General features: G+C 41.9%; 1 protein-coding gene across 1 annotated transcript; it reads right to left on the reverse strand.

The window, feature by feature from the left end:
* Positions 1 to 4,636: 4,636 nt before the first annotated feature.
* On the reverse strand, positions 4,637 to 106,030 carry tbc1d9 (TBC1 domain family, member 9 (with GRAM domain)). The gene is made up of 22 exons (XM_060926504.1): positions 105,802 to 106,030; positions 105,344 to 105,614; positions 77,185 to 77,295; positions 72,941 to 73,059; positions 62,722 to 62,950; positions 60,885 to 61,146; positions 56,248 to 56,455; positions 52,994 to 53,200; positions 52,531 to 52,704; positions 43,039 to 43,189; positions 42,335 to 42,549; positions 36,422 to 36,539; positions 35,995 to 36,280; positions 33,881 to 34,010; positions 33,669 to 33,767; positions 31,291 to 31,359; positions 26,011 to 26,251; positions 21,428 to 21,493; positions 20,918 to 21,004; positions 11,948 to 12,016; positions 7,551 to 7,654; positions 4,637 to 6,692 (listed from the first exon to the last, which is right to left on the reverse strand). Exons 2-22 carry the CDS (start codon positions 105,462 to 105,464, stop codon positions 6,000 to 6,002), a joined length of 3,759 nt encoding a protein of 1,252 aa, XP_060782487.1. The 5' UTR covers positions 105,465 to 105,614; positions 105,802 to 106,030; the 3' UTR covers positions 4,637 to 5,999.
* Positions 106,031 to 129,987: the final 23,957 nt, after the last annotated feature.

The raw sequence follows: 129,987 nt of genomic DNA on the forward strand, positions 1-129,987 counted from the left end.
GAAGCATGGAGGTGGAAACATCACGCTTTGGGGCTGTTTTTCTGCAAAGGGACCAGGACGACTGATCCGTGTAAAGGAAAGAATGAATGGGGCCATGTATCGTGAGATTTTGAGTGAAAACCTCCTTCCATCAGCAAGGGCATTGAAGATGAAACGTGGCTGGGTCTTTCAGCATGACAATGATCCCAAACACACCACCTGGGCAACGAAGGAGTGGCTTCGTAAGAAGCATTTCAAGGTCCTGGAGTGGCCTAGCCAGTCTCCAGAGCTCAACCCCGTAGAAAATCTTTGGAGGGAGTTGAAAGTCCGTGTTGCCCAGCGACAGCCCCAAAACATCACTGCTCTAGAGGAGATCTGCATGGAGGAATGGGCCAAAATACCAGCAACAGTGTGTGAAAACCTTGTGAAGACTTACAGAAAACGTTTGACCTCTGTCATTGCCAACAAAGGGTATATAACAAAGTATTGAGATTAGGGCTGTGCGATATATCGAATATACTCGATATATCGCCGAAAATTCTGTGTGCGATACATAAAATTATTATATCGTAACTATCGAGTATTTTACGGTCATCTTCCGACTTACATTCGTTTCGTGTTTGTTTAAAACCTTTCCCGGTGGTTTTCTCCCTGTCCCTCAGGCAGTAACGCGAGAGGCTGCCTAAGGGTAAAGAAAACAATAACATCACGCACTCGCCAACCAATCCCGGGTGACATCTCGGTGCTGAAAGGAACTTCCGGGAAGATTTTCTAGTTTCGGTTGTGTTGCCAGATTGGGCGGTTTTAAGTGCGTTTTGGCGGGTTTTGAACATATTTTGGGATTGAAAACGTCAGCAGTATCTGGCAACACTGCGAAGATTTCCTGGTTCCGGTTTACAGCGCTGACTCAGTTCGTGCAATCGCTGATTTTGCATAGGCTACCGTGTAAGCTCTGTCAATTTCAGCGACAAATTAAAAATGGAAGCGGACAAATTGGTTCCTAAAAGAACTAGTAAGGGGTCAGTCATCTGGCATTTTTTGGATATCGCGAGGACGTGGAACAGTAAATGCCAGTTTGTAAAATGTGCAAAAAAACCTGTCATCATGAAAAGCAGCAGCCGGAATTATACACATCTGAGAGGCAGAGCCAGAAAACATTCAGTTCAAAAGTGTACAAAGAGAAAAATTATGTTTTGCAGATCTCTCTTCTCTCCCTCAATATCTCTCTCTCTCTCTCTTGTGAATGTTCCAGTGGTTCTCAGTAGTCAGGTTAATAGCTTGAAAGGAGATTTAAATATATCGAGAGATGTATCGTATATCGTGAAATGGAGAAAATGTATCGGGATATTCATTTTTTCCCATATCGCACAGCGCTAATTAAGATGAACTTTTGTTATTGACCAAATACTTATTTTCCACCATAATTTGCAAATAAATTCTTTAAAAATCAGACAATGTGATTTTCTGGATTTTTTTTTTTCTCATTCTGTCTCTCATAGTTGAGGTATACCTATGATGAAAATTACAGGCCTCTCATCTTTTTAAGTGGGAGAACTTGCACAATTGGTGACTGACTAAATCCTTTTTTGCCCCACTGTACATCTCAAGAGGCTCAACAAAGGTTCCCTGAGCTTCGGGACTTATTCCCAAACCCATCTGCGAGTATTTGCTGCTTAGTTTGCCAACACAAATCTCACCACCAAATTTCAATGAATGCAGTGAAATTTTTCACAACGTTTTTGGCTACTCATGAGGCAAAGACAACAAAAAAAACAACTTGCGAAACTCGGAGAACAATCGTCGCATAGTGCACAATTGGTGGTGATGCTACCAGCTTTTCATCGCCAAGTATTCGCAAACCCATCGCAAGCTGGAGTGTGATCAGGGTCTCAGGAGAGCTTTATTTAACTTTTTTGGAAGGAGTCTCCAGTGTCAGCACTTTGTAACAGAGGTTGTAACAGTTTTCCACCACAGGGAAAAAGTCCTCAGGACAGTGTGTTTTGGGGTTTCTTAATAGGAAAAAAGTGAGACTAGCTGGTTATAACGCAAGTGATAATAGGAACGAATTTGTTCCAGAATGTAACTATAAACAGGTTTTGTTTTGAATAAAAAGTACAGTGTCATTCATTCATAAATAAATGTGTTGCCAGGTAAAACAAACCTCACCCAGCAGCACTTTTTATACCTATATGTTGGTAATGATTTTATACAGTGGTGCTTGAAAGTTTGTGAACCCTTTAGAATTTTCTATATTTCTGCATAAATATGACCTAAAACATCATCAGATTTTCACACAAGTCCTAAAAGTAGATAAAGAGAACCCAGTTAAACAACTGAGAAATTTTATACTTGGTCATTTATTTATTGAGGAAAATTATCCGATATTACATATCTCTGAGTGGCAAAAGTATGTGCACCTCTACAATTAGCAGTTAATTTGAAGGTGAAATTAGAGTCAGGTGTTTTCAATCAATTGGGTGACAATCAAGTGAGAGTGGGCACCCTGTTTTACACTGCATTCCAGCATAAGAACCCTACCCCATCCGTGAAACATGGTGGTGGTAGTATCATGGTTCGGGCCTGTTTTGCTGCATCTGGGCCAGGACGGCTGCCATCATTGATGGAACAATGAATTCTGAATTATACCAGCGAATTCTAAAGGAAAATGTCAGGACATCTGTCCATGAACTGAATCTCAAGAGAAGGTGGGTCATGCAGCAAGACAATGACCCTAAGCGCACAAGTCATTCTACCAAAGAATGGTTACAGAAGAATAAAGTTAATGTTTTGGAATGGCCAAGTCAAAGTCCTGACCTTAATCCAATGGAAATGTTGTGGAAGGACCTGAAGCGAGCAGTTCATGTGAGGAAACCCACCAACATCCCAGAGTTGAAGCTGTTCTGTACGGACAAATGGGCTAAAATTCCTCTAAGCCGGTGTGCAGGACTGATCAACAGTTACTAGAAATTTAGTTGCAGTTATTGCTGCACAAGGGGATCACACACTTTTGCCACTCACAGATATGTGATATTGGATCATTTTCCTCAATAAATAAATGACCAAGTATATTTTTCTCTCATTTGTTTAACTGGGTTCTCTTCATCTACTTTTAGGACTTGTGTGAAAATCTGATGACGCTTTAGGTCATATTTATGCAGAAATATAGAAAATTCTAAAGGGTTCACAAACTTTCAAGCACCACTGTACCCAATATCTCATTTTGAATCAGAATTGTACGTTTGTGAAAGGGAGCATTACAGTCAGAACCAGAAGGAAGGTATCGTGAAAAAAAACGACCTTGACCAGATGCCCCTCAAAATGCTGGAGGTTCTATTTGAGACCAATGCCCATCTATCCTGAAAGTTTTATGAAGATTGGTCCAGCCCTTTTCCTGTACTATTGCTTACAAAAAAAAAACCCTGAAAACCATACCTTGCTCCCTGGTGGACTACGGCCCAGGCAAGGTAATACAAAAGAGTTGGTGAATCTCTGCAGTGTTATTGGAAAATAATCCATTTCAGTGGGGTAAGAGTAGCTCCCTCACCACATCACCATTGCTGATTAGTCAGGGAGCAGCCATGGCCTGAAGGTTAGAGAACTAACCCAAAGAGTCACTGGTTCGATTCTCAGGACCAGAAGGGAAAAAACGTGAGGGGACATGAGTGAATGAACAGCACCTTAGTCTGTATATTGGCTGAAGTGCCCTTAAACAAGGCACCTAACCTCCAACTGCCCCCCAGCTGTTAGCATAGCTGCCCACTGCTCACGTGTGTTGCTTTTGTGTGTACATGCAACAAATAAAGGCTCCTTCTCCTCTCTATTATTTTCATACAACACATTACAGAGATTTTTATTCCTAATGTAATTAAAGAACAAGGCAAAGCTGCGGCATGCATGTGGCTACGTTAAAGTGCATATCACAGGTAAATTCAGGAGCCAGATCAATGTAATTCTCCTATTTTATATTAAACTTTAGTCAAACATCTGTAACATTCTGCATTCTCTGCAATTGTTTTACCTTGCGCAATACCAGAAAAATTCAGTTGAAATCAAGCCATATGAGGCGAATTGGTCCGCCTCTGAAAAAAACTTGGCATTTGGATTTCCCGGGAAACATTGATTTTCGTGACGTCACGTACGGGACACCTCCCTCTGAATCCTACGTCAGCGCTGGTTTGTTTATGAGAAAACGACCTGGTGGTTTTCTGTAAATTTCTTCAACGTTATCGTGTAATGATTAAAATGGTTAACAGATGTATCGTAGGAGGGTGTAGCACCACCAACCTTGATGGGATTAGTACTCATCGTTTCCCAAAAGAGCGGACAATGAAAGAGAAATGGGAGCGCTTGGTCTACACAGGCTGTGCACTGAAACCGTGCAAAGCTCGCGCAGCCTGCTGGCGCTTCCGCAGGTAACATCACGAATCTGGCTCCAGACTCCCTTGGGATTTTTCCAAACACGTTTTGTTATTTTATTTTTTTCTGCTGTAAACAGATGGCCTTGTGCAAAATTACCCTTCTGGATGAGTGTGTAAAGGGACATTCTTTCATATATAAAAAAAAAAAAAATTGGTCCAGAATATGCACTTTAAAATACACACATCCAAAAGGAAAAATGGATAATAATCAGACCTCACACTCTTCGATAGGTAGCATAGTATTCTTTTTTTTTTTTTTTTTTTTTATTATTTAGAGCAAATCTTTACTGGACACTTAAAACAATCCACAGAGAAACTACTAAAAACAGCAGCATTAAAAGTGTATTATTTAAAGAAAAGAAAAAGCTTACATGAAAGTGGACGGTCATGCCACATGCATGTGAGGGTGAGGAAAGAAACAGAGAAAAGATGAAAATAAACCGTAAACCTTCAGAAGGGTTTTGATGTGGTGTGGGGTCTTGTATGTGTGATTTAATGAGATCTGTAGGTCTTCTATGGTAAGATACAGTACATCGTTGCATGGGTTAGAGTGAAGAATGGATCTCAAAGTGCAGGTGCCAGAAACAGAAAACAAAAAATGAATGACGCAGCAAAAATGGATAGATGAATCCTAGACTGGTTCCTTTTCAACACGTATTGCACTATTTGTCAAATAAGGAGGCAGCCGTAGACTGTAGACGTCTGGAAGTATTAATGTAGTGATTTCTAACAGGACAGTGTCGAATCAGAGACAAAATCAATCAGTCATGCTTAGACTTTACAGCAGGGTATCTGTTCATTTCAATGTCCGTTCTCTTCCTCCAGTCCCATGGCTTCTTGCACATCCTACATTCAAAATTATCACTGTGCTAAAGGAACAGCGTCACTCAGTGATCCGAACCCAAAAACTGCATTTCTGGAGTGAAGTATTCCTTTAAAATCTACTTAAACCGAGTTCCTTTCGCGTCACAAAGACAAGGACTGGTCACTCCCTGAATAGGCAATCAGTATAAGCGTAGACACGACACGACTATACACGGTCTACCTGTATTACATACTGATAAACATTATTACTTCATATAAAGTACACCAAGCATGTAATATATATATGTATGCAAATCCTTCCATCCTTTTTAAATTAAAAAGACAAGAATCTGTTCAATCCCATTTCAAAATCAAGGATCTTTCTTTCACAGTCCTTCAGGTCCAGAATCTCAAACTCTTCGTGGTGAATTCACATTAGAGAAAATACGCAGCCAAGAGCCACTTTGTTTCCTTTCTAAAATATCCAGTGTCTTCGAGAAATATACATGATTTAAATCGATTAAGAAAAAGGTAGTTGAGAGGATGACAGTGTGTACGTATGCAGAGCTTTAAACGTGGCTTCGAAGATCAGTTTGAAATACAGATCGACCATTTTTAGCATTTGTTTTTAAGATGTAGTTTGGTAATGTTTACTCCCAGTGTTAAACTAGTTGAGTTTCTGTTGTCTCATTTTGTGCATGTTTGGAACATTGACGTAAACTTTAAAGGTGAACGCAGATGTCAGGGTTTTTTTTTTTTTTGTGTTTTGTTTTTTTTATAAAAGACTGTCCATCCAGTTTAGCCCGAGAGCGAGATCTCATAATCGCTGACGGACGTGTGTGTCTGCCCTCCCTTCCGCACGTTCTTTGCATTCGCAATGCGAGCCGTGATGTCCACAGGTTTCTCAAAGTAGCGCACCAAAGCTTGTTCAGTGAGCACCGAGGCCAGAAACTGCTCAAAGGTTATGGCCCAGTCCTTATCGATACTAGTGCTGTGTGGGATCCCATCTCCGCCGGCACCACTGCGCACCAGCACCGTGTCCTCAGTGATATCCTCACACTGAAGCTTCTCGTCCATCTCGTGCGAGCCTGTGCTCAGTACTGAGTACGAGGACACCGATGTGTCATCTTTGGTCTCGTCATCAGAGACGAGCATGGCCGAGGACGCTCCTGTGTCTTTGGGCGATTCGTCCAGCTTGATGTCCTCCATAGGCGCCGTGTTGGGGAGCTTGTCGTCAACAGAGCGGTTTAACGAATCCTGCCGAGTCCTCTGCTGCTTCCTGTGTCTTGCGGTGGCCTGCTCCTCGTCTTCGTCGTCCTCCTCATCATCAGCATCATCCTCCTTGCTGGAGGGGCTGCAGAACAGCTTTCCCACCTCCCCCATCTCCAGCAGCAGGCTGGTCACTGTGGCTGTAGCGTGGTATAGCTCCTGCTCATTAGCGTCTTCGCTGAACATGTTGTACAGAGTCTTGCACAGCTCGATGAACTGCCCCTGAGACATGGAGGGACAGAAAAATGGAGAAGGGAATAAATAAAAATAGCGAGAAGAGGGTCCAAAATAAAATTATTAACAAATAAAAGATGGAGGAGCAAGGGAGAGGGAGAGAGAGAGACAGAGTTAAAGAAGGGAAGACAAGTGGTAGGAAGAGATAAAGAAATGGAGTTGAGGGTGTGAGACAGTGGGAGAGGTGGAAAAATAAGAGTGTAAGGATAATGGAGGGGGAGAAAGAAGTGGAGAGAATAGAGAAAACAGGAAAGGAAAAGAAGAAAGTGGTGAAAGAAGGGAAGACAAGTGGTAAAGAGAGGTAGGACGACAAAAATGGATTTGAGGGTGTGAGACAAAGTGGGAGAGGGGAAATAAGAGTGTAAGGATGATGGGGGAAGAGAACAGAAGGAAGAAAGGTCAGAGAGAAAAGACGAGAGCGGAAGGGGAAAGGAGGAGAAAAAACAGGAGAAAGATGGGGCAGAAGAAATTAACAATACAGAGAGATTGAAGGATAAGAGGGGAGAGAGGGAGGAGGAGGGAAAATTTGAGATAGTTGAGAACAGAAAAGGAAGAGAAGACAGAGATAGATAGGGAGGAATAAATTAACAGAATAGGGAGAGATCAAGGGATGAAGGGACAGAGAAAAGGAGGGAAAATGGAGTTGAAAGTAGAGAGGCAAGAGAGGAAACCAGGAACAGAAAGGTAGAGCGGGAAGAGGAAGGAACAAGGGAAGAAGAGAGGAGGGGAAAGAGAGATTTTATTTTAAAATGAAGGACTGCTTTATAACACCGTATAGTAAAAGTCTGTCATCTTGTAAAGTAACTGCTGTAATCCAGAAAATGAAAAACAGGACTATCTGGGTACCTGGTTGAGTTTGGGGAGATCCTTCATGCTCTCGGTTTTAGATTTCATCTCCTGGTTCCACAAGCGCAAGTACGCACGATAATCAGGAGTCTGCATTTTCTTCACTGCAGTCATCATAAAACCAGAAGTAGAGATGACATTTCAAAAAAGGATTTATCGCTGCATGGCAAACTGGTATCATTAAAGTCTAAACCCTGCAGTGAGCTCTGACATGGTGACGGTTTAAAACAATCTCACAGGTATTAAAGCCGGTACGTTACACACACTACGGACCAAAAGGGCAAATTTATTCACACGCCTTCATCTCACATTAAAGCAACAGAACTTTCTTCTTACCCCAAATGGACTTTACAAGCCTTTAATACTGTATGTTTGGGGTTTGAAGTTCTTTAGGTAAGAGAGGCTTATAGCCATGAGTAACATGACCAGACGTCCCAGTTTGACCAGGACAGTCCTGATTTTGAGTTGGGTGTCCCCAGTCCCGACAAAGGTCCGTCGGGACACTGAAATGTCCCGGTTTACACCGAAATGTCCCGGTTTACACCAAACACTAACAAACTGTCCCGGTTACAGCGATCATACATAGCCAATGAGATGTCAATAAAGCTTCTAGCAATTCAGCATCAATGAGCATGTGTGCGCAGTCAACCTTACAATGTATCTATTTGTACAGTATTGCAATATAGAGGCCGCGTTATAACCTTTTTTTTGCGCTAGCGGCTGTCAACTACTGTGCGACAATGCCGCACGGATGAGCGCTGGGCGGAGATGTTCGCGCACTTCAAGAGTAGGGACAGGGTGCGATTTGTCAAAAAAACAGAAGGGGTGATTTTTTATTTTTTTTTATCATGAAACGTCACAAAATTAAGGTAACAATAGGCTAACAGCTCAATAACATCCGATGATATCAAATGAATAACACTTAATGAAAACGAACACTAAACCAGAGATAGTAAATTCATCTTCCTATCTCTCTGACTAAATACACAAACACTAACACAACAAAGTTCGCATTGCTTGTCGCGTCGCTGTGATGTTTCTCTCCCTCCGGATTAAATGGACAGTGACTCGAAAATCACTAAAATACATGAATATTAAATGAACAGTTTGCTCTGATGGTGCAGTTCACATTGTGCGCAGCTTTCCGATTTAAACTGTTTTTTTCTCATCCTTATACTTCCTGTTTCATGGACTGTAACGGATTTGCTTATTTAGTAATTTTAATACAGAATTTACTTTGAAACTATAATCAGACACTCCAACGCCCCCCCTAGAAAAAAAAAAAATTGGCCGTGATAAAGGCGGCATCCGCCAAAAGGCGCGCTGTTTGCATCCCTGCATAGAACGCAAACATATTGTTATTATCTACAATGTATCTATTTGCTGGGGACGTTCGTGAACATCAAAGCTGCCACTTCGGGTCATTTTGAAAGTGAGTGCAATGTAGACCATAGAAAACTGTGTCACAACATGCCTGTCATGTCAACTTTTTTTTTGGTTTGTTTGTTTAATTGACGGGGTTGTCCCTGAGGATTTTTTTTCAGCAGAGATAAAAACCAGAAGGGGGGGGATGATCCCCCCCCAGCAAATCGCACCCAGAGTAGGGAGATTCCTTACAGTAATGTCAGTCAGCTTTGCTAGTTTGCCATGTGCCTACCTGGGACCAATGCTCCAGTTGAGCGAATATTTTCACTCATGAGCAACACCTGGACTGACGAAAGGAATCGCATGACCGTGCCTACTCTCAAAGCCTTGCTCATTACCTGGGCTAATTTTGACGATACTTGCTCGCAGTTTCACAGCAGGCTCTCGGGCAATAAAGCGCTACTGGAGCAAATTCACTCATCACGTAAATATATGCAATAAAATGGCATCTTCTTTAGGGTGGGTTGGGTTGTGTTTCTGAAACATTTTTTGTCGTCTTTCATCTGTCTTAATCTGTATCACAGATTGTCTCGACTTGTTTGATGCTGTTGTCAACTCAGGGTTCACGTTTTCAAAATAGTTAATAGCCGACACCGGTTAAGATTAAACAGAGGCATTTTGGGTAAAGGTTCAGAGGTGACAACGATTAGGCTCATGCACTCATTGCTGTTACAATGCATAGCCTATTGTTTAAAAAAAAAAAAGTTCATCGCATAAAATGTTGATGTTAATATGCAAGCAATGCATTTTCTTGGCGTTTTCACAAAGGTGAAATAAAATCAGTTGAAATTTAGGCTATTGGCCTGTTCCCTATCATCACATCTGCTGTCTGATTTTCTTACCTTAACTGAATTGTGATAGAAGTACATGTAGATGATAAGAAAATACTTGATTATTCTCTGAAATGTTGATAAAAGTGAGCTTCTACAAAATGATAAAAGCACCTGTCTGAGCCATGGTTTGAGCCGGTGCATGTTTACATCAAAACGCGTGTGCGTGCACGAGTATCACGGTCATGCGCAAAGTGTCCCGGTTTTAGACTCGGGAAATCTGGTCACCCTAGCCATGAGTTTACCATCATCCAAAGCACATGCGCACTCGTCTGGGTTCTTCAGTATCTTTAACAGACGTTTATATGGTTTCTGACACTGAATAACGCACCACTGTCTATAAAATGTACAACTAGACATGAAAACATTTATGGTGTGTGGCGTTCTAGAAAGATAATCAACGACAGGGTGTCGGGATACGCCAAGATGTGAAGTGGCATCACTGAAGTCGATCGTTTCCTCCAACAGCACCTCCCAAAATCTTTTATTCCACTTTATTACTTAAAAGATTGACATGTCATACTTTTTATATGTTTATAGTTATAGTCCATGGTGTGGAACAGCCAAGAAACACGCGTGTTACTGTTATCACAGCTATAAAAGACCAAAATTGCATTGTGTCATGGTACTGAGAAACTGTAAAAACATAACATTTTGCAATGCTAGTGCGAGATTAGATACCGTACGTTGGCATATTCAGTATGAATTTCCGTCATTGTTTGTATGGGTGATCAGATTTTCATCTCCTGAAAATCTTCCACCAATGATTGAAAGCACAAGAACACAAAGTTTTGTTAAAGTTGAACTGAAGGCAATTTTTTTTATTATCAAAATTCTATTTATCATTTTATTAAATATCGGAATGCATTTTTGATCGCCATTTTGTCGCTGCTATAGCAAGTTCTGAGTGTTTGAAATATGCTCTGTAATATATCAGTCCATATGTCAAAGCGATGGCCATAAACGAGATTCGTTGAGACCTGTGCGAGACATCGTAGGATGGAAGTAAAACGTACAGCGGAAATCAAAGCAACCAACGTTCCGTGTCTGAAATCGCTCACTACTCCCTATATAGGGAATTAGTCTATAGAGGACTATATAGTGAGCTCATTGGTAAAATGGAAAAACGCTTTCGGACACTACTTCGTCGCGCTGGTACCGTATTTACGTCATTACTGTCACGCAATTAAAACGTGCCAGATCAGTCGGCTGGTGGGTTTTCAAAATAATAAATACATGCATGCGTTTTTGTGATAAATCCATATTATACTGAGCGCATTTCCTACGTTAATAAATACAAAGTACCTGCATATTTCAGTTTAAAAAAAAAAAAATCAAGGCTGAATACTTTCTTCTTTGCCACTGCCTTTTATTAAATCAAATTTGAGACTTTTAATTTGATTTTCAGTGCGACTGCAATGCATGATGGGATATATCGCTTTGGTTAGTGACCATCGGTTGTACACTACTTTTCGTGATGCACTGTGGGATACTTTGAGTGCACTATATACGGTGTAAATAATCCTCACTAAGGTTTCGGACAGCACTACAAAATGGCGTCCTCACTATATAGTGAGTAAGGAGCGATTTCAGGCACAGGGGTTGTCAAAAAATGCGCGCGCCCTCTTTCGAATGCTGATGTAATCAAGCTGGAAGTTTTGTTTGTTTTGATAGCAATCAGGAAAGTTTGAAAAAAGTAGGCATTTAAACTCGTTTTTGTGCAATATTTCTTTGGAAAACAGTTTTCAAAATGGCGGCGCTGACACCTGGCTGACACTTCTTCACGTTTCGAAGTCTCGCACAAGTCTCGTGAAGATCACGCGGATAAGCGACGCCTGCCGTGGACCAAACGGACTAAATTCAACATGGCTAAAAACCGAATAGGCCGATAAGTATAATATTTAATTGCAATTAGTTCCCAATACGAGTCACGATATAAGGTTACTAAAACCGAAAACGTAATTGAATAACACGTTAATTAAGAAATAAAGCAAGTTTAAAAATGACTTCAGTTCTGCTTTAAAGCAATGCAGTGTGTGTTAAATACAGAAAGTGTGTAGAGTGACCACCAGAGAGTGCTAACTTCCTGTGAAGGACGCTCTCGTGTGTGTGTGTGTGTGTGTGTGTGTGTGTTTTTTTTACCTTTTTCATTCTTGAACGTGACCCTAACAAATCCGTCATCTTTCTCACTCCTGTTCTTCGGTACAAGGCCTATATGTTAAACAACACAGGTCAAGTTAACTCAAATACTAACTCCAGAGTGATGGGTTTTCACATATTTATATTATATACTGTACGCTGAATGCACCAGAGCCTGAATATAAAAGTCAGTACAATGATAAGATGATAAGAATTCTGATAAGATCAGGTGGTATAACTCTATAGCGCCCTCCACAATTATTGCACGCCTTGTAATGATTAGTAAAAAGGGTTAGAAAAAAAAGGCACCTCTTGGTGAAGTAGCTTCAGCTCACAATCATTGAAAATAATTATTTCTTGATGAGGGATTTCTTTTTGCCTGAATAAAATTTTTCTAGTGAGACAGACATGAAACTTCACCAAAAGGTGGATTTTTTCTAACACTTTTTACTAAGCTTTACCGGGGTGCAATAATCATGGAGGGTACTGTATATTAAGGATATAATGATCCACTCTGGTCACGATTTGATTAATAATTAACAGTTTTCCCACGAAATCGAGACGTACATGAACCGATAGCCGACAAGGTCCGTAGCACTGAATCGGCTATAAGCCATGTACGAGGAGATTGAGCGGAATAACTGTTTTATTCTATCCACATTCAGTGGGTTTTGAGAAAGACAGCAGTTTTATTTTTATTTTTTGCAAATTCGATAAATAAAAACTTTATACAAAATGCCCGACAAAATCATTTCTGCTTAGAATGTAAACAAAACCAGTGAAATGACAGTAGCAATTTGTGAAAAATGCTAAAATAATAATAATAATTCTTGAAAAAAAAAGATACATTCTTACCATCAAATACTTTTTATTCCATATTTTGTTGCCTTTTTTTTGTTGTTTGTATTTTTCGGGTTTTGTTTTCGAGTTTTTATTTCATCCTCGGTTGGTTCAGCAAAACCATTTTGCTTTTCTCTACTCATGGTATATGAGCTGATTGGCTACTCGGCTATCAGAGCATGCGACTGCTCATATCCAGTGAATGTGGATAGAATAATGGTGGCTTCACAACTTTGATTCAAGTAGATTCTCAGAATATTTTGAACAAAATTTGAATCAAGAAACACGATGATTGAAAAGACATTTCTGAATCATAAACAATGTGCATTTTTGTCTGTAAAAAAGGAAAAAAATTTAAAGTGGTTATGAACAGAAGTTTAATAATGTAAACAAAATGTCCTACAGGTTTACCATATCTTAAAAATAAATGTACAAGTAGATAGCTTTATACATTCTCCTTTAAAAAAAAAAATCTCTGACCTGGGGAAATGATGGACTTTAACCTAATGAGCTCTGCAGATGAATTAGAGCTCCAAAGATGGCTAAAATGCCGACCGGCTTTTGGTGTTGAAAAAAACTACTAAAGTAGGGATGGCGAAAACTAAAAAAAATCTTGACCGACCACCGAGCCTCATTAGCCGGTTAAAGTCGGTTAACCTATGAGTTTAAAATTCTAGAACTGGAATTATTAGAATCTATTCTAAATCTAACCGTGAGCATCCGCACATTCAGTCCCAGTTGCTGCCCTCCACTCACATTACCTTTTCTATAGCACGAAACATTTAGTCAAACACGGAGGACAAATGGCTCCAGCTTAGAGACAGTTTCAGTTGGCCATGATGGCGTTGAAAATAAAGTCAAGTGCTAGAAGTAGTACATAACATTCAGTGATGGGAATACTCATCTCATCTCATTATCTCTGGCCGCTTTATCCTTCTACAGGGTCGCAGGCAAGCTGGAGCCTATCCCAGCTGACTATGGGCGAAAGGCGGGGTACACCCTGGACAAGTCGCCAGGTCATCACAGGGCTGACACATAGACACAGACAACCATTCACACTCACATTCACACCTACGGTCAATTTAGAGTCACCAGTCAACCTAACCTGCATGTCTTTGGACTGTGGGGGAAACCGGAGCACCCGGAGGAAACCCACGCGGACACGGGGAGAACATGCAAACTCCACACAGAAAGGCCCTCGCCGGCCCCGGGGCTCGAACCCAGGACCTTCTTGCTGTGAGGCGACAGCGCTAACCACTACACCACCGTGCCGCCCATGTGATGGGAATAACGGCGTTAAAATAAAGGCTGTTATAACGCCGGGTAATCTAATTAATTAGCGACAATCGTTATAACGCCGTTACCAATATCAACACGCCATTACTGCATGGTATTGAAGTTGCTCTGAAGCCGTCACCGACTTGGCTCACAGACATAAAAGCTGCGTTTGTCACTCCCCCTCCAGACACCGCTGTCAGTTCAATCTCTCCCCTTCCCTCCAAAAGTCGGCATCTGCGCCTTTAGTTTGTGTGGAGAGATATGATCTGCAGTAACATGCATTGTTGGCTACAGACCAAAACATACTTTCAGAATGCACTGGCCAAGGCAGGACTAAACTCGATGTGCCTTCTAATAATAATAAAAAAAAAAAAAAACAGAATAGTAATTTGTAAGCTAAAAAGTCTAGCCTGATACTTTTTCACAAATACAGTCAACTTCTGTCAAGGGTCACACAAAAAACAGTTGTTCTTGGAAATACATAGACTAACAAGTTAACAGGTTTAAACAAGTTAAAATAGAAAACACTGTGGTCTACAAAGTAGAATGTAATCCAACACTGAGACTTTTCTTTCACCAAGTGGCAGCTGTCTTCAACTGGGGCGGGAGGGCGGGACATGACTGAATGGGTGTTTCTCATTTGTCAGCTGTCGTCCTTACACCGCATGGCATGCCCCAAGCGTTTACAACACAGAATTCCAGGTTCTCCGCTCCAAAATCGGCAGCTTCAAAACGATTGATTTTTTTTTTAATCGACAACCAAAAAAAAATTAACCGGTTGACGTTGATTCGGTCAACCATCAGTCAAACGGTCATTGGTTAACATCCCTAGTTGTAACATGGTTGTATAACCATAGAACATGTAATGCGTTGGTGGTTGCAATCTAAGATACACTGGGCTATCAGAATTGACAAGTGCAGATCTCACAGGCTCTGACCAGAGCGCTCTACATATATACCGTACAGTATGGGTTGTGCAGATTGGGACCTCTGGTGTTCAAACAGTGTAACTGCATTATATGCATAATTAATAGAATGCTGATTTCCACAATGCACACACTGATGCTTCATGTCACCTTTTCTCCCTGAGACAGCTACAGGAGAAGTGCCGTGAGCAGAGACGACCCTTGCTCATCGCTTTCATCGACCTGACCAAGGCGTTCGACTTGGTCAGCAGAGAAGGACTCTTCACCCTCCTACACTGGATTGGATGTCACCCCAAGCTCCTGAGGATGATCACGTCCTTCCATGACAACATGAGTGGCACTGTTCAGTACGACGGATCATCCTCGGACCCCTTCCCAATCAAGAGCGGTGTCAAGCAGGGGTGCGTCCTCGCTCCGACTCTCTTTGGTGTGTTCTTCTTCCTACTGTTGCGCCATGCCTTCCGACAGGCCGAAGACTGCATCTTCCTCCACACCAGGAGTGACGGGGGCCTCTTCAACCTGGCACGCCTCCGAGCAAAGACGAAGGTGCGGAAGGTCCTCATCAGAGAGATGCTCTTCGCAGACGATGCTGCCCTCACCGAGGAAGTGCTACAGCGACTCATCACTTGCTTCACAGATGCCTGCAACGAGTTCGGGCTCACTATAAGCCTGAAGAAGACCAACATCATGGGCCAGGACGTCAGCAGAGCTCCCCACATCAACATCGGCAACCACACTCTCGAAGTGGTGGACAGGTTCACCTATCTGGGCTCCACCATCTCCAGGAACCTCTCTCTCGACACCGAGCTAAGCGTGCGGATCGGCAAAACAGTAACAGCAATGGCCAGTCTTGCGAAGAGAGTCTGGGACAACACCATGCTCACGACCAACACCAAAATGAGAGTGCATCAGGCCTGCATGCTGAGCACTCTCCTCTATGGAAGCAAAGTATGGACCCTCTACTCCCACCAAGAACGCAGACTGAACGCCTTCCACATGTGCTATCTCAGAAGACTTCTGGGCATCACCTGGCAGGACCATGTCACCAACACCAATGTCCTGGCCAAGGCAGGGATGCCCAGCATGTTTGCCATGCTGACCCAGAGACGCCTGCGCTGGCTAGGCCACGTCAGCTGCATGAACGACAGCCGTGTCCCAAAGGACGTGCTGTATGGTGAGCTGGCCACAGGCTCCAGGCCCACAGGATGACCCGCACTATGCTACAAGGACACGTGCAAGCGTGACCTGAGGGCAGGCGGTTTCAACCCCGCAGACCTGGAGACAGCGGCCTCAGACCGCGCCGGCTGGCGGTCCACCACCAAGGCCGTCGTTGGGGAAGCTGAGGAAAGGAGAGAGACCCGGTGGGGGGAGAGGAGGCTCCAACGACAGAGGAGACTGCAGACAGCATCAACAGACACCCGACCAAGCAACTTCACCTGCAGCAACTGTAGTAGACTGTGCGGCTCACGCATCGGCCTATACGGTCATCCTAGGTGCTGCAACTCGACAACTGATGGATGACCCCTGGCGCAGATCACCACGATCTTTCGAGATCGAAGGAGCCAACTGATTTCCACAAATGCACCACACTGATGCTTCATGTCACCCTTTTATTTATATATCAAGGATATTGCACGGTGGCACGTGAAGTGCATCTTCGAGTGGTGATATATTTTTCAACATGAGAATGCCAATATATGGACACATTCACACACAAAAAAAAAATACGCAAGTTAATCAAAAGAATTTTAATTATGAACCGGTTCACCATTTTGACAACATATGTCTAGTCAGTGGGAAAACACTGGGCATGACATCATCGGAGTGAAATATCGGGAAATATGTCACTCAGATCCGCGATGTACGTCATATGAAAAATACAAGTTTTTCCAACACAAGAAGATAAACTTCATATCTTCAAGCCAACGTGTGATTTTCTTTCTTGTGACACAAAGTCCCCAAATTTATCAAAAACATTTCATCGATTTCCTCACAAGTAACACATTATGTACTTATTGACTGACTGGGAGAACCAGGTGGGAAAATATTTGGCTTGAATGACCAAGAGCGAAATATTTTCCCGTCCGACCCGACTCAAGTCGGTCAATCAGCATTTTATCATATGACCTTTTTTAACTAACATACACAGTATAAAACAATGAACAACGGTGTGTGAAAAACAAACCAATTTTTAATTTGATTGACAGCAAGCAATTTATATGCTTGTAGCATCAGCCACATTATATACAGTGCTGAGCGTAAATGAGTGCACCCCCTTTGAAAAGTAACATTTTAAACAACCTCTCAATAAACACAAACAATTTCCAAAATGTTGAAAAGACAAAGTTTAATATAACATCTGTTTAACTTATAACGTGAAAGTAAGCTTAATAACTTGGATTACACATTTTTCAGTTTTACTCAAATTAGGGTGGTGCAAAAATGAGTACACCCCACAACAAAAACTACTACATCTAGTACTTTGTATGGCCTCCATGATTTTTAATGACAGCACCAAGTCTTCTAGGCATGGAATGAACAAGTTGGCGACATTTTGCAACATCAATCTTTTTCCATTCTTCAACAATGACCTCTTTTAGTGACTGGATGCTGGATGGAGAGTGATGCTCAACTTGTCTCTTCAGAATTCCCCAAAGAAAATAATTTCTTTACACCACAAAGGTGAAGGCTACAAGAAGATCAGCAAAGCTTTACTTATCAGTCAGAATACTGTAGCAAAAGTGGGACAAAAATTTAAGAAAGATGGAACTGCAACCATTTCACAGAGACGTCCAGGTCGTCCACGGAAGTTAACACCTCGACAGGAGCGTCTTCTGATGAGAAGGGCTGAAGAAAATCGGCATGCAAGTTCACTGCAGTTATCTAAAGAAGTAGAAAGCCAAACTGGGGTGACTATTTCCCGTGACACAATACGGCGTACACTGCAGAGGAATGGCATGCATGGATGCCGTCCACGAAAGAAGCCTCTCCTAAAGCCCAGGCACAAAAAAGCCCGACTAGAGTGTGCCAGGGCCCATGCTGACAAAGATAAAGACTACTGGGACTCTATACTCTGGAGTGATGAGACCAAGATAAATGATTTTGGAACTGATGGCTTCAAAACTGTATGGTGTCGCAAAGGTGAGGAATACAAAGAAAAATGCATGGTGCCTACAGTGAAACATGGTGGTGGCAGTGTCCTTATGTGGGGCTGCATGAGTGCTGCTGGTGTCGGGGAGCTGCATTTCATTGATGGCATCATGAATTCACAGACGTATTGCTCGAGACTGAAAGAGAAGATGCTACCATCACTCCGTGCCCTTGGTCGTCGTGCACTTTTCCAACATGACAATGATCCTAAACACACATCTAAGGCCACTGTTGGATTTCTGAAGAAGAACAGGGTGAAAGTGATTCAGTGGCCAAGTATGTCTCCTGATCTGAACCCAATCGAACACCTATGGGGAATTCTGAAGAGACAAGTTGAGCATCACTCTCCATCCAGCATCCAGTCACTAAAAGAGGTCATTGTTGAAGAATGGAAAAAGATTGATGTTGCAAAATGTCACCAACTTGTTCATTCCATGCCTAGAAGACTTGGTGCTGTCATTAAAAATCATGGAGGCCATACAAAGTACTACCGGTAGATGTCGTAGTTTTTGTTGTGGGGTGTACTCATTTTTGCACCACCGTAATTTGAGTAAAACTGAAAAAAAAAAAAGTGTAATCCAAGTTATATTATTAACCTTACTTTCACGTTATAAATTAAACAGATGTTATATTAAACTTTGTCTTGTCAACATTTTGGAAATTGTTTGTGTTCATTGAGATATTGTTTAAAATGTTACTTTTCAAAGGGGGTGGACTCATTTACGAAGTTTATAACTTGTTATCTAACTTAATATGTAATTTATTATGAAAAGCCTGGCAAGGTATTATTACAGAGTTCTCTATCTCTCTAATTCTCCATCTATCTTGATTATCATGGGCATAGATCACTGATTCAGGGCTAGTATGAGCCTAGGAAGACGATAGGGTTCCTCACGGTCACTCACCTTCTCATTTTCTGTCCTATGGCTGTGCTCCTTTAGAATCGCGTGTTTGCTTTTTAAATGGGACGTAGAAAATGAATGAATTAATGGATGGGGGTAGATGGTGCCGGTAACATACCTCCTGATCTCTTAAAATTCCAGATTAATTTATTGTTTTGCTGATCACCAAAAGAACCGTGAATTACGCTTTACTCATCACGCCCGATTTTGGAATATTGCCAGATTTCGCGAACTCGACAAGTGTTCCAAGGAGGCGATATCGAGGCTTTTTCCTTTTTTTTTTTTTGCTTGCGGGAGTTTTTTTGAAAGTCTGTCTTGCCGTGTTCTTGGACTTGTGCTGTGGATTACTGTTTTTTGAGACTTTGATAACAATTTGAGGGTTTTTTTGTTTCCTTTTCATATTATTTAATGGACTGAAGCGCATCGGTTGTTGCACATTTTGGTTATGCCGCTTCAACGGTGTTTGGACTGAAAGACTCTGGCCTGCAGGCTTCTATTTCTCTCGCTATCCACTTCTTTTCACGTCACTAAAAGCACTTGAATAAATCTGTGCATTTGGTGATATTTTTGAACGCGTGTTTTTATGACCCAACCACGTTTGTTACATGCTGAATCACCTTCGCACAAGTTCGAATTCTATAAAATACAACTGACTTTACTGTTCTCTTGGAATGAAAACGATTTGAAGATAACATCGTTAGTAAAAGTCAGTACAAACCTATTAAGTCTACACAAAATAACTTTGAGCTGAAAACAAAACACAGAGTCGAGTCGGCAGTCGAGTCAGTTCAATGTTCTTCGTCTGACGACGACTCGATAACAAAAGGTCATTTGTACCGTATCTCATCTCATTATCTCTAGCCGCTTTATCCTTCTACAGGGTCGCAGGCAAGCTGGAGCCCATCCCAGCTGACTACGGGCGAAAGGCGGGGTACACCCTGGACAAGTCGCCAGGTCATCACAGGGCCGACACATAGACACAGACAACCATTCACACTCACATTCACACCTACGGTCAATTTAGAGTCACCAGTTAACCTAACCTGCATGTCTTTGGACTGTGGGGGAAACCGGAGCACCCGGAGGAAACCCACGCAGACACGGGGAGAACATGCAAACTCCACACAGAAAGGCCCTCGCCGGCCACGGGGCTCGAACCCGGACCTTCTTGCTGTGAGGCGACAGCACTAACCACTACACCACCGTGCCGCCCCCATTTGTACCGTATAAACAAGTGAATCTCTTTGCTCAAAAGTACTGGTTTTTCTTTTCAGCGAGGTCCGTGTCTAATAAAATCATCTGGATAATAAAATTCACTTTCATTGTGCTCAGTCGTGTCGCTTATTTTTCAAAGTAACAAAATCGAAACGGCAAAACGAAAACGGCTGGATTCAAAAATCCATATCTGCCCAGCCGTGACTTTTCCCAATGGTTTTATTAAGAGGAGTGCGTGCACACGGGTCCATATAGGTCATATGATAAAGAGAAATGAGTCACGGTTGCCATCCGGATGTAGTTCGTATGAAAAATACGAGTGGCGTATTTCCCGGTAAAACACTCATGTCTTGTCTATATAATAGAAAAAACAAGACAAAATATGAGAATATAATCATGCTCCGAGGACGGATGTTGAAATACAGCGTATATAATATTGTGTTTTCCTGTCAACTTTGCCTTTATCTCTAAAGCTGAAAGACCTGAGCACATGCAGCTCTGAAAAAAAATTTAAATAAATAAATCGATCATCAAGTCTTTGGAATAAACTCCAGAAAGCAAACAGCACAAAACAAAACTAGACACACTGAATAAATTAACTGGCAGGCAGCACTGTGTGTGTGTGTGTGTGTGTGTGTGTGTGTGTGTGTGTGTGTGTGTACCATTGGAGGTCTCAGGGGTGATGTCCTCAAAGAAATACTGCGTGGCCTCAAAAGCCGAATCTGGCTCGTCCTGCTCATGACGTACATCTGAGAGGGAAAGAGAAAAAAAAAAATTAATATGGTGTGCTGCTCCTGCTTCATGCGAACTCCTGAGTTCTTCAGTAGAGTTGCGTGAGCCGACCAAAAATAGCATTTAGCGTAACACGCTGTGACAGAGATCTAACTGATAAAGCTGTTATTGTCTTCCGAGACTGGCCTGATGTGACGTTATAGGAAAATAATCCACTTTGGGGTAGGAACAAAAGTTCAATCAACATGATAAAGGCAATTAAAGTAAATGTAGCAGTAAAAATGATCGTCTCATGAAACAAGTAATTACAATTCGGTGCAATATTTAATGGATTTTTGATCGTCATAATGTGAAATAATTAAGCAAGCACAGTTTAGACGGGGAGAGGGAGGGGTCTAAAGAAAAAAAAGCACTATGCAGACAGACACACACAGTTTTACCTGGCAGTATGTGCATCTTATAGAGGAGTTTTAGTTTCTCAGTCAGGTCGCCATGGCACAGGACACCTACAACACACAACAGCAGCGACATAAACATGCTGAACATCCTCACACAGCTCAACCTACAGGCTCAGGATGCACCAACATCTGTCTATTGAAACAGAACCGCTCATATAAAACCATCCTGCTCTCAGGTTCCTTTGGGTTTATGTGAAAGACCAGGTTTCCATTGCAGGAACTTTGTCACGATCTTTCCCAACACAAGAAACGGGGCTTGTTTTAGTTCCCAAAATGTTCCAAGAAACCAAGAATACTGGACATGGAGATGCCAGGTAGAAGGAAATGAATGAGGAAGATCGAAGATGAGCTTTACGGATGTGGTGAAGGAGGACATGACGACGGTTGGTGCGACGGAGGACAGGAGGAGATGGAGGGACGTTATCTGCTGTGGCGACTCCTAACAGGAACAGCCAAAAGAAGAAGGTGGTTCGAGAAATCACACAGATCTGGGACTTTTTGGTTAACCAGGAATGATTAGGATGAAGCATTTGTCCAATACAGCAAAGAAAACAGGATCTCCTCTTCTGATGACCTCGCTGCTTGTGTTGCTTGACCTTAGTGCAGCATTTGATACCATTGATCATTCCATTCTTCTGGATAGACTAGAAAATGTTGTGGGAGTTAAGGGAACGGCCCTCTCCTGGCTCAGGTCTTATTTAACTGATCGCTATCAGTATGTTGATGTAAATGGTGATATTTCTAGACGTACTGAGGTAAAGTTTGGTGTTCCACAAGGTTCTGTCTTGGGTCCACTGCTTTTTTCTTTATACATGTTACCTCCGGGTGATATTATTCGTAAGCATGGTATTAGTTTCCACTGTTATGCTGATGACACACAGTTGTATGTTTCTGCAAAACCAGACGAGAGACACCAGCTTAATAGAATTGAGGAATGTGTGAAGGACATGAGACACTGGATGCTTATTAACTTCCTTCTGCTTAACTCTGACAAGACTGAAGTACTTGTACTAGGACCACATGCAGCTAGAAGTAGGTTTTCTGATTACACAGTAACTCTGGATGGCCTTTCTGTTTCTTCATGTGCAGCAGTAAAAGACCTCGGGGTGATTATTGACCCCAGTCTTTCATTCGAAACTCACATTGATAACATCACCCGGATAGCTTTCTTTCATCTCAGAAATACTGCTAAGATAAGAAATTTAATGTCACTACGTGACGCGGAAAAACTAGTTCATGCTTTCGTTACCTCCAGGTTGAATTATTGTAATGCCTTACTGTCTGGATGTTCCAAAAAGTGCATAAACAAGCTCCAGTTAGTTCAAAATGCAGCAGCAAGAGTCCTTACTAGAACTAGAAAATATGACCACATCACCCCTGTCTTATCCACACTGCATTGGCTCCCAATCAAATTTCGTATTGATTATAAAATACTACTATTGACCTTTAAAGCACTGAATGGTCTTGCACCACAGTACCGGAGTGAACTTCTGCTCGTCTATGACCCGCCACGCCTACTTAGATCAAAAGGTGCAGGCTATCTGCTGGTACCTCGTATAGTGAAGGCTACATCAGGGGGCGGAGCCTTTTCTTACAAAGCCCCACAGTTATGGAACAGCCTTCCAAGTAGTGTTCGGGAATCAGACACAGTCTCAGCGTTTAAGTCTAGGCTGAAAACATATCTGTTTAGTCAAGCCTTGTGTTAATGGTGTTTATGAGGTAAAGGTGTAGATCTGGAGGGTCCTCAGACAGTGTGTTTTGGTAAACTGGGATGTATGGATGCTGTCAGTCCCCCACTCGCTTGCTCACTCGAGTTTGTTGACGGTGTAGTGGCTGCTGCTTTATGTCCCGGGGCTCCCTCATGCCTGTGTTGCCTTCTGGATCTCCCCTTTTAGTTATGCTATCATAGTTGGTTGCCGGAGTCCCTGCTTGCACTCAGTGCAATATGTATACTGTTCCTACTTACCGTAAAATACCAAATAATAGCCCGGGCGATTGTTTGTCTCAATCACGTAAGAGACCCGGCGCGTATTAGAGACTAGGCGGCTATTTGGAACAGGCGATTAATTCCTTCTTCACAAACACCTTCCCCAAAATCTACCCCAAAACGGGGAAAAAAATCATTCTCAGATAGGCCTACTTTTAACCAGTATAACTTACAGTTTGTTTAGAGTTAGATTACAGATAGCACGGTGCCGACTTCGGGGAATTTTGAAGACGCAGAATGCATCTTCGCATGGCACAGTCGGGGTGGATAAAGGATAAATCACACACCTTTTCCTGTTAATGACTAGTTAAGCGCATGCTTTACAAAATAATCAAGAAACCACACCATTGTCTGTGCGCAGCACTATGATTTAATTACTCTGCAAAGTTATGGTCACTTGCTATCACCCTCACCCATGCAGCCTCCACCCTTTGCGCTTCGCGATGTCTGTCAATCTGAAATTGCATGGAGGGCGCGACGTTGAAGCAACATAATTAGGGTGCGAAGTGTCAAACCAAAGGGTTTTTTCTTATGCTGAAAAATAAGTGACCTGCAGTGGCTACATACTGTCATCTTGCATTCTCACGTTTCTCTCCAAGACGTCTCCCTATTTGGCGGATATGAGCCTATTCCCCGAGTGAGTTGGTACGGTGGCTCGACCCCGTAGAAAACTTAAAGTTCGGATGAAAGTTAGTTGAATAGGTTACTGACTTGTAGGCCTACATGTTGCCTGCCTGACGCGTGCTTCTGCCCAACTTGCACGACAGATTACTTGTTGAAAAGGCCCCTTGGATTAGATTGGCCGCGAGCAGACTGAAATGCATGTTAGAACGCTCTCACCTTTTTTGTAAAGCGTCTTCCAGATCCGAATGGGTAAGGGCAAGTGAAATGGTATAAGGTCTTTAATAAAACTCAGTGTGTGCTTTGACGCATGCATTCGGCAATTTAGGTCGTTTAACAGAAGCAGCAGTCCAACCTTGGAAACCCGCAGTCCTCAATGTCATCACACACGCTGGCTTTCGTTGGGTATACCCAAAGGGGTGGCTAAGACATCTGTCAAAAGTTACGGAGTTGCATTCCTCAAGAAATATTACGGTAGACCAAGATTATAACATTGAAATGGCATGTTTATTATCACGTAACAAAATGTTGTAAACAGTATTATAGAAATAATTTCATTCATTCATTCATTCATTCATTCATTCATATTGTTTCGGTAGAAAACTATGCAATGCAAAATCGTTTAAACACCAGAAAACCAGAAAAGTGCTGGGCCTCAAGATTCTAGATAGAACGTTCGGATGTTTTTTTTTTTTTTAGACCCCGGCGAGTATTCGGAACCGGCCTTTATTTGTCACAACACACGCGTACACCCGGCCGTTAAAGGGAACTCGGCGGTTAATTGGAACTCGGCTATTATTTGGTATTTTACGGTATTCAGGTGACATTGGGCCATACCGAACACCCTGTGTTTTCTCTCCACCCCCCCTTTCTCATTCACTTGCTCGCTCTCCTCTCCCTCCTTCTCTCTGACTCGCTCACTCTCACCCCCCCCCTTGTGCTCAGTCTCTCTCTCTCTTTTTCAAAAATCGATTTCTGGGATCTTGTATATGGTTTCCAGGTATCAGAGAGCTGCTATCAATATGCGAGAGACTCCCAGAACTTCCGATAGAGTTGGAATGTCTGCATTTGGTTTACTGGCTCATATCTGCTGAAGGAAAATTACTAAAGAACAGATTTGCTGAAAATATTCTTTAGACAACTATACATTTTTTTTTATTCTCAACACTTTGTTGGCAAACATAATATTGTATGCACAATATTAAAGCACAAAAACCTTCAAGTTAACGCAACAGATGAATAGAATTCCAAATTATCCATTCCTGTTTGTGTTTGTAAATACTCGTTTTGGTTCGGATCGTCAGAAATTAACTTTCATGCGTTTGGAGACGCAAAACACCACAATATTGCTTTTCCACCATTTTGGCCAAGAGCAACCCCCAGCCAGCGATCATCACACAACAGCTACCAGACGGAAGGATAAAGACTGGCACGTGCTTCCTCCAAGACACGTGATGTCAACCAACCGCATCTTTTCAAACTGCCGCTCTTGCTGCATCACAAGGCAGCGGGACACTTATCTGCAGCACGATCCGCCCGCTTTCACCTTCAGGAAATCACAGAAACCCGTGAATAGCTAGCGTCACTGTGATTGACGGGGACAGAGAGCATGCCATCCATCCTACTCAGGGAGCACGGCCCAATTTTATTCTCTTCAATTCACGGCCAAGGATTTCTCTGGCAGGGTCAAGATTCAAACTCTACAATACTGCAGCAATATTCTGCGTTTTTGTCATCATTTATCGAGCAGGTTTTGTAAATGACTGGTACCAACAGGACTTAATAATCTTAAACTGATACTGTAGAGCACACAACTGGAACCTTTTGCATTGGACCAGCAATGGTTCCAAAAAAAGATCTCAATCCTTTGTAAAATTCATGTTAAGAATAATATTGCAGGCAAACAGGCTATAAAAATGGTCACACTCGCAGACTTATGACCACACGCTGGACTCACCAAGGCCGTTAATGAACTCTCGGAAGTTGATGAGCGCGTCCGCGTTCTGGTCGAGCAGCCGGAAGAAGCGGACAGCAAGGCCATCGGTGTGTGCGCCACTGGCCCAGGGAAAGAGCACCAAGAACAGGCCCTTAAACTGCTCCAGGTCCATGCGGTACTGCTCCAGGTAGGGCAGACTCGGGTCATGACGGTCCATCGGGTTACTCGTGCCGCCCCAGTAACAGCTGGTCAGGTGTTCGGCCTAGAGGGATCAGCAGAGGAGGAGAAGCATGACAATCCCAGTAGTAACACATACTGCAAATATAAACACAATGCAAGAAAACGGAGAAATATTTCCAGCAGCAGTACGTTCTCAGTATCGCAGAGTGAGCAGTCGAGTTAGCTGTACCAGAGGAGCCATAAATCTCATTACAAAACCCAGATATGCTTCAGTAACTCGTGATCGTGTGTGTGCGCGTGCGCTGCTTAATGGCTAGAGCGCAGTGAAGACATCAGACTGGATCTCATTTTATTGAGGTCTCGCCTCTATTGGCAGCTTCTTCAAAGATAAAGAGCATCTCCATCCAACAAATGAACACACACACACACACAGCTTCTAATTATGCTTGCTTAATTGCTTCACATTACAGCTGTCAAATTCCATTAAAAAAAAAAAAAATTATATATATATACACACCTGTAATATTCTACTGTTGCGTACAGACTGAACATTATCAGCAGAGCCAGAAGATGCAGCTCACATAAACCACATATCAAAATGAAACCTGTGTCGCTTTTTCAAGCAAAGAACATCCCAAGGATGGTTTTATCATTAACACTTATGCACTGAGTGACGCGTTTTCTTACTGCTGATATTAGCACAAATTAAACATTTTTTTTTTAATGTGAATTCTTGACAACGTCAGAAATAGAACCATTTAAGCTCATTCAGCATACAGGCCTTCTGTTCACTATATACACTCACTACACAGGGAACATCGTACCGGCACTTCAGAACCTCAACATGTTTTGGTTTTTAACTCGTAATTAGAGATAGACAGACACACAGAGATAGCAAGATAGATAGATAGATAGATAGCAAGATAGATAGATAGATAGCAAGATAGATAGATAGATAGATAGACAGACAGACAGACAGACAGACAGACAGGAGCAGAGATAGAGATAGATAGCGAGATCGATAGATAGATGAACAGACAGACAGGGAGATCAATAGACAGACAGGTAGACAGAGAGATACACAGGTAGACAGAGAGATCGACAGACAGACATCGATAGATAGACAGATAGATATGGACAGAGATCGATAGATACAGTGCTGAGCGTAAATCAGTACACCTCCTTTGAAAAGTAACATTTGAAACAATATCTCAATGAACACAAACAATTTCCAAAATGTTGAAAAGACAAAGTTTAATATAACATCTGTTTAACTTATAACATGAAAGTAAGGTTAATAATATAACTTAGATTGCACATTTTTTCATTTTTACTCAAATTAGGGTGGTGCAAAAATGGAGTACACCCCACAACAAAAACTACTACATCTAGTACTTTGTATGGCCTCCATGATTTTTAATGACAGCACCAAGTCTTCTAGGCATGGAATGAACAAGCTGGTGACATTTTGCAACATCAATCTTTTTCCATTCTTCAACAATGACCTCTTTTAGTGACTGGATGCTGGATGGAGAGTGATGCTCAACTTGTCTCTTCAGAATTCCCCATAGGTGTTCGATTGGCTTCAGATCAGGAGACATACTTGGCCACTGAATCACTTTCACCCTGTTCTTCTTCAGAAATCCAACAGTGGCCTTAGATGTGTGTTTAGGATCATTGTCATGTTGGAAAAGTGCATGACGACCAAGGGCATGGAGTGATGGTAGCATCTTCTCTTTCAGTATAGAGCAATACATCTGTGAATTCATGATGCCATCACTGAAATGCAGCTCCCCGACACCAGCAGCACTCATGCAGCCCCACATAAGGACACTGCCACCACCATGTTTCACTGTAGGCACCATGCATTTTTCTTTGTGTTCCTCACCTTTGCGACGCCATACAGTTTTGAAGCCATCAGTTCCAAAAACATTTATCTTGGTCTCATCACTCCAGAGTATAGAGTCCCAGTAGTCTTCATCTTTGTCAGCATGGGCCCTGGCAAACTCTAGGCGGGCTTTTTTGTGCCTGGGCTTTAGGAGAGTCTTCTTTCATGGATGGCATCCATGCATGCCATTCCTCTGCAGTGTACGCCGTATTGTGTCACGGGAAATAGTCACCCCAGTTTGGCTTTCTACTTCTTTAGATAACTGCAGTGAACTTGCATGCCGATTTTCTTCAACCCTTCTCATCAGAAGACGCTCCTGTCGAGGTGTTAACTTCCGTGGACGACCTGGACGTCTCTGTGAGATGGTTGCAGTTCCATCTTTCTTAAATTTTTGTACCAATTTGCTACAGTATTCTGACTGATAAGTAAAGCTTTGCTGATCTTCTTGTAACCTTCACCTTTGTGGTGTAAAGAAATTATTTTCTTTGGGGAATTCTGAAGAGACAAGTTGAGCATCACTCTCCATCCAGCATCCGGTCACTAAAAGAGGTCATTGTTGAAGAATGGAAAAAGATTGATGTTGCAAAATGTCGCCAACTTGTTCATTCCGTGCCTAGAAGACTTGGTGCTGTCATTAAAAATCATGGAGGCCATACAAAGTACTAGATGTAGTAGTTTTTGTTGTGGGGTGTACTCATTTTTGCACCACCCTAATTTGAGTAAAACTGAAAAGTGTGTAATCTAAGTTATATTATTAACCTTACTTTCACGTTATAAGTTAAACAGATGTTATATTAAACTTTGTCTTTTCAACATTTTGGAAATTGTTTGTGTTCATTGAGATATTGTTTCAAATGTTACTTTTCAAAGGGGGTGTACTCATTTACGCTCAGCACTGTAAATAGACATGGACAGAGAGATCGATAGACAGATCGATAGCCATACAGACAGATCGATAGACAGATCGATAGATAGATAGACAGATAGACAGACAGACAGACAGACAGACAGACAGACAGACAGACAGACAGACAGACAGACAGATAGATAGATAGATAGATAGATAGATAGAGACAGATAGCAAGATATAGATAGACAGACATAGAGAGACAGATAGATACAGAGATAGACAGACAGAGAGAGAGATATTGATTGATTGATCCCAAGCTGGGAAATTGTTTTGTTGCAGTAGCAAGTTATCAGATATGTGAAAAGAAAGAGACACTCTACAACATAAAATAGAATTAAAAAAAAAAAGAAAATCCGGGCGGCACGGTGGTGTAGTGGTTAGCGCTGTCGCCTCACAGCAAGAAGGTCCGGGTTCGAGCCCTGTGGCCGGCGAGGGCCTTTCTGTGCGGAGTTTGCATGTTCTCCCTGTGTCCGCGTGGGTTTCCTCCGGGTGCTCCGGTTTCCCCCACAGTCCAAAGACATGCAGGTTAGGTTAACTGGTGACTCTAAATTGACCGTAGGTGTGAATGGTTGTCTGTGTCTATGTGTCAGCCCTGTGATGACCTGGCGACTTGTCCAGGGTGTACCCCGCCTTTCGCCCGTAGTCAGCTGGGATAGGCTCCAGCTTGCCTGCAACCCTGTAGAACAGGATAAAGCGGCTAGAGATAATGAGATGAGAAAGAAAATCCCCAGAACAAACCATATACAGATAATATACAGATAAAAACTGGCAGTACTGAATGGAAGAAAGATAAATAAAACCAAATAAACTAATTGTCATACAGTATAGTTGAATTAGCTGTTATAATAAATAAATAAATAAATAAATAAAGGGACAGTGGTGTGTGTGGTTTTATTTCTACGCGACTATGTTGTTTATGGCACAAATGTTTTAATTACATTTCCGAGATAAAATAACAAGCCTCATCGAGCCAAAAGGTTTTTATACACGTACATTAATTAGTCTGAAATTGAACGTTTACCTTTTAAACATTTGAATGTGTATCTTTGTGCTTTGGATACATCAATAATATAAATATTTAAACAGTATTTATTTAAATGCACATGCAATATGATGAAAGATCACTAGCACCTTTATTGGACTCAGAATTACAATTCTGTAATTCATCTGTCAATTTGTGTTTGGGAGTTTTTTAGGCTGCGTTCGGTGCCATGTGTTTCTGCTGTCAAGCTGCTGCGTCTCTGGCTTGTTGCTGTGATGCAGCGCTTCCTACACAGGTTAAGGGAAATGACTGAGAAGCAGTTTGACTAATGCCTGCATGTAGGGTGTGTACATGTACTGAGCTTGTTCTTGATTCTAAGATTCCTGTTCTTGGCTGCAGGAGTGGAACCTAATGTGTTCTTCTGCTGTTGCATGCTGAGATGCTTTTCTGCTCACCACGGTTGTAGAGTGATTATATAGAGTTACTATATCCTTCCTGGCAAAAAAAGCTTGAACCGATCTGGCCATTTTCCTCTGACCTCTCTGATCAACAAGACGTTTCCACACACAGAATGGTTGCTCACTCACTCAAATGTTTTTCGCACCATTCTGTCTGTCTAAACACTCGAGACTGTTGTGTGTGAAAAGCCCAGGAGATCAGCAGGTTCTGAAATACTCAAACCAGTCCATCTGGCTCAAACCAACAGCCATGCCACAGTGAAAGAAAGTCACACTTTGAGATCACAATTTTTCCCATTCTGATTGTTTGAAGTGAACATTAAACTCACTGAAGCTCTTGATTTGTACCTGCATGATTTGATGCACTGTGCTGCTGTCAAGGGATTCTGATTAGAGAACTGCATAAAACAGCAGGTGGATGTATGGGTGTTCTGAATAAAGTGGCCAGTGAGCGTATTCGACAAATTGGGGTCAAAGTTTTACAACACAACACTGAATGTACACCATCGAATGCAAACCTCACCACGAAAGCAAAGTCAAATCTGAGACGTTTTAGGTAATTTAGAAATCCTGGCCAGAGTCTTTTTTTCCCCCCTAGATGATGTCCAAACAAATAAATAATAAGGGGGTGGTTTAGTAAAATAATAATGCTACTATGAGCATTCTGGGACAAATTACTTCCTGCAACATCTTGTTTTCTCAAAAACTTTTAATTAATTTGGTACGAAATATAAGGGCTATAAATAAATCGCATCCCCTAAATCATCATTACACACTGGACAGGTCGAGGCCCAAAGTGGCCTGAGGGGCGTGAAATAAATTCAGCCTCTTGGGACGGGAAAAAAAAAAAATACATGGAAAGCTTTTTCTGACTGCAACCTACCTTAAATAATGAGTAAAGCTCTTCCAGCTCATCCATGCTGAACGCCGTCTCTGTGACTATAGTTCGAACCTGCAGCAGAGGAAGGAAATAAGGAGGAGAGAGAAAAGGAAAAAGGGAGTATGTAAGGATGTGGAAGTGACTATAATGGACATGTATAATATTCTATCCACATTCACTGGATATGAGCAATCGTGTGCTCTGATTGGCTACTCTACTACCACGATATCAGCTCATATACTCGAAGTAGAGAAAAACAAGACAAAATGGCGGCGCACATCAAGTCAGATATATTACTTTGTTATCAAGTATTTAAAAGAAACAGAAATAGCTAAAAGAATATGGTCGTCTTCCCCACATATCGCCTGTTCCACACTCCAGCCCAGTAGGTGGTAGTAATGCACTTTTAAGTTGGTTTGCCAACCACCAAAAAAGAAACCCTGAAGAAGAAGAAAATGGCCACGCGTGTTACTGAACCAACCGAGGACAAAAAAAAACAAAAAAAACTGTACTTGAAAACAAAACCCCAAAAAAATACGGCAACAAAATATGGAATAAAAAGTATTTCACGGTAAGAGTGTATCTTCTAATTTTTCAATAATTATTATTATCGCATATTTCACAAATTGCTCCTGTCATTTCGCAGGTTCGTTTACATTCTAAGCGGAAATTATTTTGTCGGACGTTTGTATAAAATTTTTATCTATCGAATTTGCAAAAAATAAAAATGCTCCGTTTCTGAAAATCCAGTGAATATGGATAGAATAAAACAGTTATTCCACTCAATCTCGTCGTACATGGATTATAGCCGACTCGGTGCTACACGCCTCTTTGGCTATCAGCTCATGTACGACTCGATTTCATGGAATAACTGTTAAATATAAAATCTATGAGGGCCAGTGGCATTGACTAATCCTTTGAACTGTGTTTGGGAAAATTCAGTTCCTAACCCCTTCCTGAAAGAATTCACATTTGATTGTAGGACTGTGTACAGGTAGTCGTCGACTTACGACCTATGCAACTTATGACCGATCGATTTTACAACCGTCTGGTTACGACTGGCGAGGGTTTCCCAGTGTGAGCAGTATCCCGGTACAGTAAACTTCTCCCGTGTCCGTTTGTGTTGGTAATTACGGTAATCACGGAGAAAAAGAAACAAACGATTCAGACGAGGCTTACCATGTTTATGAAAAGAGCAAATCCTCCTGCCAGCCCGAGCGCTGCAACAGCTGATGATGACGTAGACGACCCACAGCCAAGCACCAGTCATGCCAGCGGTCACAAAATTTTGCATTTTGCTATGTTTTACATTTGTATTTTGGTATGTTTCAAAGTTTTCTATTTTTCACACCTGTATTTCGTATTTTTTGTTTTGCACATATTAAACGAATTGTACTGTACGCAGTGTAGTATGCAGTGTTTGACTTAAACCAAATAATGAGCCAAGGTAATGAAATAAGAAAATGTTGATAAAATAAGACTTCAAGATGATTACAATATCATTACACATCACAATTTACTTGCGTTCATTTAACATAGGCCGACTTACGACCAGATCAGTTTACGGCCAGTCAGTCGTAACCAAACGCAGTCGTACACTACTGTTCAAAAGTTTGGGGTCACTTTGAAATGTCCTTATTTTTGAAAGAAAAGCACTGTTCTTTTCAATGAAGATCACTTTAAACTAATCAAAAATCCACTCTATACATTGCTAATGTGGTAAATGACTATTCTGGCTGCAAATGTCTGGTTTTTGGTGCAATATCTCCATAGGTGTATAGAGGCCCATTTCCAGCAACTCTCACTCCAGTGTTCTAATGGTACAATGTGTTTGCTCATTGCCTCAGAAGGCTAATGGATGATTAGAAAACCCTTGTACAATCATGTTAGCACAGCTGAAAACAGTTGAGCTCTTTAGAGAAGCTATAAAACTGACCTTCCTTTGAGCAGATTGAGTTTCTGGAGCATCACATTTGTGGGGTCGATTAAATGCTCAAAATGGCCAGAAAAATGTCTTGACTATATTTTCTATTCATTTTACAACTTATGGTGGTAAATAAAAGTGTGACTTTTCATGGAAAACACAAAATTGTCTGGGTGACCCCAAACTTTTGAACGGTAGTGTAAGTCGACAACTACCTGTATATTTTTCATTCATCTAAAATCTACTGTCCTTGGTTGAAACAGGAAATATAGCCTACATTAGCGGACAAAAGTAATCGCCAGTTTTCATGCACAATTTCCAAAGATGCCTACAAAATTGCTGTTACAGCTCATGAAATAGAAACAACCACGTGCGCGCACAAAAAAAATAAATAAATAAACCACATTCTTAAACTATAAGTCAGCTTGTTATGGTAGTGTATGGATGGAGTGATTACCACATTGCGCTTGGTCGTGTCCTCTATAGTCTGGATGACCCTCAGCCTCTGCTTGAAGCGCATCTGTTCGATCACATCCGCCCGAATAGAACCGAATTTCTGCACATAGTGGGAGATAATCAACTGAGAAATGGATCTGTAACCGCTGAACTGACCAAACAAAATGGTTAAAAATAAATAAATAAGGTGCACAAAACCAGACAATTTCATACCTCATAGGAGCTGCGCACTAGTTTAAAGATGTCCACCTCAGGATGAGGTTCTCCATCATCAGTGAGGAGCGAGTGTAGGTGTGGGATTGGGGGCAGAGTGCTGTCCTTATTGGTAACACTGTCTAGATACCTACACACACACACACACACACAACATCGTATGATGATGATGTACAGTACTGTGCAGAAGTCTTAGGCGCATGTAAAGAAATGCTGTCGGCCAAAAATGGCTTAAAAATATTGAACTGAAATGTTTCAACATGAAAATACAGTAAGCAGTAAGCTATAATAAATGAAACAGTCAATATTTGGTGCTAGACAACCCTTTATTTGGAGAGTCCTCAGATGCCCCTTTTCCACCAAAGCAGTTCCAGGGCTGGTTCGGGGCCAGTGCTTAGTTTGGAACTGGGTTTTCTGTTTCCACTGACAAAGAACTGGCTCTGGGGCCAGAAAAACCGGTTCCAGGCTAGCACCAATTCTCTGCTGGGCCAGAGGAAAGAACCGCTTACGTCGGGGGGGGGGGGGGGGGGGGGGGGGGGGGGGGCGCGGAGTTGTTAAGACCAACAACAATAACAAGACCGCGAAAGATCGCCATTTTTAAGCAACGAGAAGCAGCAGCTGTACAAACGAAGTCATCCATTATTATTATTGTTGTTGCTGCTGCTGCTTCCATGTTGTTTTTGCTTTGATATTCGCGCCAAGGTTTATGCAAACATAGCGACGTAACTGACGCATACAGTGACGTAATGACGTATACAGCGACGTAATGACGTGGCTCCGCTTAGCACCGCGAGCTATGGAAAAGCAAACTGGTTCTCAGCTGGCTCGCAAGTTGAACGAGTTGTGAACCAGCACCAGCCCCGAACCAGCCCTGGAACTGATATGGTGGAAAAGAGGCATGACAGAGTGTTTTGGTAAACTGGGATGTATGGATGCTGTCAGTCCCCCACTCGCTTGCTCACTCGAGTTTGTTGACGGTGTAGTGGCTGCTGCTTTATGTCCCCTCATGCCTGTGTTACCTTCTGGCTCTGCCCTTTTAGTTACGCTCTCATAGTTAGTTTCCGGAGTCCCTGCTTGTACTCAGTGCAATATGTATACTGTTCCTACTTATTCAGGTGACATTGGGCATACCTAACAACCTGTGTTTTCTCTCTCTCTCTCTCTCCCCCCCTCAAATCTGTCCCTCTGAGTTACATGTCGGTCCTGGGATCGAGATGCTGACCTCTTCTGTTCCTCGGACCTGCCTGATCCATCCTGGTGCCCTGTGTCTGGTCAGAGTCTCATTGCATCGCTCCTGTGGAGGGCGGCCCCATGTGGACAGTTGGGGGTCACGCCTGGAGGACGCTCTGGACTCTTGCAGTGGTGCTTTTGTGGCTGGGGACTGCAGTTGACTTTCTGACTTTAGGACTGTGGTTGTCATGAACAGTTTTGCGCTCGGGTTTCCATCAGTGGGGGGTTTATAGCATCAACGAAGCTGACTTTATGTTAGGACTGTTATCATGTTGCCTGTTGTTGCCCAAATGAGGATGGGTTCCCTTTTGAGTCTGGTTCCTCTCAAGGTTTCTTCCTCATGTCATCTGAGGGAGTTTTTCCCTTGCCACCGTCGCCACAGGCTTGCTCATTGGGGATAGATTAGGGATAAAATTAGCTCATGTTTAAAGTCATTAAAATTCTGTAAAGCTGCTTTGGGACAATGTTTATTGTTAAAAGCGCTATACAAATAAACTTGGCTTGACCTTTGCTTTAAAAAAAAATAGTCTCAAGTACAGTGAGTGCAGTTTTATGTGGAAATGAGCTGTAGGTTTTACTGAGCATTTTACAGAACCAGCCACAATTCTTCTGGACACTTTGACCGTCGCACTCGCTTCTTCATTTTGCCGCAAAACCCAGTAGCCTTCATTAGCTTTTCTTTTTTAATCTGAAACGTGCTCTCTTATCTAATATGCTGCTCAGATACAAACGTTTTCCCTGTAACATTTAATTTTGTGCTGGAAAACGAATATTTGGACTCGAATAGTTTTTGTACTCATTTGATAATGTAGAAGTCATAAAATTGAAATCTATAACAAAAGTTTGTATGGAAGAAAAAAAGAGAAAAAAAAAAGGTCTCTGACCTGCCGAGAACCGTCATGGCTTCTCCGTCATCCTTGCAATTGAGCAGCTGGTGGATGTTGGCGTCGAGAACAGACAGCGCCAGCTGAAAGATGAGCTTAATGCCCTCGTAGAAGAAACAGTCGACTACGACCACAGCGCTCTCGAAGGGCATGACAGACAGGAAGAGCGTGAGGAACCAGGACAGAGAAATGGTCGAGATCACACCCAGCTCCTGCATGCAGTCGTACAGCTGAGGGACGTGCACACGGGCCAACTCCTCGAACACACCCTGATCCACCAACGCACCTGTGTGTGAGACAACGCATACACATCCACACGTGCATAAAGAGCAGGATGAGATAGAATGCGTTTTTTTTCACTCCGTTGATAATAAGGGAAGAAAATAAGCAGAAAGACAAAATAATAATAATGATAATGATGACTGACCCACAACTCTGGTGTTATAGTAGTCTGGGAGCATCCTCTCACACAGCGCCACCAGCAGCCAGAAAGCCTCCTCCTCCTTAGCGTAGAGCAGCAACACTGACGTCACAATGTTCATCGCCTGAGCACAACACAACATCGTTCATTCATCTTCAGGAAAGATTTTATCGTACACGAGACCGTCAATGATGGTGTAGCTCACTCCGGCCCAGTCTAGTCCAGAAGGAATGATCTAAAAGTGGACCACCTTGCGCAATAAACGTTACAAGTTATAAACACTATGTACAAGCTATAGATAGAAGCTATATACACCCTAGGAATACCGACCTATTTGCCAGAAAGGATACAAAATGGGGCGGCACGGTGGTGTAGTGGTTAGTGCTGTCGCCTCACAGCAAGAAGGTCCGGGTTCGAGCCCCGTGGCTGGTGAGGGTCTTTCTGTGCGGAGTTTGCATGTTCTCCCCGTGTCAGCGTGGGTTTCCTCCGGGTGCTCCGGTTTCCCCCACAGTCCAAAGACATGCAGGTTAGGTTAACTGGTGACTCTAAATTGAGCGTAGGTGTGAATGTGAGTGTGAATGGTTGTCTGTGTCTATGTGTTGGCCCTGTGATGACCTGGCGACTTGTCCAGGGTGTACCCCGCCTTTCCCCTGTAGTCAGCTGGGATAGGCTCCAGCTTGCCCGCGACCCTGTAGAACAGGATAAAGCGGCTAGAGATAATGAGATAAGAGATGAGATGAGATACAAAATGGTGAGGAATGGACTGAGAAGAAGTGAATTTTGTTGAACTGCTCACTCATTAAGGCTTAATTAGTCCATAACTTCATTAATAGTTGTAATTAAGCAAAGCTGGGTAGAAGTTATATGCACCCCAGGTAGACCTACCTTCCTGCCAAAAAGAATAAAAATCAGTGAAGAATTGAAAGAGAAGAAGTGTTTTCATGAAACGTGGACGACGCCAGACAACACGATGGCATAAACTCATCACCTGTCGGCCGGATGAGCTAAAAACGGTGGATCAGATATCAGAGATCCTGTCTCAAATGGCAAAGATTGGAATTAGATTTGGAAAAGAAACAACTTTTTGGAACTGGGATTGTTTACATCCAGTTACATCTATATAGACAGATTTGTTGGATTTTTTTTTTCCTTTTGTTAGGATTTATATAAAGCATATTTTATACTTTATCACATTTTATTATATTTACAGGATAAGTGATTTTTGTGAAAGAACCGAAGTGTGAAGTGCTTCAGTAAAAAAAAAAAGGTTGAAGTAGAGCCCTACACTCCCGCGGGAGTCCCGCAGGACCCGCTGCAATGCAGTGCGGGACAAATTTTGAAAGCTCATTGCGGGCGCGGGCGGGACCGGAAGTGCACATATGCGGCGCGGGTGGGAGCGGTGATAAGCTGCAGTCCCACTAACTAAAAACATGCTTGAAATAAAATTTATAAATTATTAATTTATGTCTATCATATATAATTTGTGCTGGATATTTTATTTGGCATTAATAAAAACATTTTAAGATGCCTAAATTTACAGAGAAAGTCAGATTGCCGGATTGAGTGAGAAATAGCATCTTAAACTTGCCACTGATCACTCTAATGACTCACAGTTCACACCCAGCTAGCAAGAGAACCATGAGTGAATTGATTTACTTGTTGCGTTAGTCTACAACTTTAACCAGAGAGAAAGGTTACACAGTGACGGTAGGCTTGACTCAATGCTATACCAGAAATCCTTCCTGTAATATGCAAATTTGGCTGTCCAATCAGAGGCGGCCAAATTTGCATATTACAGGAAGGATTTCTGGGATAGCATTGAGTCAAGCCTACCGTCACTGTGTAACCTGTCTCTCTGATTAAAGTTGTAGACTAACGCAAGCAGGAAATCAATTCATTTCTTTTACTAGCTTTGCAATAAAAAAAAAAAAAAAAAACATTGGTACAAAGCAAGCCCATTCACTTTTTTATGCTGATCAGAGAATTACAATGGTTTCTCATGTGATAAAAATGTGTGATTTGCGATTAAATATTTTAATCGTTTGACTGCACTAATTATTATTATTAGAGATACTACATGCTGAATTCAGAAATAAGGTTAACAATAACAAACGTGAGCTGTAGATATTTATGCTCAAATCCACTCAAAGTAGGGGGCGGGGCACCATCATGCTGTGTCAAGACAAGAACTTTCCTGAGAAATAATGCGAACGTCTGCATCATGCAGGATTTGCGGGTGGGAGCGGGACAAAATATGGCAGGCGCGGGCGGGACTGAAAATCATAATTTTTTTGTGGGCGCGGGCAGGAGCGGGACTGAAAATCATAATTCTTTGCGGGCGCGAGTGGGACTGCACAATGCGGGAGTGGGACTGCACAATGCGGGCGGGAGCGGGACTGAAAAATCCGACCCGTGCAGACCTCTAGGTTGAAGCTAAGTAGTATGGAAAGAAAAAAAAAAATAGGTCCTCTATGGGTCCATGTGGTTAGTGCTTATAAATAAAATTGTTTTTGGATCCCATGTCCATACAGTAAATATAGCATATATATATATATATTTACTCTGAGGCAGTAGCCACAAAAATGAAGCGTAATCCAAAAATGAACAATTTAAAAATCACAGAAGTAAAATATACCAAGTGTCTGTACTTTATATTATTCTACTCTTACAGTTTTCCAAACTGAAACCTCCGAACCGAGGCTGACACACACACACAGTCGCCATGACCTAAACTCTTATTTTCTGGAAATGGCTCGGCGCTAGAGCTCAGTGGTCTCAATACTCTTTTCGACAACTTCCTGTAAGAACTCGGAAGTGTGTCACAGCTCTATCACACATGAGACCACTGGCTGAGGAAAGGGGGATGACCTGGAGTATATATTAAAATCGGAACGCACTTTCCCTGAGTAATAAGCATAAACATGTCTGAAAGCGATTTCTTTAGTCTAGTCCATTTATTTCGAATGGGGAACCGAATTGTATACACTCACCGGCCATTTTAATTGGAACACCTGTATGCGTAGTGCGCGATTGTTACACTCATTCTTACAACACGATGACGTAGTGGCTACAGCCTCGCTTCGCCTCTGTGAGGCAGTGGCCTCCACAAAAAAAAATAATAATAATAATTATATTTTTATATATATATATATATATATATATATATATATATATATATATATATATATATATATATATATAAAATATTAGTGTTTCCAAAGTGACTCACAAAAGAAAGAAGCTTATAGGTTTCTACTGTATGGAGCCTTAGCTTGATGCTCTGCCAATTCCCTCCCTGTGGCCGAAATCACTCACTCGTTCACTACTCCCTACACAGGGAATTACTCTACAGAGGACTATATAGTGAGCTCATTGGTAAAATGAAAAAAAAAAAAAAAAAAAACCACTTTCGGACACTACTCTGTCACGCCGTTATTTACGTCATTACTGTCGCACAATTAAAATGTGCCAGATCAGTCGGCTGGTGGGTTTTCAAAATAATAAACACGTGTGTATTTTTGTGATAAATCCCTATTATACTGAACGTATTTCCCATGTTAATAAACACAAAGTACCTGCATCTTTCAGTTCTTTTTTAAATCAAGGCTGAATACTTTCTTCTTTGCCACTGCCTTTTATTAAATCAAATTTGAGACTTTTAATTTGATTTCTTTCAGCGCAACCGCAATGCATGATGGGATCTACTGCTTTGGTTAGTGACCATCGTTGTACACTGCTTTTCGTGATGCATTGTGGGATACTTTGAGTGCACTATATACACGGTGTAAATAATCCTCACTAAGGTTTTGGACAGCGCTACAAAATGGCGTCCTCACTATATAGTGTGTAGGCTGAAAGGCGACTAAAACAATGTCATCTAGTATGTCATGACTTGTGTTGCAGATCTTTTCATTAAACGTGAAAGCACGGAGTCTACTTGAAAGACTTCGCTTTGTCCCATGCAGAAGGTGCACGCACAGGTGTGTTCATGGTAAATGTGCACGGTGTGTGGCTTTTCAGGAGGGTGTGTGGCAGGAAGTAACTGGCACTGCAGAACGTGTTTGTGGTTTAAACCAAAAGTGGTCTGTACTGAGGTACGTTCGTGTACACGCTCATCTGATTATATACTGATGGTGCGAAATGTGTGCAATGCAATTTAATGATGAACATCCTGAGAGAAAAACAAAAACCAAACCACACACGAATAACGATGTATTTTTCCTGTACAGTCCCAGTCAAAAGTTTGTGCACCCCTACTCCTTCATAGGCTGTTCTATGAATATTGTGATTATTTTCTACAAATACTGAAGACATCAAAACTATGAAATAATTCCATACGTGTTCCATATTTTGTGTTTAAAAAAAAAACCAAACAAACCAAATACGTTTGATATTTTAGATTCTTCAAAGTAGCCAGCGTTTACCTTGATGCCACTTTCCACACTATTGGCGTTATCTTAACCAGCTTCATGAGGTAGTCACCTGGAACGCTTTTCAAATAACAGCTGTGCTTCGTCAAAAGTTAATTAGCGGACGAGTTTCTTGCCTTCTTAATGCATTTGAGATCAAACAGTAAACAATAAAAATACAGTAAATAGTCCTATTCAAACACCACAACTGTAGTAATCCATGCATGTGTCAAGAACCACTCAACTAAGTAAAGAGAAACGACATCCATCATTACTTTAAGACATGAAGTACCTTTTAATTAATAAGCATAAAGAATAAAACACTGAAATAGAAGGTGTGTCCAAATTTTTTACTGGTACTGTATATTAATTGTGTGTACCTGCTGAGGACATACCACACACACACCCCATCTTATCGGGGCGTCTATGAATTGCGTTTTTCCTAGACACTAGTATTTTAGTGTCGACCTGGTTTATACATTTTTGCGACAATTGGATTAACAAGATCAACTGTGAGCTACTGCTCACTTACGTATCCCCCCGCTCTTGCTTATATCAGAACACAAGCGATCGAAGGAATAGGACACTTATTATGAATGTTGACTTCAACAAACGGGAGGCACGGTGGTGTAGTGGTTAGCGCTGTCGCCTCACAGCAAGAAGGTCCGGGTTCGAGCCCCGTGGCCGGCGAGGGCCTTTCTGTGCGGAGTTTGCATGTTCTCCCTGTGTCTGCGTGGGTTTCCTCCGGGTGCTCCGGTTTCCCCCACAGTCCAAAGACATGCAGGTTAGGTTAACTGGTGACTCTAAATTGACTGTAGGTTTGAATGTGAGTGTGAATGGTTGTCTGTGTCTATGTGTCAGCCCTGTGATGACCTGGCGACTTGTCCAGGGTGTACCCCGCCTTTCGCCCGTAGTCAGCTGGGATAGGCTCCAGCTTGCCTGCGACCCTGTAGAACAGGATAAAGCGGCTACAGATAATGAGATGAGATGAGACTTCAACAAATAATTAACCCTGAGACAAGCAAGTAAAGAGCAGTGTCTCTCCCCCCAGGGATTTCAAATAGCATCCTGGTAACCGTCATTTTGAAATAGCATTTTGCATCTTGAAATAGCGTCAAAATCCACCCTATATGTTCCGTAAATACATTCAGTCGGTAAACAGGAAGTCGATGTGCGACAGACCTGAAAACGGTATACACAGTAGAGAACCCCAAGCTGAAGCTCGGTACCAAATATCGAGCAGTTGCAATTTGTAGTTGCTGAGAAAAATGTTATGAAAATTTTGTAAATCCATCCTATATGTTTCGTAAATACATTCAGTCGGTAAACAAGAAGTCGATGTGCAACAGACCTGAACACAGTATAGAACCCCAAGCTGAAGTTTGGTACCAATTGGCTGGGATTTGTGGCTGCTGAGAAAAAGGGTGTTTCGGACAGACAGACAGAGGTAAACCAGTACCCCCCCCCTGGAGTGGGGGTATAAAACTAATAAAAATGAATGTGTGTGTACCTGACAGTAGCCGATGTTGGGGTTGCGGAAAGCATACGCAGTGAGAACTCGTCTCAGTGCGGCGATGCCCATCTCGTTCTGAAAGGCCGGGTGTTCGGGCAGCGAGCGGTGAAGGTCACGCTCAATTTCTTCTGTGGCTAAATTATATTTTCCCATCGACTTCTCCACCAAGTCCTCATAGTAGCCAGGGTGAGTAGCCATCTCATTAATCGCCCCTGTTTGAGAACACACATGCATGCAGACAAGGTCTGAACTTAAACTACTTTTCATTTTGTAAACAGGAAATTATTTAAGATCGTCAGTTGGGTGCATACCATTGAGGTCTACAATAACACAGAAAGTAGGTCAACCGCTTGATGTAAATATACATACATGTGTGCGCATGACAAACAGGTGACAAATTAAAGGATGGGGGGGAAATACCATTAATTGTCCTAAGGCATTAGATCACCAACATGCAGCACAAGTTCATACTGAAAAACTTTTCCTTCTTTCCTCTTCTTTTATTTATTTTTATTAATGAATTTTTTGAGACAGATATGTGAACATAACTTTGGAAAAAGAGCCCAAAACCCAGCTGATTGTCCTTGCTATGAAATAAATGATGTGACTTGATGAAATGGCATTGCACTGCCAAAAATTCATTTATTAACAAGCCGTTGCTAGAAGTGTGTGAATTGTACGTGCATGTGTGCATGTCTCACCAGAGAACAGAAGCCACAGGTCTCCTCTCATGTTCTCTGGGATGCCTTTGAGCACCAGCTCTTTGGTCTTCTCCGTGCGGTACATGCACACACCCTGGCCATATTCTGCAAAGTGATTCTTCCAGGCCTGCTCTTTCAGGAACTCCTTAGCCTGGACACACATCAACAAACATACAAACTAGGGTGACCATTTCCATAACACCAAAAAGGAGGACATTATTTGGACGGGGGGTCTGGGGGCCCTCCCCCAGAAAATTTTGTATTTCTTAGATGCAATTTCCTGCATTCTAATCAATTTTAGGGTGAATAATGGCAAATCCCATCTGATTCATAGCCCTCAAGTTTTTATGTAAACCACAGTGGCAAGATTGAGAATGGATTATTTTTATGCAAGTCACTCAAGTTTGGTGAAATCAACATCGCAATTTTGTAGGGTTAAAGATTATGATTGTGGGGGAAAAAAAAAAAAAAAAAAAGAGTAAGGTCAAAGCATTCATAGTATTTATCAGGGGCGTGTTTAGCCTATTTTTGGGGGTGCTCAAGCACCCCCAAAAACGAGCTCAGCACCCCCAGCTCAGCACCCTCAAAAACACTGCTTTTGGACGTAATTTTCAGAAATAAGTGCCCTTGCGCACTGCGCAATGAATGTGTGCGCGGGCGTGTGTGTGTTCTTGAATTCACCTGTTACGTGATAGTTCTATGACCAGTAAAATCCCTCTCCTCCTTGCGTCCCCTCTGATTGGGTTGCCTGTCCGCGTGAGTGCTTGCTACGACATGGTGTTTTTTTTAACTGGATTCCACGCCGATGAGGAACTAACGTGGAAATAAACGCGGAATAAACGTGGAAACACTGTCGTTCAAGCCAGGTGCCTCTGTCAGCTCTGGGGGCTAAGCACCCCCAAAGATCAGATGCTAGAATCGCCCCTGGTATTTATTATAATTCATGTATTAGCTCTTAATTGGCTAGAACACACAGTATTTATATTTATTAAAAACACTGTGGAGTTAACAAACCACTGAAATTAAACTTAAGGTGCTGAGTACCAAAAAGCACAACGTTTGTAGATTCTCAAAGAACAAATAGGCAACATAACCAGCAACATTATAAAACGTTTTAAAGCATTCATAATATTTATTATAATTCATGTATTAGCTCTTAATTGGCTAGAACACCATATTTGTATTTATTAAAAACATTGTGGAGTAACAAACCACTGAAATTAAACTTAAGGTAGATATAGTAGATGTGCATTTGCACTGTCATCCATATCCTAACAAGTTAAAGTTGTGAGCAGCTGGTCTACCAGACAGACTCGTGTTTCCAAGTCCCAGCCAGGGCCAGGGGGGCAGGGCACTAGGCACGCGCCAGGAAGATCATCAAAGGATAGAGCGCAACGCGTTCTAGAACGCAACGCCACGCGGTGCGGAGTTCGCACTGCATGCCAAAAAACATCGAGCCATAAACTCTTTATTGTAGATTACTAGTGTGCAGCACAGATCTGCAGTTTCCCTACAAAACGTTATTCTAGAACTCTGCTCTTCCAGTCTGGCAAGTCGATATTATATAATTCCGCTCATCGTCTCTACAAGGAGGACAAATGTGCGTCCGGCTTGATGCTGTGCCGGACAAGACATTGAAAAGACGGACGGTCCGGCCTAAAGCCGGACGTCTGGCCACCCTAATACACACACTTAGTATGTGACTCCTGGAGTGCCATAGAGTCTCTCTAAGGATTAAACTGGAGGATTAGCCTTCATGGCTAAAAGCCATCTGAGATCAATCAGTGGATCAGATCTAATCTGTTCTATACAGTAAATTACCTTGGAGCTGTACAATTAACCCAGTAAAGCTCATCTCCATTACTATGTACTATTTATCCACAGCCCCAGCATGTATCTAATGCTACTTTGCTAACTAGCTAACAAAAACAAACCTGACGCTAACAGCAGTTTTATTCTGGGTCACTCTTTTGTAGCCGTTTTGCTACACAGCATTTTGTGAAATAAAAACAAAAAAATGTACCGTGACGTAAAACGAACATACGGCTAGACGAGTTCGCTAGCTAGCATTAACCAGTTAATACATGCAAATAAGCAAACTGGCTAGCTTTAGCGAGATACGTTTTGATTTGTTGCTTTGTTTTGTGATGAATTTTAAAATGTTATTAGTGAGGATAGATATTTTAATAACAACAGGTACAGAAATTTGGTGTACAGCTTATAGACGACCCTGTCCAATGAATGACCGTATATACTGTATGTGCTTTGGATTGTAATACATTCGTTCTTGTTCTTTCTAATGTCACTGATGACCTTTGTTTGTTAGGGACTTATTTTGAAGAGCAGTGTTTTGGGGTCCCACCCTTTTTTTATTGGGGTGCGTGCAATCTAAGTGGGAAAGTATACTGCAAAAGACTGGGCTGTCGTAAAAAGTTGGGTCTGTATAAGCTGGAAAGGTTGCAAGGGGGTTTTTTTTGTAAGCACTTGACTGAAAAGGTGAACTGGGTAAATCATATGAAATCCATCATTCGTCATTTCAGTTATTCTTTATTTCATGAGTTTACGATTATTCTTTACTTCACGTTACAGCTGTAACTGTGGCTAGCGTGGGTAACTTGGCGCTCTTTTCCGTGCTAATGTAAATTTATTCGTTTACAAGTAATAGATAATAATCAAATAATATTGGCTGGCGTTGAGTGGTCTATCAGATATATTCCATTCAGCTAGCATGATATCGAACAAGTCGAAGACGAGTTCAGGGTCATGCTAACTGAATGGAATATATCTGATATACCACAAAAAAAGCCAGGCAATATTATTATTATTATACATAGACACTCTTCATATCAGCATTCTCGAAGGCCAACACAAGCTTAACCACGACTTGGTGCTGTTAGAGCAACAGTCCAGTTAGTTTCCAGCTAGCATAGCAAAGGCTGATGCTAGCTTACCCATGAGTCAAGTGCTGTTAGTGCAGCAGTCCAGTTAGCTTCCAGCCAGTGTAGCAGTAGCATTAGTGAAGGCCAACACTAGCTTAACCATAACTTGGTGCTGTTAGAACGGCAGTCTAGTTAGTTTCCAGCCAGCATAGCAGTAGTATTAGCGAAGGCTGACACTAGCTTACCCGCAACTCAGTGCTGTTAGCGCAGCAGTCCAGTTAGCTTCCAGCCAGTGTAGCAGTAGCCTTGGTGAAGGCCGACACTAGCTTAACCACAACTTGGTGCTGTTAGAGCAGCAGTCCAGTTAGTTTCCAGCTAGCATAGCAGTAGCAGTAGCAAAAGCTGATGCTAGCTTACTCATGATTCGGTGCTGTTAGTGCAGCAGTCCAGTTAGCTTCCAGCCGCCGTAGCAGTAGCGTTAGTGAAGGCCGATACTAGTTTAACCACAACATGGTGCTGTTAGAGCGGCAGTCCAGCTAGTTTCCAGCTGGCATAACAGTAGTATTAGCAAAGGCTGACGCTAGCTTACCCATGATTTGGTGCTGTTAGAGTGTCAGTCCAGTTAGTTTCCAGCCGGCGTAGCAGTAGTATTAGCGAAGGCTGACGCTAGCTTACCCATGATTTGGTGCTGTTAGCACAGCAGTCCAGTTAGCTTCCAGCCGGTGTAGCAGTAGCATTAGTGAAGGCCGATGCTAGCTTAACCACAACTTGGTGCTGTTAGCGTAGCAGTCCAGTTACCTTCTAGCTGGTGTAGTGCTAGCGTAGCCCAATGCTAGCGCAGTCAAGCCAGACATCATCATTATTAGTAGTATTTTCCTTGTGTAATTTACTTACAGCGCCCTCCACAATTATTGGCACCCCTCGTTAAGATATGTTCTTAGGCTTCTAATACATTTATTTTTTTTTAAATATAGGACAATGCAAAAAAAGAGAAAAATCCAACCTTTAATTCAAGTGCATTTATTCAATGGGGGAAAAAATATCCCACATTAAGAAATAATTCTTTTACATGAAATCATGTGTGCCACAATTATTGGCACCCCTGATGTTAATACTTTGTACAACTCCCTTTTGCTAACAAGACAGCACACTCCTATAACATTTCACAAGATGGGAGAATACAGAGAGAGGGATATCCGAAAATTCCTCTTTGCACAATCTCTCTAAATCATCCAGAGTCCTGGGTCCTCTCCTATGCACTCTCCTCTTCAGCTCACCCCGCAGGTTTTCAATTGGGCTGAGGTCTGGGGACTGAGATGGCCATGGGAGAAGCTTGATTTTGTGTCTGGTGAACCATTTTTGTGTAGATTTGGCCACATGTTTAGGGTCATTATCTTGCTGAAAGACCCAGTGACGACCCATCTTCAGCTTTCAGGCAGAGGCCACCAGATTTTGATTTAAAATGTCCTGGTATTTCAAAGAGTTCATGATGCCATGCACCCTAACAAAGTTCCTGGGGCCTTTGGAAGAGAAACAGGCCCACAGCATCACCGATCCTCCCCCATACTTCACAGTGGGCAGGAGGTGCTTTTCTGCATACTCATCTTTTGTGTTACGCCAGACCCACTTGGAGTGTTTGTTGCCAAAAAGCTCTATCTTGGTCTCATCTGACCAAAGCACATGGTCCCAGTTGAAGTCCCACTACTGCTTAGCGAACTCCAGACGTTTGTGTTTATGCTTGTAAGTGAGAAAAGGCTTTTTCCGTGCATGCCTCCCAAACAGCTTGCTGGCATGTAGATAGCACCTGATGGTTGTTATGGAGACTTTGTGACCCCAAGATGCTACTCTTTAATGCAATTCTCGAACAGTGAGCTTTGGAGAACTTTTTACTTCTCTTCCCATCCTCCTCACTGTGCGTGGTGGCAAGATAAACCTGCATCCTCATCCAGGCTTGTTTGCCACTGTTCCAGTTGTTTTAATCTTATTGATGATTCCTCTGACTGTAGATCTGCCTTACTTGAATGGTGTGTTCTCTTGTCTTTCCCATGTTGAAGAATGGATAAGAGAAATAGGCCTCTGTGTCACATTTATACCCCAGGGAAACAGGATGTGATGAATTACTAATTAAAGGTTCCTAGATACTCTGATCAACTTTATAAATTACAGTAGAAATGACAGAAATGCTTCAATTACATTTATTTTCTAGGAATTGTTATGGGTGCCAATAATTGTGGAACAGGGATTTATTTTGTAAATTCACTTAAGTGTTACGGGCGGCACGGTGGTGTAGTGGTTAGCGCTGTCGCCTCACAGCAAGAAGGTCCTGGGTTCGAGCCCCGGGGCCGGCGAGGGCCTTTCTGTGTGGAGTTTGCATGTTCTCCCCGTGTCCGCGTGGGTTTCCTCCGGGTGCTCCGGTTTCCCCCACAGTCCAAAGACATGCAGGTTAGGTTAACTGGTGACTCTAAATTGACCGTAGGTGTGAATGTGAGTGTGAATGGTTGTCTGTGTCTATGTGTTAGCCCTGTGATGACCTGGCGACTTGTCCAGGGTGTACCCCGCCTTTCGCCCGTAGTCAGCTGGGATAGGCTCCGGCTTGCCTGCGACCCTGTAGAAGGATAAAGCGGCTAGAGATAATGAATGAATGAATGACTTAAGTGTTACATTTTTCTACAATTTTCAGTGAGAGATTATGCTTCTGCAATAAAAATTGAGTTTATTTTAAGGCTTTTAACACATCTTAACCAGGGGTGCCAATAATTGTGGAGGGCACTGTAGATACTTTTAAAATCAACATTGGCACCTACACACAACGGAACGACCTGACAGCCAAAATTCTCTCAAAATCGTCCATATTTAACAAAGCAAACTTCACAGCCATGTTTGTTTACAAACGGTCACAGTCACTCGCTAGCGTGGAAATTTTACATCTCCGACGTGTCTCTTTTCCAGTTTTTCGATGTCCGTTGGTATGTTTTTCTCTCGTAAATATGCGTGAAGAATATATAAGGACGTTTTGGTGTTCAGCCTTTCAGGTGTTCAGCACGTCTTTAGTTTCAGTTCATTTCATTTCGTGCTTAAACCTAGCACTGGATTAGCCTCGTCTTCTCTCTTTCCCCGCCAACAAAGAAATGATTGTGCACATGCGCAGCAGAAAAGTTGTGTCATTAGATCTTTGCATGAGCTCCAGTGTGTGACGTCGTGTTGTCTTGACAACGTGCAATATTATAACAATATTGCACTTTCATTCTCCATTGGGGAGAGTGGCGTAATATACTACCGTTCAAAAGTTTGGGGTCACCCAGACAATTTTGTGTTTTCCATGAAAAGTCACACTTTTATTTACCACCATAAGTTGTAAAATGAATAGAAAATATAGTCAAGACATTTTTCTGCCCATTTTGAGCATTTAATCGACCCCACAAATGTGATGCTCCAGAAACTCAATCTGCTCAAAGGAAGGTCAGTTTTATAGCTTCTCTAAAGAGCTCAACTGTTTTCAGCTGTGCTAACATGATTGTACAAGGGTTTTCTAATCATCCATTAGCCTTCTGAGGCAATGAGCAAACACATTGTACCATTAGAACACTGGAGTGATAGTTGCTGGAAATGGGCCTCTATACACCTATGGAGATATTGCACCAAAAACCAGACATTTAGGCCCTGTCCACATGGCAACAGATTCAGGTGAATCTGATAAAACTGTTTATCGTTTCGGCCTGGCGTCCACACAGCACCGGCGTTTTGGGTGCCCCAAAACGAAATCTTTTGAGAACGGGTTCCAGAGTGAAAAAATCTGGCAACGGTGCCGTTGCGAAGTCGTCTGGATGAGTAGAACGGATTTGTTTATGATGACGTCACAACCACATGACTGTCAGTGCTTCACGCCGGGTAGAAGTGTAACGAACTCGATGCGAGTTGTCAACAAATCCTATAACTTGGTTCATGAAACGTGCTTACAAAATATTTTCTCTGTGAATATTTGTGTAATGGTGCAAAGTGAGAGACAGAGAGTGAGAGAATAGCCCTTAGGGCAGAGTCTTTAGTCCAAACACTGTGGAAGCAGTACCAAACCGCGCACCGCCCGTGCGCTTTCCAAAAACAATCCCGCCAGCAAAAATAGGAAAAAAAAGGAGCGATCTCACCTCTTCAGATGTTGGTTTAAGTCCGACAATACATTCCTCAAAAAGGGCGTAGAAGAACAAAGTAATCCATCAACGTGTAGCATTCAATTTATTCCGGACCATTAAAGAATTCTGGAGGATCTCAGAATGTTGGCGTACTGGCTTCCATCTACCCCCGTTCATTTCTCTCTCTCTCCCCATCTACCCCCGTTCATTCCTCTTTCCGCGTCTCCATTCAGAAAACGAGCACGTGATTTAAAGGGACTATAGCCATAGGACAGGGAGTGAGAAGGTGTGTGCGTGTGACAGTGACAGGGAAGAACCTAGGCTCATGCTCGCCCTGAATTTCTCTTAAAGTGAAGGCAGAAGAACGTTCAGCGCCTGGCCAGGCTTTCTATGTATTAATTTACATAGATGTTTTAATATGAAATATAAATAAGTGTCTTAGACAATAGATACTATTTTATGCTATTGACTAATAATCAAAACTTTATGTGGCTGATGCTACAGAAGAAAGGGTTTATGTGCATGCGTCCTACTTCTATTGTTCTGGTGTCTCCGATGGGACTGTCTTACAGCACACGTAGAGGTGTGGCATGTGTATTGCATCGTTTTCAGCAAGCGTTGCGTTGCCATAAGAACCTGATATTTTGCTGATCCGTTGTCCATGTGGACGCGATATTTAAAAAAAAAAAAAAAAACTCATTGCCGTTGTCGTGTGGATGTAGCCTTAGTAGAATAGTCATTTACCACATTAGCAATGTATAGAGTGGATTTATGATTAGTTTAAAGTGATCTTCATTGAAAAGAACAGTGCTTTTCTTTCAAAAATAAGGAAATTTCAAAGTGACCCCAAACTTTTGAACGGTAGTGTACATGCAGGATAAGCGATATGATTTCATGCCATCAATAAACCCACTAGAAGGGAATAGAATACATGTTTTTATTCCATGGAAAAAGTGGCCTGTATGTATAATAATACCTTTTATATTATTTTTGTCCAGTTCTTACGGTGTTTTCTTTGCAATTAATGGCTGCTATTTGGAAGAGGCATCAGTGCTTGCGCCATCATTCAGTCGAGGTAGCTATACAACTTTAGTATTATCCTCAGTTCAAGTAATGTTGAGGATATGTGGCTTGGTGGAGGTATGCATTCTACCGGGTGCCCTTTGAGTTGACCCTGAGAGTGATCTTGTGCCTCAATTATTTCTGGTCAGCGGTGATCCTCTGGTGGTTTCCATGAACAGAGATGGCAGTTAGTAAATATGCGTCTGCAGTGTGACCTATAGAACTGGCACCTGATACATTGCAGCTACAAGGAAGTACAGCTGATCAACTGGCAACTCAAAATGTCTTCGTGCCAGAAAACTTCCTTTGTGCGGTTTGTGACTTTCTCTTAAAAGCTCATTAAGCTGCTCTCTGCCTTGTGCCAATTCTTGCACTTTAACTTGACAATCTATCTACTTCCACTAGTGCACCTTCTTCCTGTTTTCATGTGTGTGCTGTGTATCAAGGTCAAAGATAACAATCAACCCAATGTGGGGGGGAAAAAAAAAAAAAAAGCGCCAGTGTCTGTGGGGTGTAGATATTAAACAAGATCAACTGTGAGCTACTGCTCACTTACATATCCCCCTGCTCTCGCTTATTTCAGAACGCAAGTGATCGAAGGAATAGGACACTTATTATGAATGTTGACATCAACAAATAATTAACCCTGAAATAAGTAAATAAAGAGCAGTGTCTCTCCCCAGGGATTTCACATAGCATCCTGGTAAACAGTCATTTTGAAATGGCATTTTGCTTCTTGAAATAGCATCAAAATCCACCCTATATGTTTCGTAAATACATTGTCAGTAAACAGGAAGTTGATGTGTGACAGACCTGAAAATTGTACACATGGTATAGAACCCCAAGCTGAAGCTTGGTACCAAATATCAAGCAGTTGTGATGTGTAGTTGCTGAGAAAAGTGTTACGAAAATTTTGTAAATCTACACTATATGTGTTTCATAAATACATTCAGTCGGTAAACAGGAAGTTGATGTGCGACAGACCTGAAAATGGTACACACGGTATAGAACCCCAAGCTGAAGTTTGGCACCAAGTGGCTATGATTTGTGGTTGCTGAGAAAAAGGGTGTTTCGGACGGACGGACAGAGGTAAACCAGTATACCCACCCACCCCTCCTTCGGAACGGGGGTATAATAATTGGACAAGGTTACTCTTGATATTTCCGCTTGAAATCGTAGACTAAACACAATTACAACACGTTTTTCATTCGGTAGTGTAAGAGGAAAAAAAAAAAAACACTTCGTTACAGGAAATAATCAGTACCAAGTCCATTTCACCACCCAGTCCTTGATTGCTTTCCGATGTATAACAGCACACCTGAGTGTTTTAATCTTTACACAGTCCAGGTCAAAAAATATTCAGCACAAACTTGAGCATGTGTTTAAGCATGTGAGAACTGAACAATGCGTGTTTGAGTGTTTACCAGTTTGGGGTTGAACTCCTCAGGCGAGCGGCGACGGTACATGGTCATGAGGGCCTGTGTTGCCGTGGGAACACTGTTGTCATTGAGGTTGAACTGGCGCTCGCTCTCGCCCTCAGAGCCCAGACTGCTGCGCTGTGGACTGCTGGAGAGAAGACTGCTGTGCTGGGAGTACACCTGTACACACACACACACACACACACACACACACACACTGAAATCACTAGGGAGAAATCTATAGCTGTGCTAAGCAGATGGATAATTATTATAGTCAATGCGGCAATAATCTTATTACATCTTTAAAACCTCCAGGCAAAATCATCAGCATGACCAGCACCAGATTTAACACAGAGCACACAATGTACTTCTTTCAAGCTCTGTTGTTGCTGTTGCTGCAGTAAGAAAACCCCTGCAAAGCTTTCCAAGCTCGGAGACTTTGATAAAACACAGACGACACAGCACTCACCTCATCATCTGAGCTGGTGAGGCTGCCTGTGATCTCTCGCTCGAAGTAGATCTTGGAGGACGTCTGCTGCAGGAAGTCAGAGATCCTCTGCACCAGGAAGTCACGGTCTTTCAGGTTAGCGAACAGGAAGGTCATTCGGTTCTTGGTGCTGATTGATAGTGGGCTAGGCAATACATTACAGCTGTCTGCCTTCTCCACAATGGTCACCTGATAGTGTTGGATAAATAAGGAATTAATAAAAATAGAACGATACAAAAATAATCAAAAGGTTCTTGGCAATGGTTCATTATCCGCATATCCTAAAAGTTTTATTATTCCTCTTATACCACAGCAATGTGTCAGCGATTACAGTTTTATATTTATGAACAAGTCATACTTTTTATCAATTTATATTTATTTATTGACCACGAGTTGGCCTAGTGGTTAGCGTGTCCGCCTCTCGATCGGGAGATCACGAGTTCTACTCGCAGTCAGGTCATACCAAAGACCATCATAAAAATGGTACCTACTGCCGTCTGGCAAGGTACACTGCAATACAGATGCGAGTGGGGAGTCAAACTCTTGCGGTTACCAGAGGACTAGCCCTCCCACTGTAACCCTAGCTATGTAATAGCCGAGCAGCCGAGGGCTACGGAAACAGAGATCGACGTCACCCTATGTGCCACATGGCGTGGGAAGGCCTTTGATTTGATGTGATATTTATTTATTACTGTGGAATGTTAGCAGGGACCATCTAGTTTTGGTATCACAGTTATTCAACGAAATCGAGTTGTACATGAGCTGATAGCAGACGAGGCGCGTAGCATTTTTATTTTTGTACAAATTCAATAAATAAAAACTTTGTACAAAACGACCGACCAAATCATTTCCACTTAGAATGTAAACAAACCAGTGAAATGACCGTAGCAATTTGTGAAAAATGCAATAATAATAATAATAATAATTCTTGAAAAAAAATAATCAAATATTTCATTCCATATTTTATTGCTTTTTTTTTGTATTTTTTGGGGTTTTGTTTTCAAGTAGAGTTTTTATTCCATCCTTGTTTGGTTCAGCAACACGCGCCGCCATTTTGTTTCTCTCTACTCACAGTATATGAGCTAGTAGTAGAGTAGCCAATCAGAGCACACGATTGCTCATATCCAGTAAATGTGGATAGAATAAAAACAATTGTTCCCTCACTTTTTCTTGAAGTTAATTAGATATAAACAATGCAGATTGTTATTGAGAACCCGTCCTGTGTTAGAAAAGGTAATATTTCAGCTTTACCACCGACCATAACAAAGCAGACACTGGAGACTGCGATTATTAATGTTAAATAAACATCTCCTGACAGAAACGTCACCATATCAATGATTTTTTTTTTTAAATGTTAAACAGCACATTTTTTATTCAGTGTCAACTATTTTTAGACTTCGACTATATGGAGTTTCCACCACGCAAATCCCAGTGAATTAGCCGTTACTATGCAAACAATAACATAAGAAAGAACCCACTAATACAAACCAACTACTGTCAGAGCTGCTGTTATAGAAAATTAAGCAACACATTCAGACCAGTTCAACAATGCTGTGGTATAGTTCCTTATAAAATACTCAAATTTTATATATTAAACAGAAGAGGTAAATGTCTCAGCATGTAGAAAAATCTCACTAAAACAATTCTGTGTGATTGCAAACTGGTAACAAACATACTGGGTGCACACAGTCACAAATCACACACTTTTCACAAAGGCAAAACCCATTTTGTAAATCAGCAGCTTGTCAATGTGACCATTATTGAAAAGGACACTCGATACATCTCCTGCACACAGCAGAACAAAAAAAAGTCACATGGCTTTTATTCTGCTATTATGTTGGACTCAATACAAGCCTTAGAATAAGAAAGATTATCAGTTGGAAGTAGTCTCAGGCTGCAGGTAGTAAAACTGATGTACAGCTCCCAATAGAGGAAATGTCCGAGACGGTCAAACACTGCCACTCAACACGTGACGGAAATGCATCCAAGATTGATCCATGACCTCTAACAAAGTGATGTTATGTCCAAGTTGAAAGGTGCTGATGAAATATTAGAATGGACAGATGGACTGTAACTATGAGCTTACAGAAACAGAGCTCATCATCACTCTAAACTGAACTGAAGTTAAACAGTTCATCAAAATTTTGAATTTTTTTGCAAAAATATATTAATAAAAACACATCCGTCTCTCAACTCATCAGCCTCAGCCATTATTCCATCGACCAACAACCCATCCATCTACTGTATCCATCAAGCCACCTATCTATAATCCACCTATTAACCAATCCATCATCCTACCCATCCATCCACCTATCTACCCATCCATATCCATCTGCCCACCCATCCACCAACCCACCATATACATCTATTCCCCCTTTACACCCAACCACCCTACATTCATTCACTCACCCATCCATCCATCCAACCCATACACCTACCCCATCTACTGTATCTATTCGCCCTCCACAGCCATTCACACTACTTCATCCATTCATTCACCAAATCAACCCACCAATCCATCATCCTACCCATCCATCTGCCTATTCTTACCCACATCAATCAACCCTACACATTCCTCCACCTATTTTTACCCACCCATCAACTGAGCTACCTACATCTATCCACCTCTTCTTACCCACCCATCAACCGATCTACCCACATCCATCTACCTATTCTTACCCACCTATCAACCTATCTAACCATCCATCAACCTGTCTATCCATCCATCCACCTATTCTTACCCATCCATTCACTTATCAACCTATCCACCCAGCCACCCTATACATCTATTCCCCCTTTACATCAAACCATCCTACACTCACCCATCCATCAACTCATATCAACATATCAAACCCAACCATCCATCTACTCCTAACCATCAATCCTACCCATCCATCCACTGATCCATCATCAACACACCTATTGACCTACCCCTATCTCCTGTATACATTAACCCTACATAGCCATCCACACTAATTCGTCCATCCAGTCATCAATCCATCATCCCACTTCTTTCACTATTTAAATGTTCAACTTAAAATTTCTAACCCTTATGAAAATTCACTATAAATTTACTATACAGCCTTCTATTGATCCTACTTTTACAAAAGCATTTTACCTTGGTTCTAGCGGTACCTGAATTTTATGTTCGTAAAAATATGACAAAAATGCCATAACATTCCATGTTTTTCTTCATTTTAAAAGGAACTCCACCACTCCTGCAGACCCAAACCTACCTCTCGGAGGGGGATGATGAGGCTACACATGGTCTCCTCTTTACTGGTGAAGCAGATGTAGTTGGTGGAGACGAACATTTGGCCCAGGATGTGCATCTTGTTGAAAGGAGTCCACAGCGTGCAGTCAGTGTGTCCATCCAGCTTCTCGTCTTTCGGCAGGCGGAACAACGTGCGGTATCGTTCACTTTTAGCTCTGGCATCCAGATCCCTGAAATAAAAACAGAAGAGGAGTTTAAATAAGTGTTTTCAAAATGGCTGCATTCAAACATCAGCTGTGAAAATGGTTCTTCTTTCAAAATGTCTTCTCTTTGTAACAGTCGGAGGTAATTTCGGATAGGAGGAACTCTTCAAGATGAAGTTTTTTTTGCACTTTCTCTGTAAAATGTCAAGGGTTTTTTTGTCTTCTAGACTTCAAGAGGGGAGAAAAAGAAGCTGGTGAGGGAACGACTGTTTATAGCCACTAAACCATAAGTGAAAACTACAGTATAAATGGATAAAATTTATGAAGTCACTCTGATAAAGAAAAAAAAATTTTAATCGTTGGTAAATTGCTGTGACATAAGAGGAATAAACACTTCAGCACATGCTGTTATAGGAAAATAAATGTCAAGATAACAGTGACTCAGTGCTTTGCACCACCGAGTGATGTTCTTAACTTTGACAAAACCGTGGTTTCAAACAACTGATGAATAATTTCTAACCTCCAATATATAATAAATGTATCAAAATTATTCACCACCAGTCGTAAGTTTTCTTTGACCAATCAGAATTTCCTGCATGCTTGCTTTGCAAAAAGTCAAATTTGTGCATTCGACTTTATTTGATCTCGCGTTATCAAAGGTACACAAGAACGAGGGTCATCGTGTTGTACGAAATGTAAGAATGAGTGTAACAATAGCGAAACTTCGTAACCAATCAGCACTTATCCTGATCAAGTTCGATTACCCATTCTACTTCTTGATAAACTTCGGAACCAATCAGAACCAGAAACGAAATAAGAGAAACCTCGTTATAACTTCGTAGTATCGGAACATAATCGGCAGATAAAAAGATAAACGAAATTCACCTCGTGGTTCGCAGACGCTACTGATCCGATATCAAGTAAGTGGCGTTTATTTTAAGAAAATTTACCTTTTGTTTAGCACAGCTTGTGTGTGGTCCTTCTGAAAGGTTTTGTAAGGTTTGGGGTTTTTTTAAAGCTTTTTGGCAGATAGATTGAGAAGCCGATATCAAACTTTTGCTATTCGCTTTAATTTTATTTTAGTCTTTACGCTACATTTGTGAAGCAAAATGTGCTCATTAATACTAAATAATGCTTCGAAGACAATTCATGAACAAGTGCTTTCTTACTATTTTGAAAATAGCTCTGGTTCACAGCACTGGATTTTGAACAAAAAACACAGTAAACAAAATACTCCAAGCCCTGATGCTGCTCACAGCTTGGTGACGCTTGCAAGAGATGAAGCGAGTATCATTGATAACATGTACAGTATATATGCACTAGTTACTCGATGGACAGGGGATCAGAAAACCATTTTATTTATAAGCAGGAGCCACATGGACCCATAGGGCACCTATGTTGAAAGATTTAATTTCCCATCTCATCTCATTATCTCTAGCCGCTTTATCCTTCTACAGAGTCGCAGGCAAGCTGGAGCCTATCCCAGCTGACTACGGGCAAAAGGCAGGGTACACCCTGGACAAGTCGCCAGGTCATCACAGGGCTGACACATAGACACAGACAACCATTCACACTCACATTCACACCTACGGTCAATTTAGAGTCACCAGTTAACCTAACCTGCATGTCTTTGGACTGTGGGGGAAACCGGAGCACCCGGAGGAAACCCACGCGGACACGGGGAGAACATGCAAACTCCACACAGAAAGGCCCTCGCCAGCCATGGGGCTCGAACCCGGACCTTCTTGCTGTGAGGCGACAGCGCTAACCACTACACCACCGTGCCGCCCTGATTTCATTTCATTATTTTTAAGCAATTTTTGGTCTCCAGCATTTCTTTTGCACAGTACTGTAGGCTATAACCTTATACGCACTGGGAAGCAGAACAGTTTCCTGATAGACCACTGCACCATTTTAAACAGGATTCCTCATTTCTCAGACACCAAAAAACCTGTAAATAACATGCTTAATAATGATTTATGGGTCCATGCAGAGGAAGAGAGAAAGTCTGACGGAAAGGCTTGAAAGCGGAACCCAAATATAATTTCATATTTTGGATATAAATGCAGGCGGCACGGTGGTGTAGTGGTTAGCACTGTCGGCTCACAGCAAGAAGGCTCTGGGTTTGAGCCCAGTGGCTGACGGGGCCTTTCTGTATGGAGTTTGCATGTTCTCCCCATGTCTGCATCAGTGGCGGCTGGTAGTCTTTCAAACAGGGGAGGCTGGTCGGTTACGATATTTCCAGATTTTAAAAGAAAAAACATCAATTTTGCCCATACTCTTGCCTCTGATCTGGCTGATTGTTGGCAGCGTCACAAACTGAAGTAACAGGTTCTTTTGGCCCATTAGCCTACTGTCCAATATACATGATGGTGGTGTTGGGGGGGTATATTTTAACATTTTATATTTTAAAATTGTGGCATGTTGTTTAAAAATTGATCATTATTGAAAGCAGCTCTTTGTCAGGAACCTCAGCAGTAGAGCTGGGTGCCACACATTTCATTCAATGACACTTTCCCTATATTTTACTTATTTTGACTGAGAAATGTTTTATTGACAATTTTGATAACCCTTCACTTTTAATCCAGGTCTGTAGTGTGAAATGTTCTCGGCTGTGTTTTTGTTTAAAAATGTTTTCCAAATTGTAGCTGTGTTTAATTCATATCCAGAGAAATATATATTCCAATATAATATACTCAGCATAAACATTTTAAATAGATTCTATATTTTTGGTCCATCCATGACATATTACTAAAGTAGCCTATTTACTGTTGTTGATGTGGGTCACTTGCTGTTAGTCAATTCACTTTCTCGTACCAGGAGAGCTGAAAGGAACGAGTATTATTCCCTACCTTTTTCACCAAGTCAATTTGAGGCGTTGGTCTACCCTGCTCTTTAATTTTTTCCTCGAAAGGAAGACTGGCAAATGGCTTCACCAAAATTAAATCAGCAATGCTTGGCATCCGTGCGCAGCTTTCTTGCTAGCTGACTAGCCCCCTCAAGTTCAAGTTCAGTCACTCAAATAAACGACATTTCTGGAACTAAGATAGCAAACTTGATAACACTATATTTACAATGAAAATATATACAAACTAAAAAAGCTGGTAGAAACCGTATGTAATGAATGAAATCGAAATGTAAGCTGATCTCTTACAATACACCACACCACTTGCGAATCCGCATGGGACTGAACTGAGATTCACCGCTGCCTGTCTATATTTGAAACGAGCTGTCAATCAAAGAAAATATCCATCTGCTTTCACCAATCACCAGTCTCCTTGTGGAAACTGCCATGTCCCTCCCATGTGAGGCTCGGAGTCCGTGGGTGGGCATTTTCACGGTATTTGTCCAATAACCGTCTTGCATTTTGAGATTGACAAGCGCATAGCTCCCAAATGCCATTGAAGTCCACTGAGGCTGGGAGTCCGTGGGACTCCGTGGGGCGGGCGTTTTCGCAGTATTTGTCCAATAATCGTCTTGCATTTTGAGATTGAAAAGCGCAGAGCTCCCAAATGCCATTGAAGTCCACTGAGGCTGGGCTGCATCATGCTGTCACGAGGGGGAAAAACTCATGCACACATTAGGCGAACTGGGGAAAGTTATAACGGAATGATTTCGCATTGTAGTGGGTTGAGCACATATATTTCTATGATTCTGGATCTGAAATAGCAATATGTTATAAGGTCGGCTATAACATAAGCCTAGCGCAATTCATCCTACACGATGTTCGTCATTTTTAGAGGAGGCTGAGCCTCCCTCGTTGTCTTAGAGCAATCGCCCGTGGTCTGCATGGGTTTCCTCCGGTTCCTCCCACAGTCCGAAGACATGCAGGTTAGGCTAATTGGTGGCTCTAAATTGACCATAGATGTGAGTGTGAATGGTTGTTTATCTCTATTGTCAGCCCTGTAATGATCTGGTGACTTGTCCAGGGTGTACCCCACCTCTTGCCCATAGTCAGCTGGGATAGGTTCCAGTTTGCCTGCGACCCTGCACAGGATAAGCGGTTACGGATAGATAGATATAAATGCAAATATGGCTGATCTGCAACATTTTGTCCATTTTAAATCATGTGACTCAGATACACACAACATATGGCAACTCATCAGATGCTTGCACTTACCAGTGTCAACTAGCCTAGCTTACTACCTAGATTAGATTTATTGGTACACTCTCCAAAAATAACGTATATTATTGTACCTTTAGAGGTACAATGGCTTGTGACTGGTGCAGTACCCTCTAAGGTATCCATTTGTACCCTTTATATATACTGCTTAGGAACATATATGTACCTTTTCGGCCCTTAAAAGGTACACTTTGAGGTCCAATAATAAGCCCCAAGGGGTACATTAGTGTAGATTGTACCATGGGGTACAGAAATGGACTCTTCCTGTAGCCCTATTTCTGACAGTAATGAAGGTGCAATAAAGATCGAGGAGGTTGAGTTACCAACACTGACCTCTTGAGGGCGGACACCTTCTTAGGTGACTTCCTCTTAAGCTTGGGCAGGGAGCGGTCCTGTTCGAAGCCCTTGTTGTCCAGGAGCTGGCGCATGGCGATGTTGGCCAGCTGCTCCATGAGCTTGAAGCTCTCATTGATGTTGAGGAACACAGAGAAGACGTGCTCGCTGCAGCGGGTGCTCACTCGTACCATGTCTGGCAGCAGCAGGGTGGCGTTCTTCTCCAGCTGAGTGATGTCAGCCCAGCGAACCAAGAGCTTGGCTACGACACAGGACAGGAACAAAGTCGAGGGTCAACACTAGCAAAAGTAGACTCTTTATCGATCTTCAGTGTTAACAACATACATTTATACCATAATGATGCTGTATTCTCGATCCTAACTGGTCAGAAGGTGTTGATTAATTAGCATGTTATCATTTCTTTATTAACAGGGAATTCACAGTAACATGTATGGTGAACGCGCCAAAAACATGCATAATTATTGATAAGTTGTTTTTTTTTTTTTAACTTAAGACGTGCTTAACATTTTTGGAAAGAGTCTCCAGTGTCAGTGCTTTGAAAGTGTCAGAGGTAAAGCTGTAACTTGAAGTTTTTCAACATTGGAAAGTCTTCAGGATTGCACTTTTTTGGTTTCTTGGTAACATAAGTTGTGTTTTTTTTTTAATTCGGGGGGGGGGGGGGGGGGGAAGCTGTTTCTAGAGCAGTTATAACAAAAGTGAAAACAGGAACTAACCTCCTTTGTGACTATTCCCTATTCCCCAAACTTAACCAATAAACAGATAAAATGGGTGACTTTAATTAATAAAAACATTATTAGCATTGACAAAATCACTCAGTGCGTTTACATGCACATCCAAATCGAGCTGCTGTCGGTAATCGAGCTAAGGGTCCCAGCAGGGGTGCCAGAGAAATCCAATCCTACATGCACACAAGGAAATCGAGCTATTGTGTGAGGTACATTGTGCACCTGAGCCATAGGTGGCGCTACACGCCCCATCGTGTTGGTACACTTCCGGCTGTCGTCATGAAGAAGAGCTATTCAAGAGTGTAAACAAAGTTATCAGTTCCGTGTTCTCCATTGCGCGTTTTTCTCCCGTCCATGAATTTAATATATTCAACTCCTTAAGCTGAATGAGCATGAACTCTGTCTCCTCATTGCTCCAGAAGTGCACGTTTCTGCTCGCCATTTTCTCTTCTTCGTTTGTTCCTCCTGACCTCTTCTGCTGCTCGCTACTACTGTTGTCATGCCGACCGAGGCTGTCGTGTTTCCCGCTTGTGGTCTCGTCACTCGTCACTTCTGGAAGGGGCAGTGCTGAAGTAAGTAGCTCGACTACGTAGCTCGATAGGGTTTACATGCACTAAGTAGCTCGGCAAAAATCGCATAATCTAGGTCGCGTAGCTCGATTACGAGAAATCAAGTTCGGTTCAATTTCAGCCTAGCTAAGGTGTTTCCATGGCATTTAGAACTTCGATTTCAGTCGAGCAACGGCAGAAATTCGATTTTCTCTATGTGCATGTAAACGCACTGACTATGGAATAAGAGGAATACCACTTGAGGACTTGCTGTTATCCAAACAATCAACTTGGTGTCAAGCTGCATCACATCACCCTCATTTATTATTCCCGTGGTGACAAGAGGTACCAAGTGTTTAATTCCATAAATATGTGGCATGAGCATTAAAACAAAACTGTCAACACACTAAATTGCCAGGTGCAAGACTTAATTCTTCTTAATCTTTCCCAAGATAGGAAGGAAATGAGAGCAAGAGCCATCATGCCGAGAATTACTCTTAGGTTAAGCTGTACATGTGCAAATTATTTGCTTGGATTGCTCACCCTCCTTTCCCAGCAGGTAAGAGTAGAAGCAGAGGTGGTTGATGCTGAGGTAGAGACAGCCCTGCCTGGGCACTCGGCCCTTCCAGTAACTGCAGGAGTAGTAATTCACCAGCTTCTCCTCGTCTGGCATCCCGAACAACCTCCGAAACTTAGCGGTGGCTTCCTTGAACTTTTCCGTGTCATCGTCTTCTTTAATGTCATGATTTTTGTTGTATTCAGCAATGATGCCCTTCAAAAGGTAGAAGAGAAAAGTGAAAAAACAAAACAAAGAGCAAATATCTTACAATTTATAGAAGCTGCAGATTTTATTAAAAAGGGACATAACACTTGTCAGCCTGTAAGAAAGCAAGTAACTACAGGGCTGGAAAAAGTTACAGAACAATACAGCACAATGCTGTTGCATCGTTAAAACTGATTTGAATATTATTTATTTAATAGTTAGTCCATGAAATCAAGTCGTACATGAGCTGATAGCCAACAAGGCACGTAGTACCAAGTCGGCTATAAGCCATGTACGACGAGATTGAGTTTTATTCTATCCACATTCTTTTGAGAAACAAAGCATTTTTAATTTTTGTAAATTCGACACAAAAACTTTATGCAAAACGGCCGACAAAATAATTTCCGCTTAGAATGTAAACAAGCCGGCGAAATGACAGTAGCAATTTGTGAAAATTGCGATAATAATTCTTGAAAAATAAAGATATGTTCTTACCATCAAGTTCCATATTTTGTTGCTTTTTTTGGGGGGGGGGGGGGTTGTTTTCAAGTAGAGTTTTTATTTCGTCCTCGGTTGGTTCAGCAACACACTCCGCCATTTTGTTTTTTTCTACTCACAATATATGAGCTGATATCCTAGTAGCAGAGAAGCCAATCCGAGTGCATGATTGCTCATAACCAGTGAATGTGGATAGAATATATAAAATACACACATACACAGTGGAAAAGTCTTAGGCATATGAAAAATTCTGTAATTCACAGATGCCTTCAAGTTATACAGTATTTAAAAAAAAAAAAAAAGATGGATGGATGATGTCAGATTCAATCCGAAAGTATTATGAAAACATTTACACTCTCAGGTCACCGACCCCCCACAGGGGACTTTTAGGACTGTTAGTAAAACACACATCTAAAGCTCCGCAAGTTTTTGTGCTAGAAACATTCAAGTAACACCACTAGAAACCTTGAATCTTCTAGTTTTCAAATATATACATCTTTAAAACAACATTTATCTTTAGCACTTTGTAAAGAAAATAAAAACAAATCTTAAGAATTTCAGAACTTCAGCCAGCTGCAGCCTCTTATGCCACTTTTCCATTACAAACGTGGCTGAGTCGGGCTGAGCCGTGCCGTGCTGAGTCGAGCTGAGCGGGGCTATTGGAGTTGCATTTCGACTACAACCGTGCTGAACCGTGCTGGCTGGAAGTGGGTGGACACATTGGGTGGAGTTAGCGAAAGTGGGTGGACGTCACGTGATGTCGTTAAGCAGCGCAAACAGTGACATCAGTGATCTTTTAAGCGGTAGTCTCACGACCCGGATAGTAAACAATAAACATGGAGGACATGGAGTCGTTAGTGTTGCTGGTCTTGGTGCCGTGGCTTGTTGTCACCGACAACACCAACAGATACTGGCAAGAGCGTATAGATGAGGCGAGGCGCATAAGGCTCCAGAAATTCTCGTAATTCGTAATTCTTCTTCTTCCGGGTTTACGGTGTTGACAGATCCCAGCGTGCTCGCGGGGCGTGTGAGAGCATGTGAGGACACTCCTCCTCACCAATCAGTGCACAGGGGAGTGTCTGCTCACGCCCCCAGCCTCACTCAGCTCGGTTTGGCTCGCTTCAGCCCTACTCCAAAACCGTGCGAGTTTTGGGGGCTAAGCAGGGCTGAAGCAAGCTGAGTCGTGCTGTTTTGAGATAGTCGAAACGCGAGTCGTGTCGGGCTGAAGTGAGCTGAAGCGAGCTGAAAAAGGGTAGTGGAAAAGGGCCATAAACGACACACCCATCAGCTATTCACATGTTAAGCGCATGGAACATCAGTGTCATCATTCACTCATTGTGTAGCAAGGGGAGGTGAGAACACGCCCCATTTCACCGGTATAAACAAGTGCACATGTTCACTTGTTTCCATACCAACTGAGAAACTTTGAGGCCCCAAAGGCTCCTCTGAAGAAAGTTGGCAAGGCTCACAAGCCAATTTGCAGGATTGAGCTGAACACAAATAGGAATAGGGCCGGTGATGGTCACAGAGCCTGTGTGTACTGCAGGTTGCAGGGAAGGAAAACAAAAACCCTGTGGAAGTGCAAAACGTGTGATGTTTTCCTTTGCCTTCAACCTGACAGGAACTGTTATGATGCTTGTCATCCAGATGAAGACTGCAATGAGGACTGACAGCAGAGAGACACAATCGAGGGATGATCATTCACCATTGAACATTTTATTGAGTATCTTACAGTTGGGGCGGCACGGTGGTTAGCGCTGTCGCCTCACAGCAAGAAGGTCCGGGTTCGAACCCCGTGGCCGGCGAGGGCCTTTCTGTGTGGAGTTTGCATGTTCTCCCCATGTCCGCGTGGGTTTCCTCCGGGTGCTCCGGTTTCCCCCACAGTCCAAAGACATGCAGGTTAGGTTAACTGGTGACTCTAAATTGACCGTAGGTGTGAATGAGAGTGTGAATGGTTGTCTGTGTCTATGTGTCAGCCCTGTGATGACCTGGCGACTTGTCCAGGGTGTACCCCGCCTTTCACCCGTAGTCAGCTGGGATAGGCTCCAGCTTGCCTGCGACCCTGTAGAACAGGATAAAGCGGCTAGAGATAATGAGATGAGATCTTACAGTTGAAGAGGGTATATTTATTATATGATTTAGGCTACATCCACACGACAATGGCAACAAGATTTTTTTTTTTTTAAATATCGCGTCCACATAGGCAACGGATCAGTAAAATATCAGGTTCATATGGCAACGCAACGCTTGCTGAAAACGATGCAATACACATGCCACACCTCTACGTGCGCTGTAAGACGGTCCCATCGGAGACACCAGAACAATAGAAGTAGACGCATGCGCATAAACCCCTTCTTCTGTAGCATCAGCCACAAAGTTTTGATTATTAATCAGTAGCGTAAAACGAAAGACGCGGAAAGAGGAATGAATGGGGGTAGATGGAAGCCGGTACGCCAACATTCTGATATCCTCCAGAATTCTTTAATGATCCGGAATAAATTGAATGCTACACGTTGATGGATTACTTTGTTCTTCTACGTCCTTTTTGAGGAATGTATTGTTGGACTTAAACCAACATCTGAAGAGGTGAGATCGCTCCTTTTTTTTTTTCCCCTATTTTTGCTGGCGGGATTGTTTTTGTTTTTGGAAAGCGCACAGGCGGTGCACGGTTTGTTTATACTCAGTACTTCCGCAGTGTTTGGACTAAAGACTCTGCCCTAAGGGCTATTCTCTCACTCTGCACCATTACACAATAAATATTCACAGTGAAAATATTTTGTAAGCGCGTTTCATGAACCAAGTTATAGGATTTGTTGACAACTCGCATCGAGTTCGTTACACTTCTACCCGGCGTGAAGCACTGACAGTCATGTGGTTGTGACGTCATCATAAATAAATCCGTTCTACTCATCCAGACGACTTCACAACGGGGCTGTTGCCAGATCTTTCCACTCTGGAACCCGTTCTCAAAAGGTTTCATTTTGGGGCACCCAAAACACCGGTGCCATGTGGACGCCAGGCCGAAACGATACACAATTTTATCAGATTCACCTGAATCCGTTGCCGTGTGGACAGGGCCTTAGAAGAAGCCAGAATATGTGAATCTGTGACAGCTTTGGCTTTTAGGGCTTCTTTTCTTTGCAATAACTTTCCAAGCAGAGAGGTGTGGGGGCAGGGAGGTACAGGGGCCAGGGTCTTTGACAAATGGACTATTGACAGTGACCGGAGGGAGGGAGGATTACAGGTGAATTACACCTACCTCATCAATATTCATTTGAAAGGGCAATTGGCTTTGGAGAAAACATAGGTAGTCTGAGGCCAAGTTTACATTAGACCGTATCTGTCTCGTTTTCTTCGCGGATGCACTGTCCGTTTACATTAAAACGCCTGGAAATGCCGGGAAACGGGAATCCGCCAGGGTCCACGTATTCAATCCAGATCGTGTCTGGTCCGGTGCTGTGTAAACATTGAGAATACGCGGATACGCTGTGCTGAGCTCTAGCTGGCGTCGTCATTGGACAACGTCACTGTGACATCCACCTTCCTGATTCGCTGGCGTTGGTCATGTGACGCGACTGCTGAAAAACGGCGTGGACTTCCGCCTTGTATCACCTTTCATTAAAGAGTATAAAAGTATGAAAATACTGCAAATACTGATGCAAATACTGCCCATTGTGTAGTTATGATTGTCTTTAGGCTTGCCATCCTTCCACTTGCAAGTGGTGACATGCATACCCGATATGCACTGAGAGCACACACACAGCGGCTCAGTCCCGAATTACTGCTCGTGCACTTCACTCGCGCGCTCTGTGAGCTGCGCAGGGCAGGAGTGCGCACCCTCCAGAGGGCACTCGCTGTTCAGGGCGAAGTGATTTGGAGCGCAGGATGCCTGCGGAGCCGAGCGTATCCGTGTATTGGCGTTGCTGTGTGCACGTGAATCGTGTATTGGCGTTGCTGTGTGCATGCTAATCATTTTAAAAACGTTAATCTGATGATCCGCTGATATGGTCTAATGTAAACCCCACCTGAAGTTTCTACAATTAGTATTGAAACTACAGAACATTTCTGAATGCCGTTCTTACTTTTATGTAGCCAACACCTATGTTTACAAGGTTCAGACTCCAAAAGTCTTGTGCAGATATATTTAGTGTGTTTTATTTTTTTACAAGGTTTGAAGACTCTGAAAATAGTTTTGTAAGATTGTGTTTGCACTTAATTTAAATAAAAAACAAATTTCATTACATTCACTTTACTCTCGTATTATTATTGCTGAGGGTGTCCAGCAATACCATGCGTGTCACTTTTGCATGGATGTTTTTAGTTAGATGAAATACTTAAAAATGTCAAGGTTTATCAGACTGACACAGAGTGTTAAATACAAATCCCAAAAAGGTAGGATGTCCATCCATCCATTCTCTATACCAATTCTTCGTCATGGGGGAGCTGGAGCCAATCCCAGCTGACTTTGGGTGAGAGGCTGGGTTCACCCTGGGCAGGACGCCAAGCTATCACAGTGCCAACACAGAGACGAAGAACCGTTCACACTCATTCACATCTATGGGCAATTTAGAGTAGCCAGCTGACCTAATCTACATGTCATTGGTCTGTAGGAGGAAACCGGAGCACCCAGAGGAAACCCACACAGGCACGAGGAGAACATAAACTCTAAACAGAAAGGCCTCAGTTGGCTGCAAGGTTCAAACCTGGAACTTTCTTACTATGAGGCAACAGTGATAACCACTGCACCACCAGAGCGCCAAGGTGGGATGAGGTGTTTTTGTTAAATAAATAAATATTTTAATTAGATGTTTGGGATCTGTTTGGGTGAGACGGCTGTGGAGTTCCTAACGAGATTGTTTAATAAGATCCTAGAGAATGAGAAAATGCCGAATGAATGAAGAAAGTGTGCTAGTCCCAATATACAAGAATAAGGGAGATGTACAGAGCTGCAGTAATTACAGAGGAATAAAATTGATGAGCCACACCATGAAGCTACCGGTATGGGAAAGGGTATTGGAGGTGAGATTGAGAAGAGAGGTAGCAATCTGTGAACAGCAGTACGGGTTTATGCCAAGGAAGAGCACGTCGGATGCAATTTTTGCTTTAAGAATGTTAATGGAGAAGTACAGGGAAGGCCAGAGAAAGCTACATTGTGTGTTTGTAGACCTGGAGAAGGCATACGATAGAGTGCCGAGAGATGAGTTATGGTATTGTATGAGAAAGAGTGGAATGAATGAGAAGTATATTAGAGTGGTGCAAGAAATGTATGAGAACAGTGAAACAGCAGTGAGGTGTGCAGTTGGAACGACTGAATGGTTCAAGGTGAAGGTGGGACTCCATCAAGGATCTGCTTTGAGTCCTTTCTTGTTTGCCATAGTGATGGATAGCTTGACGGACGAAGTGAGGCAAGAGTCACCATGGAACATGATGTTTGCAGATGATATTGTGATATGTGGTGAAAGTAGAAAGGAGGTTGAGTTGGGTTTGGAGAGATGGAGGTATGCATTGGAACGAAGAGGAATGAAGGTGAGCAGTAGCAAAACAGAATACATGTGCATCAATGAGAATGGGGATGAGAGTGTAGTGAAGATGCAAGGAGTAGACGTAAAGAAAGTTGATGAATTCAAGTACCTGAGGTCAATTGTGCAGGAAAATGGGGGCTGCGATAGTGAGGTGAGAAAGAGAGTGCAGGCAGGGTGGAGCAGTTGGAGAAGGATTTCGGGAGTCATTTGTGATAGGAAAGTCCCAGCAAAAGTGAAAGGTAAGATGTATAAGACAGTAGTGAGACCAGCTGTGATGTATGGATTGGAGACCGTACCCTTAACGAAGAGACAGGAGGCAAAGTTGGAGGTGGTGGAGTTGAGGATGTTAAGGTTGGACAGGATAAGGAACGAGCACATCAGAGGGACAGCACATGTGGAGAGCTTGGGAATTAAGCTAAGAGAGATGAGACTGAGATGGTATGGGCACATCCTGAGGTGGGGTTTACATTAGACCGTATCAGCGGATCATCAGATTAACGTTTTTAAAACGATTAGCGTGCACACAGCAACGCCAATACACGATTTGCGTGCACACAGCAATGCCAATACACGGATACGCTCGGCTCCGCAGGCATCCTGCGCTCCAAATCACTCCGCCCTGAACAGCGAGTGCCCTCTGGAGGGTGCGCACTCCGGCCCTGCGCAGCTCACAGAGCGCGCGAGTGAAGCACACGAGCAGTGATTCGGGACTGAGCCGCTGTGTGTGTGATCTCAGTGCATATCGGGCATGCGCGTCACTTACCACTTGCAAGTGGAAGGATGGGAAGCCTAAAGACAATCATAACTACACAATGGGCAGTATTTGCATCAGTATTTGCAGTATTTTCATACTTTTATACTCTTTAATGAAAGGTGATACAAGGCGGAAGTCCGCGCCGTTTTTCAGCAGTCGCGTCACATGACCAACGCCAGCGAATCAGGAAGATGGATGTCACAGTGACGTTGTCCAATGACGACGCCAGCTAGAGCTCAGCACAGCGTATCCGCGTATTCTCAATGTTTACACAGCACCGGACCAGACACGATCTGGATTGAATACGTGGACCCTGGCGGATTCCCGTTTCCCGGCGTTTTAATGTAAACGGACAGTGCATCCGCAAAGAAAACGAGACAGATACGGTCTAATGTAAACTTGGCCTGAGAAGAGATGCAGAGCATGTTGGAAAGAGAATGTTGAGGATGGAGCTGCCAGGCAAATGAAAACGAGGAAGGCCAAAGAGGAGATACATGGATGTGGTGAGAGAGGACATGAAAGTGGCAGGTGTGGTAGAGAAGGATGCGGGAGACAGGGAGCAATGGAGAACATTACTGGTTATCGCTGCTCATTTCTCTCTTCTATATTAAAGGTTTATTGTATAATATCAGAATAAACTTGTGCTGCTTGTATAAAATACAACAAACTTATTCTACATAGTCCGTCTACTTTTACTGTGTAGAAAATGAGAAAAAAAAAAAAAACCTGACTGTTTATACATGCAGACATTATTGTTACTGCTTCTAACTGCTATACTTTCATTAGCAATATACGAGGGCAAGTCAAAAAGTTCTAAGTCAGATATTATAATTTCAAAAGGAATTCAAAAAAGGAACACAAAGAAGGAATTCTCCGATGGAAACATCGCTTGCAGAAGTGTTTCGACTTCAATGGAGGATATGTAGAGAAATAGCTTTGTTATTTTCATAAAGATTTTCTTCAATTTGTCTTAGAACTTTTTGACTTCCCCTCATAGTTCTTTTTTTTTTCTCCTATTTCTTTGCTAATTTCAATCTGACTGTCTGAGTGGTTTACATCATGTCGTATGATCTCTATGTTGAATATCTACATATGAGGATGTTGCTGATGTCACTGACTGGTGTTTTGGAGTTTTTCACCACAGCTCTCACCACGTGGGTCATCAAATGTTTTTCTTGACCAACCTGTACCGCATGCACCACACAACTGGTACAAGGAATCGTTTGAGCTAGTTGTTCGGATTTGTTGTTTTATGATGTCGCACTTAATTTGCATAAAGTTGTGAAAATCTTAACTTGGATGTCGCTTGTCACACTGTGGCTAAAATTGCGGCTCTGTGTCGTGCACGTACATGGATAATGAACGCTCGCCTGTTGCTTGCAAGTGTGAATGCAGGGTAATGCGTTCCACAAGACTTGGGTCCTTATTTACTTGTTTTTCTGTATTATTAGTCTGGGGCAAAAATACTGATTAAAACTGTAATAAAACAAAAGATTATACTAATCAGATATAATTTCCACTGTAGTCACGGAATAATCAGAATATATTAATATTCATTCACCATTTCCTGTTTGCGGCGGCACGGTGGTGTAGTGGTTAGCGCTGTCGCCTCACAGCAAGAAGGTCCTGGGTTCGAGCCCCGGGGCCGGCGAGGGCCTTTCTGTGCGGAGTTTGCATGTTCTCCCCGTGTCCGCGTGGGTTTCCTCCGGGTGCTCCGGTTTCCCCCACAGTCCAAAGACATGCAGGTTAGGTTAACTGGTGACTCTAAATTGACCGTAGGTGTGAATGTGAGTGTGAATGGTTGTCTGTGTCTATGTGTCAGCCCTGTGATGACCTGGCGACTTGTCCAGGGTGTACCCCGCCTTTCGCCCGTAGTCAGCTGGGATGGGCTCCAGCTTGCCTGCGACCCTGTAGAAGGATGAAGCGGCTTGAGATAATGAGATGAGATTTCCTGTTTGCTATGCCATTTTGTATGTATATACAGCTCTGGAAAAAAAATTAAGAGACTACTTCAGGTTTTTTTTCTTAAACCAGCAACTTTATGTATGGTAGCCATTTTATTCCAGTATCTGTGCTGGAATTCTAACACACACACAAAAAAATATCCAAGTCCTTCCCATGCCAGGACCTGGTCTTCCCAGGCAGTCTCCTGTCCCAGTACTAACCAGGCCCTTAAGGCGCACGGCCTCTTGCCTTTACAGCTCGGGTTACAGTAGGGTTGAGCGCTAGTCCTCTGGTAACCGCGAGAGTTTGACTCCCTACTCGCATCTGTATTGCGGTGTGCCTTGCCAGATGGCAGTAGGTACCAATTTTATGGTGGTCTTTGGTATGAGCTGACCGCAAGTAGAACTCGTGATCTCCCGATCGAGACACGGACACGCTAACCACTAGGCCAACTCGCGGTAATTCTAACACAAGCACACCTCATTTTACTTGATGAGGTACTGATTAGATGATCACCTGAATCAAATTTTATTTAATGAGGAAAAACATAACCACTGCTGTGGTCATGACTATCCTCTTGCAATAGGACCACAGTTTATATGGCAAAAACAGTTCTAGTAGTACCTTAAATTTAACTGGAATACAAAAATATATCTATTCAAGAATTAGTATTGTGTTGTTTAAAACTGAATATGATTTTTTTTTTTTGTGAATTTGACCAGTTGTTTTCTGCAACTAAATGCTCTAAGTGACAATATTTTTATGTGGAATTTGGGGGGAAATGTTGTCAGTAGTTTATGGAATAAAACAAAAATGTTCATGCTCCTCAAACACATACCTATAAATAATAAAACCAGAGAGACTGATAATTTTGCAGTGGTCTCAATTTTTTTCCAGATATATATATCCTCTACAACTGGCCTCCTCACTATTCCTCCATTTAAACCTCATAACTCTTCAGTAGTTGAACAAATCTGGAAATCCTACAGTTCAGATGATCTCAAACACTTTTTTTTCTTCAGATTTCTGTATTTTGACTCATTTCATTCACCCAGCTTGTTCTCCATCATTTGCTTTATGATCATTAAACTTAGTATAAAGCCTCATTGAGTTGATTAAAAAGTGATGAATCAGTAAATAAATGCAGAAATGAGCTCAGGAAGTTGTGAAAATGATCTCCGTGCAGTAATACAAGCCATTTCAGGATCCCTTGTGAATACACAGACAGGTTCGGGAATAATAAGAAAATGTTTAAGGTGTGTGCGTGTGTGTGCACGTTACCTGAATCTTGCCCTTCACGAAAGTAGTGATGTCGTTTTCATTCTCAAATATAGACAGCGTCTGCAGGAGATTGTGTTCCAGCCACTCCCAGTGTTCGGTGATCTCTCTACGGGAGCTCCCTGTCTCACACACACACACACACACACTCCAATGAGCCGCCACAGTAAGAAATGACATGCTCACCTTCATTCATCATCTTTGTAGGGAAAAAAAAAAGGAATAATGGATATTACGCAAATGGTAACGTTTTCATTAAATCAGCCACGAAACGCATTCTTTAATCTTCCATTAAAATGTAAATGGATTTTTGCCCACTTCTAAAATGTATGAGATCACAAGGCACCCGTGGGTAGGAAGGGAAAAAAAAAAAAATTAGCAAAGAGTATTCTGTCACGCTTCAAAAGCCAAACTGATGAAATCAAATTCCAGTTGTAAAGTCCTTAGTGAAGAAAAATGTGTCGCGTTTCATGCTGTTATATTAACTGCTGAATAATGAAACAGAAAAATGTATAAATAAATGTAAATCTAACCATTTTTAACAGCTCCCTGAAAGCTAATAACCTGCATTGATTCATTTCAGTTAATGACGTGAAAATTAATAATCGGAGAACGCGTCCATGCCATGATCGTTCACGAGGTCATCTTTTATATGGCGACACTCTTTATTTAACATTTTTTGGAAGGAGTATCTTGTGACAGTGCTTTGTCGTGGTCATAGTTAAAGCTGTAACTTTCTTCAGGAGAAGGGTGTTTAAGGAACAACTGTTTATTGCTGATTTAACATAAGTAATAACATAAACCAGCCACCTTGTCATTGATTACTTTCCTATAACAAAAACACCCAGTCTTGTTTTATTTCTTTATTATGTTTGCCATAAAGTAGGAGCGAGTATTATTGGAGTTATGGTAAGAAGTGTTGGGTTTTGGAGCTTGGTGCATATTAATAATAAGTTCTAATCCATCCATAAGCCATGGAATATTCTGCTCTGCACTTCATAAAACAGCATGGGAAGTACTTTGTTAATAAAATGGTATTAATGAGACTGGAGGTAATCTGTCGGGTTTAAAAATGGCAAATCCACAATGCACAGTGCCAAATCACAGCCCTCGTTTTAAGAAGTGTTTTGCTGCAGGTTACATAAGGTTCAGACTTTTACTGTTGTATACAGTTTTATTCATTTTCCCCAACGTGACATGCACTTGAGGTGGAATCCAAGAGTCGAGCTGAGAAACCGGTCTTGCGCAAATGCTCAGCAGTGGGTCTATGGCAGTCTTTGGATTTGAACTCACAAGCTTATAATGACTGGACAGTGCCAAATGTAATCATAATTACCAGGTCCTCATAACGATTGGACCTTGTCAGACGTCCTCACAATCAGAACCTCAAAGACTGGACAGTGCCAAATGCCCTCATAATCATCAGGTCCTCATAATGATTGGACAGTGTCAAAGGTTCTCATAATTACCAGGACTTCTTAATGACTAAACAGTTTCAAATGCCCTCAATCATTAGGCCATCAATGATTGGACAGTGCCAAATGCCCTCATAATTAATAGATCCTCATAATGATTGAACAGTGTCAAAGGTCCTCATAATCACCAGGTCCTCATAATAATTGGACAGTGCCAAATGTCCTCATAATTACCAGAGCCTCATAATGATTGGACAGTGTCAAACGTCCTCATAATCACTGGACAGTGTCAAATGTCCTCATAATCACCAGGTCCTCATAATAATTGGACAGTGCCAAATGCCCTCATAATTACCAGAGCCTCATAATCACTGGACAGTGTCAAATGTCCTCATAATCACTGGACAGTGTCAAATGTCCTCATAATCACCAGGTCCTCATAATAATTGGACAGTGCCAAATGTCCTCATAATTACCAGAGCCTCAATGATTGGACAGTGTCAAACGTCCTCATAATCACTGGACAGTGTCAAATGTCCTCATAATCACCAGGTCCTCATAATAATTGGACAGTGCCAAATGTCCTCATAAAAATTGGACCAGTGTTAAATGCTATCAAAACACCAGATCTTCTTAAATGAGTTGACAGTTTCAAACGTCCTCATAATCATTAGGCCCTCATAATAATTGGACAGTGTCAAATGCCCTCATAATCACCAGCTCCTCATAATGATTGGACAGTGTTAAATGTTATCAAAACACCAGTTCTTCATAATGACTACAGTCTCAAACATCTTCATGATCATTAGACCCTCATAATAATTGGACAGTGGCAAATGCCCTCATAATTACCAGATCCTCAATGATTGGATAGTGTCAAACGTCCTCATAATTCTCAGGTCCTCATAATAATTGTACAGTGCCAAATACCCTCATAATTCTCAGGTCCTCGTAAAGATTGGACAGTGTTAAATGCCATCAAAACACCAGGATTTCATAATGATTGGACAGTATCAAACGTCCTCATAATCACCAGGTCCTCATAATGACTGGACAGTGTCAAATTTCCTCATAATTCTCAGATCCTCATAATGATTGGACAATGTTAAATGTTCTCAAAATGCCAGGATTTCATAATGATTGGACAGTGTCAAATGAGCTCAATCTCCAGGTCCTCATAAAGATTGGACCTTGTCAAATCAAGAGTTGCTGATACGCAATATAATGTAAGGTAATAACAGAAACTGACCTGTCTCAAGGATGTTCCACAGTATGACATGGACCTGTATGTAAATGTCTAAAGTCTGACATGTAATTCTTTAATAAATTAAAAATATACAATTATTGGTAAATGACTGTCGTATAAGAGGAATAAAACAAAATGTGCTGTTACTGGAAAATAAACAACTTCAGTGCACTAATGTCATCACACCACCCCTTTGTTGATTATTTTCCTGTAATAGAACGTCACTAAATGTTTTTTTTTTTTTCCCCAAAAAATAAAATCACTGAATAACATGCTTTAAGATAAACAACTGAAAATTAATTCGGAACTTTAATGGACTCCGTAGTACAACAGAAATCTCCAACATCAGCACTTTGTAACCATCAGGAATAGTCCGAGTATGAAGGACTTCTGGTTTCTCTGTAACGAGTTGTATAATTTTTGTCTTTAGGAGAAAGAGAGGAAACAACTGTTTATAGCGGCCATAAACGCAAGTGAAAACAGGAACTGGTGTCACAGACGCGAGACCGTTCTCTCATATTTAAAGGAAGGCCACTGGATCTTTTTTTTTTTTTAAAGTACAATCTTATGTCTTTAATTAAAAAAAAAATGTATAAGCAGAATGAAACACTGACATGCAGGAGCAGCAGTTATGGTCATGTTTCATACCCAATTGGAGTCACATCCTACATCCAGATTGCATGTGTATTAGTCTGAATACATGTACAGTATATATTTTATAAATATGTTGTAAGATTATATATGATACCAGGTATAATATTTGTATATTTTGTCCTGCGGTATTACTGAACAAAAATGAACCTAACCCAAATCAATTCTGATAGACAAACATGTAAATACAATACAGAACAATGTATACAGAGCCAACAGTATTTCAGACTAGGCTCAGTAAGGAAGTGAAACCTCTAAAATGTGCCAGTGAGTGGCTTCCACTCTGCAGCTCCCCTCAAACCACATTAAAGCTAAAAGGAGTGAACACAATCTCTCCCTAGGGGCTGAAGGGGTCTCTCCAGCTCGAATGAAATAAAGACACACGTCCTCACAATAGACTGCACTGCGCTGTGCTTTCGCCATCGGACATCTCGCTTGTCCTATTATTATCGCTCAAGTCCATTCTATTTTGACTCGTACTACAGCTTTAACAGAGGTTTTATGAGACTGGCGCATGGAGAAATACCAAGCTCAGCTAGTGTAAGTGCTGAGGCCAAATTCAATTAAGCACACCCAGATGCACTATTCTTAAAAGCCTGCAGCTAAGAGGGAGATTTGAGTGTGCAATCAATAGTGCACTAGCTACAGAGTACGCTGAAGCACACAACAGCAAAGCCAACACGAAACTGGCTGGCTGAGATCATACGCATACATAAAACTGGCTGAGATCATACACGTAATTCCGCAGCCAACATCTAAACACCATTTACAAGGGAAGAGGATAATTTACTTTTGTGCTTTCGACTTCCCCTCGAACCCCAGCGGAGAATGAGGTAATGCTTGGCATTCAGAAGCCAATGGAGAACAAGGGGCAAGATGTGAGGGAGCATTCTAGAAGCAGGGATGAGCGCAGGGTATGAAGCACAGTGATTTACCGTGGGCGATGATCCAGTACACCAGCGAGTCAGGCGTCTGATAAAGGATCCTGTACGGAGCCACACGTGCACTGGAGTCCAGGACGACGTCCAGAGTCCCTACCAACAAACCTGCATGAAGAAAAAGAGTTCAGAATTCAGGAAAATAGCATGTCAGTGTCTGTGAGAATAATATAGTTTGACTCATGACATCCACTTATGTTGATATATAAATCTCGGGGGAAGCAATGGCCTAGTGAAGCAGCTTTGGGAATCAAAGGTTGCTGGTTTGATTCCCTGGACCAGTAGGAAAGGCTGAAGTGCCCTTGAGCAAGGCACCTAACCCCGAACTGCTCCCCAGGCTGCTCTGGGTATGTTGTACATCACTCTGGATAAGAACGTCTGCTAAATGCCTGTAATGTAACGTAATGCTAATAATTTTGGGTAAGCAGTAGCTCTGAAGTGCTTAGGTATTAGTATTACATACTAAGGTTCTGCCATTCATTTTGAACCCAGAGCCACAACCTTATAACACTAAGAACACAATATGACAATATACAATCAATTAAATACATTATGGAACAGTACACTTTTCTAAGAGCACCCCGAGTATCACTGGTACTCATAACAATATTGCTGTTCAGTACAACAACAAGGTGATTTTTTTTTGGGGGGGGGGAATATATATATATATATATATATATATATATATATTTTTTTTTTTTTTTTTTTTTTTTTCCACATTATTATACATACAGGACACCTTTTCCTTGGAATAAAAACGTATTCAATTCCCTTCTAGAAGGTTTCATTCATTTGGTTTGATAGCAGGCAATATTTTAGTATATCGCTTATCCTACATATATTACATCATTCTACCCAATGGAGAATGAGCGTTGAATACGGTTTACGATATTGCATGGTTGTCAAGACAGTGTCGGAGTTGATGTGAATATCCAATGAGAAAGTTTTCTGCTGCGTATGTGCAGAAGCATTTCTTTGTTTGCCAGGAAAGAGAAAAACGTGCTGAACACCCGAAAGGCTACCAAAACTTCATTAGATATTCTTCACGCATATTTACAAGAGAAAAACATACCAACGGACATTAAAAAAAACTGGAAGAGAGACGGAGATGTAAAACTTCCACGCTAGCGAGTAACTGAATTTGTAAACAAGCATGGCCGCCAGGTTTGCTTTGTTAAATATGGAAGATTTTGAGAGAATTTTGAAAGACAAAAGATGTGCTTAACACCCGAAAGGAATGTGTATGTATAATAATAATAATAATAATAATAATGGCTGGATTTTTTTTGTGTGGTATGTCAGATATATTCCATTCAGCTACTCGTCTTCAACTCGTTCAATATCATGCTAGCTGAATGGAATATATTTGATATACCAGTCAAAGCCAGCCAATATTATTTAAATATTCCATTTTCATTATAGTCTACTTCTTTTTTTAATAAAAGTATCAGTGTAAGTTCATATACAAATGGAATAGATCATTTGTTCATCACAGACCAGTCACAGCGTGTAGTTTAATCACTCACCACATGTGAGTTGTGAAATCTAATGGTGAGTAAAGATCACCCCAAACTCGCTTTTCTCATCGAGTGCAGTCAAAACGATGGGTTTCTACCTAGTATTCATGTAAAATCCAAGAAATATTTGGCAAAAACTCCGTCCTCGTGTATGTTGGGGGCCGCCACTGCAAAATGAAAATGAAACCGGAAATGACAGGAATCAGCGAGCATCAACTTTGGGCGCGATTGGCTGGGGCCGCTTGTAGGGAGAGGTTGTTTTTATTAGACCAAATTACATAGAAAATCTATGCTCACACTTGCCAGATATCCTTTTTTTTGACCCCCCCCAACTATTACATGGGAGGTACATATAGGTTATTAGGTATATAAATCGCAATTTAAGCACAAGTTTAGCATGGTAGACCCCCATTATTTTATTTATTTATTTATTGAAACACACACACACACACACATCATCCCATCTGGGACCCCTATCCTGAAGATTTTCAGCATCCAAGGTCAGTGTGCCAGTCCCGTCAAAACAAAAGAGTAAGTCGAAGAGAAATAAAATTATGAATGGAAATATATTCTTATTGGATGAAAAAAGTCAAGATGTGTAAAACAAGTATTGGAGACAAGACCTGAGCAGTTTTTCATCAGTTAATTTATTTGAGTAATTAAAAAAATGATTAAGAATGGACACAGTGCTAACAAACGACACTGAAATATACAGAATCCATGCATCAGAGAGCTTTTTAAATGGACTCACTGGCAGATCCAGAAATTTTCTAGCTTGTATATAGCACAGGAGTGGTTTATCTACAGAAGCATCCAAAAAATACCAAGGGATCTCATGGAGCTATTCGTTTGTTCTAATACTCAGTTAGTACATAAAGGAGTTAAATTATATGGAACTTAAATTTGCCTTCAGTTCTTATCATCATCAAAATTCTCTTTATCTCATTTTATTAAATATCGGAATGCATTTCTGATCGCTATTCTGTCGCTGCTATAGCAAGTTCTGAGTGTTTGAAATATGCTCTGTAATATATCAGTCCATATGTCAAAGCAACCATAAACGAGATTCGTTGAGGCCAGTGCGAGACATTGTAGGACGGAAGTAAAACGTACAGCGGAAATCAAAGTGACAGACATCTGCCAACGTTGTCAAAAGACATGCGCACTCTTTCGAATGCTGATGTAATCAAGCCGGAAGTTTTGTTTGTTTTGATAGCAATCAGGAAAGCTCGAAAAGAGTAGGCAGTAATCGTCATTTAAACTCGTTTTTGTGCAATATTTCGTTTGGAAAACAGTTTTCAAAATGGCGGCGCTGACACCTGGCTGACATTGCTTCACGTTTCGAAGTCTCACACAAGTCTCGTGAAGATCGCGCGGATAAGCGACGCCTGCCGTGGACCAAACGGACTAAATTCAACATGGCTAAAAACCAAACAGGCCGATAAGTATAACATTTAATTGCAATTAGTTACCAATACGAGTCACGATATAAGGTTACTAAAACCGAAAACGTAATCGAATAAACACGTTAATTAAGAAATAAAGCAAGTTTAAAAATGACTTCAGTTCCCTTTTAAGAATACTTTATGAACAACTGTCAAAATGACCCCCCCCCCAAATTAAGTCACGTACAGGCCTGATGGATGTGGCGGGTGTTCAACAGGTTTGGCGAGTGCTCAAAAAAAATAATAAAGTCAATACGGTGCAGTCATGCAAGTACTCATATGAAAACATGCAAATCTTCCACAGTACAGCAGCCACAGGCCTGTTCGAGTACACAGTGCATTATTACAGAGACCAGAGTGCACTCTGTGCTAGTGCAGAGGATTAGTGCTGAAATATTGCACATGGTGTTTTTGTGCTTATCAGCTTATCTGTTGTTGGTGTTCGGAAATTTACCACATGCGAGACTGCGTGCTTGGCAGAGCTGGCATTTGATTGCACGTTTCCAGGATACGGATTCAGAGCGGATTTGCTACCGTCCTGGATAATAAGCTTTTACTTAGTTGAGTCTTTAATTAGGTGTGGGCATATACAAACAAACCGTCTTATGCCTGCCTGATAGAAACATTGTAAACAGAAGGTAGTGGGAGTGAGGCCCTTGCAGATTTGTTAGACTGGTGGAGGCAGCACAAGTTACAGGTGTCCGATGGCCTCCAGGTCTGGTAGTTGATTTCCAGTGGTTTTCTCAGGAGCTGTGTGATCTTACTGGTGTTGTTCTCTGAGCACTATCACATACACTCACCAGCCACTTTATTAGGAACACCCATGCCAGTAGCACAATGCATAAAATCATGCAGATACAGTACAAACCAAGCGCTTCACTGAGCTTAATGTTCACTCCAAACATCAGAATGGGATAAATTGTGATCTCAAAGTGTGACTTTCTTTCACTGTGGCATGGTTGTTGGTTTGAGCATTTCAGAAACTGCTGATCTCCTGGGGTTTTCACACACAATAGTCTCTAAAGTTGACACAGAATGGTGGCGGGGGAAGAGAAGAGGGGAAAAAAAAAAAGGCATCGAGTTGAGTGAGGTACAGTTCTATGGGTGGAAACGCCTTGTTGATCAGAGAGGTCAGAGGAAAATGGCCAGATTGGTTCGAGCTACCAGGAAGGATAGAGTAACTCATATACAACCATAGTGATCAGAAAAGCATCTCAGCACGCAACAGCAGAAGACCACATTGGGTTCCACTCCGACAGCCAAGAACAGGAATCTTGGAATCAAGAACAAGCTCCTATTAAAAGTGGCCAGCTTTATGGTTTCTGGATATCCTGGAAATGCCATTGTGGCAACATTTTTAAAAACTGTAGGAACTTAATCCAAGAGATTCCATAATGTCCATTTTTGTCTTGGTGGGAACGTTGTTTGAGGAGAACACCGAAGGAAGGTTTTCAAACCAAAATCATCTTCAGAAAATAAATAAATAAATTACAGAACATTCTGATATGTTCTGTTCATGGGGATACTGATATTTCCACACAATCATTTCTACACCCTCTTTCAAGGCTTCCCTGGTTATCAAGCTCCACATCCTACAATCAAAGGTCTACTCTGTTTAAGACTGTCCAGGCCACCCAAATGGTATTGCACTTGACCCACTTGACCTCCAACTTTCATTTTGAAGATGGTGACCCTACAAGATGGCTTCACCATTTTGGCTTGAGCCCAACCAGTTTATGTGGGTGGCCCAGTCACCAGACACTTGCTTGTGGATACTATTCTCAGGCCTGACTCCAATGGTTGATCCTGGTAATCCCTAATGCAGGCAGTGTATACTTGTTTTTGTACTTTTCATAGAAGTCTTTAGGATCACTCTTCTTCTAGCTTATCTCTCACATCTGTTCACCAAAAGTAACATAGGCCTAAAGTTCAACAAAGTACACAAGCCCCTCCACCATGACAAGGTCTCAGTCAACGAAGGGCAGGACTGTCCCGTGTCTTTGGCTCACCATGGCCTTGACCAGGATAAAGCAATTATTGATTGATTATGAACGAATGAATACCAAAAATATGTGGACACCTGACCATCACACCAATGTGTGTCCATTCCAAAATCATGGGCATTAATCGAAATTTAGCCCCCTTTGCTGATAGAACAGCCTCCGAATGGCTTTCACTAGATATTGGAGCATGGCTGTGGGGATTTTTGTTCACTGAGGTTAGGTACTGATGTCAGGTGAGGACACTGGTATGCAGCTGGTATTCCATTTCGCCCCAAAGGTATTCATTAGGGTTGAGGTCAGGGCTCTGTGTAGGCCACTCGAGTTCTTCCAGATCAACCTTGGCAAACCATGTCTTTACAGACCTCGCTTTGTGCACATAATGATTAAAAAGCTACTTGACTTATAACCTACAATCCTTGTAATCATATGACCAGTGATGAAGTGATTGTTCATGTCAAAGACAAAATGATTCATATATGAGTATTATGAAATGTCCATTACACACAGTACTTACGAGAACAGTAATATTCAGTCTAATGTGCGTGTGTTATGAAACTGAGTTTCATAGACTCTATGAAACTCTATGAGGATGGGAGACAAAATGTGTTAGCCTGTCACCTGATTGTGAATGAATCATGGTTAGTCCTGGTGTTTGAAGTGGCATATGCCGAAGGTGAATACTTTCACAGCTCAATGTTCTTTACAGCACTGTTATGCATCTTCACACCTGACAAAGGCGCAATGGTTTTACACCAGATACCAAACAAGGAGCTACACGAAAGGACATGTCCGTTTTATGATTATGATATATACCACATGTTAACAGACAAAAATGAGCATGCACTCAGGTTACAAATGGAAAGGTTCCTATTACATCACGGCGTGTTCAAAAAGGAAATAGCTTTTGGAGATGGGTATGGGTAGAAATGTCTAAGTGTCTTCACACATGCAAACATTTGGTCTGTTCTAAACCAAATGGACCAAATGAAGGCCACTTAAGATGTAGCTTAGCCTGCTTCCAAGTGAACCTTAGTGTGATGCACTGAGAATAGTCCATTTTACACAGATGTTCTGTAATAATGGCGTAAAGAAGGCACCTTAATATTCTTCGTGTGCAACCATGTGACAAAAGTGTGACGTATGCATCCGCCGGCATGTTGGATGATACATAAATCCAAAATGCCATCTCATGTGAGCAATAACTGTGATGCAACTCTGACTTTCTCAAAATATTACCATTCTTTGGAGTCCTCTGTCAAGTCAAGATTCAGAGAAAAAGCTGAAATCTGTGGCTTTGACCTGTATATGTTAAAGCCAACTGATTATACAGAGAAGTTAACCTCATGACCAATGATCAAATACCCTGATATAGTGTGAACTATTTCATTCTACAAACCTCGTGGACAACCAATGCACAAATGAAGGCTTATAAGATCCTAGGTGCCTACAATTTCTGTGTGTCTGGCTGGGTTGGTAGTCTTCTCACCAAGCAATTAAAAGATGACCGGGTGCTTGTTCATGGTCGTGTAAACAAGTGTTTCTCAACCACAGGGCGGCGGCCCATTAGTGGGCCACGAAGCACCATCTAGTGGGCCGCAATCCCCCCCCCAAGTTGAAGCTAATTTTCACTCATAGTAGGGTACAATTGCTACAGTCACACTACAGCTCCCAATATTTTGCGATAGGTTTTTGATGAAAACGAGGCATATACATCTCCACATTCACTGGATATGAGCAATCACGCACTCCGATTGGCTACTCTACTACTAGACTATCAGCATATCAGTTCATATACCATGAGTAGAGAAAAACAAAATGCTGGAGCATGTTGCTGAACCAACCGAGGATAAAATAAAAACTCTACTTGAAAACAAAACCACAAAAAAAATAAAATCAACAAATACAGGTCAAAGCCACAGATTTCAGCTTTTTCTCTGAATCTTGACTTGACAGAGGACTCCAGAGAATGGTAATATTTTGAGAAAGTTGGAGTTGCATCATAGTTATTGCTCACATGAGATGGCATTTTGGATTTGTGTATCATCCAACATGCCGGCGGATGCATACGTCACACTTTTGTCACATGATTGCACACAAAGAATATTAAGGTGCCTTCTTTACGCCATTATTACAGAATATCTGTGTAAAATGGACTATTCTCAGTGCACCACACTAAGGTTCACTTGGAAGCAGCCTAAGCCATATCTTAAATGGCCTTCATTTGGTCCATTTGGTTTAGAACAGACCAAATGTTTGCATGTGTGAAGACACTTAGACATTTCTACCCATACCCATCTCCAAAAGCTATTTCCTTTTTGAACACGCCATGATGTAATAGGAGCCTTTCCATTTGTAACCTGAGTGGATGCTCATTTTTGTTTGTTAACATGCGGCATATATCAATCATAAAACAGACATGTCCTTTCGTGTAGCTCCTTGTTTGGTATCTGGTGTAAAACCATTGCGCCTTTGTCAGGTGTGAAGATGCATAACAGTGCTGTAAAGAACATTGAGCTGTGAAAGTATTCACCTTCAACAGATGCTACTTTAAACACCAGGACTAACCATGATTCATTCACAAACAAACTCCATTGTTCTACTGGGGGACTTCAATGCTCATGTGGGCGACGACAGGGACACCTGGAGGGGCGTGGTTGGGAGGAACGGCCTCCCTGATCTGAACCTGAGTGTTGTTTTGTTATTGGACTTCTGTGCTAGTCACGGTTTGTCCATAACGAACACCATGTTCGAGCATAGGGGTGTCCATAAGTGCACGTGGCACCAGGACACCTTAGGTCGGAGGTCGATGATCGACTTTGTTGTCATTTCATCTGATCTCTGGCCCTATGTCTTGGACACTCAGGTGAAGAGAGGGGCTAAGCTGTCAACTGATCGACACCTGGTGGCGAGTTGGATCCGCTGGCGGAGGAGGAAGCCGGACAGACCTGGCAGGCCCAAACGTATGGTGAGGGTCTGCTGGGAACGTCTGGCCAAGCACTCTGTCGGGGAGGTCTTTAACTCCCACCTCCGGGAGAGCTTCTCCCAGCTTCCGAGGGAGGCGGGGGACATCGAGTCTGAGTGGACCACGTTCCCTACCTCCATTGTAGACGCAGCTGTTCGGAGCTGTGGCCGCAAGGTTTCCGGTGCCTGTCGTGGCGGCAATCCCCGAACCCGGTGGTGGACGCCAGAAGTAAGGGATGCCATCAAGCTGAAGGAGTCCTATCGGGCCATGTTGACCTCCGGGACTCCTGAGGCAGCTGATGGGTATCGGCAGGCCAGGCGTGCCACAGCTCGAGCAGTTGCGGAGGCAAAAACTCGGAACTGGGAGGAGTTTGGGGAGGCCATGGAGAAGGACTATTGGTTGGCCTCGAAGAAATTCTGTCAAATCGTCCGGCGCCTCAGGAGGGGGAAGCAGTACCCTGCCAACGCTGTTTACAGTGCGGGTGGGGAGCTGTTGACCTCGACTGGGGACATTGTCGGGCGGTGGAAGGAATACTTTGAGGATCTCCTCAATCTCACCGTCATGTCTTCCATTGAGGAGGCAGAGGCTGATGACCCAGAGGTGGACTTGTCCATTACCCAAGCCGAAGTCACTGAGGTGGTTTGTAAGCTCCTCGGTGGCAAGGCACCGGGGGTGGATGAGATCCGCCCTGAGTATCTCAAGTCTCTGGATGTTGTGGGGCTGTCTTGGCTGACACACCTCTGCAACATCGCGTGGCAGTTGGGGACAGTGCCTCTGGAGTGGCAGACTGGGGTGGTGGTCCCTCTTAAGAAAGGGGGCCGGAGAGTGTGCTCCAATTATAGGGGAATCACACTTCTCAGCCTCCCAGGGAAGGTTTACTCCAGGGTACTGGAGAGGAGAATTTGGCCAATAGTCAAACCTCGGATCCAGGAGGAACAATGCGGTTTTCGTCCTGGTCACAGAACACTGGACCAGCTCTATACCCTTCATAGGGTGCTCGAGGGTTCATGGGAGTTTGCCCAACCAGTCCACTTGTGCTTTGTGGATCTGGAGAAGGCATTCGACCGTGTCCCTCGTGGTATTCTGTGGGGGGTGCTTTGGGAATATGGGGTTCGGGGCTCTTTGCTAAGGGCTGTCCGGTCCCTGTACAAATGGAGCAGGAGTCTGGTTCGCATTGCCGGCAGTAGGTCAGACATGTTCCCAGTGCATGTTGGACTCCGGCAGGGCTGCCCTTTGTCACCGGTTCTGTTCATAATATTTATGGGACAGAATTTCTAGGCGCAGCCAGGGGCCGGAAGGAATCCTGTTTGGGAACCACAGGATTTCACCTCTGCTTTTTGCGGATGATGTTGTCTTGTTGGCTTCTTCAAACCAGGACCTTCAGCATGCACTGGGGCGGTTTGCAGCCGAGTGTGAAGCGGCTGGGATGAGAATCAGCACCTCCAAGTCCGAGGCCATGGTTCTCGACCGGAAAAGGGTGGCTTGCCCTCTCCAGGTTGGTGGAGAAGTCCTGCCTCAAGTGGAGGAGTTTAAGTATCTTGGGATCTTGTTCACGAGTGAGGGAAGGATAGAGCGTGAGGTCGACAGGCGGATCAGTGCAGCCTCCGCAGTGATGCGGTCGCTTTATCGGTCCGTTTTGGTGGAGGAGCTGAGCCAAAAGGCGAAGCTCTCGATTTACCGGTCGATCTACCTTCCGACTCTCACCTATGGTCATGAGCTTTGGGTAATGACCGAAAGAACAAGATCGCGGATACAAGTGGCCGAAATGAGTTTTCTTCGCAGGGTGGCTGGGCGCTCCCTTAGAGATAGGGTGAGAAGCACAGTCACTCGGGAGGAGCTTGGAGTAGAGCCACTGCTTCTCCACATCGAGAGGAATCAGCTGAGGTGGCTCGGGCATCTCTTTTGGATGCCTCCTGGACACCTCCCTGGGGAGGTGTTCCAGGCATGTCCCCCCGGGAGGAGGCCCCGGGGAAGACCCAGGACACGCTGGAGGGACTGTCTCTCGGCTGGCCTGGGAATGCCTCGGTGTTCTTCCCAAGGAGCTGGCCGAGGTGTCTGGGGAGAGGGAAGTTTGGGCTTCCATGCTCAGACTGCTGCCTCCGCGACCCGGCCCCGGATACGCGGAAGAAGACAAGACGAGACAACAAAATATGGAATAAAAAGTATTTGATGGTAGGAACATATCTTTTATTTTCCAATAATTATCACAAACTGTTACTCTCGTTTTGCCAGTTTGTTTACACTCTTCATCTTTAAGCATTAAAGTTTGTTGAATTTTTCTTTTAGACTGGTTCAAAAGCCCAAAGTTGTTTGAAAATTACAGAACTGAAATATCCAAGGAAGAATTAAATAAATGTCTAAAACACACTAGTCAATTCGTGCAGCCATCAATAGGTTTTTGAGAAGTCTGCCCAAGTGGAAATGATTTTGTTGGACATTTTGTATAAAGTTTTTCTTTATCGGATTTGCAAAAGATAAAAATGGTCTGTTTCTCAAAATCCAGTGAATGTAGATACAATAAAACAGTTATTTTACTCAATCTCGTCGTACATGGCTTATAGCGGACTCGGCACTATGCACCTCGTCGGCCATCAGCTCACATACGACTCAATTTCTTGGAATAATTGGAGTACAAACCGAGCTGGCTTTTTGGAGAAAAAAAAAGGTGTCAGAAAAAACTGGGCTCAAAAACAAGAGCGTGCGCGCAAGGTAACAAGGAAGAAAGAGAATAAAGTGACAAATGTGAGCAACACGTTTGTGTGATCAGAGTTATTTTGGAAGAAAGTGAAAAGTAGGAAGAACTGATTTGAGGCAGAAAGGAGTGCAGATGCCGTAGATGGAACCGCTTACATTTGCACTGCTCTGGGAAAGACGACCGTCAAGGCCAAAAACATCACACCCCTGTCCCGCTGTCTCTTTTACATGGACGTCGATTCTGGCCCCATTACCATCAATCGTTCTGGCTCAAAGGCAGAACACCACAGACCTCCCGTTCTACATTCGGACAATTTATACAGAATGCGAGGTGGAATACAGGAGCAAGGATTATGCCTTGAACAGGCTGTGGAAAAGGGGCTAATGAGATTCAACCCAAGTTCAGGAAGACAATGAGATTTTCTGAGGACATTTCCAGCCATGTCACTGTCCCTTTTTTTAAACTGGTGTCAGGTTCCATCCTTCAGTAAATTCTCCACTCTCACAACACATTTTCACTCACAGTCCATCAAAAGTTCAAAAGCAGTCATCAAATTAGTGAACCAATTACACAGATCTTATTTTTACTCTTATCCATCACACTTAAGTACTTGTATGGCTTTTTTTAATTAATTATTATTTAAAGGAGAACTGAAGGCAAATTTATCAAAATTCTGTTTCTCTCATTTTATTAAATATCGGAATGCATTTTTGATCGCTATTTTGTCACTGCTATAGCAAGTTATGAGTGTTTGAAATATGCTCTGTAATATATCAGTCCGTATGTCAAAGCAATGGCCGTAAACAAGATGCGTTGAGACCTGTGCGAGACATCGTAGGACGGAAGTAAAACGTACAGCGGAAATCCAAGTGACCAACATCTGCCAACGTTGTCAAAAGACGCACGCGCCCTCTTTCGAATGCTGATGTAATCAAGCTGGAAGTTTTGTTCGTTTTGATAGCAATCAGGAAAGTTTGAAAAAAGTAGGCAGTAATCGTCATTTAAACTCGTTTTTGTGCAATATTTCATTTGGAAAACAGTTTTCAAAATGGCGGCACTGACACCTGGCTGACACTTCTTCACATTTCGAAGTCTTGCACAAGTCTCGTGAAGATCGCGCAGATGAGCGACGCCTGCCGTGGACCAAACGAACTAAATTCAACATGGCTAAAAACCGAATAGGCCGATAAGTATAATATTTAATTGCAATTAGTTGCCGATACGAGTCACGATATAAGGTTACTAAAACCGAAAACGTAATTGAATAACACGTTAATTAAGAAATAAAGCAAGTTTAAAAATGACTTCAGTTCTCCTTTAATATGCATGTGAGGTTTTCATCTAAATAAGATCTAATTAGGCTGATCTTAAAAGCAAATCATGTGCTGACAGTATCACGAAACCCACAAAGCTTAGGATGACTGGCACAATCTAAGTGGGACAGTATTAATCAGCAGAGTTATGATAACACAAAGAAAGAACGATAGGACTAAACACAGCACAGGGCTTGTTTCTCAATACCAGGTCAAGGTATTAACTGAGCATTGTAAAGGACGCAGGGATGCAAGTGTCTTTTGTGAATTTAGGTCAAAAGGAAAAGTTCAAAGACTCGTGAAACTTGTACAGCCAGTAGGCCTGTTCATGTTGCTCAGCCACACCCTATCAGCATTTCTCAAATACTTATGTACACACAAAACCTTAAAATTACTGCATCATACATCATAACAGATCACCTGCTTCAAGAAATACACAAATGGAAAATCTCCCATCCCTTCTGAGACAGTTCACCCATTTTGTTTGTTTGTAGTCATTTGCCAATTCCCATCCATTAGCTCTTTCGTATTATACGAGACTTTGGAAGGTACAGTACACATGCTTCCTTTAAAGCACGTGAAACTATTCCCCAAGCTACAACCCCGATTCCAAAAAAGTTGGGACAAAGTACAAATTGTAAATAAAAACGGAATGCAGTAATTTACAAATCTCAAAAACTGATATTGTATTCACAATAGAACATAGACAACATATCAAATGTCAAAAGTGAGAAATTTTGAAATCTCATGCCAAATATTGGCTCATTTGAAATTTCATGACAGTAACACATCTCAAAAAAGTTGGGACAGGGGCAATAAGAGGCTGGAAAAGTTAAAGGTACAAAAAAGGAACAGCTGGAGGACCAAATTGCAACTCATTAGGTCAATTGGCAATAGGTCATTAACATGACTGGGTATAAAAAGAGCATCTTGGAGTGGCAGCGGCTCTCGGAAGTAAAGATGGGAAGAGGATCACCAATCCCCCTAATTCTGCGCCGACAAATAGTGGAGCAATATCAGAAAGGAGTTTGACAGTGTAAAATTGCAAAGAGTTTGAACATATCATCATTTACAGTGCATAATATCATCAAAAGATTCAGAGAATCTGGAAGAACCTCTGTGCGTAAGGGTCAAGGCTGGAAAACCATACTGGGTGCCCGTGATCTTCGGGCCCTTAGACAGCATTGCATCACATTACAGGCATGCTTCTGTATTGGAAATCACAAAATGGGCTCAGGAATATTTCCATAGAACATTATCTGTGAATGCAATTCACCGTGCCATCTGCCGTTGCCAGCTAAAACTCTATAGTTCAAAGAAGAAGCCGTATCTAAACATGATCCAGAAGCGCAGACGTCTTCTCTGGGCCAAGGCTCATTTAAAATGGACTGTGGCAAAGTGGAAAACTGTTCTGTGGTCAGACGAATCAAAATTTGAAGTTCTTTATGGAAATCAGGGACGCAGTGTCATTCGGACTAAAGAGGAGAAGGACGACCCAAGTTGTTATCAGCGCTCAGTTCAGAAGCCTGCATCTCTGATGGTATGGGGTTGCATTAGTGCGTGTGGCATGGGCAGCTTACACATCTGGAAAGACACCATCAATGCTGAATGGTATATCCAGGTTCTAGAGCAACATATGCTCCCATCCAGACGACGTCTCTTTCAGGGAAGACCTTGCATTTTCCAACATGACAATGCCAAACCACATACTGCATCAATTACAGCATCATGGCTGCGTAGAAGGAGGGTCCGGGTACTGAACTGGCCAGCCTGCAGTCCAGATCTTTCACCCATAGAAAACATTTGGCGCATCATAAAACGGAAGATACGACAAAAAAAGACCTAAGACAGTTGAGCAACTAGAATCCTACATTAGACAAGAATGGGTTAACATCCCTATCCCTAAACTTGAGCAACTTGTCTCCTCAGTCCCCAGACGTTTACAGACTGTTGTAAAGAGAAAAGGGGATGTCTCACAGTGGTAAACATGGCCTTGTCCCAACTTTTTTGAGATGTGTTGTTGTCATGAAATTTAAAAAAATCACCTAATTTTTCTCTTTAAATGATACATTTTCTCAGTTTAAACATTTGATGTCTCATCTATGTTCTATTCTGAATAACATATGGAATTTTGAAACTTCCACATCATTGCATTCCGTTTTTATTTACAATTTGTACTTTTCCCAACTTTTTTGGAATCGGGGTTGTACATCACGTAGCATGCTACATAACAAATCAGGCTCAAATGAGCGTAAACAAAAAATGAACTCATTTGGGTTTACAAATGGTTTCCCCATAAACAATTTCAGTCATAATTCACTGTACTGTGGGTCATGCACGAACTTTTACACTTTTAACCTAACAGGCAAATGTAAAGTTACCCTTAAGATCAGACACATCATCTCTGCTGAAGGATTCTCAACACATTGTTCGTTAAAGTCACAATGCTCCTTTGCACCGGTCTTCGTCTTATAATTTATGTACTTCGATGTTTAGCAAGCTAAATGTCTACTAGAACAGCTATACAAGGGTACTTCAAAAAAGTTCTCGGCCTCACCCGGAAAACGTCCCAGGAAAAAGATTGTTCTTGCACTGTTTTTCTACGGAGTCTTCTTTAACTTCATCGCACTTGGTCCACTGATGTTCAACCGTCGTTATCACTTCACGGAAGGTCGTCACGTCTTGAGTCTCCAGATCCTCCTGAGCAGCATGGATGACTCCATTATCATCACTCTGAAAATGGCGACCATGTGAGTGGGATTTCTCTTTGGGAAACAGATGTCAGACGGTGCCAGGGTGGGTGAGTAAGGTGCATGGTACAACAGTTCAAAGCCACATTTGGCTGCTTCTGCCCCTGCCATCTGTGCTGTGTGGATGGGCGCATTGTCCTGGAGCAACAGCACGCCAGCTTGAAGGCTTCCTCTCCTTTTTCTTCGATCGCTTCCTTCATTGGAGTTTTTGTAAACAGTGATAGAAGGCTTTATAGTATATAGTTATGCCCCAAAATGAGAGTTACATCCCTTTTTTCCAGGCAAGGCCGAGAACTTTTTGAAGTACCCTCGTACATAGTTATTGATATGCCTCATTTTGTAACCTCCTATTTTTCTCTATAAATGCACCATCGGGAGCCTGAGGGAAACAGTATTTCAATACACTGTATACTTAACATATGGACGTATTGACAATAAAGCTCTCTTTAATCTTCAAGGGTTCCTCTCTCAGGACAAACCAAAGAATTTCTCCCTCCTATAAGTGAACCCTGAAGATGCAATTTGCTTAATCACTACAGCATACAGAGTCAAATTTGCCATACCTACGAAATGGCACTTATTTTAGATACGTGTTCATATTTGTTAATTGTAACTGCTTATTAATTAGCTAGCTAGAAGAAATGCTAGCTGGACTGTGTGAGAAACTTGAAATAGGTTTTCTTGTGAGTACCAACCAAATATCAGAAGTTAAAGGTGCTGACTGCAAAGTCATCTGAAAATTTTCCAATTTTGTTTTTTATTGTTCATGGAACTTTCCTATGTTTTACAAGAACAATATCATGCAGACGAGATGTGATCATTTGGATGTCCTGAGAGTCGCTTTTCTCCATTTTGGGACCAAATATCCTCCTTCTTGAGGTAAACAGTGCAGCCCTACGGAAACCGGAAACAGTCGAACGCGAGGAGCTTTAACTAATTCACATAACTATGGAACTGCTTCACACCAAGATGGCGACATGCAGAAAACATCGTGACTCTGCATCGACCTCGGAGAGTTTTGAGTCGCAGAGATGTAATTTGTGGTTGATGTTTGCGAATAGATCCGTGAAACAAAAGATGAATAGGTCTTTTCTCTGTTACTGCTTTTGTGTTCTCGTTTCTTTCTCTGTAAAATCAAAAAACATTCAGTGTATAACTCCATATTCGCTACCGTGGAGTCGAGCCCATTCATTCTAAGGCTAAGATAGCTAAGCGCTAGCTAGAATGATTTAGTTATCCGTCCAGAAAAACGATACGTCATCGAACCTTGCTCTATCTTGCAGTTGCACTTACTAGGCAGGCTTTCCTTTTCTTTTCCTCTGGCGGGAGAGCCGAGTCCGCCATGTTTGTCCACGCTGACTTGTTTTGGTTAAAAGTAGATCAAAAATGCATCACAGTGGTCACGTGATATTGTTGCTCACTTACTTCGGCAATCTCCGGAATCGTAAAATGCGGGACGCATTTTATCTCGGTAAAACATTTACACATAGGATACACGGTGTGTATGCGCACAGCAGCAAAATATCTAACTCCAACAGCTATAGAAACAGAACATTTTACCCAAAATTCAACTCTGTAGTCAGAACCTTTAAATCATGCAATAAATAAGTTTGGATTCTTTTCCAATATTTTGGCTGTTCCTCCAAAATTCCTGTACAAACACACAAATCAAATCAAGTGGGTGTAAGAAATGACAACATGTTAACATCAAACAACAAGTGCCACTTGATTATCACTTCCTGTTGCGTCAAATTTTATGTGAACCACAAACATGACCAGGAGGAGGGATTAGTCTATAAGAAAACCATAAACCTAGCATAAAGTTAAATAAAAAGAGAACGTCACAAATTGTATAATACTGTATTAAATAATTAATATATCGCACTAGTAGTACTATAGCAGTGTCAGTATGTACAGCGGGATACTGTTTTGATAAGATATCGATAAAGACCGAGGAAAACAAATTAGCCTTGCTCTCTTTTGTCGACCTCCAATGCAGATTCAATATGATCCATTAACTTCACAGCCACTAGCACAGATTAACGCTAACAGCCCTCAAAACACCTGGCAAAAATTACAGCCAGTCATTGAAACGGTCTGTAAAAGACTTCAAAGGCAAACAGCCATAAATGAACCCGGCTTCCTCTCTAATCCGGACCATAAATGTGGAAGAGTGAAGGCTCCTCCTGGCCACATGACCCTTTCAGTTCCTTCTTTTATCCAACGAGCAGGGTGAGATGTGCTTTCCTTGCTTGCTTGAGAGGAACAGTACTCATCACATGATGTTTTGAGGATAGCGATGGAGGCAAGGTCATTACCGGGAACGTATTGTCTGGAGTTACAAACCAATCTACTGTTCTGTCCAATGTTGAAAACCACAGACCAGGCTTTCAGCAGAACAATCATTTCTCTCATTGTCATTCTTTCTAACTGTAGTCAGCTTTCGATTCTTCTCCGTTTGGACTCTGGGTTTTGCTCAAATTGCTGTTCTCTGGCCACTGCGTGAAATCAATACCAGTCTCGAATAACATGAACCTATGACGTCTGTGTTGGGAAGCAATTAATCGAGGAGCTGCTGCCTGAATACTTACTTCTCCATAGCATAGGAGCCAGCATCGTTCCTCTATCATTCTCGAAGGTTTATTTGTCACACGGTCATCAAGACAGAGTTGTGACTGAAGGTCGGTCATGCAGTCACCATGAGATCTTTAATGGTGGATTTGACCGTTTACCAACTATTGTTTCTTCATTACTGATTATCCGTTCTCATAAATTTTGCATGGGAAACAGGAGGGAAATGTGAATCTGATGCCTGTTGTACTGAACACGCATTTAAGGACAGTGCAAGTGTGCTGATTTGAATTGCCCACCTTGTGATTAAAGGAGAACTGAAGTTATTTTTAAACTTGCTTTATTTCTTAATTAACGTGTTATTCAATTACGTTTTTGGTTTTAGTAACCTTATATCGTGACTCGTATCGGCAACTAATTGCAATTAAATATTATACTTATCGGCCTATTCGGTTTTTAGCCATGTTGAATTTAGTTCGTTTGGTCCACGGCGGGCGTCGTTTATCCGCGCGATCTTCACGAGACTTGTGCGAGACTTTGAAACGTGAAGAAGTGTCAGCCAGGTGTCAGTGCCGCCATTTTGAAAACTGTTTTCCAAACGAAATATTGCAAAAAAATGAGTTTAAATGATGATTACTGCCTACTTTTTCAAAATTTCCTGATTGCTATCAACACAAACAAAACTTCCAGCTTGATTGCATCAGCATTCGAAAGAGGGCGCGCGCGTCTTTTGACGACTTTGGCAGATGTTGGTCACTTTGATTTCCACTGTATGTTTTACTTCCGTCTTACGATGTCTCGCACAGGTCTCAACGCATCTCATTTACGGCTTCGACATAATGCTATGTAATACATCAGTCCATATTTCAAACACTCATAACTTGCTATAGCAGTGACAAAATAGCGATCATAAATGCATTCCGATATTTAATAAAATGAAAGAAACAGAATTTTGATTAAAAAAAAAAAATTGGCCTTCCATTCTCCTTTAAGCTACTTTTAGATTGTACTTCACTAGTTATGTTAGTTAACGACACAGGTTTGATCTGTGCACATTCCCTGCCTTGATTCATCTCTAAGCGCCAAATACCATGTACATGCCATGTGCCTCTGGAGCCTTGGCCGTCTCACTAGCTTTCCCAGCCTCTTCTGGGCCCAGGCTGCAAGGAGGGCAGGACCTGTGTGCCAGGCTCTCTGCCTCCCCTTTTGGCGCCAACTGGCACATCACATTCACACATTTACATAACCTTGACATCATCGCCAACCGTGAGCGCATGCGTCGTTCCCCCAACTAACATTCCTCCCAACCCAATGCTTTCCTTGAAGATTAACAAATCTGAGAATTTACTGTGAGGCAATGGGCAGCTGAAACAGTAAAAACAACCAAGTCTTAGGTTAGTTGTGTGTTTTCACAAGGCTGCTACAACAAAAACACAGCAGACCTATGGGCCAAACCCAGGCTAAACATGACAGATGATGACTAAAATCAAGGCCAGAGCCAAAGAGGGTTAGCTTCAGGGGGTGGTGTGGTGGTTGTGTGTGTGTGGGGGGGAATTTTGTCTCTGGTAAATCAAAAGAAATATGAGACGTACAGGAAGCTAACTGTGAAGAAGGTCAAGTTTCAGGAGTGATCTTTCTCTGAAGCATCAGTGATTTCAGAGCTCCGTGCAGACATACGAACCAAAGAAGGCTTTCAAATGCAACAGACGACATGCATAAAATTCTGCAATCAATCCATTCTTCACAAAGAGTCCTCAAGGGCATATTCCACTCCACCAAACAAACCCAGAATCAGAGCGCTTAATATCATTTGGTTGAGTGGCTCATCCAAGAAACTGGTTACGATGACAAATAATTTGCGACATTAATGCCTATGCTTGAACTATGAATACTGCTAATGATGACTCAGCAGTTAGGACTCTGTACGACAAATCCGAAAGCTGTAAATTCTATCGCCAAGCTGCCACCACTGGGCCCTTGAGCAAAGCCTTTAGAGTTTATCTGCTTAACTCAATACGTTTCAATTTGGAAAAAAGCAGCTGCCAAATGAGTAAATGTCAAAGTCTGAATGTAATGAATTACCAAAATAGTATTTTATACATTTTGCTGAGTTGGCTATAAGCCATGTACGACGAGATTGAGTGGAATAATGGTTTTATTCTATCCACATTTCACTGGAGTTTGAGAAACGGAGCATTTTTATTTTTAGCAACATCGATAAATAAAAAAAACTTTATACAAAGCATCCGACAAAATCATTTCCGTGTAGAATGTAAACAAACCGGCAAAATGACAGTAGCAATTTGTGAAAAATGCAATAATTATTCTCATCTCATTATTTGTAGCCGCTTTATCCTGTTCTACAGGGTCGCAGGCAAGCTGGAGCCTATCCCAGCTGACTACGGGCGAAAGGCGGGGTACACCCTGGACAAGTCGCCAGGTTATCACAGGGCTGACACATAGACACAGACAACCATTCACACTCACATTCACACCTACGGTCAATTTAGAGTCACCAGTTAACCTAACCTGCATGTCTTTGGACTGTGGGGGAAACCGGAGCACCCGGAGGAAACCCACGCGGACACGGGGAGAACATGCAAACTCCGCACAGAAAGGCTCTCGGCGGCCACGGGGCTCGAACCCGGACCTTCTTGTTGTGAGGCAACAGCGCTAACCACTACACCACCGTGCCGCCCCATCCTGCATTCCAAAGAAGGAATTTCCTATTTGAGCTGGCGTGTTCTCTCTCTTTTTTTTTTTTTCTGGGCTGAGATCAAAAATTACAAGTTAAGGCCTGTCTTTTGGAAACAAATATCAGTCTTCAGGTTAATCGGATGATTCATGATTCACTTGTAATAAATGTCAAGGTGATTTTTCTTTTTTGGATTCTGCAGAATTTGGTGCAATTGCACCAAGAACAATCATAGGAAAAAGACTTATGGGCCTTTTCCACTACACTTTTTCAGCTCACTTCAGCCCACTAACCACTACACCACTGTGCTGCCCTACCATCAAATACCTTCATTCCATATTTTGATGCTTTTTGTTTGTTTGTTTTTGGGGGGTTTCTTCTTTTTTTTTTTTGGTGGTTGGCAAATCAACTTAAAAGGTGCATTACCGCCACCGACTGGGCTGGAGTGTAGAACAGGAGCTATTGGGTGGGGGTGGGGGACTATATTCTTTTAGTCATTTCCATTTCTTTTCGAGCAGAGTTTTTATTTCATCCTTGGTTGCTCCGCCATTCTGGTTTTCTCTACTCACAGTATATGAACTGATATCCTAGTAGTAGGAGTAGCCAATCAGAGCACGCGATTGCTCATGTCCAGTGAATGTGGATGGATATACAGTGTAATTAATAAATATATCTCCAAAGTAGTACATCATTCACTACACCACGCCCAACACAAAATATCAAAGCATCAAGAAGCTTCAACTGAGCAATCCCAGAGGCTCGTGAGTTGAAACCCTGACTTGACTCTGGACATTGATAAGGAAACTCAAACAAGTAAGTCAGTGTCTTAACTTTACGCCACACTGACTTTCCTGAATGGTTTAATCAGACTCCCTCCATTCATTTGATTATGTCTTTCTTGTACAATGTACGAGAGTAGCCTTGAGTAATGACTATTCGAAAAAAATATATAATAATAATAAATAGCACCCCACCCCTACATACACACAAAATATCTACATGTTGCTTTGTGCTGTGCTTGTATTATCTATCTGAAGTGTACACAAGAATCCCGAGTAAGAATCCCAACATACTAGCTGGGCAATAAAGCTATCATGAATCTTACTATAACCAAAAACGCTTAAAAAATAAATAAATAAATAAAATTGTATGCCACACGTAAAAAAAATATTCAGTAAATAGTCATACGACTGAGATTAGGTCACTTAAGTCCAGTCGAGCTACTGTTTGAGCAACGAAGCCGCGTGCGCACACACACCAATGATTCAGCAGGAATGTTTTGCTCCGTGTCAGTCTGCACACACTGTCAACGTTCCAAAGCAGCTAGTTTTACCCAACAACACATAAAAAGTCTGATGAATCACACAGATCCACCCAGGATCTCTCATGCCCCAAGATATTTAAGTGTTTTTGAAGAAACAAGACTTCCAACACTTTTTACTGCTCCAAATGTAAAGATTAAGTTTGATGTTTGAGTGAAAAGGTCATCTAAATCTAACCAAAGGCTTTTCAGTGGATAACAATCACCACCTCACACTAATCACTAATCACCGGACATGATGATTTGAAGAAATATTTCCCAATCCGAAGCATTTCCTGACATTTCACTCACTGAACACACAAGATTATTTCGGGTTTTTCTCTGTTGTAGCATGCTTGATTTCATTCGCGCTCACCTACAAGCCCTGCGGGTGATTGGGTGATTTCACCAGGGAAAGAGTGCAGGGTTAATCCCACAATGCACGGCTGAGTACATCAGGATAAGGATTGGGCAACACCGAGAAAGCTTAGATTGGCTTCGTTTGTACTCAGAATGCAAGCCTGTGTGATTTTAAAGTTATGTAACCATGGTATTTTCTGGTACGATCAAAGGATTTAGTAACACGTGTTCCAGGAGACCTTTGAGAAAACAAATAACTTCCAGAAAAAAGGATCAATCTAGTATGCTCTTAGGTTGTTCACTGTGAAAATCTTTAATGGTTCCAAGTCGAACCGAACACAAACAGAGTGATTTCAACATGGTGTTCTGTACCGTACACAATATGGTGGGAAAGGGTTCTTTAAGGCTTTTTCAGATGGTGAAGGGTTCCTTGTTTGTGGAACAGGCTCTGCATTAAACTCTTGAAAGTACAACTGATAAGCAAAGAAGCCTTAGAAAACCATAAATCGTGACCTTCCCCTCCCTCTGCCCTTTATCTCTATTAATAATGCCATTAAAAAATGGTTCTTCAAGGTGTTTTTGGATCGTGACTTTTCTCGCTCTAGATAAGCTCCAACCCTTTTGCCTAGGACATTTGAAGAATGCTTCAGAGGTTCTGGGTTTAACTTAAGACTGTATTCTGGATCTACAACTTTAACAGGAAAAATGACTTAATTTAGCAAATCCAGAACCAAGCACAGGTCTCTGGTACCGGTATGTTCTTCTGGGAGAACCTTGAAGGCTTATACGCAGAATCCTACAAAGTTCCAAATATCAACCTCATGTTGACAGGATAAATATTTATAATGTATACTGTATAATATAGATATTGTATATTATAGTGTATTATAGATGGATATTTAACAGTTATTCCACGAAATCGAGTCGTACATGAGCCGACAAGGCACATAGCGCCGAGCTGGCTATAAGCCGTGTACGATGAGATTGAGTGGAAGAACTGTTTTATTCTATCCACAATCACTGGATTTTGAGAAACAGAGCATTTTTATTATTTTTTGCAAATTCAATAAATAAAAAGTTTATACAAAATGTCTGACAAAACCATTTCTGATTAGAATGTAAACAAACCAGCGAAATGACAGTAGCAATTTGTGAAAAATGCTATAATAATAATAATAATAATTCTTAAAAAAAAAAAAAGATACATTCTTACCATCAAATATTTTCATTCCATTTCATTTTGTTGCTTTTTTTTTTATTTTTGTGGCTTTTGTTTTCAAGTAGAGTTTTTATTTCATCCTCGGTTGGTTCAGCAACACACTCCAACATTTCCTTTAGGGTTTTTTGGCGGTTGGCAAACCAACTTAAAGGTGTATTACCACCACCGACTGGGCTGGAGTGTGGAATAGGAGGGGGTTTTTTTGGGTGGGGTGGGGGGGGGGACTATACTCTTTTAGCTATTTCTGTTTCTTTTAAATGCTTGATAAAAAAAAAAAAAAAAGTGATATATCGGACTTGAAGCTCTCCGCCATTTTGTTTTTCTCTACTCACGGTATATGAGCTGATATCCAAGTAGTAGAGCAGCCAATCAATCAGAGCACGCGACTGCTCACATCCAGTGAATGTGGATAGAATAAATTATAGGTATTGCATATTATGTATATAGTATATAATAGCTATTGCAGACTGCATATTTATTATATTGTGTAATGTCTATATTGTACAGTACATATACATATATTCACACTTTTTTTTTCCTCCCCTCCCCTGTATCGCTAGAGAGACACCAACTGCCGGAACCAAATTCCTTGTGATTGTCGACATACTTGGCCAATAAACATGACTCCAATTCTGATAGCTAAAAATCCTTGAAGAACCTTTTTTTTTGTCCATGATAAAAACGTAACATCCTGTGTAATCACCCTATAGATTACCCAGTCCTGGATATTCTCTTCTATACTTTCATATATTAATATACAAACATGAAGTTTCCTTAGAACCCTGAACAAAAGAACGTTTATGGAATGAGAGCGGGTTTAAAATGGTGTCCTTTACACACTCTCTCTATAAATAGCATCAAGTATAGAATATTTTCACAACACTCTGCTTTACATAAAACCTGTAATGGATCTGCTTCCATTCCATCCCATCCCATCCCAAGAACAAAGCCCTGTGAATCCTCAAGAGGTTTGAGATTTATCCTTACTTCAGAGAGTGTATTCTACGTAGAACCTTATGTTCCAAAAAAAAAAAAAACGTTCACCAACCTATTGCAGGCATGTGCTGGATATTCATTCCCTCAAACTTCATACACTAGCATGTAAAGGTAACATTTCCCAAACAGGGCACTTTGTAGTGATAATGATTTTTGGCTTAAGGATAGAAATTAGAAAGCAACTCAGTGTATAAAGTCAACAACACTAGACCGAATCAAGGATTCGGGTAATGCGGAGGTGTGTGCTAGTTCCAAAACCACACACTACTCTACTAAATAGTGTGTTAGAATGAATAAAACACCACCTAGGGTGGTATACTGTGTGCATGTGCCATTATACGAGTTATTTTGGCTAGCTACACTGTTAGAAGTGGGGGTACAGTAGGAGTCCATTTCTGTCCCTCAAGGTACAATCTACACTAACAGCTTATTATTAGACCTCAAGGTAACCATGTGTACCTTTTTAGGGCCAAAAAGGTACACACACACACACAATATTATATATTATATTATAGTCCCAAACAGTATAGGGTACAAATAAGTACCTTAGACTAGTGTACTGCTCCAATGACAAGCCACTGTACCCCTAAAAGGTACAATAACATACTCTATGGTTGGAAACTTACCATCACAAAAAACATTCATGACCTTACACTACTCCTTGATTTACCCATACTTAAACTGTAATATATGGGCAAGCACTTATCCAACAACGTTAAAGCCACTGCTCTTATTACAGAAACGCTTTATTAGGATTGCTTCAAATGTCTCATTTACATTTCCTTCAGCAAATTTGTTTCATGATTTAAAAGTATTAACAATATACAACATTAACAAATTACAGATTAGCCTTTTTGTTCACAAAATCATCGATGGAAGTTCATGTTTACCAGCACATTACAGAGATAGCATCACATTTAAATCAGATACTGTATCTACAAACACAACACAAGACAGTGCAATAACTTAAGACCGATTCGAGCCAAATCTAATCAGCGAGTTTACTTTAATGTATAGAGGACCCTTTGTATGGAACAGTCTAAAAAAAAACAATTACAAAACAGTACGTCTCTGTCCCTTTTCAAGAAGCAACTGATAAAGGAAATCTTGAATAATCCAACTACAAAAAAAAAAACCCACACACTGATCTATCTTTCCAAATCCTTGTTATCAATTAACTGTTCATAATTGACGATGTTTTCACGTTTAATTTTAGATTTGTTTAGCAACTTGATTCTAATCACTTTATTTAGCAAATCGACGTTATTATTGTTATTTTACCATGTATTCATATATTTGCTTGTAGCAAATTGTATGCTTGTTTTTCCTGGCTATGAATTACTTTAATTATTAATGTTTGGGTTTTTATTTTATGTTTTATATAAAGTTGACCTTAGTATTGGGGGCGGCATGGTGGTGTAGTGGTAAGCACTGTCACCTCACAGCAAGAAGGTCCTGGGTTTGAGCCCAGCGGCTGGCGAGGGCCTTTCTGTGCATGTTCTCCCCGTGTCCGCGTGGGTTTCCTCCGGGTGCTCCGGTTTCCCCCACAGTCCAAAAGACATGCAGGTTAGGTTAACTGGTGGCTCCAAATTGACCGGATACGAGTGTGAATGGTTGTCTCTATGTGTCCGCCCAGCGATAACCTGGCGACTTGTCCAGGGTGTACCCCGCCTCTCACCCATAGTCAGCTGGGATAGGCTCCAGCTTGCCCTGTAGAACAGGATAAGCGGCTACAGATAATGGATGGACCTTAGTATTGTCATTTTTTATTTTAACAGGGGGAGGCCCTTGAAAAACCATCAGGTTTCTTTGCATTTGTTAAACCAATTTTGTTCTTGTATGTGCAATAAACAAAAACACTATTTTCTGACAGTGGATAGTCAGTGGCTTATCAGCTAATTACAAATGCATTCAGTGTGAATTTGGCATGTTCGAGAAGGGAAAGCACAAATTTCTGGGAGAACCTTGTAAAAAATATATATATATATATATATATATATATATATATATATATATATATATATATATATATATATATGTGTGTGTGTGTATGTTGAGTCACCGAGTGCTGAATTAAGAAAGAACTTCTGATCTAGACCAAGGCCCTAAAGACCCAATACTTTGATGTCTTTTTTTTTTTTATAAAGGTGGAGACTCACTGAAAAAAGAAAGAAAGAAAGAAAGAAAGAAAGAAAGAAAGCACAACTTTATTCATCACACACTTGTGAAATTTCCTCCCTGCATTTAACCCATCTGAAGCAGTGAAAACACACACACGTGAGCAATGAGCACACACATACCCAGAGCAATGGGCAGCCATGCTAACAGCGCCTGGGGAGCAGTTGGGAGTTCGGTGCCTCACTCAAAGGCACCTCAGCTCAAGGCCGTCCCATATTAACCTAACCTGCATGTCTTTGGATTGTAGGGGAAACCGGAGCACCTGGAGGAAACCCATGCAGTCACAGGGAGAACATGCAAACTCCACACAGAAAGGCCCTTGCTGGCTGCTGGGTTCGAACCCAGAGCCTTCTTGCTGTGAGGCGACCGTGCTAACCACTACACTGCCATGCCGGCCCCCTTTTTTTGTGGGCAGTTTAGGTTCTTATCCTGTCACCAGGCACAGTTTTAAGGGGTGGCAAAAGGTGGCAGTTGCCACTGTAAAAATATGTCTTGCAACCACAGTTGCCCCTCTATTTTAAAAAGAATTATTTATTAAAACACATTTTTGAAATGGGGCGGCACGGTGGTGTAGTGGTTAGCGCTGTCACCTCACAGCAAGAAGGTCCGGGTTCGAGCCCCGTGGCCGGCGAGGGCCTTTCTGTGCGGAGTTTGCATGTTCTCCCCGTGTCCGCGTGGGTTTCCTCCGGGTGCTCCGGTTTCCCCCACAGTCCAAAGACATGCAGGTTAGGTTAACTGGTGACTCTAAATTGACCGTAGGTGTGAATGTGAATGGTTGTCTGTGTCTATGTGTCAGCCCTGTGATGACCTGGCGACTTGTCCAGGGTGTACCCCGCCTTTCACCCATAGTCAGCTGGGATAGGCTCCAGCTCGCCTGCGACCCTGTAGAACAGGATAAAGCGGCTAGAGATAATGAGATGAGAGATTTTTGAAATTCAATTATCTATCTACAGAGATACTAAGCCCTCATCTCATCTCTACCTACCGTTATTTACATTATTTCACACCCCACCCCCGGAATTTTGAAATGGTTTCACCCAGAGAGAGACATTCTTCTGAATGCTCGACTTCTGATGAGGCAACGTGCTGGAGCAAAGAGGTTGGTCAAATTGTTTTCACCTGATAGAAAGGACAAGACTGTGTTCTATGTTAAATGCATTTTGGTACTCAATTATTCTTTTAGCCCAGCTATCTTTATTATCAATATTTTTTATATTGGTCGGTCAGCAACTAGACTAACACGCTATTCTTGCTCCGCTAGCATAGAAGCTTTAGTTAGCTATTCAGTTTAGTGATATACTTAATGTTTCTTTTAGTTTTACGGAAATCAAGGAGGAACACATCTGTACAAGTTTGAAGTCTTCAGTAAAGATCCAAAATCTAAACCATTCGCTATCTGTCTATTTTTTGATACATCGCTAGGGCAGAATAGTTCCATTCATTGCTTGGGAATATACTTTCAGAAAAGATGGTTGAATCTGTTTTCCTTGATGGTACAATAGCTCAATACATATTTGACAAGATGACTTGATTGTGGGGCGGCACGGTGGTGTAGTGGTTAGCGCTGTCGCCTCACAACAAGAAGGTCCTGGGTTCGAGCCCCGGGGCCGGCGAGGGCCTTTCTGTGCGGAGTTTGCATGTTCTCCCCGTGTCCGCGTGGGTTTCCTCCGGGTGCTCCGGTTTCCCCCACAGTCCAAAGACATGCAGGTTAGGTTAACTGGTGACTCTAAATTGACCGTAGGTGTGAATGTGAGTGTGAATGGTTGTCTGTGTCAGCCCTGTGATGACCTGGCGACTTGTCCAGGGTGTACCCCGCCTTTCGCCCATAGTTAGCTGGGATAGGCTCCAGCTTGCCTGCGACCCTATAGAAGGATAAAGCGGCTAGAGATAATGAGATGAGATGAGACTTGATTGTGAGTCTTTCTTGAGCGCAAGTAAAAATGATTTCTACGATTTGCATAAACTGCTGCATCGACAACCTATGCCCCTCCTTCGCCACCCTAAGGAAAAATCTCTGGAGCCGCCACTGCCCGTCACACCCTGAAGGATCACCTGGACCAGGTAATCCTTCAAGGTAAAACCAGAACCCGTCCAGAACAGAAGCTCGCCTTATCCTTATAGTGTGCATGATATGGATGTTTGAAGATCTCACCAGCTAGTCCTCCTCCTCCTTCTCCATGTCCTTTCCTCTTCTGCAGGATGAAGTAGGGGTTTGCGCGCTCGGTGACCCAAAGCGCACCAGCCAGCAACACCTCCTCCGGGTGGAGCCACATCTTCAGCTTCACAGCCTCGCTTGATTTCCTTACCACGGCATCCAAATCCGATCCGATCCGATCCGACCCGACCCAATCCGATCTGATTCAGGTTCGATCCGGGGTGTTTGTGCGCAGGCGTGCCAGAGCGGTTACGCACTCAGGCACAATCTAAAAAGCAAAATAAATAAATAAATAAATAAAAATAATAATAATAGACAAAGAGGCCAAATAGGCTAAAGGGATAAAAGCGTTGCGTTCATAGCCCTTTCCCAAAACACACCTGAGGAGGAAAAACAGCCTAGATTTGTATAAATATCTCATTAGCCAAATACATGATTTGTATTAAATTCATTACATGCATGAATAAACATGGATCCGCTGAGTCTTTTGTTGATGCTCAGGTGCACCTCGCTGTCCAATCAAACACTTCTGATCTAATCACAGCTCCAGAGGGCTGAATCAGATAAGAAACCAGTCGCTTATTTATGAATCCATCGCTCGAAAGCTGCGCGTTCAAACCAAACCAAATAAACAATGCGCTTTTCCGCAGGAGCTGAAGAGACTCGAGCGCAGCGGAGGAGACGCGCGTCACGACCCAAACCACGCCCCCTCGTGTCAGCACAGTGGGCGGGACCTCAACAGGGCTTTATTATCAGCACTATTATTAAATTAACACCATTAGATTCAGTCATTCAAGCTCAGCATGAAGTTTACTGACCTCACCATCATCACAACAGACACAATGTTTTCATACATAAAAGTTTGGGGTCACTTTGAAATGTCCTTATTTTTGAAAGAAAAGCACTGTTCTTTTCAATGATCATCACTTTAAACTAATCAGAAATCCACTCTATACATTGCTAATGTGGTAAATGACTATTCTAGCTGCAAATGTCTGGTTTTTGGTGCAATAGGTGTATAGAGGCCCATTTCCAGCAACTCTCACTCCAGTGTTCTAATGGTACAATTTCGTGGAATAATTGTTAAATATTCAAAGATCTCATCAGTAACCATCTGACATCTAGCGCCTCCTTATGTGAAACTAATCCAGCCTGAATTGGACTTTAGGTACACCAAGATTCTCCTTGTTCCCTCAAGCCAAAACTGAAAACTGGAAATGAGATTATATCTGTATTTCCTTCAACTCGTGTAATGATTAATCTGGAAAGGGATTAAAAACATGATATAAATAAGGGCCACCCTGGAACCCTTTTCAGCACTAGTGCCAGAAATCCAGACAGCCCAATTTTAAGTTCACGCATTCTTGTACATCATCTCTGTCTGTCTTTTTACAAAGTCTCATATCAGGTGCATTTTAGCTTCTGCTAACCAGTACAGAATCCTTTTGATTATCCCATCATCACTAGGTGTTTTTTGGTTTGTCTATGCGTCAATCCAAGATTTTTGTTGGCATGTTGTCTCAAGAACGAGTGTTTGAATGTTTGTAGGATTGATATGGAGTTACCACTGTAACCAGCAGAATTTGGAATTGAGCCAAAATGGGTGAAGGTTACTGCAAGGTCATATGTCTGAGATATTTTTTCAGTAGCTTCCTTCGTATTTGGAAAATATACACTACCGTTCAAAAGTTTGGGGTCACTTTGAAATGTCCTTTTTGAAAGAAAAGCACTGTTCTTTTCAATGATCATCACTTGAAACTAATCAGAAATCCACTCTATACATTGCTAATGTGGTAAATGACTATTCTAGCTGCAAATGTCTGGTTTTTGGTGCAATATCTCCATAGGTGTATAGAGGCCCATTTCCAGCAACTATCACTCCAGTGTTCTAATGGTACAATGTGTTTGCTCATTGCCTCAGAAGGCTAATGGATGATTAGAAAACCCTTGTACAATCATGTTAGCACAGCTGAAAACAGTTTAGCTCTTTAGAGAAGCTATAAAACTGACCTTCCTTTGAGCAGATTGAGTTTCTGGAGCATCACATTTGTGGGATCGATTAAATGCTCAAAATGGCCAGAAAAATGTCTTGACTAGATTCTTATGGTGGTAAATAAAAGTGTGACTTTTCATGGAAAACACAAAATTGTCTGGGTGACCCCAAGCTTTTGAACGGTAGTGTATATTCACAAAAAGTATCACCATATTAGAAAGTGATAAGTGGAGTAGTCAGTAGACTGTGATGATGATGAGTTTATTTGGTAAAATACAAGTATAGTGTACATTAAAATACATGCATAGCACAATAAAGTGTAAACACTTATTTCCATTCTGGTCCAAGTACATCAAGTGCCCAAAAAAGGGGGCTGTAAAGAAAAGAGAGGAGGGAGAGAGGAAAGAAAGAAAATGTCCAGGAGGTATACAAAAAAAAATATGGAAGGACATAATAAAAGGATTTTGTGAATGCAGATAAAATTGATCAAATAAATTGTGTATTTATTGTGTGTATTTTTTTTACTACAAACTTAATAATCTCATCTCATCTCATTATCTCTAGCTGCTTTATCCTTCTACAGGGTCGCAGGCAAGCTGGAGCCTATCCCAGCTGACTACGGGCGAAAGGCGGGGTACACCCTGGACAAGTCGCCAGGTCATCACAGGGCTGACACATAGACACAGACAACCATTCACACTCACATTCACACCTACGGTCAATTTAGAGTCACCAGTTAACCTAACCTGCATGTCTTTGGACTGTGGGGGAAACCGGAGCACCCGGAGGAAACCCACGCGGTCACGGGGAGAACATGCAAACTCCACACAGAAAGGCCCTCGCCGGCCCCGGGGCTCGAACCCAGGACCTTCTTGCTGTGAGGCGACAGCGCTAACCACTACACCACCGTGCCGCCACAAACTTAATAATAATTATTATTATTATTATTAGAGCAGCAGCTACAATTATCAGCAGTCCATAATTATCGACACCTTTTCAGATTTACCGATTAAAAAAAAACCCCTAATTTTGCAAAGGTGAGTTTCAGTTACAGGCGGCACGGTGGTGTAGTGGTTAGCGCTGTCACCTCACAGCGAGAAGGTCCGAGTTCGAGCCCCGTGGCCGGCGAGGGCCTTTCTGTGTGGAGTTTGCATGTTCTCCCCGTGTCCGTGTGGGTTTCCTCCAGGTGCTCCGGTTTCCCTCACAGTCCAAAGACATGCAGGTTAGGTTAACTGGTGACTCTAAATTGACCGTAGGTGGGAATGTGAGTGTGAATGGTTGTCTGTGTCTATGTGTCAGCCCTGTGATGACCTGGCGACTTGTCCAGGGTGTACCCCGCCTTTCGCCCGTAGTCAGCTGGGATAGGCTCCAGCTTGCCTGCGACCCTGTAGAACAGGATAAAGTGGCTAGAGATAATGAGATGAGAAATAATAATCATCTGGATGTCGATAATTGTGGAATGGTGTCAATAACTGTGGACAAAGGTGTCAATAATTCTGGAACGGTGTTGATAACTGTGGACAAAGATGTCGATAATTGTGGAACAGTGTCGATAACTGTGGAACAGTGTCATGTGATCTGATACGCTAAGTAATCGGGAATCGACTCATTTTTTTCCAGTGGAAGTTTGAGTAATTATTCATGCACAATTTACGTACTGAAAGTCTTTTCTACTTTTGCAATGACCAAAAGATGGTTAAGGTGTCGATAATTGTAGCTGCCACTCTATTATTATTATTATTATTAGGGTAGTTCTTCAGTAACGGAATTACATTCATAGCAAAATATGGTAATTTTTTTTTTAAGTTGCAGTACTCAAGATAATGGTCTCATCTCATCTCATTATCTCTAGCCGCTTTATCCTGTCCTACAGGGTCACAGGCAAGCTTGAGCCTATCCCAGCTGACTACGGGCGAAAGGCGGGGTACACCCTGGACAAGTCGCCAGGTCATCACAGGGCTGACACATAGACACAGACAACCATTCACACTCACATTCACACCTACGGTCAATTTAGAGTCACCAGTTAACCTAACCTGCATGTCTTTGGACTGTGGGGGAAACCGGAGCACCCGGAGGAAACCCACGCGGACACGGGGAGAACATGCAAACTCCGCACAGAAAGGCCCTCACCGGCCACGGGGCTCGAACCCAGACCTTCTTGCTGTGAGGCGACAGCGTTAACCACTACACCACCGTGCCGCCCCCAAGATAATGGTATTAAATGAAAATTTCACATTGTACGGGGAATTTTTTGACCCTAAAAAAGCATCGAAAAATGGGCAATGTTTAACTCTGAATGCAATTTTTTTTTTATGAGGAAAGAAAAGTCAGTAACAGAATTACGTCAGAAAAAAACTGAACTTTCATTTCTTAAAATTCAAACCAACATTTCTCTGAAGCGGCATTGCTATAATTGGGGTGATGGTTTTTAAACATCATTTTCAGTACACTTTGCCTTGGATTCCATGCTTTAGCAATATCACTAAGCTGAAAAGTTAAGGCAATCTTAATAATTTCATCATTTTGGACTCTCTGCTGAAGAAATGCCCAGTGTTATTATTATTATTATTATTATTATTATTATTATTATTATTATTATTATTATAGGACTTCTACATTACTGAATCAGTACAGCACAATGACATATCAGATTTCCAAACATTAGTATTCCAGCACAAAATTAAGACAGAAAAATGTTTGTGTCTCAGTAAAAAAAAAAAGCAGCAGATTACATTAAGAGTCACTTTTCAGGCTAAAACATAAAGAAGGCTGCTGGATTTTGGTCATATATGAGATGCAAGTTAGCACAACCTCACCGCACTCTGTGTACACTGACTGTGTCTTGTCTGTAAATATCTTGCATGTTGTCTGTATACGGTGTACTGTTTTTATTGTTGATAGCGTACATATTTATAATGTATACTGTATATTATATTGTATATTATAGTTAGATATTTAGATTAGATATTGTATAATACAGGTATTTTAGACATGTGTATAATATAGGTATTGTATATTTTGTATATTGTATACAAGTTATGTCTATATTAATGTCTATATTGTCCAACTTGTACATTACATATATACATTTTTTCTTATATTACATATACATAACTTACATATATTCACACTTTTTCCCTCCTCTGTATTGCTAGAGAGACATCAACTGCCAGAACCAAATTCCTTGTGTGTGTGCGTGTGTGTGTGTGTCAACATACTTGGCCAATATCCATGATTCTGATTCTAATTCTGATATAACTCATGGTTTTCTCAGGAGCTGTGTGGTCTTACTGGTGTTGTTCTCTGAGCATCATCACATATACTCACCAGCCACTTTATTAGGAATACCCAGACATCCACCTGCTGTTTATCTAATCAGACACTCCCTTGACAGCAGCACAATGCATCAAATCACAAATCAGTTAATGTTCACTTCAAACATCAGAATGGGAAAAATTGTGATCTCAAAGTGGGACTTTCACTGTGGCATGGGTGTTGGTTTGAGCCAGATGGACTGGTTTGAGTATTTCAGAAACTGCTGATCTCCTGGGGTTTTCATACACAACAGTCTCTAGAGTTTACACAGAATGGTGGGGAAAAAATAAAGCACTGACTTGAGTGAGCAATAGTTCTGTGGGTGGAAACGCCTTATTGATAAGAGAGATCAGAGGAAAATGGCCAGATAAGTTCGAGCTGCCAGGAAGGATATAGTAACTCATAGCAACTCTGTACAACCATGGTGAGCAGAAAAGCATCTCAGCATGCAACAGCAGAAGAACACACTGGGTTCCACTCCTGCAGTCAAGAACAGGAATCTTAGAATCAAGAACATGTTCCTATTAAATTGGCCAGTGACTGTATAATATATAGTATATTTAAATAATATTGGCTGGTGTTGAGTGGTATATCAGATATATTCCATTCAGCGACCATGATGTTGAACAAGTCGAGGACAAGTAGCCGAATGGAATATATCTGATATACCACGAAAAAAAGCCAGCCAATATTATTATTATTATTATTATTATTATTATTATACATTCCTTTCGGGTGTTCAACGCGTGTTTCTATTTCAAAATTCTCTCAAAAGCTTCTGTATTTAACGAAGCAAACCTGGCGGCCATATTTGCTTACAAATTGTCACAGTCGCTCGCTAGCGTGGAAGTTTTACATCTCTGATGTGTGATGTCATGTTGTCTTGACAACCATGCAATGTCGTAAACCATATTCAACACTCATTCTCCATTAGGTAGAGTGACATAATACATGTAGGATAAGCGATATGCTAATAATATTGCATGCTATCAAACCAAATGAATGAAACCTGCTAAAAGGGAATAGAACACATTTTTATTCCATTGAAAAAGTGTCCTGTATGTATAATATTATATTACAGTGTACAGACAAATGTTTTGAGACAGCTGACCATGGCATCCATTTGTGGTTCTTTTGTTTCTTCCCCAAACTGTTCCCACAAAGTTGGAAGCACACAATTGTGCAGAATGTCTTCTTTGTATGCTGCACTGAAATGCCACTCTGAACATACTGTACAGTAAAAAGCTCCATGAAGACATGGTTTGATGAGGTTGCAGTGGAAAGACTTGAGTGTTCTGCACAAAGCCCTGATCTCAGCCACACTGAACACCTATGGCATGAATTTGATCTCTAACTGCACTCCAGGCCTTGTGCTTCACCTCACTAATGGTCTTGTGGCAAAATAGACACAAATCCCCACAGCCATGCCCCATGCCAAAATCTAGTGGAAAGCCTTCCCAGAAGAGTGGAGGAACAACAAATGTGAATAAATCTGGAAACCAGGACATATGGGTTTGATGGTCAGGTGTCCACAAACTTTTGATCATGACCTGTATTATAGTCAGGTCAGGGGCTTTTCCTTGCTACTGGTACCATGTAACCCAGTATTACCTGCCTCATGGTGGTGTTAACATGGCATCACGGAGTGTATGACTTCCATGTTGGAGGCACCGGCCAGGATGGAAGCAGTTGAGATGACCTTCAATGATCATGTGTTCAAGACCAAAGCGAACCACCTAGATGGAGGAACTCGGCAAAGGTCAAGCCTGGAGAGGGATGGGCTCCACGAGGCAATTTCTGCCCAAGATACGCTACATGAAGATGAACAAATCACCGATTATCATGCCAGCTCAGTCGTCGCCTGGATTAACAAGGACCGCATCACCCATCAACCACTGGGGCGGAGGTGACAAGTATGCGACTGGTGGAAACAATTCAAAGAGGAAAATGAGATGGCATGGCCATGTGACAAGATCTGACAGGCTCTCTAAGACCATCCTTCAGGGAACAGTGCAGGGCAAAAGGAGACGAGGCAGACAGAGAAAGAAGTGGGCAGACATCATCACTGAGTTGACAGAGATGACCTTTGCCAGGACTCAGGCTCTATCCCATGACCGCCAGAAATGGAAACAGTTGGTGATGTGTTCAGCAATGCAGCACCCCTACAACCAGACCAGGTTATGGGACCAGTGACAGTGGCAATACAGTGGTGCTTGAAAGTTTGTGAACCCTTTATTGAGGTATTTCACTCACGTGACCAAGTCATGTGATGCTGCCATTTTGGACGGCACGGCTCGAATCAGTTTGAATGCGAGGAAGGCGACAAACAAAAAACATAAAAGAAAAAGGAGCGAGATGCAGAAAACACCTTCACTATCCAGCGACGTAGGGCATTTACAGGGTGAGCAGAGGGAGAGGTATTTGCAAAAATTGAGGTTAGCAGGCTTAGAGAATGACATTTACCTGCTTCCACCAGGATTGTTCACTGACAGCTAAGGTTTGTTCACATTTTCATTTACTTTCGGTCCTCAGGATAAACAAAATGTTATTAAATGTCATTGAAATAACTTCTTAGTCTGTTGAGACATGGCCCGTTATAAGTTTTTCCTTTACTGTATTTACTAGTTTACTGAGCGCGCTCCGGGGCTGGCTGGCTGGCGCTAGCTAGCTAGCGCTCCGGGGCTCGCTGGCCGGCTAGCTAGCGCTCCGGGGCTCGCTGGCCGGCTAGCTAGCGCTCCGGGGCTCGCTGGCCGGCTAGCTAGCGCTCTGGGGCTGGCTGGCTGGCTAGCTAGCGCTCCGGGGCTGGCTGGCTGGCTAGCTAGTGCTCCGGGGCTCACTGGCTCAGTAAACTAGTAAATCCAGTAAAGGAAAAACTTGAGACTGAAAGGTTTTAACAGTCATCCAAATGACTGAACGTAAACATTGCTACAGTAACATACCAGCTACTGTTGTTGACATTAGCTAGCTTGCCGTCCAAAATGGCGGACACCGGGGCATCACGTGACTCTGTGACGTCAGGTGAAATACCTCAATAATTTTCTATATTTCTGCATAAATATGACCTAAAACATCATCAGATTTTCACACAAGGCCTAGAAGTAGATAAAGAGAACCCAGTTAAACAAATGAGACAAATATATTATACTTGGTCATTTATTTATTGAGGAAAATGATCCAATATTACATATCTGTGAGGGGCAAAAGTATGTGAACCTCTAGGATTATCAGTTAATTTGAAGGTGAAATTAGAGTCAGGTGTTTTCAATCAATGGGATGACAATCAGGTGTGAGTGGGCACCCTGTTTTATTTAAAGAACAGGGATCTATCAAAGTCTGATCTTCACAACACGTTTGTGGAAGTGTATCATGGCACAAACAAAGGAGATTTCTGAGGACCTCAGAAAAAGCGTTGTTGATGCTCATCAGGCTGGAAAAGGTTACAAAACCATCTCTAAAGAGTTTGGACTCCACCAATCCACAGTCAGACAGATTGTGTACAAATGGAGGAAATTCAAGACCATTGTTACCCTCCCCAGAAGTGGTCGACCAGCAAAGATCACTCCAAGAGCAAGTTATGTAATAATCAGCAAGGTCACAAAGGACCCCAGGGTAACTTCTAAGCAACAGAAGGCCTCTCTCACATTGGCTAATGTTCATAAGTCCACCATCAGGAGAACACTGAACAACAATGGTGTGCATGGCAGGGTTGCAAGGAGAAAGCCACTGCTCTCCAAAAAGAACGCTGCTGCTCGTCTGCAGTTTGCTAAAGATCATGTGGACAAGCCAGAAGGCTATTGGAAAAATGTATTGTGGACAGATGAGACCAAAATAGAACTTTCTTTTCCAGCATAAGAGCCTTATCCCATCTGTGAAACATGGTGGTGGTAGTATCATGGTTTGGGCCTGTTTTGCTGCATCTGGGCCAGGACGGCTTGCCATCATTGATGGAACAATGAATTCTGAATTCTACCAGTGAATTCTAAAGGAAAATGTCAGGACATCTGTCCATGAACTGAATCTCAAGAGAAGGTGGGTCATGCAGCAAGACAACGACCCTAAGCACACCAGTCCTTCTACCAAAGAATGGTTACAGAAGAATAAAGTTAATGTTTTGGAATGGCCAAGTCAAAGTCCTGACCTTAATCCAATCGAAATGTTGTGGAAGGACCTGAAGCGAGCAGTTCATGTGAGGAAACCCACCAACATCCCAGAGTTGAAGCTGTTCTGTAAAGAGGAATGGGCTAAAATTCATCCAAGCCGGTGTGCAGGACTGATCAAAAGTTACCAGAAATGTTTAGTTGCAGTTATTGCTGCACAAGGGGGTCACACCAGATACTGAAAGCAAAGGTTCACATACTTTTGCCACTCACAGATTTGTAATATCAGATCATTTTCCTCAATAAATAAATGAGCAAGTATAATATTTTTGCCTCATTTGTTTAACTTGGTTCTCTTTATCTGTTTTTAGGACTTGTGTGAAAATCTGATGATGTTTTAGGTCATATTTATGCAGAAATATAGAAAATTCTAAAGGGATCACTAACTTTCAAGCACCACTGTGTGTGTGTGATATATATATATATATATATATATATATATATATATATATATATATATATATATATATATATATAGATAAATATATCTATATCTATATATATATATATATATATATATATATATATATATATATATATATATATATTTTATTCTATTAATTACTTATATAGAATAATAGCACAGTGTTTTACTGTCAAATCTGAAGGTGTTGATGAACTTCCTGTAAAAGCACCAGTTCTGGCTGTAATTCAAATCACAGGTTTATATTAATGCTCTTGTTCTAATATGTTATCATTTCTATAGTAACCACTCATTCACAGGGACTTGTATGAAGGATGAGCTACATAATCTAAGGCTCATCAAAAATGGATTGAAAATATCTGTTTCTTCACAAAGAAAACATATGGCGAAGCTTTCTGCAAGGAGCTGTTTATTCTGCATTTATGTAAGGAGTCTGCAGTGTTCTGTAACCATCAGTTAGTTTTCCATCACAAGTCTTCATAACAGAGGGCTTCATACTTACTGGTAACATGACAAAGTGCAATTTCCTTCCCTTATATACTTAGAGAGAAGAAAAAAGAGTCTAGTGAAGGAATGACTGCTTTTAGCTGCTCTAACATACACGGTTAATCAGGATTAACTTGTGTCATGGATGTTCCACAACATTAAATGTAACTATAAATGGTTTAAAAAACCACACATGTTGTAATCGCTGGCAAATTTCTGTGGTACAAGATGAATAAAACATAGAACATGCTGTTATAGGAAACTAATCCTATAACATTAACTCTGCTTTGGACCCCGTCCCATTATGGTTGTTATATTCCTTATAACAAGAATATGTGTACATTTTAGACATGCAGTTGTGTGTTATAAGAGAGTGTTTGCAACATTATCAGGGTGTGACAGTCGCAGGACATGAGACAATATAATTTAAAAGTTTAAAAGTTTTATTTTTTGCTTTAATTTCATTTAAATTACACATCAAGCCATCATGTTTGTGTGTTCTCTTGTATTTCATATTATTATATTCACATTCACTGGATATGAGCAAGCACACACTCTGATTGCCGACTCTACTACTAGGATATCAGCTCATATACCGTGAGTAGAGAAAAACAAAATGGCGGAGCGTGTTGCTGAACCAACCGATGATGAAATAAAAACTCTACTTGCAAACAACCCCCCCAAAAAAAAATTTTAAAAAGCAACAAAATATGGAATAAAAGTATCTGATTGTAAGAACGTATCTTTTTTTTTATTGTTCAAGAATTAATAATCGCATTTTTCACAGATTGTTACTGTCATTTCACCAGTTTGTTTTCATTCTAAGCGGAAATGATTTTGTTGGACGTTTTCTATCAAGTTTTTATTTATCAAATTTGCAAAAAATAAAAATGCTCTATTTCTCAAAATCCAGTGAATGTGGATAGAATAAAACAGTTATTCCACTCAATCTCGTCATACATGGCTTATAGTGGCTATCAGCTCATGTACGACTCAATTTCATGGAATAACTGTTAATTATCTCTGAGATGTCGAAGGCCTAGTGTTATAGAGATACTATCTGTTTTGTTCAGGTCATTCGTAATAATCAAGACATTTGGTAAAATAATAATAATAATAATAATAATAATAATAATAATAATACTATACTCTTTCTCCTTCTTTGGTTAATTCTTAGCTTCCTAAAATGGTTCTATTTCAACCCCTTTTTGAAACGGTTCATCCCTCAGAGAGAACCCTTCAGGAGATCAGAGCAAATCCACTCTGAAATATCAAAGCATTCATTCTTTGGGGGCAGCCATGGCCTGAAGGTTAGAGAAGCAGCCTTGGGCCCAAAGGGTCACTGATTTGATTCTCAGGCCCGGCAAGAAAAATATGAGGGGAGTTGAGTGAATGAACAGCACTTTCCACTCCCTCTGTATCATGGCCAAAGTACCCTTGAGCAAGGCACCTGCCCCCCGGGTGCTGTAGCATAGCTGCCCACTGCTCTGGGTATGTGTATGTGTTCATTGCTCACTTGTGTGTGTTCACTGCTTCAGATGGGTTAAATGCAGAGGAGGAATTCTCTGTGCTTGCGTGTACATATGACAAATAAAGGCTTCTTTTTTCATCTGTTTTCTAGACCACTTATCCATTGCGAGTTGCAGGTGAGCTGGAGCCAATCCCAGTTGATACTGGGTGAGAGGCAGGGTACACCCTGGACAGGTCACCAGTCCATCACAAAGAGACATGGAGCCATTCACAGTCACACAGTTGATCTAATCCACATGCTTTTGGGACAACATGCAAACTTCACACAGAAGGTTCAAACCCAGAACCTTCTTACCACTGCACTACCAGTACTGTGCAAAAGTATCAGGCACGTGTAAAGAAATGCTGTAGACCAAAAATGGCTTAAAATAATGAAATGAAATATTTCAACATAAAAAATACTATAAACAGTAAGCAGTAAGCCATAATAAATGAAACAAAGTCAATATTTGGTGTGAGACGACCCTTTGCTTTAAAAAAAAAATTGTAGTCTCATGTACAGTGAGTGCAGTTTTATGCGGGAATGAGCTGTAGGTTTTATTGAGCATCTTACAGAACCAGCCACAGTTCTTCTGGACACTTTGACTGTCACACTCGCTCCTTAATTTTGCCGCAAAACCCAGTAGCCTTCATTATGTTTTCTTTTTCAATCTGAAAAGTGCTCTCTTATCGAATATGCTGTTCAGATACTTTTTTTTTCTTTTTTAAATTTTGTGCTGGAAAACGAACGTTTGGACTCTAAAATGTTTTTTTCTGACTCGAGAATGTAGAAATCATAAAATAGAAATCTATAACGCGGCGGCACAGTGGTGTAGTGGTTAGCGCTGTCGCCTCACAGCAAGAAGGTCTGGGTTCAAGCCCCGTGGCCGGCGAGGGCCTTTCTGTGTAGAGTTTGCATGTTCTCCCCGTGTCCGTGTGGGTTTCCTCCGGGTGCTCCGGTTTCCCCCACAGTCCAAAGACATGCAGTTAGGTTAACTGGTGACTCTAAATTGACCGTAGGTGTGAATGTGAGTGTGAATGGTTGTCTGTGTCTATGTGTCAGCCCTGTGATGACCTGGCGACTTGTCCAGGGTGTACCCCGCCTTTCGCCCATAGTCAGCTGGGATAGGCTCCAGCTTGCCTGCGACCCTGTAGAAGGATAAAGCGGCTAGAGATAATGAGAATGAGATGAGAAATCTATAACAAAGTTTGCACAGTACTGATCATGCCACTCATAACAAAACATATTCGATATTATATTCCACAGTAAGCTCACTTTTTTTGCTACTTTTTGAACCATGACATTTAAAGTTTAACATAAGGATTTAACATTTAACACAACAAACTTCCCCCGTGTGGTAAGAGGTTCATGATCAGTGTAGGTGTTTCCTCACTGGTCAAAATCAGTGTGATTGAACCCAGCTTTATATTTATACGCACACAGTGGTGGAGATGTATGTGCACAGCGGTTTTTGTGACTAAGAGCAGTGGCATGGTGTAAAAAAATTACAGCAGCTGGCCTACTTCGTGAATGTGCATGAATACAAAACCGGAGTCGTATTTCAGAAAGTGAGATCGCTGTTTGGTCTGCAATACAAGACAAGGTTCTGATGAGTCAGTATTGATTTCTGTCTGAAGAGGAAAATATGGCTTTCCTGAAGATATGTAGGTTTGCAACCTATCAGTCATCCAGTGTGTTTTGAAAGTGTAGTACATTATTAGTAAGAACCCTTCATTTTAGGGACAAATCTTCTTGTATAATTCTGTTTTGAATAATCACGATTACTGTGAGGGAGGAAACATAAGCAGGGGAAAAGAGCTCGACGTGCAACATTGCATTTTTTTTTTCTTTAGGTCTGTCACCCACACACACCAGTGAAAAACTGCACAGTGAGGTTTCATTCACACCAAGCAGAGGTGTTGGTTTGATGGTTTCACTGCTTGGTTAAATGTGTTTGTTTTTCTATTACACCAAAGTCCTTCCTGCCTTGGTGAAACAAAGGAAAATAAAGTGTGCGCGTGTGCGTGTGCTAGCCTTACTGCAGTGAGTAGGCGGAAAAAGGATGTTTGTGTTACAAATTAAAGTCCCCACCATTACACTGAGACAGGGTTTTTCTCCAAACTCTTCGTAGTGTATTAATATTTAAAACCAGCCTCCACCTTTTCACATAGCAAGACTGAGTCCATCCTACACATTCTTATGCTGTTATCTAATATATAATAAATAAAGAAATAAAGAAAGAAAGAATCAAGCAGCATGAAGGAACGAGACCGTCAATGATGGCGTAGCTCACTCCAGCCCCGTCTAGTCCAGAAGCAACGATCTAAAAGTGGGCCACCTTGCGCAATAAATGTTGCAAGCTATATACACTATGTAGAAGTTATATACAGGCGATATATAGAAGCTATATACACCCTAGGAATACCGACCTATTTGCCAGAAGGAATCCAAAGCGGCGAGGAATTGACCGAGAAGAAGGATTTTTGTTGAACTGCTCATTAAGGCTTAATTAGTCCATAATTTCAGTAATAATTGTCATTAAGCAAATCTGGGTAGAAGTTATATGCACCCTAGGTACCCCCTACCGTCATGCCAGAAAGAATCAAAATCGGTGAAGAATTGAGGGAGAAGAAGCGATTTGTGTGGAAACTGCTCATTAGGGCTTAATTACTCCATATCTTCATTATTAATTGCAATTATGCAAATTCGGGTAGAAGCTATATGCACCCCAGGGAGACCTACCTTCCTGCCAAAAAAGATAAAAAATCAGTGAAGAATTGAGAGAGAAGAAGCAATTTTCATGAAATGTGGATGACGCCAGACAGACAACACATGATGGCATAAACTCATCGCCTGTTGGCTGGATGAGCTATCCATCCATCCATGCATTATCTGTAGCCACTTATCCTGTGCAGGGTCGCAGGCAAGCTGGAGCCTATCTCAGCTGACTACGGGCGAAAGGCGGGGTACACCCTGGAAAAGTCACCAGGTCATCGCAGGGCTGACACATAGACACAAACAACCATTCACACTCACATTCACACCTACGGTCAATTTAGAGTCACCAGTTAACCTAACCTGCATGTCTTTGGACTGTGGGGGAAACCGGAGCACCCGGAGGAAACCCACGCGGACAACATGCAAACTCCACACAGAAAGGCCCCCATCAGCCATTGGGTTCGAACCTTCTTGCTGTGAGGCGACAGTGCTAACCACTACACCACTGTGCCATCCTGGATGAACTAAAACTGGCATATCACAGATGTTGCTCCATAGGAGAGATGAAGCCTGTCTCATTGTAGCAGATCCCCATATGTTTCACCCCATACACATCTTGTTTTGTCTCCAATCCCTGCTACTTTCTGGAAAATAAAGGCCTTTCCTTCAGTCATTCATTCCATTTCAGCAACCACTTTATCTTTGTTAAAGTCAGAAAGGACCCCTGAAACACTGCAAACAGGGCAAGGCATGAATGGGACGCCATTGTATCGTAGTGTAATCGAGCCTAGCCAATCCACTCACCAGCAGCTATTTGGGAATTGGGAGAAAACTAGGCTAAAGCAACTGGAAGAAACCAAAATGGACACAGAAATTTTTTTCCTTGTACATGCACTACAAATGTTGCTTTCTAATTTTAGTCTTTTGTACATTTAGGACTAATGTAAACAGATATTTCAGAAAAAAGTCCTCCATAAGCTAAAGTGCTTCTGAGGCTATAGGAAGTGAAAGTATTTGGAGTGCAAGGATAAGGTGCACCATTTCATTCAATGCAAGGTTCTCAGTGCAATACCATATGTCTACATAATGACCAATATATTTAACAAACTGCATAATAAAGTACACTATTTGTGATAAAATACTGCTTATATTGCATGAGGTACACTAAGCTTACTCAAGCCCCCAACACACACACACACACACACACACACACACACACACACACACACACACACACACACACTTCTCTTAAGCTTGGCCGTTTTCAAATGAGCATGTTAGTAGCTCTTTCACTCAACAGCAAGCAAGAGCTGGAAATCTTGGTGAGTTGCTGCTAATGCTAACGACTAGTGAGTGGTAGACTGAAAAGGTCACAGTGTATTGAATTCTCCAAATATGCGTACTGGTGTTAACCGTAAACATGGCTAAGCAAATCAGAGTTGATAAAGTAGTTTATTTTCAGTGGTGGAGAACACAGGATTCAAAAACACACACAGGTCTACAGAGAGCTGCGTAACTCTGATGGCAGAATTAGAAAAGTCCAGTGCTTCACTCACACACACACCCTTGAGAGTCATCCCAGTGAAAGCTAACCATGTTTAAGTTTGTTAGAGTCAAATCATTTCATTATATGCTATTAAGAGTCTGAATGGATCATACAAACATTGTGACATTATTACGTTTTAATTATTGTACTTTTAAACACTGAACATTTGAATCAATGTACTGTATTTATTTAAATAAAAATCTTCCAATTGTTTTGAAACTAACTAGCTTGCTGGATTGTATTGCAGTTTAAACACTCTTTTTAAGCATATGACGACTGCTGACTAAAATGAGGAATGAAAAGCTCAGGTTGAAAACCAAGATGTGTCACCTTTCAGAAAGTTCCCCCAGATAAAACCCATTTGCTGTGAATATAGGAAGTGGAACTTTTGCTATGCTTTAGTTTTTCTTTCCCATTTCTGAATGAAACCAAAATGTCCCCAGTAAAAAGGGTTTCCCATTAAGATCATGATACATTTGCATTCCAGATCAGGGCATCACCGAACGGGGAATACTGACTAGGGCCCCTAGGGGATGAGACAGTCTTTAGGGCCCTCCGTAGACTGAAGAGTTTTCATCTTTAAGAGACAGTCATTGTATAATAGAGACTGTATTTTGACAGGGCACCATCTTTTAAAGACTCTAAACACTTCAGAACCACAAAAAGTAGGTCACTTTGGTTACAGACCTACTGTAATGGAAGACTCGATGAGTAACAAGCCATGCGAGACTGAAATATCTCCAAACAAAGTTTTCGTTTTGACTCTGAAGTGAATGCTGTGGTTCATTTTCCCCTTTCTGGTAGAAACATAGTATTTGTGTAAGCAGGTATATAAATTGCCCTCAACCACAAAGCTGTACTTCGATATAAATGTAAAGGTCGGTACACTGGGGAACTACAGATCATGGTTAATGAGACTGGGGAAGTACCACATTGATCTGAATCTAGATCAGCTTCACCGATCAACATGACCACCTTATTCCAGACTTTAATAACAAAGAAAGCTACTTAAGTGTCCTTTCACAGCCATGTGTCCTCAACCACTCAATGCCAGCAGGACATGGCACTTCATGTCCTTCATCTAAGAGAACAAAGAGCCTTATATTTAACAGCTATTCCAAAAAATATCAAGTCATACACGAGCTGATCGGCTATAAGTCATGTACGAAAAAATTGAGTGGAATAACTATTTTATTCTATCCACATTCGCTGGATTTTGAGAAAGAGCATTTTTATTTTTTGTAAATTCAATAAATAAAAACTTTATACAAAACGTCTGACAAAATAATTTCTGCTCAGGCGGACTTCTTAAAAACCTATCGAAGGCTGCACGAATTGATTTTAGTGTTGTTTTTTTGTAGAAAGTGCCGTCTTGCTGTCATGCTGAGGTCTAGAATAACTTTAGTCATTTATTTAATTCTTCCTTGGACATTTCAGTTCTGTAATTTTCAAACTTCTTTGAGTTTTTGAACCAGTCTAAAAAAATTCAACAAGTTTTAATGCTTAAAGATGAAGAACGTAAACAAACCGGCGAAATGACGGTAGCAATTTGTGAAAAATGCTATAATAATAATAAAAATAATAATAATTCTTCGAAAAATAAAAAAACGATATATTCTTACCATCAAATACTTTCATTCCATTTTTTTGTGCTGTTTTTGTATTTTTGGGGGTTTTGTTTTCGAGTAGAGTTTTTATTTCGGCCTTGGTTGGTTCAGCAACATGCTCCACCATTTTGTTTTTCTCTACTCGTGGTATATGAGCTGATAGCTTACTACTAGAGTAGCCAATCAGAGCATGCGATTGCTCATATCCAGTGAATGTGGATAGAATAAATGAAAAAATATATGTATTTCCATATCTTCAAAAAATCAAAGTCCTTCCCACACCATGTGGCGCATAGGGCGGCGCCGATCTCCGTTTCCCTCGCGGCGCCGATCTCCGTTTCCCTCGGCCTCTCGCCTATTACATAGCTAGGGTTACAGTGTGTGTGTGTGTGTGTGTGGGGGGGGGGGGGGGGGGGGGGGGGCTAGTCCTCTGGTAACCGCGAGAGTTTGACTCCCCACTCGCATCTGTATTGCAGCGTGCCTTGCCAGACGGCAGTAGGTACCATTTTTATGATGGTCTTTGGTATGACCCGACTGTGAGTAGAACTCGCGATCTCCCAATCGAGAGGCGGACATGCTAACCACTAGGTCAACTCACGGTGATTTCCATATCTTACCACTCAATATATTCCAATGATATTCATTCTGTTTTACTATAAACTAGATAAACAGCAATGGTGAGTAAATTAAATTCATCTGCTCATTTTATAGATGTGGTAAAACTAATAGCCTTCAGCATCCTGGTGTACACCAGCTTTTGGTGTACAGAGAAAAGCGATGTTTTGAAGATCATCATTGTCACTGTTGTCATCATTGACATCGTTGTCTTCGTCATTATCATCATCCTTGATTACAAGATTGACAACTATCAAAAATAAATATATAGACTATAAATACAGGTGCACCACAGAATTTTTCCCCTTGGTCTGCATTTTTAGAAATTATTTTTCAAGGGTTCTTAATTGCATAATGTAGACAAAACAGTTACTGAAAAGTTCTTTGGATAGATAAGGATTCTTTGCTTTCTAAAAAAAAAAAAATACTGGGAACCCACTCTAACTCCTATCTTATAGGGTTTGGCATACTGTAAAATCTTTAAGGGCTTAAGATGAAGAACCCATACACTTTCATGGCAGAATCCCATAAAAGAGTGTTTTCCTTTAAAAATTCTTTTGGAAAGCAGGAGCTCTTAACCATCCAGAGAACCTTTGAGGAACTCTGTTTTTTCTCCTGTTAATGTGAAAAGAAATTTTCACATTAACATTGCTTCCATTATGGAAACATCAGCAGTAGTGGGTTTTTTTCTTTACTGATCTGTTGACTTTATAGATGTTGTTATAGATGAAGTCTTCATTTCTTCCTACAACATCTGGCCTACCTAAAACGTCAGGTCTCTTCCTTGGTGGATACTGTTTGTTATGTCCCGAGCCCACCTTGTGTCCAAGCATCTCCATGATTACTGTTGCTGTACTGTGTATCAGCTTGTTGGTCTCAGTGATTGTTCTTGTAGAGATTGTCTTCAGAGCAGCATTCACATCTACTAGTAGATCTTCTGAAGGTACTTGGCAACTCAGCTTCGGTATTCGTTGGGGGCTCCAGGTTTCCAGTTGGGTCACGATCTTCCTTCTCAGGTCAGCAGCTCTTGTGTTGAGGCTGTTAGCTGTTGGGGCTTGGTACCCAATCTCTGGTTGTGGGGATGATGACATCTCCCCGCTGACCTGTCTTCCTGGCTCCCCCTTGCCGTAGCATCGTTGTTGTATTTCATTAATCTCTAGTTGTGATAGCAGATTTCGATTATGGATGCTGGAACACTGGGCTAATAGCTGTTTCTTTGTTAGCCTTGATTGTGGGTTTCGAAGTATCCAATGGTCCCACATTCTCTGCATGCATCCCCTCTCTCTGGGATTGCTTGTATAGTAGCATTCCAGCAAATCCGTATTTTCTGTCCTCGTCCATCGATGTCTTGTTCCAGTAGCCCATTTCTCATCAGTTTGCCCTGGTTCCCTAGCAACTGACGCAGACCTTGTTGACCCGGGCGACGTCTGAGCCGGTATGACTCTATCAGTTATGTTTTCACTCATTCCTGAGGTAGGCTGATATATCATGAGGGGTTTTGCCTAAGGACCCTTACTGGATGATGTTTTGCCCCGACCGGGATTCGAACCCCGATCTCCTGCGTCGTAGTCAGTGAGCATTACCACTGTACTATCCAGCTGATATGATATATATATATATCTCATCTCATCTCATTATCTCTAGCCGCTTTATCCTGTTCTACAGGGTCGCAGGCAAGCTGGAGCCTATCCCAGCTGACTACGGGCGAAAGGCGGGGTACGCCCTGGACAAGTCGCCAGGTCATCACAGGGCTGACACATAGACACAGACAACCATTCACACTCACATTCACACCTACGGTCAATTTAGAGTCACCAGTTAACCTAACCTGCATGTCTTTGGACTGTGGGGGAAACCGGAGCACCCGGAGGAAACCCACGCGGAGAACATGCAAACTCCGCACAGAAAGGCCCTCGCCGGCCACGGGGCTCGAACCCGGACCTTCTTGCTGTGAGGCAACAGCGCTAACCACTACACCACCGTGCCGCCCTATATATATATATATATATATATATATATATATATATATATATATATATATATATATATATATATATATATATATATATAAAAAACCTATTGAAATTGGAATAATTTAATATATTGACATGTATGTCTAGCCCATACAAATATGGTTTAATATGGTTGCAACATATAACACCATATAAAAAATCCTCATATAGATATTTTTAATACATGTACATATACAAATTTTACTATGGGTATTTCATATATGTTATAAACTTATATCTTCATATATCTAGAGGATGTATGTATGTGACAATATCACCATACAGGTAACATATATGGCAATATCATTCTTGATATAGGGCCATATGTGTCATATATTACATTTCCGTATGGGGCTTAATGCTAAACCTTCCTTCTTTGTACCTTGTCGGTGCTGTGAAGGTCATTAGATATGACCTCGCAGCCATTGACCACCTCTGCAAGCCAGAATAGTAGTGCAACATTTTCCTGGTTTCTGTAGAGCCCTCAAACCCAGGGCATGCATTTAAAATCCATTCAGAACAAAAACAGCAGGTGTCTAAAGAGTGCCAAATCTCTGTTTAATCCACCGCCTGTGTCTGTCTCACAGAACCTCCAGCAAGTCAATTCAAGGATCTCTAGCACTACTTATTATGTCTTCCTGCAAACACAACAGTGGCCTGTTGGAAGCCACTTATTTACTCAATTAACAATAAATGGTTCTGGCATTCATTTGTTTTTCAGTCACTTGTGTTAACGGAGATGAACATTTCAATGTGACGGCTTTAACTGATGTCATTAGAATGTTTGATTTATTTATTTGTCATAATATATGCATATTATTTTATTTCAGCGAGGTAAAGAGTGCATATTGGGATGTAAATATGATGGGTGCACTTTTGTCGGTTTTTGTGTTGTATCGACATGAACTTTACACCCTGTGCTGTTTTTACAGTGCAGTGCTACAGAAGCAGGCTTTTTTTTTTCCCCTCTAGTGGCAAATCTCTGCTTAATCAACCACCATCTCTACCACCCATCTGTCTGTTGCACACAGCCTCCAGCAATTCACTGATCGTGATCTTTATCATTACTCATTCTTCCTTTCCTCAAAAGCAGTGATGGTCTGTCAGCAGCCCATCCACTCACATTCACCCAATAAACTGGAAATGGCACTGACTTAGGCCAAGTTTACATTAGACCGTATCTGTCTCGTTTTCTTCGCGGATGCACTATCCGTTTACATTAAAACGCCTGGAAACACCGGGAAACGGGAATCCGCCAGGGTCCACGTATTCAATCTAGATCGTGTCTGGTCCGGTGCTGTGTAAACATTGAGAATACGCGGATACGCTGTGCTGAACTCTAGCTGGCGTCGTCATTGGACAATGTCACTGTGACATCCACCTTCCTGATTCGCTGGCGTTGGTCATGTGACGCGACTGCTGAAAAACGGCGCGGACTTCCGCCTTGTATCACCTTTCATTAAAGAGTATAAAAGTATGAAAATACTGCAAATACTGATGCAAATACTGCCCATTGTGTAGTTATGATTGTCTTTAGGCTTGCCATCCTTCCACTTGCAAGTGGTAAGTGACGCGCATGCCCGACATGCACTGAGATCACACACACAGCGGCTCAGTCCCAAATCACTGCTTGTGCACTTCACTCGCGCGCTCTGTGAGCTGCGCAGGGCCGGAGTGCGCACCCTCCAGAGGGCACTCACTGTTCAGGGCGGAGTGATTTGGAGCGCAGGATGCCTGCGGAGCCGAGCGTATCCGTGTATTGGTGTTGCTGTGTGCACGCGAATTGTGTATTGGTGTTGCTGTGTGCACACTAATCGTTTTAAAAACATTAATCTGATGATCTGCTGATACGGTCTAATGTAAACCCCACCTTATTAATACAAGTCAGTGCCGTTTTTTATTAATTAAAGCCGTCACATTGAAATGTTCATCTCCGTTAACACAAGCGACTGAAAAACAAATGAATGCCAGAACCATTTATTGTTAATTGAGTAAATAAGTGGCTTCCAACAGGCCACTGTTGTGTTTGCAGGAAGACATAATAAGTAGTGCTAGAGATCCTTGAATTGACTTGCTGGAGGTTCTGTGAGACAGACACAAGCGGTGGATTAAACAGAGATTTGGCACTCTTTAGACACCTGCTGTTTTTGTTCTGAATGGATTTTAAATGCATGCCCTGGGTTTGAGGGCTCTACAGAAACCAGGAAAATGTTGCACTACTATTCTGGCTTGCAGAGGTGGTCAGTGGCTGCGAGGTCATATCTAATGACCTTCACAGCACCAACAAGGTATGCAAATAAACTTGACTTGACTTGATTGAATGTGTATGGTGCCCTGTGATGGACTGGTGTCCCAATCAGGGTGTATTCCTGGAAAGTGAAAATTCTTTTCAGAAGCTAAGAACCCTTAAGGAACCACTGAAAAGTTACTATTTCTAATGTAAATATAGTAACTTTTCAGTGGTTCCTTAAGGGTTCTTAGCTTCTGAAAAGAATTTCACTTTCCAGGAATACATCCTGATTGGGACACCAGTCCATCGCAGGGCACCATACACATTCAATCAAGTCAAGTCAAGTTTATTTGCATAGCGCTTTTAACAACAGACATTGTCACAAAGCAGCTTTATAGAAAATTAAAGACTCAACATGAGATATTTGTATCCCTAAATATTCCCAATGAGTAAGCCTGTGGTGATGGTGGTGAGGAAAAACTCCCTCAGATGACACCAGGAAGAAACCTTGAGAGGAACCAGACTCAAAAGGGAACCCATCCTCATTTCGGTGATAACAGATAGCATAATTAAAAATAATTTGCTTCTATAACAGTGTCCTGTATAGTCACAAAGTATAACTGTGTAACCAGGAAATTCATTATAGTTTTAGCATGAAGTCTGTTTTGTTGAAGTTATGAACTGTTCATTGATGGAAACTTGAGTGCAAAATTGTTCATGACAACTACAGTCCTAAAGTTATCATGTCAATTGTAATCCTCAGCCATGTGTTACTGTAAGTGTCCAGAGCCATCTTCCAAGTACAACTTTCGACTGTCCATATGGGGTCATCCTCCACAGGAGCAATGTAATAAGACTCAAGCCAGTTTAGTCCTGGGTATGACTTTAAACTGCAACCGGTGGTGAGTGTCAGGTCCAGGAGGACTTGAGTATTAAGGAAAGTGGAGTTACCCCTTAATCACCACTGCTCCCAGGTCTGCTCTGATCCAGAGTGGTAGCACCTGCCTGGGTTCCAGCTATGGGTTAAATAGTACATCACCAATAAGGCGCTGGCAGCAGAGTGCGTTTCAGTGCAATGTCACAGATGAACCTAACAGGGTCAATGGCACACCACCAGATAGCATGCGGAAGAGCCACTCAAATGGTCAATGGATGGTATCACTCGGCAAGTCAGTTGTCACTGCAGGACAACTTTCATACCCGTCAGGTCTGTGGCACTTCTGTGCACCACTTGGCATCAGGTCTGGAGGTCCAGAGAGACAACACAATGGGGACATGAAATCGTTTGTCTTACCTTACTGTGCAAGACACTTCATTAGGAGAAGAGAATAGTATGCGAGAGCTCATGAGGCCAGATATTCTGTGGTGGCTCAGCTGGGTCATTTGTGCCGCCATTGCGGGCGACTCTGTCGCTCTGGTGTGGGCCTTGCAACCCATCTGCATTTCTGCACATCCTAATGAAGCTGTAATCATCACTAGCGATGGACAGCCAATGACAAGCCAGAAGTAGGGCATCAGGATGGATCAGGCGGGTCCGAGGAATAGAAGAGGTCAGCACCACTGGTGTCTCAGGATCAACATGTAACTCGACAGAGAGAGCCAGACAGAGGCAAGGGGTGGGGGAAGAGAAAACACAGGTTGTTAGGTATGCCCAATGTCACCTGATGAGTAAGAACAGTATACATTTTGCATTGAGTGCAAGCAGGAACTCCGGCAAAACTAACTATGACAGCATAACTAAAAGGGGAGAGCCAGAAGGTAACACAGTCATGAGGGAGCCCTGGGAAGGAAAGCAGCCAGCCACGACACTGCCAACAAACCTGAGATTCACACAATCATTCACTCCTCAGGCCAGTTTATCTGAGATAATCTACCTACTGCCATAGCTTGGGGAGGTAGGAAGAAATCAGAGATCCTGGAGGAAAACTACATGAACATATGGAGAACATCCATATCTCAGGGATCCTGGCTGTCAAGTGGCAACACTACAAGCTGCCACCACCATGCCACCCTGAAAGAAACTCT

Source organism: Neoarius graeffei, chromosome 7, assembly GCF_027579695.1.
Source record: "Neoarius graeffei isolate fNeoGra1 chromosome 7, fNeoGra1.pri, whole genome shotgun sequence".
In the NCBI taxonomy this organism is placed as follows: domain Eukaryota; kingdom Metazoa; phylum Chordata; class Actinopteri; order Siluriformes; family Ariidae; genus Neoarius; species Neoarius graeffei.

Excerpts from the sequence above, each read along its gene's own strand:
- tbc1d9 (XM_060926504.1), bottom strand. The coding sequence starts at position 105,464 with ATGTGGCTCCACCCGGAGGAGGTGTTGCTGGCTGGTGCGCTTTGGGTC. Across the intron at positions 52,705-52,993 it reads TCACCAGCTCAGATGATGAG|GTGTACTCCCAGCACAGCAG; the intron begins GTGAGTGCTGTG and ends GTGTGTGTACAG. Across the intron at positions 26,252-31,290 it reads AGCTTTACTCATTATTTAAG|GCCGAACACCTGACCAGCTG; the intron begins GTAGGTTGCAGT and ends TGATCCCTCTAG.